The sequence below is a fragment of the Solanum lycopersicum genome, chromosome 4, assembly GCF_036512215.1.
Source record: "Solanum lycopersicum chromosome 4, SLM_r2.1".
In the NCBI taxonomy this organism is placed as follows: domain Eukaryota; kingdom Viridiplantae; phylum Streptophyta; class Magnoliopsida; order Solanales; family Solanaceae; genus Solanum; species Solanum lycopersicum.
Window position 1 is genome coordinate 57,533,398 of NC_090803.1, and position 144,179 is coordinate 57,677,576.

General features: G+C 36.9%; 8 protein-coding genes, 3 long non-coding RNA genes and 3 other non-coding genes across 17 annotated transcripts; 10 read left to right on the plus strand and 4 right to left on the minus strand.

The window, feature by feature from the left end:
• The first annotated feature begins 877 nt into the window (after positions 1-877).
• LOC101264717 (protein LAZ1 homolog 1) lies at positions 878-11,767 on the plus strand. Of its 2 annotated transcripts, none has more exons than XM_004237694.5 (9): positions 878-1,148; positions 4,707-5,208; positions 5,429-5,485; positions 6,368-6,476; positions 6,783-6,967; positions 7,053-7,141; positions 7,327-7,582; positions 10,721-10,966; positions 11,067-11,767. In XM_004237694.5, the coding sequence occupies exons 2-9, from the start codon at positions 4,993-4,995 to the stop codon at positions 11,349-11,351; spliced, it is 1,443 nt and encodes a 480-aa protein (XP_004237742.1). In that variant the 5' UTR covers positions 878-1,148; positions 4,707-4,992; the 3' UTR covers positions 11,352-11,767. The 2 variants fall into 2 exon arrangements, with proteins under 2 accessions (XP_004237742.1, XP_025886561.1); XM_026030776.2 differs by having other exon boundaries at positions 897-1,148; positions 5,353-5,485.
• Positions 11,768-13,669: 1,902 nt separating this feature from the next.
• MIR482e (microRNA MIR482e) lies at positions 13,670-13,857 on the plus strand. Its single transcript, NR_108005.1, has one exon. It is a non-coding gene; the product is annotated as a microRNA MIR482e (primary transcript).
• Positions 13,858-17,206: 3,349 nt separating this feature from the next.
• Positions 17,207-18,003, plus strand: LOC101265229 (uncharacterized). Its single transcript, XR_182676.5, has 2 exons — positions 17,207-17,341; positions 17,434-18,003. It is a non-coding gene; the product is annotated as an uncharacterized lncRNA (long non-coding RNA).
• LOC112941417 (small nucleolar RNA Z221/R21b) lies at positions 17,291-17,377 on the plus strand. Its single transcript, XR_003246701.1, has one exon. It is a non-coding gene; the product is annotated as a small nucleolar RNA Z221/R21b (small nucleolar RNA).
• On the plus strand, positions 17,824-17,913 carry LOC112941394 (small nucleolar RNA snoR118). Its single transcript, XR_003246676.1, has one exon. It is a non-coding gene; the product is annotated as a small nucleolar RNA snoR118 (small nucleolar RNA).
• Positions 18,004-19,582: 1,579 nt separating the features above from the next.
• Positions 19,583-20,883, minus strand: LOC101246340 (agamous-like MADS-box protein AGL62). The gene has a single exon (XM_004237715.5). The coding sequence runs from the start codon at positions 20,411-20,413 to the stop codon at positions 19,712-19,714; it is 702 nt and encodes a 233-aa protein (XP_004237763.1). The 5' UTR covers positions 20,414-20,883; the 3' UTR covers positions 19,583-19,711.
• A 2,082-nt stretch (positions 20,884-22,965) lies between these two features.
• Positions 22,966-24,661, plus strand: LOC101265430 (protein early flowering 2-like). Its single transcript, NM_001324084.1, has 4 exons — positions 22,966-23,170; positions 23,618-23,750; positions 23,951-24,252; positions 24,345-24,661. The coding sequence occupies exons 1-4, from the start codon at positions 23,033-23,035 to the stop codon at positions 24,492-24,494; spliced, it is 723 nt and encodes a 240-aa protein (NP_001311013.1). The 5' UTR covers positions 22,966-23,032; the 3' UTR covers positions 24,495-24,661.
• A 5,061-nt stretch (positions 24,662-29,722) lies between these two features.
• Positions 29,723-31,905, plus strand: LOC101265726 (pathogen-related protein). Its single transcript, XM_004237697.5, has 4 exons — positions 29,723-30,026; positions 30,486-30,618; positions 31,165-31,466; positions 31,555-31,905. Exons 1-4 carry the CDS (start codon positions 29,808-29,810, stop codon positions 31,672-31,674), a joined length of 774 nt encoding a protein of 257 aa, XP_004237745.1. The 5' UTR covers positions 29,723-29,807; the 3' UTR covers positions 31,675-31,905.
• Positions 31,906-33,127: 1,222 nt separating this feature from the next.
• LOC101246626 (uncharacterized) lies at positions 33,128-35,672 on the plus strand. Its single transcript, XR_011220838.1, has 2 exons — positions 33,128-35,109; positions 35,264-35,672. It is a non-coding gene; the product is annotated as an uncharacterized lncRNA (long non-coding RNA).
• Positions 35,673-36,402: 730 nt separating this feature from the next.
• Positions 36,403-40,208, minus strand: LOC101266022 (glycolipid transfer protein 3). The gene is made up of 6 exons (XM_004237698.5): positions 39,929-40,208; positions 39,751-39,806; positions 38,858-38,994; positions 38,065-38,200; positions 37,171-37,314; positions 36,403-36,741 (listed from the first exon to the last, which is right to left on the minus strand). Exons 1-6 carry the CDS (start codon positions 40,140-40,142, stop codon positions 36,706-36,708), a joined length of 723 nt encoding a protein of 240 aa, XP_004237746.1. The 5' UTR covers positions 40,143-40,208; the 3' UTR covers positions 36,403-36,705.
• Positions 40,209-57,635: 17,427 nt separating this feature from the next.
• LOC101246920 (uncharacterized) lies at positions 57,636-58,670 on the minus strand. The gene has a single exon (XM_004237717.1). It carries the CDS (start codon positions 58,668-58,670, stop codon positions 57,636-57,638), a length of 1,035 nt encoding a protein of 344 aa, XP_004237765.1.
• An 11,597-nt stretch (positions 58,671-70,267) lies between these two features.
• LOC101266329 (uncharacterized) lies at positions 70,268-76,895 on the plus strand. 3 transcript variants are annotated; one of them, XM_004237699.5, is made up of 9 exons: positions 70,268-70,589; positions 70,665-70,730; positions 74,207-74,287; positions 74,414-74,467; positions 74,549-74,617; positions 75,503-75,565; positions 75,931-76,013; positions 76,099-76,164; positions 76,274-76,895. In XM_004237699.5, the coding sequence occupies exons 1-9, from the start codon at positions 70,350-70,352 to the stop codon at positions 76,314-76,316; spliced, it is 765 nt and encodes a 254-aa protein (XP_004237747.1). In that variant the 5' UTR covers positions 70,268-70,349; the 3' UTR covers positions 76,317-76,895. The 3 variants fall into 3 exon arrangements, with proteins under 3 accessions (XP_004237747.1, XP_010320040.1, XP_069153378.1); XM_010321738.4 differs by lacking the exon at positions 75,503-75,565 and having other exon boundaries at positions 70,272-70,589; XM_069297277.1 differs by lacking the exon at positions 70,665-70,730 and having other exon boundaries at positions 70,274-70,589.
• Positions 76,896-80,459: 3,564 nt separating this feature from the next.
• On the minus strand, positions 80,460-85,769 carry LOC101266628 (LRR receptor-like serine/threonine-protein kinase RGI1). The gene is made up of 2 exons (XM_004237700.5): positions 81,335-85,769; positions 80,460-81,108 (listed from the first exon to the last, which is right to left on the minus strand). Exons 1-2 carry the CDS (start codon positions 84,159-84,161, stop codon positions 80,669-80,671), a joined length of 3,267 nt encoding a protein of 1,088 aa, XP_004237748.2. The 5' UTR covers positions 84,162-85,769; the 3' UTR covers positions 80,460-80,668.
• Positions 85,770-90,485: 4,716 nt separating this feature from the next.
• Positions 90,486-95,524, plus strand: LOC104647122 (uncharacterized). Its single transcript, XR_741227.4, has 2 exons — positions 90,486-90,711; positions 94,805-95,524. It is a non-coding gene; the product is annotated as an uncharacterized lncRNA (long non-coding RNA).
• The last annotated feature ends 48,655 nt before the right edge of the window (positions 95,525-144,179 follow it).

Sequence of the window (144,179 nt, forward strand, 5' to 3'; positions counted from 1 at the left end):
AAATATTTTTGGCAAATATCCCAAATTTCCAAATACTAGTTTTTTCTAGTATTTGGGCCAAATATCATTATTTGGGATATTTTAAAAATTAAAACTTTACCCCAATCTTTTATCTTTTACAAAAACACCCTTTCTAGTAGTTGCTTGCGTTGTATTACATCATTTTTTACATGAACACCAAAATAGTGATGAAATATTTAGTGAATATTAAATAATGATATGATTGTTGATGAAAATTATTAAAAATTGGCTTTAGGTAACAAAGTCATGTACTTTATCTACTTCACGATGTATGAAATAATTCTTGTTGCACTCGCTCCAAATTACCACATTGCTTCAGTGTAATAGACATTATTTGTTATTGTTGTAACTAACATTCAATTGACTTGTAATATAAGCTTTTTGTTAGTTTTGATAGTTTTTAAAACTTGTGTGTATAAATCATATTTTTCTAAAAAGATGAAATATATTTTCTAAATTTTATTTGGTGAAATTTCATCCAAATTTTCACTCAAATAATATTTGCCAAGAATATTTGAAAATCTATGGCCAAATGCTAGCTTAGAAAAGCCTCACAATTGTAATTCTTACTAATTAAGCAATCAAACAAACAAGTGACATCACAATATAATCATGACGTGTAACCTTAAAAACTACCCTACGGCCATGCAATCACGCTTACGTGGACAGTTTATAGCACGTATCCCTATAAAAATTAAGCATTTGCAACGTGACGCTAAAGATACTGCCCATAGTTTACTATAAACCGTTCGATCAATCGTCCCCTTAAATTGAACGGTCAGATACTAATCTGTGATAAGAAAAAGTATACACCGGGCTGTCACTTTAATTGCATTGGTTTCATAAGTGTATTCTCGAATTTCATTTTTCGCCCAACCCAACTGCCGAAGCAAAGCTAAAAACGAGAAATAATATGCAAATGCTATACGCAACTCTTGAAGAACAGCAGCTATTCAATTCAAATTTTCTGGAGAAAAATTGTTAGATCAATTCATCTTTCTCTTTACGATTTCTGTTTTACGGCATTGTTTGTTGTTGTTGTTGTTGTTTTTGAATTTTCATTCAGGGAGAGCTTTGAAGAATTGTTGTAGCTTCCCTTGCGCGACACTCTTGCTGCACTTTCTAGGGTTCGTTCTAACTTTTCCTTTTTTTTTTTTGTTGTTGTACTTTTGGTTACAGTTTGCGGATGAACTTTTTTTTGAATTCGAAGAAGGTTGTGGGATTAGCGATGACTTTGTATGGTAGTTTTGTGATTGATGAAAGCTGTTTGGTAGAAAATTAATTGGTGCTTTACTTGGCTATGTACTTGGAAACGGTGGGATAACTCCTTTCTTTTGCCAATAGAAATGTATTGGAATGCTCGTGTTTTGGCAATTACATTTTTTCCTTTTAAAACTTAGTTTATGTGAGAGAAATTTTAAGAGGTGGAATTTACTTCTCTGCTGGTTTGTTAATTGTTGGAATGGTTTTTTTTTCTAGGTTTAGTTTGAAGAAGGTGGTGGGATTAGTTATTAGTTTGTATGGGAATTTTGTGATTGATGAAAGCTGTTCAGTAGAAAATTAATTGGTGTTTGTGGGGTTTTACTGGGCTTGTGCTTCGGAACTCTCTTTTTGCCAATAGAAATGTTGGAATGCCCATGCTGTGGCAATTCCACCTTTTGCTTTTAAAGCTTTGTTTATGTGATAGAAATCGAAAAAGGTGGAATTTACTTGTCTGCTGGTTTGTTAATTGTTGGAGTGGTTTCTTTTTAGGTGTAATTTATGTAAGATGCTTCGAAAGAGGTGGTGGGTTTTATATGTATGGTGGTTTTGCTTTTTAATCCGTAGCTATTCTGGAGAAAGCCATGTTCCTTCTTTATTTTGTTTGGATATCTGGCTCATATGGTCATTTGGGATAGTTTGGACTGTGTTATACATTCTCTTTTATTATTTTGTTTGGTTATCTGACTCGTATGGTCATTTGGGATAGTTTGGACTATGTTATACACTCTTTTTATTACTTTGTTTGGGTTATCTGGCTGATATGGTCATTTGGGATAGTTTGGACTATGTTATACATTCTTTTTGATTATTTTGTTTGGGTTTCTGATTCATATGGTCATTTGGGATAGTTGGACTATGTTATACACTCTTTTTGATCAGTAAAGGCTACGTTTTAAACATAGTGAAGTGCATAATGAGTTCTTGAACCCATTTACTGGAAACTAGATGCATAGTTATGGCTCGATATGTTCTATTTTGGTATTAGGTGGAATAGCTATCTTGGTGTCCCTAAAATAAAATAAATGGAACACTATTTTCTTTTAAACTCATCATCAGACCTTTCTTGGAACATAAGGATCTTATCAATTTCCTTTTTATCCGTTAGGGTCAAAAAGCATTTAGGTACTCAAGCCTGCTTGATTCTGGGTTTTTTGTTTTTATGAAGTCCTTAATATGAGAAGTCTTGAAGTTTAAAACATTGAAGATCATTGTGGTGTAGTGGTGGAGTTGTACGTCTAGCTGGATTTTGATTTTCATAGATCATGGATGACTCAAATAGTAGATTGTACTGTCAAGGAGAACTTCTAGAGGAGAGGAATAAGAATAATGATGTGTATGCAGCTTAAGGTTCTTGGAATCTAAATAGAGAAAATTGGATCTGATGCTCTCTGAAGCATAATAAAATCTAGTATAACCTTGAGTATCATATTCACCGTTTATATCTTTTTTTCCTCTCCTGCGAACTTAAGGAGACTTCTACACGTGGACGAATAATCTAATTTGTGATAAGATAGGTGAAACATTTTAATATTGATAGTTCTTGAGTGCTCATTTCACCTGGTCGATTGATGTGTGAATATTTGGTTTAACAGTGCTAGTTGGTATATTAAGTGATATCAATAGGGTTACTTGAAATAAAAACAAGAAAATAACGCAGCAAGAACAATGACAACAACATATCTAATGAAATCCCACTGGGAAGGGTAAGTAGAGAGGTTGTTTCCAATTAGACAATAAGGAAATAATAAGGAAGCGAAAAATAAGAAAGATTAAAGACTATAAAAATAAGATGGACGAGATTCGAGGAATAAATTTCAGAATCTCCAAAGTAATGACTAAGAACACTAACTAATTGTGGTAAAGCTAATTAGCGGATTAAGGATAATGATAAATATAAGGCTAAATAAAGAACACTAATTGATTGTAGTAAACCTAACTAGTAGATTCAATTCAAGAACTTAGATGAAGTGATCTAGATCCCTAACTGAATATTAAGGACAACAATTAATATAAGACTAGTTACCTTCTTCAATTAATCTAGTAAGAACCACAAATATCAAGCAAAAAAGTATCTTATCTCTTAAAAGAATCATTGTAGTATGGTTGTAAGAAAAAACTCAAGTAACCAATACTGAAAGGTTTAAAGAAAAGAAAACTCAATAATATTACGAATGTTGTTCCTTTATACTTTTGATGAAATTACTTCAGGAGCACACTATTGGTGTACTTCTCTTGTATATAATACCAGTTAACCTTCTCAAAAGAATATTATGGATGTTGTTGTCTAAGAGAACATAATCCGCCACTGTATTTATAGGGGGAAATCGTCCAACGCTATCATAAATAGCATGTGACTGGAATCCTACTTTTTATGGAAACAATAAGTATTACAACCTAACAAGAAAATTTTGAACTTGGAAACTTATAAATTAGGAAAGCATGTAAAATTAATACCATGCTTTTTTTCCAAAACTACCTAACAAAAAGTAAGAAAAGAAGTGCGAATTTTGCACCAAAAACTCACACCCAGTCACTCGAATTTGGGTATGAATTCCACCTTTTGGGTGTGATTCTCAACCTATTGTGGACTTCATTTTCAGCTCCCTTGGGGTCTATGTGGGCCCTGATCTTCCTCCTCTTGGTCTTGGACCATGAAACGCGTGTAACACGTAGACTACTCTTCCCCATAGTTTTCTTGCGCTCTTCTCACGATAAGCATCTTTTGATCTTCCATTGAAATTCAACAACGTTGTTTTGCATCTCCTTAGCTTCCAGCACTTCATCTAAGTCCTTTAATGGAGGTATGTTGTATGCCAGCATGGAAGCTATAGTATGGTTGAACTCTGATGTATTTCTCGTATCTGCTTAATTAGTAACCTCAAACAAGGGATTTAGGGTTAGTCCTTTTTGTTTGTCACATCTTCATGAAGTAAAAGATTTTTCATAATCCAAAAGCCTGGTTGCCATCCTAGCAAGTAAAAACATGGAAAGAGCACAAGTACTGGCTTTTCTTGAACATGTTATGCTGAAAAGATTTGCATTTGACTTTGCTTATTGATGTGTCAATATATGGCTAATAATGGTTGGCGTTATATTACGGAAAGAGAACTGATGCATCTGTGTTATCTGGTAAAATGTTGACTTTAAAAAGTGGATCTTGGTTTACACCTTTCTATTGCCCATGGCTCTATGAGATAAGGGGATTTTCTGGAAGCTGAAAGCTGATAAAAATATCTAGCAAGCAGAGAAATTTAAAATGAAGATCCTGTCTCTCTAGTACATGTCATGCTCAGACTATTTACATTGCGATTGAGGATGTTATTCCTTCTTCTTTTCTTTCATTTCCCCCATATCATCTTATTGGTAATATTGTAGTAGTCATGCATAAGTTTTTCCGTCTTACATTCAAATGTCTGTGGCAGGGTTCCCGAAGGCCGAATATTAAGAATTTGATCCTCCTCATTTGCCATCAATTTTTTATGGATATGAAGTATTATGCGGGATCCTTCTGATGCCCACGTGTCTGGTTCATGGTTCTGTTGGAGAAAACTAGTTGAAACTAAGGCAACCTGCCTTATATAAGTTCATTTAGGAAGGAAGCTAAAGTGATCATTTCTATCTTCGGTGGCATGGAAGCTGGTGCTTGAGTTTTGAATCATCCTGATTGTGGGCCATATTTCTAGAGATTCTGAGAAGCAGCATCTTAAAATGGGATGGAGGGGAATTTTAGTCTCGTTACTATTTTCTATCACTTTGGGTGAATCATCAAGCAATTCTAGAAAAATGTGGTCGCTGAAGATAGTTTCAGAATCATCTCCAGTTTATAGTTGGGCTGTATACAGTGCTGGCTTTTTCGTATTGGTGGCTGTTGTCCTGTCTATGTATCTAATTGTTGAGCATCTAGCTGCATACAAGCAGCCTGAGGTTTTTGCTTACACCTGCTCAATCTTCTTGAAGTTATTTTTTACTTGCATACATCATTTGATCATATGGGCTGCTGATCTTTTCTTTTTGGATCAGTTTGTGGTGCTTGATTGAATACATGCTTGTATTGTTATTTTTGTACAGACACCTGGTCGTTGTTCCATTGCTTAGCTAAATTGCCTTAGAGAAACTGATACGACTGAATTATTTATCATCACAGGAGCAGAAGTTTTTGATTGGACTGATCTTGATGGTTCCTGTTTATGCAGTGGAATCGGTAAGAGAACCTTTAGCTTGTATGCTAGCATTTTCTCCAGTTTATTTGGAAGTGATCTTTAAAGTTTGTCATAAACATATTGAGACATTGGCGGTTATTATTATTATTATTTGAAATAAATCTCTCTATGGACAAGCAGAGAAAATACGACCTACCAAAAGTATATGCTTACAAAGACAGTAAAAGAACGGCTAAGATAAGAAAATACAAGTCACTTTAGGGTTTTGTCAGTTCTGCATTTAAGTATTTTTTATTAAAGAAAAATTCAGTTGGTAACTTACTGGGACTTTGATTATGTCTTTGCATTGCATTTCCTGTAATCCTACGGCGAACACTTGATATGTTTGTGGGCGAGTTTGGATTTTATGATGCCTCAGGAACAGAATTCATGGCTCCCTGTTTATTTCAGTGTTGGTTAATATTGTTTTTTGGTCCACAATAATTTCTGAGCAATCGCCACATGATTCATTTCTCATGAAAAATGAAAAAGAACTGATGAACGAAACATGTACTCTTTACTCAGCTAAATACAAATGAAAGCCTTAACAAATGGTTAAACTACCAATTAAACAGGAGAAAACTTAGATAAAGGAACCAGATAAAGTATATGAGGTGGTACAGATGCTCTAGCATAGCATAAGTTCCAAAAAAAGAAAATTTCATAAAAGAATGGATGAAAAGGGTGTTTTTTCCTTGTCATAAAAAAAATTGAATGGATGTAAAGGGTAAAAATGTGGTACTTTTAAGTTAAAATTGACTTGGGTGCATCTTCAACAACCTATATGTCTAATTTTACAGTATTATCATCACCCTAAATTTTAGAATATCATGTTGTCTTTCTTTATGTTTATGATTGACCAGTTCTTTGCGTTTACCTGACAGTTCTTATCTTTAATGGACTCAAATGCCGCATTCAACTGTGAGATCATACGCGATTGTTATGAGGCTTTTGCATTATATTGCTTCGAGAGGTATCTGATAGCCTGTTTAGGTATGTCTTCAGGCATAGGTTGTTGCCCTCTTCACCTATTTTAAGTTGTCCCTTGGAAAAATCCCACCTTGAAAATTTTAAGTGCTTCAGTTACCAGCTTAGAGTCTGCTAGAGTAACTATACTATAATTGTGTTTATTATTCGCACAACTTTTCCAAATTGTTCCATCCATGTTGCTTTTGCATCTTATGTCACAATGGAGTTGTATGGTTTTCTCAATTCTCCGTACTCCTCTACTTGCTAGCTTCTTTTCTTTTAGAAGTTCCTTTCTTTAAAGATGATTCTCATATGAGCTACATGACATAGGTGGAGAGAAAAACACCATCGAATTTATGGAAAGTCAAAGTTTTGTAAGTTCCAGCTTGCCTCTGCTGGATGATGCCTATGCATATGGAGTTGTTGAACATCCTTTCCCATTGAATTGCTTTATCAGGGAGTGGTATCTTGGTTCTGACTTCTATCAAGCAGTAAAAATTGGGATAGTGCAATATGTATGTGCCCCTCTAGTAATTTGCTATGGATTGTGACAGTTCCGTCAAGTTTCTATGTACTGAATAATTAAGGATTTCCTTCCAGATGATACTTAAGATGATATGTGCTTTGCTGGCTGTGATTTTTCATCTTTTGGGCATCTACGGTGAAGGCAAATTTGAGTGGGGATATGCGTAAGTCAACCCAGGTTTTCCTTGATACTTCAAGATAGGAGTATTTTTTCTACCTATTTTGCGACTCTTCTACTGCAGATCTCTAGCCGAGCCTCTGGATCAATTTGAATTTTTTATGTCATATATTGGATATGTTGTGAAGCAGAAGCTTTTCACAATGTTAATCTGAATGTTAATTCTTGCAGCTATCCGTACTTGGCAGTTGTTCTTAATTTTAGCCAGACGTGGGCCTTATATTGCCTTGTGCAGTTTTATTCAGTCACCAAGATTAAATTAGCACCGATTAAGCCATTGGCGAAGTTTCTGGTATTCAAGTCAATTGTATTCTTGACGTGGTGGCAAGGTATAGCTGTTGCCTTTCTTTTGTCATTTGGAACATTCAAAGGTTCTTTGGCGCAGCTGTTGAAGACACGGATCCAGGATTATATCATCTGTATTGAGGTCAGTTGTGTTTATTGAATCAGTTTCTACAGTTGTCATTGCTTGATCACTATTTCTTGTGCCAACAGAGGCTCATAATAGAAATCAGTTTCTTCTGCCAACAGAGGACCTCTGTCCTGGCTATGAACTTCAGTGTATTTAAGTGATCCAGGACAGTCAATAAATTTATTAAATTTGTGAAGACACGTGCTGAAGGATAAAAGATGCATATTTCAATTAGTGAAGGCTAAATGTGCTCAAACAGAGTCGCTAGACCATAATGTGATTTGTTTTAATATTAAAGGAACTAAAATATACTAATATCCCTAAAGATTAAGATATTGATATAGCAATCCCTTGTGGAAACACGGGATAGAGTTACAAGAAAAGCAAATAAAAAATAGCTAATTCTTGTGACTGGGATCATGTGTGGAACTTGTTTTTTTAGGAAGGAAATCCTTGACAACTGATCAGAAAAATTGTCTTGATATACATGGGTAGAAATAAGAAGAAACTTCAACAGTTGTACCAGTACTGACTACTGACCGCAACATTTTGCTATAGATCACAAGCATCATGTGTCTGGTTCAGAAGGAAAAGGAAGAATCTTTATACAGATGATACAAGAGCAAATTTTATGATTATTATGTTGCAACAATCTTTGTATTTTCAGTAAGAGAAAGAGCCAGACAATTTTCCTGGAGATTTACTTAACTGAGCTTGGTCGTAGTTAGCCGGGAAGATATAATTCCAGGATTAAGATAGAGATTGATCAGTTGATTAGTAGGCAACAAGGCAGCTGCGAATCCTTTGCCAGGAACCTGGGGAAGAGTACTGCAAATATTTTTGCTGGCTTGGGTAGACATCAAAGAATAGAGGTTGACTTGCACAGAAGTAAGAAGATGGGTGCAGAGAATGTGGAGGGTTGCTTCTGGAAAAAAGAGATAATCACTAGCTATTACTTCAAAGTCGAAGCTTATAGAATATATCATGGGTGATATGTATCAGAATAATCATTAAGTGGCTCATTGCTGGTGGTTGCGGACTTCTACAATTCACCAATAAGATGAACACCCAAAACATGTTGCAACACCCAAGCATGTTTAGATAAGGTTGTTAGACTTCACAATTCACCTTTGACCATAAAACATGTTTAGAGTAGTTGGTGATAGATGCTGGGGATTTCTGGAGATTGATGCCATTACAAGACAGAGTGCACCCTTTTTTTCTCAATACTTAATAGTGCACCTTTAGTGGTATTGTATTTGTATGTGGTGGTCTCTAAGTCTGTCCGTCAGATTGAAGCTGAGAGAATAACATTTACTATTCCAACCACAGTGGTGGAGATGCCTTTTTTAAAAAAGAAGCTTTTGTAACCCTAGTTGAGGTCAGTGGAAAAGGTGGATCTGAATCATGTAGTAGAGACTTTTTATTAAATGAATTAATTCCTTTGGATTGAGGATCAATTGTAGCAAAGAGTTGGACAAAGAATTTCAAAGATCAAAGTTCCTGCCCAAGATGTCATGAGTTATGTCTAAAAATGCCATATTTCAAATTTTAAATTGCAGAATAAACATCAGTTGCGCGAGTAGTGAAAGGAGATTTTTTGAAGATTTAATAGGAGGAATAGAATTATTGAAGTCTCGGGTAAAGATTGCCAAAACATGGTGCTTTTACTTGACCCCAAAAATTATCGACAGTCCAGAACATTGGCCGAGAGAAGTCAATTTGGTGGGGCATCTAAACCCTGGGTGTAGAACTTGTGAAGTCCCCATGAATCAGGGCGTGGTTACATGGAAATAAATGTAGTCCTGCATTAGACACATGCATATGCAGTATATGTACTTATGTATGGATTATGCAAGAGCTCTCTAGAGTCTAGACTGTTTAAATCTGAGATTTTGAATCTGGGATTCCTCTTGAGAAGACTAGCCAAACTTAGGCAGCTAATGGATAGCAGCCACCTGGGCGGCAACAATTTTGAGTAAATGGAGGCTAGTAAAAGTGTAATTATGCCCTGAGATACTCTTCTTGGTTGAATAGTGCTTCCACATTGGTAAGGAAAATTACCTTAGATTGGGTAGAGAACGGGGTGCGCAATTTGGGAGCTTCTACGAGGCACTTGTACTATGTGAGAAGGTCAAGCCAGGGGATTGGAGAGGAAAAATGAGATGTTGCTGAAGTTCTTCAACTTTTAGACGGGAAGTGTTGAGGAGCTGAAAAGGCTAGAGTTAAATGAATGAGAGTGACTGGGCAGGAAGAAACAAAGATAGGCAGCACCAATGCAGTGAAGATGAAGATATGAATAAATAGTTGGAATGTAAGGGACTGCGCAGCAGGGTAAACTTACAACACTTTGAAGGCTAGCTTAAAAGTAATTTATAATCTTGTGAAGCATAAAATTAGAAATTGTCTGCCCATAGTAATGGTTAGTGCATTTGTGCCTTTGTTCTTGCCAGTGTCATCACTTGATGTTCTGGTAAGTGTAGGTTTTATGATTTAACAGATGATGTGAAGGGTGACGTTGCTGTAAGTAAAGACCGGGTAATGTCATGATATGGTAGAAATCAAAATTGACTCCTACATAGGGCCTTTACCATGTCGCTGCATAATATGATATGTTTTAAGCTCAAAGTGGAATTATACAACCCTCATCTCTCTATTTTTATGTTTGCCACATTGGGTTACTTCAGTTCGAATTTCTGATAGAAATATTAATAAAAAAGAGTTCATTCCATAAGATTTTGCAGTAATGTAAGCCCTCAAAAAGTATTTAGCCTAGGAATAATCCTTGAAATGTTTGATCCTATTAAGCGACAAATTATGCTATAAGTTGTTGCAGTAGTTCTTCTCAAAGTTTGAGTAGAGAAGACTGGTTAGTATGCAATGTGGAGTATCACTATGGTAGGAACAGACTCTTCATGAGCATTATAATTACTTTCTGATAGAAATTTACTTGGGTGGGTAAGAAATGCAAACCTAAGAAGGTGCATTGTTTTACCGGATTTGCTTTTTAACCTGTTATTTCAAATTAGGGAAAACCTTTTACACGATAACAGTTGCTGCATATGTTCCTCTGTGTGATGTTTTGAATTGTCTGGTGCACAGATGTTAGGCAATTGTTTATTACAGTTACCTAATGTTTTCTTGTAAAAACAGATGGGCATTGCTGCTCTGGTGCATCTTTATGTTTTCCCAGCAAAGCCTTATAAGCGTGGGGAAAGATGTGTCAGGAATGTAGCTGTGCTGTCAGATTATGCTGCTCTGGACACTGCTCCAGATCCAGAGGAAGTTCGGGACTGTGAAAGATCTACCCGTGCACGCATTTCTCGGCCGGAAGAGAGAGAGAAGCGTCTAAAATTTCACCAGAGTGTTCGTGATTTAGTTGTCGGAAGTGGTGAAATAGTAAGATTACCATTCCTTGACGTCTTCTTTTATTCTTTTACGTCTTCTTGTTTTTCTCCCACTGTGTAACTAATGTGTTTTCTGTTATCACATCTTTTAGATAATTGATGATATGAGGTTCACAGTATCTCATGTTGCCGAACCAGTTGAAAGGGGAATTGCTAGAATAAATAAGACTTTCCATCAGATATCAGAAAACGTAAAACGGTATGAAGAGAGGAGGAGGAACTCGAAGGATGACAGTTATGTCGTTCCGCTCAACTCATGGACGAACGAGTTCTCAGAGGTACATGATGATCTTGCGGAAGGGAGTATGAGCGACAGTGGGATGCATAGCAAGAGATCACATCATCAATCCAAAGGGATGTCATCCCTACGGAGATAGTAAAGCTTTAATCTGACCAATAGAAGAGTGTAGATTTCATCTTCTAACCATATTGTTCATTCAGTATCCATTGTGGAGTTTCTCTACATTGAGATAATATGGTAAGCAACTTATATGAGGAGTGCACATGATCATTACCTGTCAGGGTTGAAGTAGTGGAAAGATTTGAATTGCCGATGATTTTCATATGTGAAGTTTGGAGGAAATTCAGATAATGATATGGTTGGAGTAAGAAAATTTTCAGCTACCAAGTTCCGATCGATCTTCGAAAGAGTACCAACTATTAACTGTTACTTGTGAATGAATTTTGCACTAGCCCTCCAAATGTATATTCTTGTGGAATTATTTCATGTTGGTAACTTCTCTACTTAGTTCTGCATTTTGTTAAGTCCAAGTATCTGCTTGTTCATACAAAAGACATATAGTACTGTTGTCTGCTCCCTGTTTTAGCTCATCTATATCTGGCCTAGGACGACGCACCAATCTTTTAGCCTCAATAGGTCGTTTGATTGCTAGTTAGAGATATGATTGTTTAAGATCCCTTATTAGTATATTGTTCCTTTTCCCCAGAGGGTGTAGGCTTCATTGAAAGGCTTTATGTCTCATGGCATTGTTGCAAACAACCTTTTTTTCCAGTGGGTGCAGGCTTCATCAAAGCGCTCTCTGCCTCATGGAATTAGTGGGTTTGTTTGCAAATTACACTTTTTTTCTCTCGCTTTATTGTAGTTTATCTTTTTATTTAGATAGTGTCGAATTTCAAAATAAACAAATTTTATTACTAGCAAACAACACTCTCCTCTCATGGTATTGTAAGGTTATTTTAAATTTAAATAGTGTCAAATTAGGAAATTTTTATTATATGGAGAAAACTATATTGGTAGGACTATTTTCCGAATGGGCCTTGCAGTGAGGATGATCGGGGGCTTCATGTATTGCTCATACATATTTAATCAAGCATGTAGAGATCAATTATGAGACAACTTATGCATTGTGGTTGACTAGTTACGAAGAATTTAGTTGTTTATATATTATTTTATATGAAACAATATATAAATTATAACCATAACGTATATATGTATTAGTTATATAAATTTCTAAATTACGAATTAGAAAGAACTAGCAATAAATACTACCAAATACGTCATTATTTATTCATTAAAAAAAAACACCAGACAGCCCCTGTATGTTAAAAATAATAATTGTAAAACCGTAAGTAGCAAAGAGGATAGAAAAAATCTAATTTAGTTGGTTTGCCACCACAAAATTTATCGAAGTGACAGTCCTACAATGTCTTTTTCCACAGACGACCTACATGATTAAAGTAGTAAAGGAACGAATAAAAAAGATCATATTTATGTGAATATATTGGAAATTCCAAGCAATATTGCAAGTGATAAGATCAAAATTATAATATACTCGATTGATCTTTTCACCATCATTGAAATATCACAAGCATGAATAAATTTTTCACGATCATTAGAATTATCATACCTAATTATATAAAAGAAAAAGCAAGTCCTGGTTGAATTAATTTAAGTGTTAAATCAAATATACAAGAAGACTTCTGTTAAAATACGACTTCTTCATAATGTTGGAAAAAAAACAAGCGGATTGTATATTAAAATTCTTTAGAAATGCTATTTGAATCGTTTGAGAAAAAATAGTCAGTTTTTTAAAATATTTAATAATTTGAGTGGGGGAGGGGGGTTGGAGTAAAAAAATAAAATATTGAATTTGAAAATAGTTTTTCTAAAAACAAACTAAAATTCTTAATATCTTTTAAAAACAAACTATAAATTAATTTTTTGGAGAAAGGAGGGGGTCGGAGGAGGAGGGTGGGTAAAAAAAGATCAAACTAAAATTCTTAATATCTTTTAAAAACAAACTATAAATTAACTTTTTTGGGAAGTAGGGGATGGAGGAGGAAGGTGGGTAGAAAAAGATAAAAAAAATTAAAATTAAAAATATTTTTAAAAAATAAGCTTCAAAATTATTTTTAAACATCTACTTCAATTAAATATAAAAAAAATTAAAAAACATAACATTTTTCAAAAAATATTTCCCTTTAGGCTACTAAACACACCCGAAATGAGTAGAAATTTACGTTGTTTTGTGACTGAATAAAATAATGTAACCCCACCGACCAACAACCCCTTTAAAGTTATGGATGGGCAAAACGGTAATTGTAATAAATTAGGGTTTCAACCCCGTGTCTTGCTCCTCACCTCTTTTTTTATCTCTATATATTTGGGCAAACCATTACAGCAGCAACACACATTTCTCTACTTATTTCTTACCCTCTGTTCAGAAATTTCTCAGATCTGTGCTATGGAAATATTGATGGCGTTGAAAGGGATGAGAGTATTGGGAAGTTGTTGGTTGTGGGTGGGGTGGAAAGATTTGATAAATCTAATTTTAAAGAGATTAAATCTTTCCTACTCCTCCCATACCCATGACTTCCACTAGCTTCTCCCTTTCTTCATTTGTCATCTCCTTTGCTAAGTTCATCTTCTTCTTTCTTTTTTTTAATTATTTGATTGTTTGAGCTTACTCTTTTCAAATCCAGAACTTGGATCTAACCGTAGTTGAAAGTTAATAAGTTGTTGTGTATTTTTTTTTTCAGAACAAGATGTTAAAGTTCGATTAGGTTAGAATCTGATTCAGTGAGCTCAACTGAGTTTATTGTTTGGTAGATCTGGTTTGCGCTGTGTAAGTTTTATAATGTGAAAGCAACAAATTTTATGTAACATTTCTATAAACTCATTTGATAATTTTTAATTTTGGAACTATTGGCTTGTTGTTCTAGATCTCTCTTCTTTACTACCAAACTTGGTTTAGAAGATGATTTAAATTTGTGACTTTTAGTGCTTTGGCCATTGAATCAAAGTATGAAAAAGATAAAACAGTTCAGTTGCTACCTGATTCTGATCTATTTTTCGACAACTTGATTAGCAAAATAAACCCTTAATTGAACTTGTTGGATATCACTTTTTTAAATCTGTTAATTTTTGTAGGTTGCGTTTTTTTAAAATTAATTTAATTAATTTTTAAATTATATTAATTTGATAATTTAAATAAAATTTTGATATTATTCTTTCTTTTTTTAGTTCGTTTCGAAAGTAATGATTTTTTTAATATTTTAATTTAACTAATCACGCAGTATATTTAGTATATAAGATTAGAAAATAATTTAATATATTTGGCATAATTTTAATTTAGGATAACAAGATTCAAAATTTTTTTTTATTTTCTAAAATGTTGTACCAAATTAAACTCACTTTTTTTGAAATGAAAAAAATATAAATTATAAATTTTTTATATATGAAAAAGAATATTAGAATGTTAATTAAAATTCTTATAATTAAAGTTCTTATAATTCAATTCAAGTATTTGACAAGATAAAACGTAGTCATATTTTGTTTGAATTTTGAAGAGTACGAGCTGTTTAAGACTACGATTTTAATGAAAGTTGGATTCTTTGAGTCACAGCACAAGCCATTCTAACATGTTTCTTTGAGTAAAATCTCCCAAAGTTTCTTAGAAGGAAACATGGATATTTTATCAAGATTTTGTATCAAAATAGTTTTAAGAATAGAGGGAAAAGAGTTTTATATGTCTTTCAACTTTGTCAGACTCATATATACCTTTGTCATTATACAAATAGCTCAAATATGTCAATTTCTGAATATCACTTTCAAGTTTTTGCAAGGATAGTCCCTATTTTAGGGGGTGGTTCTTAATTTTTTTTTTGTAGCATCTTTAGTAAATTAGAGAAAATGGCCAAAAAGCCTCTCGATTGTATATTTGAATTTTCAACTAAATACTTTTATTTTATAAGAATTCTATCACCCCTAAAGTAATTAAAATTGAAATTATTACCTCCTTGAATGCTTGATTGGCAAAGAAAGTGTGTTTTGTTAACACAAAAAACAAATATTAAAATATTATTCTTAATGTATCTTTTATAAATATATGTATTTTCTTTTTATTTATTATCTTTCTTCTTCATAGCAACAAAGACCAAATTTCTAATTCCTTCACCGAATTCACCATTATTGATTTCACACAAAATTATAAACTCGTGTTAAAAACTTTTAAAAATCAATTAATTCAATTGAAAATAAAACGACACGTATTTCAATCTTTCAAAAAAGAGATCTAGATTAGATTTGAAAAAAATAATCAAACTAGATTTATATCAAATTTGATTTAACTCTCAAATGAGAATATTTTTTATTACTATTATTATTATTATTATTATTATTATTATTATTATTATTATTATTATTATTTTAATTATCAATCTCAAATTTCAATCTATCGAGAGAATTGTACTCGTTTCATTAATGGCATTGCTAGTTGCCTTTGTTCATCCTCCCTCTTTTCTTGCTCACTTTTATTAGTTTGTTTTTTTAATTCCGCTCTCTTTGCACCCATTGTTGCCACCTCCGGTGAAATTCAAACCACCAACAAAATTCCGTTCTCCCCTCTTTCTTTCCTTTTATCTCTCTCTCGTTCTAAGACAAACACCATGAAGACCAACCTTTGTTCTCACTGTAAGGTTGACAATAACAACAACAACAAAGCCTTGTGGCTGCACTACTCCGACGAAGCAACAATATGCATATATTTTTACTTTTTTTTTCAATGTTTTCGACGAGCAAAACACGAATATCGCTTGACAGGCTTCCGCTATCAATATTCATCTTTGTTCCTCACAATTCAATATAATTTTGAAAGAGTTGGGGGAGAAGTTACTTTAGGGATTTGAAGAAATTGGGAGCGTATAAGAGAAAGTAGAAAGAAATTATAAAAAATTGAAAAAAAAACATAAATTAATTGAATTTTCAAGTATCAAAACTTTTTAGAGGTGTAATTATTCCAGTCTTAAACAATTCAGATTGGTAACATGATTCTCATAAAATTAAATGTGTAATTAAAAGTTCAAATATAAATTTTAGAGGCTTGAGTATTTTCTCTTAATAATGATCTAATTTTTCAACCCAAATATCTTTTTTAAAATCTGTCTGAACATAAGTTTAGGCAATGGGCATAACTTGTGCCTTGGAGACACAAATTTAGGTAGTAAAAACTTTTCAAGGCATATAATTTTAAAGTTGAACCGTTGCTTGAAAGATATAATTTATGCTTTAGAACATAATTTAAATAATCTGAGCTTTTTAACATATAGTGTTTTAAATCTATCTCTAGGATGTGTGACATAAATTTAGTGATACATAATTCCTATAAGACATAATTTTAGTGTATGAAATATTCTATACTCAAAATTTATGCATTAAAAGACATTCACATCAATAAGTTAAATATACTAAATATCTATTTATACGGTGTATAATTTTAGAAGATGTCATATTTTATATGATTAATTTATATCTAATAGATAAATGACAACTTCTATAGTTTTTTTGGTCAAAATTTAAAGTGTTGAATTAAAATATTTTATGAAGAAGTTAAGAAGTTCATTTGACATGACTTGACTATGTATTAAGTTTTAAATTAAATTCATATATATTATTCCTAGACTATGTATTAAGCTTTTATAATTATAATATTATTCCTATACTCCATCCGGTGCATTTCACCCGTTGTTCTTATTAAAAATAAATTATTCAAAATAATTGTCTTATTAAAAAAACAATAATTAACTATTAATTTTCAAAAAAATGTAAAGAGAAATAAAAAATATGATTAATACTATTTTAAATTGAGAAATGAGAATAAAGAATAAATAGAATAAGAATCCTATACGAATTGTTCTCTAAATTTGTTAGGCCCATTAGTACAAAAAGCCCATATTCATTTTATTAGGGTTTCGCTGTCCACTTTAACTTTATATATATTCGCCATATCCACCATCAACAAACACATCTCAGCTTCTAAACACATTTTCACACAGATTTATTTTTGTTTAATAATTTGAGCAGTGATGATATCTAGAGAAAGTCATGCACCACTCTGATATTAGTGATGTGAAATTTCTCAAACCCATAATTATTTCTGAGCTCTTTACACTATATTTTTCGTTTTTTTTTGTTGTGTTAATTTTTTTTTATATATGTAGATGAGCCATGTGATGCGATCTTTGTAAAGATCAAACCATGATGCGGACCGTATATAGCCATAAGCTTCTGGGGATGAACTTTGGTTACTGATGGCTTCTTTCTGCATTTTTTAAAACCTATTTTTTTGACTTTTTGATTATTCGAAATTAATTTTTTTTATGATTCAGTTTTGAATATTTGTGAAATTGAGGGAGTAGAGAGTATTGGAGTGGGAGGAATCGAAAGGTAATAAGGATTTATTTATTTTTCGATTTGATTGGGAAAAAAAAAGAATTATGTCTTTCCGATGCCTCCCATTCCCATGGCTTCCGTTCACTTCCCCGATATTGATTTCATCACATCTGAGGATTATAATTGCTGATTTACTGAGTATTGTTTTCTGGTGAAATTGAGATGATGATCGCACTGGGCTCTGAGCAGTTTTTGTAAAACTGTTTATATTGATGCACAATTGCTGCCTAGAAAGCTATATCTGATCACTCATACTTATCGAATCACTAAGTTTCGTTGTTCAATCATTGGTACTGAAGGAGTTAAACTGGATTCTTATGCACACTTATCAATTTAAATAGAGCCTTTGTAGAAATTATATTTGTAATTATATAATCAGCCATAATAGACCCCTATAAAATGAACAAGAACAAAAAATAATCAAATTTGAAATTAGATAAGGACAAAACTTTTAGAAAACCAATATCAATTTAAATTGAATAAGAAAGAAGGTATAAAAAATTGTAAAATTTATACATATTATGGTGATTTAACATTGGTGAACAAGGGTGAGTGTTAAAAGAGTTTTTTTTGCTAAAAAGTACCGTAAAAATGTTGTTTGTTATTTTGCCACATGATATTATACGTATTAATTATACACACTCTCTCTTTTGATTTAACTTTAAGGATAACATATGACTTATGTCTAATCAATATATAAAGTTTTGTAAGAAATATAGTAAGTTTTATGTCTAATCAATATATAAAGTTTTGTAAGAAATATAGTAAGTTTGATCTAGTTTAGGCACGAAATCTTTTATTTGCCTAAATAATTAGGAATGTGAAATAATTTTTTTTGGGTGTGATTTTTGGAATATATTATAAAAGATATCATGGATTTTATTATAAACATATAATTATATCCGAATTAGGAAAAGAGAATTTTATCTTAGGGAGTGAAACCAAACAATTTTAAATATATTATAAAAGATATCTATGGATTTTATATACACATAATTATATTCTAATTAAGAAAAGAGAATTTCATCTTAGGGAGTGAAACCAAGCAATTTTAAATATATTATAAAAATATCATGGATTTTATATAAATATATAATTATATCCTAATTAGGAAAAGAGAATTTCATCTTAGGGAGTGAAATTAAACATTTTTGAATATATTATAAAAAATATTATGGATTTTATATAAACATATAACTATATTCGAATTAGGAAAAGAGAATTTCATTTTAGGGAGTGAAACCAAACATTTTTGAATATATTATAAAAAATATCATGAATTTTATATAATTATATTCGTATTAACAAAAAAAAAAAATCAATCTTAGGGAGTGCAAAATAACTTCCACGACTTTGAAAGCAAATATAGGTATTATTTAATGCCTTCAATTCATTTATCGATGAATAACTAGGTGAGACATGATTTTTTTTCTCCAGTTTTTACCAACATATAATGATAAAACTTTCATCCAAATATCAAAAATCCAAACTTATGTATCACCCCGCTATGATAAACACTCTATAGTCCCATACAACTTAATTATATTGACAAATGTATATACATAGATCTTAAACACAAAGCTTAAAAATATGTAAATAATTTCCCACAAAATTATATGTTCCATTTCATTTGACGATTTAAGCCACTATTAGTGGTATGGTTTGGACAAGTCCAACAACCAAAATAGGTTTTTTACTCAAATTCATATCCAAGTTCTTCACATATTCAAGTATTACCATATTATGAAATTTAAAAATGAAATTTGTTTGCAATTATGTTCAATTTTGAATAATGCACATATATCGCAATAATAATGCACATTAATTCTATGTCGAAAAATTATATTTAATTCTCCATATTATTTTTTTAAAAAAAGATAGCTTCCTTTTTTGGTTGTGACACAACTCAAGAAGATGTTAATGCAAGAATCAGTACTTCTTAGTTTTATTATAATTAGCAATAATAAAGATAGAAGAGGACATGTTAATTGTTTGATTAATTAATAACTAATCAGTGATTTAAATCTAAGCAGTTGATTAAATGCTTCAAAATTGGGCATTTCCTGGGTAATTGAAATCAAAAGGAACAATGGAAGCACAATAATCAATAGCTTGATTCATACTTGAAGTAGACGCCGTCGCCGCCGCCGCCATTGAAGAAGAACCATTTATCATACTCAATTCATCACATCTCATATTTACTTTCTTCTTCAATTCTTCCAATGCAAACATAAATTTCTCAAGTTCTTCAATTCCCATTTCATCAATCGATTCATTCCACCAAAATCCTCCTCCTCCATTATTACTACTACTACCACCATTCACCATCTTCGATTCATCAATAACAATCTCCTCCTTTACCTTCTTCTCCAACTCCAATTCTCTACAGATCTGAGAATAATATTCATTGCTCTGTTGCACATAGTTCAACTGATCATCGACCGCCGGTTTTTGTTCCTCTGATTTTCCGGTAAGGTACCGGTTAATGACGGCGTCGGCGCTCGGATGACCAAAAGTGAACAAACGCTGTCGTTTTAGCGACTGAACCATAATAGCGATTTCAGCGCCGGTTAAAATGCAAAGTTCGCTAGCTTTTTTGAAGAGACCTAAACGGCGTTTGCTAAAGGTAACGTGCCTACTGTTTTGATTTGCTATTGGTTTAATTGCTATTTTCCTCCGCCCTTGAGTTTTCTTGACGGCGACGGCGGCGGAGTTGGCGGCGGCGTTGGTATTGTTATTAATATTCATGGTGGGAGGAAAAGGTTAATTATTATGGCTTGGTAAAATTTATAATTTATAGAGAGTATATAACAGGTAAAAAATAATAGTAATAACGTGTAAATCGAAGATTTTATTTTGACAAAAAATCGGAGAATATTTTATTTACTCGTTTTAAATTGTCGTTTTAGGAAAAAATTGGGTTACGAATTTGGGAACTATTATTATATTAGTAATAATAAGGAATTGTTTTTCCTAAATAGGAAATAAAAAGAGTTATTGGGGGAATATTTCCTATAATTTTGGGTACTAATTGGAAAACAAGAATCTCTAATAAGAAAATAAAAATAAAATAAAATATACGCCTAGGATTTTTTTTTTCTTCACATGTGCATTAAGGTGATTATTAAACAATTTTGATATAATAACAATTTAGATATTATTATTTTGATTAGGGTGTTGAAGTGGTATAATGGTGGCTGGTCGATGAATATATGGATGTATGTGTATAATAGTGTCGTGTGGAAAAATCACGTAATTATACAATTAAAGATAACATAATTCTTAGAAACTTCTATCATTTGAAATAAGTACAAATACTTCATTTTTTCTTCTCTCTCTTAATACTCTGTTACATCACTTCACCTCTATTAAATATATATATTTTTACAATTTTTTTTTTATACAATATATTTGTTACAAAAGTTATTATTGATACATAATTTCAATTATTTCAAATCTAACTCAGTATGAATTTAGTTTATAGTTATGTATCTGATGCATAAATTATATATATGATACACAATTTATGTATTGTTTGCTATGTATGGCGAAGAAACAATGTATCCGTGATTTTTGAAAAATCAGAATTATTGTAATTTAGAAAGCTTTTGGAATAAGATGTAATTAGTGTCCAAATTATTGAGGTTTTTATACTTTATGGTAATTATATTTTTTTTTTAGTTAAACGATCCTTGTGGTGGGTCAGGGGTTGAGCAACACCCTCAGACTTTATTATTAATAATAAAAACAAAATACAAGGAGAGGGCATAAACCTTACCTTCTATCTAAGATGGTTCGGAGTCAACTTCCCAAAGGAAGTCAACTCTTCCCCTTACAAAAAAGATGTAATCAAAATACTAAGCACTAATGAGGGGACTGCTCTCAATACATCGTATCTAGAAAATATAAACTAGGGAGACTCTCCCTTTACAAGAAAGCTATAACTAAATTAGTCTATTCAAAGTGGCTATAATTTTAATTATAGCTAAGTTGAAAAGAAGTGAGAATAATCAAGAAGATTCCTTAATTCTTTTGGTCTTCTTCCTTCTAAAGCTAGACATATGCAACAAGTCAAAGTGATTGTAATTAGTGTCCAAATTATTGAGGTTTTTGTACTTTATGGTGATTATATAATGTATATTGTGCTAAAATTTTGATTGTATTGGACAACTATAAGCCCATCAAGTTTGACATTTATGATAGGAAAAAGGCTCAAATATGTGATTAAATTTTTAGAAAAAGTTCATTAATGTCATCAGTTAAAAGTTTGATTCGTTTATGCCATTACTTTTAATGAAAAGGCTGCCATTATTTTATAACGGTGATTTTGTAAAACCATTTTTGATACGTGGCTAATTATAATTCGGTCACGTCATCAATTTTTTTGATTAAAAAAACATAACTCAAAAAAAAATATAAATTAATTTTTTTATTAAATAAATTGATGATGTGACTGAATTATAATTGACCACATCATTAAATTTTTAATAAAAAAATCAAAATTCTGAATAAAAATTAAATTATTTTTTTAATTAGAAAAACTGATGATGTGGCTGAATTATAAGTGGCCACGTGTCAAAAAATAATGATAGAATGAGTCTTTTCTTTAACGGTAATGACATATTTTAGCCTTTTTCCCTTTATGATAATGGCACTTCCACTCCAACAAGTCGCAATTCAAGTTCAAATTTGCTTCCATTGATCAATATTCTATCAAAAAAAAAAAATGTGAAAGAGACTAGATTTTATCAAAAATATTTGAGAATTTGTGGCGGAAATCAAGATAGCAAAATAGACGATTGACAAGTCGATAAAGAAAGTTTCTTTGGAGGTCCCAATTTAAATCCATAAACTGTCCTATATAGTTTGAACTTTAGTAGGCGTTATTTCTAGGATATTTCCGTAAGAAAATGAATAGATTTTTTAATATTTTATTTTACTAGCTTGAAGCAAATTAAGACTTGGTCATTTGCATAAAAGTTCATATTTTTGAGCGGTCTTTAATTTTGGTCTCTCAAATTCATAATTTTTAAATTTTCGTCCTTTATAAAGTTATATTGCGAATTTCTAAAGAATTTCTGTCATAAGTTTAGATAAAATGTCTTGCGAATTAGATATTATACCGGACAAGTTAGCCCTGTAAAATTAGGTCATAACTAAGAACACTTACGCCCACAAATTTATTATATGAGAAGCAGAGACAAAAATTAAAGACCATCGATTTGAGAATAAAAATTTAAAGATCATTAGGAAATAGGGACAATTAGTACAAAAACATGACTAAGACTTGCTATAGTATTAGGTTAGCTTTTTGATCCTATAAAAACTCATCTGAAGGTTTGTTTAGTTATCATCAAATTAATCAAAATGGCAAGTTCAATAGTAGGAGGGGGAAACAAATACAGAGACTACTTGAGTGATGAAGAGCTCAAAAACACAAAATGGAGAAATGGACCTCCTACTTATGATGTTGTTGATAAGCTCTTTGAACAAGAAAGAACTCATGTATGTTTCTCTTTTCGGATTAAAATTTTTCAAAAATCTTCTTGCGAATACATCACTCCCCTCTTGTTGATACATCTCTATCCCCCTCTCAGATACGTCCCTCCCCTCTCAGATATACACTCTCCCCTCTCATCTCAGATACATCTCTCCCCCCTATGTATCTGAATGTTCTATCCTCTCTGATACATCCATTTTTTCTCGGTTATATTCCTTTTCCTATGTATATGTATTCGGTAGTTCAGTGATGTATTAAATATTCATCAATTTTAAGGGATTATTTTTAATTTAAAAAAGGGTTAAGAGAAATAATGTAATTAGCTTTTACTACTATATGATTTACATAAATTTTCTCTCTTTTTTTTAATCACTGTTTATACTAATAGTTACCTTAATAGAAGTTCAATGTTACGACTAATAGATGCTGGATTTGCCTTTATTCATTTTTAGGTATGGGCTGAAGGATCAGTTGAAGATAAAGTACAAAGGCTATTGAAGACTTGGGAAATGGAATTAGTTCACAAAATAGATCCTAATGAGATGAAATCTGTTGATCCAACAAAGTTCAAGAAGAGTGTCAATGGTACACTTTTGTTACATTTTTTGTCTATATATAATTTCCTTCATTATAATACAGGGGAAAAAGAGAGTGACTAACCTAAATGCAAGTGTTACTCTTATTAAAAAGGGAAGTTTTTGTTATATACAAATACAGGGTCATGCTAGTTTTCTCTGTATCGTTTTTTGATCGTTTGAGAGAATTTTCTCTAATATTTTTTATAGGAAGGAAAGGGTTAACACCGGAAGAAGCTGTAAAGCTTGGTGGTGGTTACAACACATTCCTACAAACTTCATTGCCAGAAAATCTAAGAGTCTATAATCCTGAGGATGAAACATTTGAATCATCACAAAATGTATTTAGATCAATATTTGTACGTGGATTCGCGATCGAAGTCCTTCATGTTTATTCAGGACCACCAGAAATTGTGTACAAGTTTAGGCATTGGGGTTACATGGATGGTCCATTTAAAGGATATGTTGCAACTGGACAACTTGTTGAGCTCTTTGGAATTGGCATTTTTGAAGTACTTACCAAAAAATTACCTTACTTTTTTTTTTTCAAAAAATAAATAAATTATATTTTTGAATTAATTGAATTGTGTTGTGTTTGAAACAGTTGGAGAAAGAGAGTAACAAGATTGTTAAGGCAGAGTTCTTTTTTGATAGAGGAGAATTGCTTGGGCCACTTATGAAAGGAGGAAAAAATGGTGAATCCACAAGTGAGATGGCATTATTGGAGGATTCAAAATGCCCTTTCATGAAATAAAATAATAATCTACTAGCAACAACTTGAAATAAGTCTATGGTTATGTTCTATTTTTTAATAGAAATAGGTGCAAAAAGTGTAATTTCCCTTTGAAGTTTATTAATGTTTCTTCAACCATCAAATTTTCATTAGAGAATGTTTTATCGTAAAAATCAGATTGTGGTGGAGTCACTATTTCAATAGTAAGTTTTAGTAGTAATTAGTTAATGATAATTACATTTTTTATAAATGTTCATGAAGCTTATAGCGACACTGAATATGATGATAATTAATTGATGCCGGTAAAAATTTTAACACTCTTTATTAATGTATGTAATTTGTTGTCGCTAAATTATTTTTTTTTTGCTATAGTAAGTGATAAGCATTTCTTCATTCTTAACTAAAGCTCTTGAGTTCAAATTTTTTATTATGAAATCACCTTTGTTAGGGAACTTTTTTTATTTTTATTTATTTTTTATGTTAAGGAGCATCTTATTCTTATCCCAATGTAAGATTTTTCACGATGAGTTTCAATTTAATTAGGACTCAATCCAATTACGAGAAGACAAAAAAGAAATCTATTATGTTTTGAAAGAGTCAAAGAATGTCTTCTTTAATTAAGATTATTTATACAATTCAAAATTACTTTAATTATAAAAGATAATTATTGGTAACACTTTTTATCATTTCATTTAGTCTTGTTTTTAAAATATAAACATAAATTAACCTCACTATTATATTTGAAAGAAAAGTTTGGATTAGCATGAAGTTTCTAATGATTTGACCATCTTTCTAACTTTGAACCTCACTATTGCATTTGAAATAAGATTAAGGCATAATATTAGAACTTAAATTTGACTTCAAATTTTAACTTTAAACTCCAATTTTCATAATGCACAAACAGACACTTTAACTATTCAACTTTTAAATAAATAATTACATGAGTCCTACATGACATAATACACGTAGGACAAAAAATGACATGTAGGATGACATATAGGACATGTGTGTCTATTTGTTCAATTTTATACAAGTTTAAGTGTCTACTTGTGCACAACTAAAGTTGAAGGGCATAAATGTGATTCAAAGCCAAGTTAAATGACATATTTATGTATTATGCCTAAGATTAACTTCTCTACTTTAGTTGTAAAATACACTATAATACATAAAATAACTCCCACCTATTTCATAACCCAAGACTAATCAAACTTATTTACATTAATATAAATTTAATTGCATTATTCAAATTAAGGATCCACAACCCTAATACCTTTTGCCATAATATTTACAACTTTAGTAATTAATTCATGTGTTCTGTTTTAAAATACCAATATTTATATCTTATATTTTTAGAACATATTTGACGGAATAATTCTCCTTTAAGCACTCTGAAACGAGGATGCACACAATTTTAAATAGAAAGCGCAATTCATATGTAATGATCCGGAAGGTTACTTTTAGAATTTTCGGTAAAAAGTCGAGATTCTTAGAATTTTTTAATTTTGGTAGGCTTAAAATTATTAAAAATGGGTTTTTGAGTCAATCGAAGTTTCGAATCTCAGAATGAATCTCCGTTACTTTCCATCTACTCGGGAATGTAGAATTTGGTCTAGGAGAGACGGTGGTTTCAAATTTGGAGTGATTTCATGGATTTGAGGTCTTAAGTTGAAAATTGATGAGATTTTAGTCTTTGGGTTGATTTCGTCTACATTTGAGGTTTGGATGCTCGAATCGAATTTTTGTCAATCTCGTCGAATTAGGGGGATTATTTTTTTTTGGGGGGGGGGGGGGGTCTTGGTTGAGTTTTTGAGCTTAGTTTTGGTCTTTTTAGGCATTATATTAGTTTATTGCGATTTTTACGGATTTTAAGTCAAGAAAATGTTAAATTCTTGTTTCGATGGTTCCATCTAGTTGGAACATTGAGTTTAGTTAGATAGCATATTTGGTTTGTGTGTACGGGGTTCTGAACGAATTTTGAGGGTCCAATAAGAGACTTGTGTGTTGGCGATGTTTGAGATATGTTGTGTCTGGCGTTCTCGAAGGGTTGACCTTTGTTGCAACCTTTACGTTTACGAAGATCTGATCTTGTATGTTCAAGTCGGCTCATTTTGGTGACGTTCACGTTCGCGATAGACCCATCACGTCCGCGAAGGGTCATTTTATTCGGGGTTTGCATTCGCGATCAAGTTTAACCTTCAATTTCAAAATCAAGTTTTTGGGTCAATTTGACCTTGTTTTCTAAATTGCTTGATATAGGTGTTGTAAGTTTTAAAATCTTATTGTGACTATTTACTTAAATAGATTGTGTTGATTTGGATTCATACGGAAGAGAAAATGTCTAGTGCTGGAGTGAGTATTCAGCTCTCAAGGCAAGTGAAATAACCTTTCCCAAAACTAGTAGAACCACTTATTTATCCAGTTGTATGTGTCGTAGAGTAATGAGAATTAGTGATGAGTTGAATTGTTCTTATTTAAATTTTTCTTAATGATAGTAAGGGGAATAATGAAAATTGCAATTTGTTGGTAATTGTTGTGTGTTATATGATGAATGACTTTGAGTAGTCATATTGGCCCGCTAATTCAGAAACACTTTAATTGTATTGTTGTGATTTTAAATTGCTATGGAATTATCATTTCTTCATTATTCTGGCGAGTGATATTGATTTTGAGATTTTATTTGGCAAATATATAAACATTGTGTGTTTTCAATCGATTTTCGGTCTGAAATTCACCGAATGTATATCGTAGGATATGTATGCATCACTTAATATGACTTTGCATATCATTACATCAGACTTTATGGATGATGATTATTGATTCTATGTTGTTAAGACTTTTTATTGTGGGATACTGTGATGATAGACTATTTGTATTGAGATGTGACTTGAGTTATTCTTTATATGCTTTGTTATAAGGTATGGAAACAGTTAAAAACTTTGATTGATAAACTAGATAATTGATTGTGGTTGATCTGCAATTGTAGAGGCATTGTTATTGAACTGTGTATTACTTGCAGTTGTGAACTTTTAGGCTGGGCTCTTCTTTGTGCATGTTATAATATGTGGAGGTTCGATTAGAATGAACAGAATACTCGTATTCTATTTGCTTTACCTTGTGTTTAGTGGTTTGCTTGTTGAGTACTGCATTGTTTAGTACTCACACCTAGCTTCTACACTTGTGTAGATTACGAGCTCGAACCTATATGATTAGTCTTTTTCTATTCGTCTGAGGCTTTTCTGTGGAGACTTGAGAGGTAGTTGATTGTCACCTCAGTAGACTTGTTCTTTATTCATTTTCTTGTTCTTTCTCTAGAAACAAAAATATTGAGATTGTATTTCTTCCAATTCATGTGTAATACACGAGTGACTTAGAGCCTGTTTGAATATGCTTAAAAGCTGGTCAAACTGATTTAAAAGCTAGTCAAACTGACTTAAAAGTCAGTTTTTGACTTATTAGAGTGTGACAAATATCAAAGCTAAGTGACTTATTTTAAGTCAAAAATGACTTATTTTAAGCAAAAAGCTAAAAGCTAAGTGAGTGGTGTTTTTTTTTTCAATTTAAAAGTCATTTATGTTGACCGTGTATATTACCTTTTTACTCTTAATTCTTTTATTTTTATTTTTATTTTTATTATTATTATTATTATTAATAATAATAATTATTATTATTTTATAGTATTTTATTATTATTTTTTATTATTCTTTATTATTATTATTATATATTATTATTATTATTAATATTTATTTTATTATTCTTTTTTATTATTATTATATATTATATATTGTTACATATTATTATTATTATTATTATACTATTATTATTATTATATAATATTATTATTATTATATTATAATATTATTATTATTTATTATTATTATTATTATAATTATTATTTATAAACAATTTGTAATAATAAAGAATATGTGAAACATAGCAAAATATAATTACTTATGGGTGAAAAATATAAATTAATTTTGTTTCATTTTTTTAAGTATAGAAACCTTATATTAATCAACTTTTATCATATTGACAACTTTTAAAAGTATTTCAGACATTTTGATTAAAAAAGTGTTTACCAACACCTATTTGCCAAATACATCAACAATTATTTTTTAACTTCAGCACGTTTATTTAAACACATAACTACTTATTTTAAAAATAATTTTATACTTTTAAAAATATTTTTTTAAAAGCCACTCTTTTCAAACCCATTCAAATGAGCTCTTATACACATGACAATTAGATTTTAAGGATATTGTTAAGATGGAGTGATTGAAAATTAAAATAAAATAAAAATGGAACATTTATCAAAATACGTGCAGACATACTGCAGGGCTAGATACCATTTAGACCATAAGCATTATTTTTTTAAATTCGTCATAAATATTTTTGGATTATGGCAATTTCAAAAGTAGGTTCAATGAACCTTCCTTTATTCAAATATTTTTGGATTACCAATGACGTTTATTTTTAACTAAAACTATTGGAATGAAATGGGTGGTTGAACTACTCAAACATGAAAAAAAAACCCATCTATTTTGCATATGCGTTTTCCCCCATATTAACACTATTTTAGAAATATAAAAGAAAATCACCGTGATTTTGTATGAATTTTTGCTATAAAATATAATTTTTGCATTCATTTTTTTTACTGAATCAATTTATTAGTAAAACACATGATGAAAAATAAATTCTCACAATAATATTAAAAGCATTTTTAATTTTTACGCATGAAAACACTATTATTTTTCAATTATAATCGATTCAATCGAATTATTTATGAAATCATTCAACAATTTTAAGTGAAAAATGTAGAGAAATAGTGATTTTTTTGTAGGGTAATTAATTACTAACCTCTCTTTGATCCCTAACTTTTGAGATTAAATGGTTGATTTGATGTAATTAACTACCTAGTCCAACTAAAATTCCTAAACTTAGATATTATATGGATTTTCATTGTAAGAAGACATCTCCTGAAAACTTAGATATATGTTAATACATCAACGATGGAAAAGTCAATAAAATATAATTATCCTATTTTGAATTTCAGTACATGTTATTTCCACGACACTTCCAATAAATTATGTTTTTCTATTTGACTACCCTAAAGCCAAGCATGGGCGGCTTTGGTAGAAGCTGATTATAAATTCTATCGAACTTAGTAATTTTTGATATATTTATGTTAAATAATTCATTACAATATGTGTATATGTATTTAAATTTAGAATTCAATTATTTTCTTTTGACTTTGAAGTCGTCGTTTTAATAATTCAGAATTCATAAAATTAAAATTCTGATTTTGCCTCTGATTATTTTAGTCAAGTCTAAGACGTGATGATTAGTATTACCGTTAGCTTTCTGATCTATAAAAGCTCCTTTGAAGGCTTCATTTTAGTTATCATCAAATTAATCAAAATGGCAAGTTCAATAATAGGAGGGGGAAATAAATTCAGAGATTACTTGAGTGATGAAGAACTCAAAAACACCAAATGGAGAAATGGACCTCCTACTTATGATGTTGTTGATAAGCTCTTTGAACAAGAAAGAACTAATGTATGTTCTCTTCTTTTTTTTAATCGTCTTTTCTTTTTGATTTCTCACTCGATGTTCGAAGTACATATTAAAGCTCTGGCGAAATCCTGGTCGCCTACCGCTGGACCTGAATTATTTTTCCATGTCCAGAGTTTGAACACGAAGCCTTTGATTAAGGGTGAAACAGTCTCACAATTTAGTCATCTTTTTTTTTCTGGTTTTCATTCGGTGTTGGAAGCCTACATTGGTGCTCATTGTCTACTATAGGCTTGACTCTTGAGGGATTTTTTTTCCATGTCTAGGATTCAAACACGAGACTTTTAGTTAAGGATGAAACAGTCTCGTCATTACGAACCTTATTAATAACTTCATGTGTTTTGTTATACCCTATATAAAGGAAAATCAGATCAATTATTAGTACTAAAATTTAGAATTTTTAACATTATAATATATAGTGGATTTATTGTTTTAAATGTTTAGGTATGGGCTGAAGGATCAGTTGAAGAGAAAGTGCAAAGGCTATTGAAGACTTGGGAAATGGAAATAGTCCATAAGGCAGATCCTAATGAGCTCAAAACTATGGATCCAAACAAGTTCACAATTAGTGTTAATGGTACATTTTTCTCACAATTTCTCTTACTCTTTCCTAAGGGTATATGTGGTAAAAAAATATATATTATTACAATTTTTTCATGTTTAATAAATTTTTAGAAAATTATTTTGTCTAGCGATTTTTTATCTTAAAAAATGAAGAAAATGAATACTTTAAAAGAAAATCATAAGTAAAGTTAGAGATAGAGTGAACTTTATTTTTATGAATTCAGAGAGAATAATGACTATAAGAAAACTTCTATTTATTTTTCTTCAATAAACAAACAAAACACGCAAATCACCAATTTACTTACGTTAGATGGTCCACATCCATGTGGGAATACAATATTGTATATATGTAATTAAATAATCTTTTATATGTGACCATAACTAAATTTTGAATTTAATATTTATATATTTTAAATAAATTTCTTGATACAAGCTAAGTATGAACTATGAAATATCCTAATTTACTGAGTTCGATCGAATTTATAATTGGACTTCTAGTTTTGCACTGATATTATTCTTCCTATTATATATTTTGAATTTAATTTATATACGCTGACAGGTCGAAAGAGATTGACATCAGCAGAATCTGCAAAGCTTGGTGGTAGCTACAATATATTCCTACAAACTTCATTACCAGAAAATGTTAGAATCTACAATCCTGACGATGAAACATTTGAATCATCACAAAATCTTTTCAGATCAATATTTTTACGCGGATTCGCGATCGAAATCCTTCATGTTTATTCAGGACCACCAGGAATTGTTTACAAATTTAGGCATTGGGGTTACATGGATGCTCCATTTAAAGGACATGCTCCAACTGGACAACTTGTTGAGCTCTTTGGAATTGGCACTTTTGAAGTAATTAACCAAAAAAACATCTACATTTCTTTATTTATTTTTTTAAATTTATATAATATATAATTAAATGTTAATTTTGTCTTAACAGTTGGATAAAGAGAGTAACAAGATTGTAAAGGCAGAGATGTTTTTTGATAGAGGAGAATTGCTTGGAGGACTTGTGAAAGGAGAAAGCAATGTTGCGTCAACATGTCCTTTTATGAAATAAGAAGAAATTATTATTACTATGTTTTATTATTTTACTAAAAAATGTTTAGCTTACCTTTGAAGCACATGGTTTGTTTAATATTTCAAATAAAACGTATTTGTGTTCTATGATATTCTTTTATTGAGTTCTAAGATATATTTAATTATCTTTTATACTTGTGAAAGATTGTTAGTACTTGTAATTCTGTTTACGCAAATTTAAATAAAAGAAAGAGGAGCTATTTAGGTCTCATTTTTTTTTTGTTTAGTAAAACTTTTAGTTTGATCGCAATCGTTAAATTTATTTGATTTTAAGATCTAAATAAGTTGTCATTATTCACGCTTAATTAAAGTCATCTGATCATTTAGATCTCAGATACTAAAGTTATTTAATATTAGGTCTAATTCTTAATAATTAGAATTTTAACTATCAAGTGCATTTGATTTTTTAATGTTACGACTATAATAGTTATTAAAATATGTAACAAGATCTTAAATTCTAATTTGAAGGTGTCTATCAAATATAAAATTAAAGATGGTAGTTCACTAATTCCATCAATCCACCGTTATTGTCATAGCTTATTGTTATCAATTATCATGATCATTGCACATCGTTATCAACTATCATAATTCATAACCCACAATGATCATCATCCTTATTCATATCAATCATTGTTGTCAATAAATACATATAGTCATCGTCAGTGGCGGAGCCACATTATTATTAGGGGATTCATCCAAATTTTCTTCGGCGAAAATTATGTTAATATTTTTAAATAGTTAAAATAATTTTTTAGGTATATAGTAGATATCTAACCCCATTCGATTACTTCGTTTGTTTATTTCTTCAATTTTTAAACCCCCTTACGGATAAATCTGGCTCACTATTCACCATTTACACTTATCAGCACAAATCATCATTAACACAATAACCACCAATCACTATAAACAATCATCACCATCAATTACTATTATATATTGTAAACCACTGATAACACATTCACCACGATCATTATCATCCACCACAATCATTAGTTACCGATACCTATTACCAACATCAACCACTACTAGCAACAACCATCACCATTCTATCCATAACACACACTATCAGCCAACAACATCCCCGATTGACACTCATAACCATAGTCATCATCACTACCATCCACCGTTATGTAATTAAAAAAAGTTATTATTCTTATATAATAGTAGATGAATTTTATATTTATTAAATCTTTTTAAAAGATAAATTTTATACATTTCAGATATTAAAAAACAAACCTTCTTAATTATTTATTTGATCTTAATACAACATCATAATTTTCCCTCTATTTGTTTGTTCCTAACTAACTATACTATGAAGATGCCAAAGCCAGCACTAACGGAAAATGATTACATGCAAAAATACAAACAAATAATTGAAGTTGTAATTTACAACTATATACTTTTCAGTTACATCACACATAGGCAATGTAAAACATCATCAAAACTTTATTTCATTTCATTTTCTTTCATAAACTTAACTATGTCAAACTCAGAAAAGTTCAATTCTGTTCAATATGTTCATACAATATCTGAGGCCGGTCGCCTCCTCCTGCCAATCGTTGGAACTCGATAGTATTGGACTTCAATCTCCTCCCTGAATCTTCTTTAAGTGAAAATTTTGAATCTTTACAATCAAGATTCTCAAAATCTATTGATATTAACCTGTTTGTTAAAAATAAAATCCATTTCAAACGATTCGTCGTTGTATCAGCCTTGATAATTCTCATTATACCCACTTTTATTCTGCTTAAGCATTTTTATCATCCAAGAAAACATCATCATGACTCTTCCCACAACATCACTCTTGTTCTTAACAAAGCTCTTCTCTTCTTTGATGCTCAAAAATGTATAGTACATACAATTTTGTGTTTATAAATGCATTTCCCCTGTTTCCTTTTTTGATGGTTGGTTAAATGATCCTTTTATTATTCGTGCAGCGGGGAGATTTGTTGAGAATAGATTGATAAGGTTTAGAGGGGATCCAGGGATGAATGATGGGAATAGCAATGAGAAAGATTTAGATCTTGTTGGTGGTTTTTATGATGCTAGAAATAATATAAAGTCAAGTTTTACTATATATAGCTTATACTGTTAAGTCTTTTGAGCTGGACAGTGATTGAAAGTATGAAAATACTGGAGAAACTGATCATGTTAAAGATATAATCAAATGGGGTAGTTTATATTTGCTTAAACTCTTTGTTTCTCCAAATAATTCTTCTACTACAACTTCAGCAAAAATCTACTCTCAGGTACTAATCAAGAATCTTAATTCAAGACTATTTTGAGTTAATCATCGAAAACAGACATGAACTATCACTCTTTCGTGAGTTTCACATCTCATCTGTCAATTGTTCTCTCTTCACCGTTTACTCAACTAGGCTTGTTTTAGTACATAGATGTAGGAAAAGGGAATTGCTGATAGTTGAAGTGTGAAACATGTGAATAAAGTGATAGTTTGGATGTGCTTTGGACCATTGTGTCTAATATTTTCGGATAAAGTTTCAATCTTTTGTTGATTTCAGGTTGCCGGGAATAATTCAAATGCTGAGAATGATCTAACTTGTTGGAAAAGACCAGAAGACATGAACTACCCGAGGCTTGTTTCGGTTTGTGACATTAGTACTGCTTCAGAATTTGCAGGGGAAGTGATAGCAGCAATATCAACTGCATCATTAGTATTGAAAAAAGATGAGGACATTTCAGAGGAATTGGTGAAAACAGCAGAGAAATTGTTAATTCTAGCAAATAGAACAGCGAAGAAAGGGAAGTACACGACGAATGATGAGTGTGGAGGACAAGCTAGACAATTTTATAACTCAACTAGTTACAAAGATGAATTGGTTTGGGGTGGACTTTGGTTATTTTTGCAACAGGAAACAAAACTTACCTTAAGTATGCAACAGAAAACTTTGCCTCAGCTGTAAAAGGAAGAGGTAGCTTCTGAAGAAGGCGTCTTCGATTGGAACAACAAAACTACTGCTATATCGGTAACTTGACACAAAATCTTGATGAGAAATAATGTTTTCTGTTGTATGTATTTCATTTTAAGACTAAAACTTACTACTGTTATATAGATACTGCTTACAAGGATAATGTACTTTCGGGATCTTGGTTATCCATATGAGTCTTTGTTTATATCATCAACGAACAATATTGATTTGCTCATGTGTTCGTATACTTATGATACAAAGTACAGCAAAACAGCAAGTGATGTTTCAATGTTCATATTACAAAATAGATGCATTTAATCCTTTTAAAGCCAAGTACTGATGCAGCATTACTCCAATATGCTGCAACATCTTCCTTTCTTACCAAACTATATAGCGACTATCTCCAGCTTTTGCGTACACCAAGCAGAAGGTGTTCTGATTTTGTCTTTTCCTCGGGAAGTTCAAAACAATTCTCACAATCACAGGTGATACCCCTCAAAAAAGTACCAATTTTCGCATATCTTTATGAGGCTACACCTTCTTATAAGTAGGATGCATACAACATATTGTATGCATTTCACTAGGATATTACTTGATGTAAAAAGGCCTAAGTTTGTGTCTTAACAATATTTGTCACAGGTGAATCACATACTAGGTGATAACCCCTTTGAAAATGTGTTATGTGGTTGGATGTGGTAACACCTATCCTGTTCAAGTTCATCATCGAGCTGCATCGATCCCTTGGGATGGGAAACAACGTGATTGTTCAGATGGGAATCAGTGGCTCAATTCAAGAAGGGACAATCCAATACCATCTTGGGAGCAATGGTTGCAGGACCAAATAAGGATGACTTTTTTTCGAACGAAAGATGTAAGCCATGGTTCACAGAACCAAGTATAGCAAGTAATGCTGGGCTTGTAGCAGCACTAGTTGCACTTCATGATCCTCCTACTGGTTCAACTATAGGTAATTTAGGAATAGACAAGCATGGTATGTTTGAAAATGTATAAGAAGTGCCTTGAGTAGAAAGGCAGTAACTAGTTACTCTTACTCCCTCCGTTTCAATTTGTTTTTCCCAACTTTCCTTTTTTAGTCTGTTCTAAAAAAGAATACCTTTTTCTTGTCACTACAACAAAACCAACTTTTAGCGGCAATAAAGAGACACATTAATAAAGAGTATTTAAGTTTTTTTTACCGGCATTAGTTAAGTGTCAATAGATCCAATGTCACTAAAGTTTTTAGAGACATATACAAAGACTACTAATTGCTGTTAAAAATACATATTTAGCAGAACTGCTAATTAATTGCCGCTAAAACTCATTTTTTATGTAGTGTGTTTAGAGAGAAGTCTTTAATTGGCGGTCCAAGACGAGGGAATCATTCCTCTGTAAACAAAAAAAAAAGAAGCTAGAATCTTTCTTTTGATAGAGCTTTCACGTCTGCGCATAGAATCCTTTTTTGTCCTTCGATTCTATTTTGGGTCGGAACCGATGATTCGAAAGTCGTTTCAAATATTCTTTGCACCAACTTTTCACATGACACGTTTGAAGTTTAAGTGTAAACAACATGTTGGTGTATTTTAATTTCTATATATCTTTAGTTTGAAACCACCACATTTTACTTTCTTAAATGCCGAGTCAAGTAAAATATAAACGAACGAATTAAAACGAATGGGAATAGTAGTTTCTTGACATTGTTTAGATGGTTCATAAGGTACAAATAGTTACATCAATTCTATAATTAAGGCGTAAAAAGTTTATATAATGCAAGACACATGTTTTCTATTAAATCGTTTGATGCAAACACCGGGTGCATTACTTATATATATGCACCTGGTGTTTACATCAAACCACACAATCTAATCTTAAAATTGCGAATTAGAATAAAAGGTACACATCCCATTTTGGTGCTTACAAGTACGTAGATATGTACCAAATGAAGTGTACGTTTACATAACTGAACTTGGGATGTATATATTACATAACAAGCAAAAAAAGGATAATGGTTAGAGAACTCTGAAAAAAAGTCATATTTACAACTAGCTTGTCACATTTTCTTGAACATGCATGCACTTTCATCTTCAAGTAGATTTTAACCTATCAAGACCATATGCACCCTACAAAATAAAGGTTAAACAAAACAATTAGCAGAATTAAGAAGAAAATAGTAATTGTTATTGGATCATTATTAGTGTAGAGTTAAATATAATTATAAAATAAGGGGAAATCGACAAATATATCTTTGAATATCATAAATGATCTGCAGATATCATCTGTCATACTTTTGGGACATTGGTGCTCCCGTCAAAAAACTAGAGCATATATGTTTTTCACTATAATAGAAGACTAACTAGGGACGTGTGGCGCAATCTTATTCGTTGATATGATATTTAATAAATATCGGGTCGGTGGATAAGATAGTAACACATGTATATCTGTTAATATAAATGATTTATATGCTCAGGATATCTGCATACCATTTGTGATAGTTCGAGAATATATTTGTCCTTTTCCCCTGAAATAAATTATATTGAGATCGATCTTACCAAAACTTCGTGAATTTCTTTTAACAAAGGTGCCAATAGTGAAATGAAGGTACGCAATTCCTTCTTAAAATCATCGTTATTTTTATCTTTTCCCTTCAGAATTGTGATTAAGCCCTTGCTATCTGGCACTAGCTTTAGTCCTACCTGCAGAATAGTTTTTTGTTTAATTTTCACATAAAATAGCTTAAATAACATATTTTTACTCTATATAGCGGCCCATCAAAATAATAGCCTCAATTTTTTGAGTATACTAAGGTGTGTATATATAAACACACACATATAACACACATATTTTATGCATAAGTAGTGTATATAGTGGCGGAGCTACAATTTGGTCAAAGGGGTGTCAAAATATAAAGAAATAAAATCGTGTAGAAGCCAAGGAGTGTCAGTATGTAATATAGATATACACAAAAAATATTTTAATTCTAGCTACACAACGTAATTTTCCGATGAAGGAGTGTCGGTCGACACCCTGAGTGTATATTTTTGGATAATTACGATCCTAAACAGTTCGGCCAACTAGTTTATAAAATATGTACACTATGTATATGTTGTGTATATTTATGCTAAATATACATATCTATTCACAATGTATACACTATCAATGTATATATTGCGTATATTTTTGATTTTTTTATGACAAGGAAAACCGACAAGCCTGGTGCGACGAGCTCGACCCAGAAGACAAATCTCTTGCTTTCACTGGCAAGGGGTTTCGAACTTGAGACCTCCAACGTGAGAGTCCCTAGCTCAAACCACTGGGTCACCCCGAAGGGTTATATTGTGTATATTTTAACCATATTGGTAAGCTAGTTGGCCGAACTATAAATACTCATATTTGTGACTTTCCCTATACTCATAATATAGAAAAAAGAAGAAGAATAGAATGACCTTGAAGGCAGCTGAAGAGATCCATCCATGCCATGGCTTAAGGGTGTTAGTGTAAGATTCTTGAACAGCTTGGACCATATTCCTCTCTAAATCATCAGCCAGTAGTTGTAACAATGCTAAGGTGAAATCCAAGGATCTGCAAGTATATATCCAATATTATAAACTACTAACTTCAAACCAATTTTTACATCATCATTGTACATTATCGAGTCATTCAAAGGATATCTTAAATAAAACATGTCACTTTATCGTAACAGGTAATGATGATATATGATAAAGTAAAAGTTATATACACTGAAAGAGTGTATATCATTTAAACTCCTTAAAGTAAATTCATGAACTAAAACTAGCATTCCATACTAATTTTTATAAGTACACACATTCACATAAATATAAATCAGAGAAACGGATCAAGAATTTTAAATTTCATGAGTTACAAATTATGTTTGAGCTTTTATACGTACGTACAACTGATTTCATTATGTAGGATTTCTAGGTTCAAAACATAATTTTCACTAATTTTCGACATCCATTTATGTTTGTGTCTATAATATTCTATTAAATTTTATTAGTTCTCCTTAATTATAAGAACCTTCTCTAATTACTTTTAGTGAATATATATAGAAAGAAAATGATCATCGAAAAGATGTGCTGCAGTGGATAAGGTTGTTCCTTTCTTAATCAGAGGTTTCATATTCGAGCTCTAAATATGAAATAATTTTTGATAGAAAACACTACCTCGAATGGTCCTACCAAAAAAAAAAAAGTGAATATATGCAAAGTGTTAATTTACCTGGTGAGCCAAAGAAGAGCTTTGCTACAAGTTTTAGGACACTTTGTTCCTTTGCCTTCACTAATCACCTCTTTCTTTAATATCTCAACCATATTTGAGTAGAGAGCAGGGTCTGAATCATGCATCTTTTCCAATTTCTATACATTTGATATACACAAATAAACTATATGCTAAAAACAACAAACTATAATTAATGTGTACGCAATGACGTATTAGAAACAAACAAAGAAGTGCAAAATTATGTAATGTAACCATCAATAAAGTGAATAAAAATCATAAGAGGATTTTAATTTCTCATAAAGAAACTAAAAATATTACTATGTGACTATTACTATTCCTATATGTATTTATAATATATTTGGAAAAGTAACTAAAATAGTCAAGTATAGTCCTAGTTAAAAAAAAACATCAATTTATCCATAAAAAGTGAAGATGAAATTTTGGCCTTTGGGGCCCAGAAATAAAATCTTAATCGTGTGTTTTACACAAACCATATGAAAGTAACATATCTACATAGTTTTAAAAAAATTAAAAATTACTCCATACAACAGACATTATTATAAGGTTGAATTTTCAAGTAATCACTCTATTAATATTGATTATTATTTCAAAACGTTTATTTTTAATTTAAAATAAAATAAAATATATAAGAAAAGATAATTTCAAAAATTATCATTTATTAGGATAAGTAACAGCTATCTAAAAACTATTAACTCGACTTTGTTATTGTAAAAAAATTCTTTATTTATAAAAGTATTTTATCGGCTTAAATATAAATTATAAGAAATAATTCTATATTATAGATTAAAAAATATATAATATTATATTATTATAAATCGAGATAAAATATGACATTTAAATTGAAACGAGATATTTCGTATGATTGGACTTACTTGGATGTTTTGAAATATGTCTTGTCTCAACACAGCCATTGTCGGCCCTATCTTATCTTCATTCAAATCATTTCACAATAAAACAACAATTAATAACAAACCAAATCCACAATAATTATCCAAAAATCATTAAAATTAAATTTTTTTTAAAAAAGGAATATTATATAGTAGTACTAACCAAGAACTTGAAGGACTAAATTTGAGATAGAGAGAAAAGGCATAGTAGGAATATGATAATTATAATCTTTATGATCATCATGGTGATTAGCATCACTAATTTGTTGTTGATCATGTTTAATTAATTTGACTTTGATGAGCTTCATCATAGATAGTTCTTCAATACCAATTGTTATTTCTGTTGACTCTACTTCCATATCTCTTCTTCTCTTCATTTCATCAAATTATACACTTTCTTCTCTCACCACTTCATCTTATATATATATATATATAGTGACAAAAACTTGTTAAATATTAATTACCAAAAATTATAAAAATAGGTTCACCAGCTGTTTTGGTCATTGTTATCGTCACATGACTAAAATATTATACTATCAATATTAAACTCTTTTTTTTTTGCTCTAGGAAATATTCTTTTCAACGGCTCTCAAAGTGTTGGGAGCATTTGAAATGGTCGCTATTAATTCAGAACTCATAAAGTTAAAATTCAGGCTTAGTCAATTTATGTCTTTTATAATATTACTTATTTTTTTTTTACCTATTGTGATTTCGTTTTGAGAATTGAACTATATAAATTTTGATTAATATTTTATAATATATATTTTTTGCATCTAATATGAAAAAATTGTAATTTATAGCTCTTTTTATATAATTTTTTTAATTTTTATTTTTTAAAATATTAAATTAGTATAAGGTAATTTAACCTTTTAAATTATTTGTTTTTTAAAAATAATATAGGAAGGGAGGGAGTATATTTATATTATAATTTAAGATTCAAAATAAATATTGAAAGGAGCTGAAAAAAAAATGATACTCTCTCATTTCTTTCATTAATTGACATTGAAGTTGTCATTAATCGTATTAGAATAAAGTATAATTTCGTGTTACCCCTTTGAGTAATGGGTTAGAACTACTCAATAAGAAGGAAAATTTCCAAATTAAATAATATAATCATTAATTGAACTTCTTTTTAAAAGTAAAATAAATAAATGATAATGGCACGAGAATCTAGGGTAGAACCATCTGTTAGGAAACTTGAAATGGGATAAAAGTCATAGTATTTTTTGTATGGAAAAATGGGAAATATTTGGTTCTATTGACTTATGATATCTTAGATTTATAAAATTTATAACTTGTACTGGTGATAGGGATAATAATCATTATATACTAATAGGGAGTTTTTCGGTTTTAAAATAGTTGTTGCTTTAGCTAAAAGAAAATATACTTTTAAGGTCTTGATTCAATTTTTTTAGTCAATAAGATATTTATATATTTAATTATAAATATTTGTTTATCTTACTAAAATGGTTGATAATCACTCATATCAGTTCTTCTTGATAATATTTTATCTTTCTTCGATATGAAATGAGTTATAATGATATTATTTTAAAATGAAAGAAATATAAAATATTCTATATATTTGAATGACTGAGAGAATTCAAGACTTAAGTATACCATTGGAGGTATGATACTATAATTTGAGTAAATTTTGAGATTTAGCAAAACCTAATAAATGTTTTGATTTATTTGTATATTTCGATATATAAATAGGTCCTGCATCGATATACATATGGTTTTGTATTTGTATATTTCGATCTGTTTGTACATTTTGGTATATAAATGGAGCCTGCAATTGTTATACTTGGTATATAAATGAGTTTTTATATTTCGATCTATTTATATATTTGGTATATAAATGAGTCCTGCATTTATATATTTCGGTACACAAATAGGTTCTACATTTGTATGTCGGTCTATTTGTATATTTTGATGTACAGATAGGATGACAAAAAATATAAAATGTTTGCTGCGAATTTCAGATAAAATAAACTATGAATATAACATTTTAACTTAATTTAATAATTTGATATTTCATATAATTTTCCCCAATTTAAACAGTATTTTCTGTTATATTTTAAATAATAAATAATTTTTTAAATATTTTGCGTCCACTAAAATACGACACATTCTTATATTATTATATTATGTAATAAGTAGTTATATACTATTTTTGTATAAGAAACCTTTTCCTTTCAGATTATCCTAATCGGATACACTTTCTAAAAATCATTAAAGACATATACATCCCTGAGAATTATAACATTTAAATAAAATGGCTGTCGAAATTTATAACATGAGTATTTTATTTTATTTTTTTGACTTTTCACCCAACGTTGTAATTAATTTGTTAATTAGAAGAGGATGAGGGTAATTAATGCTATGAACTCCAGCATATGATTAATCTTCAAACTTAGTGGCACTAGTCATATTTCAAACTTATAACACATTAGTTTTAAAAAGTTGATATTATGTAAATTTTTTATATTTTTATATATTACTGTAAATTTCTTTGTCTTTTCCTATGTGAAATACACATAAAACGTCACATGTACTCCTTTATCTTTGGTTACCACTCACGACTATTATATTATTCATTTTATATATATTTATCGATGATAACATTCATTTTAAATATGCCTCTGAAACTTATTTTTCTTAATATACCTTGCGACTAGCCTATCTTATATGATTCAAATATAATGGGAATGGGCTATATTGGTCCATAATTTATGATAAGGTCACTTGTCAAACTTAACATTTAAAAGCTATGAATATGCCTTTGGTCATAAAAAAACAAAACAATTTAAACACGATAAATATGCATCTAGACAAATTACGTAAAAGCAATTTGATTGTAAAATGTTAATTCCTTATATAGCTTAGTCATAAATCATACCTCTCATACATACAATAAATAACAACGATGTAAATTAGTAAATCAAATGGAGAAATAAAAAAACTTTTTTACTTGTAAAATTAAATAATTAGATATACTTAATATGGCAAATACAAATTGAATGTTGAAACTATTTAAAGAGCAATAATTAAAGACATTATTTGCTTATTGAGGATTAAATAATATAATATTTCAAGATTGAAGAATGTATCGACCCTTTATTGTCCTCATTCATATATATATATATATATATATATATATATATATATATGAGGAATTAAAATTATGATGCTTTATTGTTGCAGGAAGCATATCATGTGAATTTCTTCTAATATGAAATAGGCAAAGAGCAAATCTCATAATTGAAAAACAGAAGTTCATCAATTATTATTATGGTTTGATGTTTCCCAACAGCAACATAAATGGATAAGGTCAAACAAATCAATATCAGAGAGTTTTTAGGAGTTCTATACTTTATTTATTGTTTTTTCAATTAAACTATTATAATTGTTGTACTCCCTCCACTTTTACGTTTTTCTTAAAAAAAAATTATTTATTCTGTTTTATTTTTTACATGTCTTTTAAGAAAAATATTAAAAGAAAAAATATTACTTTCTTTCATCGACATAAATAAATTTTTGAAATGTTAGATCCCTCTTTAAAAATTAATTCATTAAATATATGTGGTAATTTTTATAATTTGCTTCTTCTTAGACTATTCTTAAAAAGAAATATAGTCATTAAAGATATGGGTAAATTTTTATTTTTTTTTTGGGTGGAGGGGGTTTCAATTAATCCATTTTTTCATATTAGTTGACTTTTTCTCTCTTTATAATACGTCCCTTAAAAATTTGTACATAAGAAAGATAAATTTATTAATTTATAACTTCGTAAAATATTTTTTTGAAACTTTACAAACTTAGTTATACTTTCAAATATAATTAATTCAAAGTGTAAATAATTTTTTTAATTAATCAATTATTTATATTAACAGATAATTAAATTAATTATTTTCACATATATAAATAACTAATATGAGACGAAGTCAAAACGTGACAGGAGAGTAATACATTTTTGAATTTCGAAAAATTTATTAATTTTATACCATGACGAGAAGTGTTAGAAATTCATTTTATTGGGATTTGACAAATATTGAATAGGTCAAAGTAGCTCTTGCTTAGTAAATTCAAATTTGAGCAAGAACTTTTTGGAAAATATCTTTCAATCGTAAGTGATTAATTTACTTTCAAAAACAAATAATGCTAGTGGTAAAATATTGAATTAAAAAAGAAATACTGGCAACAAATTAAGTGGATTATTAGTCAATTACTACATTGTTTAAAATATACCTCGTAAATTGCAGGACATTAATTGAGCTTTGCATTTCAAATTTAAACATTATATTATAATGCGCTCTATTTTATTTTACCTAGTTCTTATATTAAAGATAATTTTCTTTTTATTTGGTCTCTTTAGTAAATGAAGGAAAAGCATTATTATATTTCCTTTCAATACTTTTTTATTCTTTATCATTAAATAACTATCTAAAAAATACTTATCTAATTTAAATTTTTAACAGTTATTTATTCATTTAGTCATTTTCAAATTATTGAATTTATTAGAATAAAAAATCGTAGAAGAAAATTATTATTACATTTATTATTTTTAAAGATATTACAAGTTAATACTAAACAAATAAAAATAAATTAAAAAAATCATATAATCAATAAAAAATAAAATAATACAATTTATAAAAGATAAAATCAAATTAATATGAGTCTAATAAAATGAGCATAATAGTGACAATATGATGAGACCCACCGCCCAAATCTAAGATTCCTCGATATGCTTTGTTGTTAATTCAGACGAAAAAATATAACAAAAAAATATATTCCTCTTTCGTACGTCCACTAACAAATATTATTAAGAAAAAATTAGACCTCTTTGCTTGGATTCATGAATCTAAAGAATATTTATTTGTTTAATTTTGATTATTTTAATTTATTAATTTTAAATATTCATAATAATTGCTGTTTAATTAACGTATTAAGTATTAATTTATATTATATATGTTGTTGATCAGATAAGAGAGTGATCTAACACTAAATATTACATATATAGCTGTAATTGTTCCCCTTGGGTTGACCTATGCAAAATTCAAACCCACTTATCAATTAGCAATTAATAATAACAGTAATTAGGTCCTAATTACCTGATTTAATTTGTAGTAGACAAAAAAAAAACTTGATCTATTAATTAATGAAATTATAAACATGCAATGATTGATTAGCTAGGAAGTGAGCCGTTTAATTTCATGCCAAACACGAACTATATATAAGCTGACTTAAAACACATTTATTCTTATATTTTTAAATATATAGCTGACTTAAAACACATTTATTCTGATATTTTTAAATATATAGCTGACTTAAAAACATATAATAAAATCATATTTAAAGATATAGTTGACTTAAAGCATATCTGTCCTCATATTTTTAAAGGTACAATAATGCATTAATTTGATTGTGAGAAAGTAAAGGGGCCTGTCACTTAGGTAGGAAAAATGATTCTATATAAAGGAAATTAGATGATGAATTATGGACCAAATTATAAGTAGATTAATGATGAATTTGCAAAATTAATTTTGAATTTATTTGATGCAAACAAATGTGCACCCCATCTAGACACATAAGATATTGTTGTATTGCAAAATTAAAGAAACAAAGTTCTAATCTAGGTTGACTCGTAGAACAACTTTTTATTTGTCAATTTTATCATAAATTTTGCTTCATAATTACTATTTTTTAGGAAATTAAGAAGCCATTCATTTGTTTTATCTTTCATTGATACATTGTTCAGAGCAGATTTAGGAAGGGAGAAGGGGTGTCACGTGATACTGCTTCGCCGGAAAAAATAGCAAAATAAAATGAAACATAAAAGACATCGTTTGAACAATAGAAACACATAGCTTAGATCATTTTCTGCTGAAACATAGGCTGCGTGCGTGTTCAATCTTACATAGTCATGTTTTTCTTTTCTTTGACCTTCTTTGCTTAGTAATTATTTGATATTTTATTTGTATAAACAAAAATTTAGTATAATATCATCAAGGAAATTACTTCGAATTTTTTTCAAAAAAAAAAAACTCATGAAAAAAATTATATTTTATCTTTTATTTTATTTTTGTAGGAAAAATTATAACAATATACATGAATTGTGTTTTGTTTGTGGCTTTTCTTTTTTTTTTTTTAAAAAAAAAAGTATGATTCATATTTTTTTTCTCATTTTAAAAGGTGACACCGTTTATGAAAAATTCTGCGTACGCCACTGCATTGTTCAAATACATGATTCATACCGTTTTCTGAAGAAATCTTACCAATTATGAAACCTGACAAATGAACAATTTCATGAGATACCATTTTCTTAAAATTGTCACTCGATATTGTATGTATCTGTATTGGAGTTTGAATAACACTCAGAAGGTTCCGCATTAAGGATAGAACGCTTCCTAATTAAGATAATTTCATATCGAGAAGACTTTGAACTCGAGAAGGAGTACTTATTCACATTCCACTACAACAAAAATGACCATTAGCGGCATTTAATTCTTAATTGTCGCTAAATATGTATTTTTAACGGCAATTGTCACTCTTTACATATGTCCCTAAAGTCTTTAGCGATATTGGTTCTAACGACACTTAATTAATGCCGATAAAGACGTTAATACTATTTATTAGTGTTAATGTTTAATGCTACTAAAATTATTTTTGTTGTAGTGTTCCACTCCACCACAACCTTGATTGAAATAATTGTTTAGATTAATGGTACTAGTATATAGTTTAATTAATTAATTAACCAATAAGAGGGAACAAATTTTATGAGTTTTAGTACAGTGACAGTACATGCTAAGTACTTAGTGAGGTTGTTATGTTGTTATCAATGGATAATTAAAAAAGGTGTGTGAGTAGGCCCCACATCAGATACAAACTTCCCTAATAAGAACTGGACCAGGTGGCTAACACCTAAATAGCAAGGTGTTAACTAGTAAAAATATAATATGTTTTATCTTAATTTATGGTTTTAACTTTTAATTAATTAGTATGACTTTGCATAAATTATAACTTTTAAAATGTTAGTATTCACATGGTATCTTTTCTCTTCAATTTGTACAATTTGTTTGCTTCATTTAATTTGCTTTCTCATCTTGCTATTTTGTCATAATATGTTTCCTAATTTCAATTTCAATACTTTGATTGCATTTCTCTTAAACTATAAGTGTTTATATGAAATAATTTCTTTATTTTATAAAAATAAATATAAAATTTATACACATTTTATTTTTACCAAATTTTACTTATAAAAATTGCACTAATATATTATTGTTATTTTTATTGTTGGATCAAATCAACCAGATCAAAATTTCATATACCAAATATAGTTAAATATCTTATAACAATATTATTTATCTCGATAATAGTTTTGATTATTATAATAAATATTATTATAAATAACATACAATATAGTAACATGATTATTATACTAATTTTTTGTTATAAAATATAATTGTTATAGAGCGACTTAATTAGATCTGAAAAGAAAACGTTTAGATTCTCTTTTTCATTTTTTTCCCTTTCTCTTAATGGTGAGTTAATTAGTATCTTTTGATGCTCTTGAAGTCAAACACTTATTAAATTGATAATTTGTGTTAGTTCCAAATGTTTTTTTTTTGGAACATAATTGTGCATCTCATCATCCTATTGCCATCAAGAATTTCAATTTCCATATTTGACCTTCTTAATAATAACAAAATCGTGCAATGTGAATATAATCGATTCTGTTATAAAGTATTTCTATAGTGAATGTCTATCATGTGGAGTCCTTTTTAGGATATGATTAAAGAGTCCTCCTACTTGGGGATCAAGTTAGATTTCCCCTATAAATAGAGTGCTCCTCTTCATTGTAAATTCATCAAGAGAAATAACAAGTCTTCTCTTCTTTTCTCTCTAGCTTCTTTTTCTTATTTAATAGTTTTATAACACGTTATCAACACGAGACTCTAATTTCTCAAAAGTGAAGGTTAGATTTGAAGAATTAATAAAGATATGGATAATTCTAAGAACATATTATCGAAATATGAAGATATTTGTTTGATTGATTCTTGTACAACACATACGATATTCAAAAATAAGAAATATTTTTCTCATTTAAGTATGGGAAAAATAAATTTTACTACAATTTTTGGTAGTACTAATATGATTGAGGGCTTTGGAAGAGCCATTGTAATTTTGCCCAAGGGAACTAAACTCATTAATAATGCTATGTTTTCTCCAAAATCTAAGAGAAACTTGTTGAGTTTTAAAGATATCCGTGAAAATGGTTATCATATCCAATCAATGGATGAAATAAATCTTGAATATCTTGGTATCACCAAGTATGTCTCTGGGCAGACATGTGTTATAGAAAAGTTCCATACTTTATCTTCTGGCTTGTATTGGACAAAAATTAGTGCAATTGAGGCACATTGTATAGTAAATAAGAAGTTTACTGATTCCAATACATTTGTACTTTGGCATGATCGTCTAGGACATCCTGGGTCAATAATGATGAGACGAATTATAGAAATTTAAATGGACATCCACTAAAAGACCTAAAAGTTCTTTTAAATGGTGAATTTTCTTGTACTGCTTGTTATCAAGGCAAGTTAATTGTGAGACCACCACCAATGAAAGTTAAGATTGAGTCCCCTGCGTTCTTGGAACGTATACATGGGGATATTTGTGGACCTATTCACCCACCTAGTGGGTCATTTAGATATTTTATGGTTCTAATAGATGCGTCTTCTAGATGGTCTCATGTGTGCCTATTGTCATCTCGTAACTTGGCATTTGCAAAAATTATTGGCACAAATAATAAGGTTAAGGGTACACTTTCCTGATAATCAGATTAAGTCCATTCGTCTTGATAATGCTGCAGAGTTTTTATCCCAATCATTTAATGATTATTGTTTAGCAATTGGGATAAGAGTTGAACACTCCGTTGCTCATGTTCATACTCAGAATGGTCTCGCTGAATCATTAATTAAACGTTTGCAATTAATAGCAAGACCATTGCTTATGAAAACTAAGTTGCCCACTTCTGTGTGGGGACATGCAATTTTGCATGCTGCAACACTTATTCGTCTCAGACCGACAAGTTATCATAAGGTTTCTCCATTGCAATTGGTTATGGGTCAAGAACCTAATATATCCCATCTAAGAATTTTTGAAAGTGCTGTATATGTGCCTGTGGCACCACCAAACCGCACTAAGATGGGCTCTCAAAGAAGGTTAGGAATATATGTTGGGTTTGAGTCACCCTCCATTATACGCTATCTTGAACCATTGACTGGAGACATGTTTACTGCTAGATTTGCAGATTGTCGGTTTGATGAGACAGTTTTCCCAAAATTAGGGGGAGAGAATAGTGAAATGAAACGAGAAGTTTTGTGGAAAAATTTATCATTGTCTCATCTTGATCCATATTCTTCTACTTGCGAACAAGAAGTACAAAAGATTATTCATCTGCAGAAAATTGCAAATCAAATGCCAGACGCATTTACAGATTTGAAAAGGATTACTAAATCACATATTCCTGCAGAGAATGTCCCAATTCGAATTGATGTCCCTAAAGGACCATCTATTAGTGTCATAGCCAATGAGTCAAAAACACACCTAAAGCGTGGTAGACCATTGGGGTCTAAGGATCAAAATCCTAGAAAAAGAAAGATTAAATGTCAAGATGACACTATGAAAGAATCTCATATGGAAGTTCAAAATTTGAATAAGTCTGATATTCATGAAAGAATCAATGAACTTGAAACTCAAGGAAATAATGAACTATCCATAAATTTAAAAGATGTTGAAACTAATATGAATCGATAAGAAATAGTGGTTGTTTTATCGAAAAAAGGTGATTTTCGAAAAGAGTTTGTTTTAATATGAAGATATTTTTGACTTTTGGGAGTCGCCACTTAATTTTTTAAGAAAAATCAAGAAAACTCATTTCCAAAACAACTTAAACAGAAAAAATTGTTTTGAAACATTTTAAGGGTTCGGGATTCCTATTAGTATCTTAGGAAGGTTTTTAAGGCACCTAAGATACTCCGCTAAACACGGTTTTCCGACGATTAACTTATTTGACTATTTTTGTTTTAACTTTTGCAATCTTAAAGTTGAACTTTTATTAGAAACTCTTGTGCGAATTCTCCAAATTTTTTAGAATATTTCATTGAAGTTAAAACTTTAACTCTAAGCGATTTCCAAACTTAAACATCTATCTTTCAAAGTTTCAAATTTTTAATTTGAGTTTGATAAAACAAAAGACGTTCGATGGGGTTTGGAGTTTTCTAATCCTAAACTAACGGCATTCAAAAAAAATAAAAATATAAACAAGTAGTGAGACAAGAGAAAGAGAGAGAGAGAGAGAGAGAGAGGGAGAGAGAGATTTGGGTCCAAACTCGAGTTCTGTTCGCCTTGACCGAGTTTTGGACCCACCCGTTTTTTGGATTTTGACCCATTTTTCCACTTGTCCTAATCTAGGCATACGAAATAAAATGCGAGAAAAGAAAAATAAAACACAAGGACATGACAAAATAAGATTTGAAATAAAGAAATTTTAATCAATTTCTTCAAGTTCTTCAATCTTCCTGATTCCGAACTTTGCTCGTTCGTCTTGATGGTTGACTCGATGAAGGAATTTCGAGCCTTCATGGCTCTCTCAAATTGCCAGGAGGTGAGTGAGTTCACGACGAACTCCGACAGATTTTATATGCAACGAGGAGTAAAATAAAATTAGCATTTGAGAATAATATCTCTAAATCATGTCATAAAGATGATTTCAAAACGACGAATGTGACTAAGTAAATTACAACTTAATTCCTTAAGCCAAAATAAACATATAAATAAATAGATTGGATAAGAGAAGGCAATTGACACCAATAATTATATCCAAAAACAAACCAAAAAAAAAAAAGATAAACGTGGACAATCTCAGAAATAAGGATAATAGTAATTCATGAATAACTATATAGACATTTTAGCAAATTAAGTTTGGCAGAAAACGGCAAATGCATTAAGCACATAAATGACCGTGGCATATTTTTTATTATATTTTTTTTCATAAACTGACTGAACATATCCGCTACTTTGAGAAAATTTGGACAATTAGATATCTCCACACTGTAACCCTCATGCTCTTTCAAACTCATTTTTTATTTAAAAAATATACGAGCCAACACATACAAAATGCAAGGACTCAAAAACCAAGTTAAAGAACCGATAACATCCTTAGGAAAAATTCCATGCACAAACAAAATATAAGAAAACAAAATGAGACGGTATGCCTAGTAGTAATCGAAGACTACTATTCCAACACCTCTACACATATACGAATCACAACATAAACCAGCGACCGAAACAATAAGCATAGGGAGACAAGAAAATTCAATTCTTCACAATATATCAACGACAGACTAACTACGATGAGACGTTGGGGAGGGGAAAAAACAGAAGCAAGACGACATTTTGTAAATGAAACAAACAAAACTAATAAGAGAAATTTATAGTGAACCTCACGTTCAAGAACTCAAAGAGAACACAAATAACCAACGAAAGAAAAACCAACATAAACATTACGCAAGACCTTGCAGATTAAGCCAACAAACAGGGGTATAACTTCTCACTTTTACAACAACAACAGCTAGCAACCATCGCGACCAAACAAACAGAGGAGAGAAAAATTGGAAAGGGAGCGAATCATACCTCTTTCTGGGCAGCGAACGAGACGAGGACGAGCAGCAATGAGCAACGAACTTTCACCGCGAACTCAGTACCAGAACGAGAATGCGAGGTCGTTATCGAGACGGAAGCGAAACTCTGTTTTGAACGCCCTCCCAATAACAAGAATGTTAGCCGACCCTTTCGAAGTTTTGCTCGCTACCCTTTTGCGCTCCTATTTCTTCTCTATCTTTCTGAAGCGAAAAGAATAAGCCAAAGATTTCTCTCGAAAAGGAAAACTGTCCTAAGTTTTTCTCTCTGAGATTTTTCGACCTAAAATCGCCCAACCCAAATCTCCAACCAAAGTTTTCAATCCCAAAATTGCTAACCAATTTTTTCGCTCAATCGTCCAACCCAAATCTCCAACCAAAGATTTCAATCCCAAAATCGCTAACCCCCAAAATTGAAGAAGGAAGGGGTTTATATAGAAATTTTTTTCGGATATCCGAAAGGGAATCCTGAAAGATGGCTTTATTCCGCCCAAATTTGAATTTCAAATTCAAAAACTCCCAAGCTGAGGAATATCCCCTTTTTGATGCCAAAATCTCAACGGAAAGTGAGACGAGGTGGATGGACGAGATCAACTCGACGTCCTTGCGAGCTACGTGGAACGATCCCACGCTACAAGGACGGGATTCGCAGCTTTTCTGCTGCAAATACGCAGGTGCACTGCTGTTTTATGGGAATCGTACTGACGAGGGGGAAGCTTGCGTGGGGAGACGAGAACGCGTGGGGAAGACGAGAACGCGTGGGGGGAAGGGGTCGCGTGGGGAGAGACGGGTGAGAGAGCGTGAGGGGGTGTGGATTTGATTTCTGGGTTTCTTTTTTTTCGTTGGGTCTGCGTTTTTTGGGAAAAGGACGTGAGGAAGGGGGGGATGAAGGAAGGGGGAATGGGTTATTGGGTTGGGTGTTAGGTGTTGGGTCGGGTCGGGGGAAACGGGTTGGGTCAGAATTGGTCGGCCTGGGAGATTGATTGGGAATGGGAGAGTTGGGCCTGGATTAAAAGATGGGCTGATTTCGAATATACACAAGATATACCAGCTATATACACAATTATGTAAACATTGTATCGTTATATTTTCGCAAAATTATAAAACTAATCAATTTTAAGTGATTTGGAAAACTCATGAAGCTCGCTAATTAAATCATACCGGAGCGGGTCAAAAATTGGGTGTCAACAACTGTCCCTCATTTTACTCGGGTTGATGCAAGCAATTCGAGGAAAATGAAATTGACCAAGCCAATTTTGACCGACCCCATTCGCTTTCTAAAGGAAGAATTCGACAAAGAGTTTAGGAATTATAGCTGAACCCTTGAAAACGGGTCTCCTACATATCTCAGGCTATATGAGAATTCAGGCCACTTGTAGTTCGATAAGCTTGATTTACCGCATGATTTTGAAAAAATCAAAAGTCACTTCGATACCGGATTATGAAGGTATAGAAATGCTCGAGAATAGAATTCGAAAGCGAATGTTGGAATACAACCGAGTTTTCAACATTGAATCCGCCTACATACCCTTAAACTTTTGGGATCAGGCTGTGTGTAGTTTGACTCGATCGGTGGAAAAGGAAATCTATTATGCTAGATAACCTTTGGTTCTGGACAAGTGACAAATTAACGAGTATGAAAAGGAGGCTTGTAACCTCTTTAGACATTAATGTGGCGCGCTTCACACCCGTAATTGAGAACTTACACGGACATAATTTCCAAAGCTCTTGGCGCATTTGTCACTCAGATTGGAAACTTTCCTCCGATAAATCGAAACTTTCGGATGCGAGACTGAAACTGACAGAACTAAAGAAAAACCCGCATGCTTCGAAAGGGTGGTTCGATTGTGGTGGAAGTCGCTCCTCTGCTCGCGCCCTAAGAGTTTGACATTCCTCTCTGGACTGTGTCCCAGTTCGCTGCTAAGAAAGGTTCCACGTTGTGCTGCATCCTTATTGATGTCATCCGCACCTGTGGTTTTTTGGAGAATTCATCCTTTTGGATGCTCTCGACAAAGACTGAGATAAAACTCGTCAGTTTAAAAATGCAATTAGGATGGGAGACAGTGTCTTTTTACCGTGTCGACACTTCATTGTTCTCCTCAAATCGACGTCGACTCGATCGGTCTGGCGTCCAACAAATAAAGCTTATGCCTTGTGTTTTGCAATATAATCTTCAATGTACTCTATACTTGACGTCGAAATAAAAAAGTAAATATTGATGCGATATTGATGTCTCTTTTGTCGTCATCTTCGATGCTCTTCTTGATGCTTATTTTTTATCAAAATAAAAGATGTAGTTGAGGTCGACGGATAAATGTTGCTCTTGGGATACACAGTTTCCCTTTCTTTATCCGTGTATGTCCTCTTGCGGGGCATGAATATCTTCCCGCGATACGTAAATTTCCGCGAGATATGAATCTTCTCATGATGCATAACTTTCAGCGAGGAATGAAATCCTCTCGTGATGTGCAAAACTCAATGAGGCATGGATTCTTCTCGTGATGCATAAATTTTGACGAGGCATGAAATCTTCTCGTGATGCGCTAATTCTAACGAGGTATAAAGCCTTCTTGCGGTATACAAATTTGACGAGGCATGAAATCTTCTCGTCGTGCATAAATTCCAGTGAGGTATAAAGCCTTCTCGCGATATATAAATTTGACGAGGCATGAAATCTTCTCGTCGTGCATAAATTCCAAACTCGCAATGCATGATTTTTCGCGATGCATGACTTTCTGCAATGCATGATTTCTCGCTATGCATGATTTCCCCAATGCATGATTCTCCGCGATGCATGGATATTTATATCGTCTGTGTTAGTAATAACGGCAAGACGACCTCCAGATAATATATCGAGTTGATCGATAACAACAAAATAACTATCTCTTCTGGGGTAATGCGCTGTCTTGATTGACAATAATTATCTTGCCTTGATAATGTAATGCAAATAGCGTCCTTTATGGAAATCGTGAAATCTTCGCTGAGATTCCTGTTTGATTCGCCTTTGAATCTGGCTAGACACCTTTCCTGAATTTCACATTGTTGGGAATTGCTTGAAATAAACAAACCACGTTCCCAAGTCTTTGACATAAGTGACATAATGCCTCTTGCTTCTGGGAAAACCCTTGATTTTGGGATAGTTTTCTCCTCTTCGGAGTCATCTCCGTAACGAGCTAGCTAGCTCAATAATTATCCAACTGTAACGAGGTGGATGCTCGATAATATTCAAACTGTAACGAGGTGGATGGCTCGATAATATTCCAACTGTAACGAGGTGGATGCTCGATAATATTCCAACTGTAACAAGGTGGATGCTCGATAATATTCCAACTGTAACGAGGTGGACGGCTCGATAATATTCCAACTGTAACGAGGTGGATGCTCGATAATATTCCAACTGTAACGAGGTGGATGGCTCGATAATATTCCAACTGTAACGAGGTGGACGGCTCGATAATATTCCAACTGTAATCAGGTGGATGGCTCGATAATATTCCAACTGTAACGAGGTGGACGGCTCGATAATATTCCAACTGTAACGAGGTGGACGGCTCGATAATATTCCAACTGTAACGAGGTGGATGCTCGATAATATTCCAACTGTAACGAGGTGGATGCTCGATAATATTCCAACTGTAACGAGGTGGATGGCTCGATAATATTCCAACTGTAATGAGGTGGACGGCTCGATAATATTCCAACTGTAACGAGGTGGATGCTCGATAATATTCCAACTGCAACGAGGTGGATGTTCGATAATATTCCAACTGTAACGAGGTGGATGGCTCGATAATATTCCAACTATAATGAGGTGGATGGCTCGATAATATTCCAACTGTAACGAGGTGGATGGCTCGATAATATTCTAACTGTAACGAGGTGGACGGCTCGATAATATTCCAACTGTAACGAGGTGGATGCTCGATAATATTCCAACTGCAACGAGGTGGATGCTCGATAATATTCCAACTGTAACGAGGTGGATGGCTCGATAATATTCCAACTATAACGAGGTGGATGACTCGATAATATTCCAACTGTAACGAGGTGGATGGCTCGATAATATTCCAACTGTAACGAGGTGGATGGCTCGATAATATTCCAACTGTAACGAGGTGGGTGCTCGATAATATTCCATATGATTCAAAAATATAAACCTGAAATGGAAAAACATATATACGAACCACTTATGGGGTGGATCACCCAACAAACCATATGCTAAAGTCTTTGATTGGCCGATCAAAACACATAATCCACTTATGGGGTGGATACCCAACAAATAAGAATTATGACTCTGACATATTCAAGAAGCAAAGTACGCCGAAATTACTACGTGACAAACATACTAAATCGACGTTTATGCACGTCGCGACTATGATTCTGTTCTTTAAAAGAAAGAATTATCGAGGTGAATGACTTAATTCATTCACATGAAAAAAAAAGACACTTCCTTGACAAACTCAACAGAATTTGAGTTTGTTGCAGTCATTTTTAATCATTTATCGAAAACTTGTAACAATTCGATAATTTTGACTGTCAAGGAGATATCGGTCACCATCATCTTTCTGATGTGATGAATTCGGCAAAATCTCTTGCAACACTTCTAAGTTAGTGTCACTTTGACCATCTTCAAAATGATGTCGCTTCAATATACGACTCTGGCTTTACCCATACTATCACCTGCAAAGCTCGACACCAAACATTAGTATCGATGATGAAGTAATGAATAAAAGTAAAATTGAGGAACTAGATTGAGTCACTTGGCTTATCCAGATTAGGCTATGATGAGTCCAACGGTAACTTTGATCATGACTGATAACTAGTAATCCTCCTGCACCTTGTTTCTTGCAACTTGGAAGAATCTATCAGTGTTCGGCCTCAATATTCCTGCAAGATAAAAAGGAACTTGTTTATCACTTGAGGCAATATAAAGCAATAGAGATAAAATGAGATTGAAGATTTTCTAGGTTTCGCTGATGAGTCCACGATGGGTGCAAGTGACTCCCTTTGTCATTCATGATAACTTTGTATAGCCATTTTGTGACTTCAATGTTCTTGCATCCAAAGAAAAATTCTTAGTTTGAAGGACTGATCTGTGTTGGTCTTGTCTCCATGCTCCTTCTTGCAGTTGGCTTACACGCTCGCCTGTCCTTTATATGAGATATTTGATGGAATTTTTTTTAGGACCCTCCTCAAAATTTGTACCAGTCTACAATATATAAGAACTCTCATAACTTGCGCTGTTAACTCTGAGGTTGCTCATTCTGGAATTTTGAGGCCCATTCTCAAAATTTTTCCCAATTTACCTCAATAAGTAACAAATGACATTGGTGGAATTTTTGAGATCATCTCAAAAATTCTATCCCAGTTGCAAACTAGATTGTCGTAGTTTTTGAGATCCACCCAAGGCTAACTCCGTCGAATTTTGGTCTTCTGTTTTGACTTGTTAAAGAAGTCCAACTTCAAATGAATTTTTGAGATCCTCTCAAAAATTCTGTCCCAGTTTCAATTATGAAGAGAAATGGAAATCTTACTGGGTATATGACCGAGCCGTTGTGGCGCCTACGTATCCCATTGGAGTAGGAATCAGGTCAAACGTAGTTCCCCTCTCAACGGTTAACCAAAATAAGAAATTTTGATAAAGAAACGACCGAGGCCGACATAGGCCGCCTACGTATCTCATTCTTGAGAAATCAGGTCGAACGTAGTTCAAACCGTAGAATTTTGGTCTTCTGTTTTCACTTGTTAAAGAAGTCCAACTTCAAATGAATTTTTGAGATCCTCTCAAAATTCTGTCCCAGTTTCCATTATGGAGAGAAATGGAAATCTTCTGGGTATATGACCGAGCCGTTGTGGCGCCTACGTATCCCGTTGAATCAGGAATCAAGTCAAACGTAGTTCCAACTCAAAGAAATGATTAAAGGGGTAAATGGGGTGACCGAAGCCGACATAGGCCGCCTACGTATCTCGTTTCTCGAGAATTCAGGTCAGACGTAGTTCGTTACAAGAAATATGTGATACATTTTCAAAAGAAAGGTAACAACTTCATATGCAAAATTTGGTCAATGTTGGGCATTCTTCTTCTCGACCTTTGATGATGAATATCTCCAAATGACTCAGTTCAGAAATGTCTTGTACTCACTCTTGAGTATCCAATTTGACACCTATTCATGCGGTTTCCTCAATATTGACCAAGTTGTTGTTGATCATTTTTTGTATCTTGTGCTTCAGAGTTGAACAATTCTCTATGTCGTGTCCAACGGCTCCTGCATGATAAGCACATCTGTGGTCAGCTCTGTAAAATTTCCCCAAAGGATTGGCTGGTCTTCCTTCTATAGGATGGAGCATATCCATTGCTTTCAACCTTTCATAAAGTTGAGTTTGAGACTCCCTTAATGGTGTAAATACCTTAGGAGCCTTCCTAAATTTTGGGCGAGGAAATTTTTCCTGATTGACATTACGGTTTTGGTATTTCCTTTGAGAAGCTGACCTCATATGAGTAGCCGTGATCATACCTACCTCCTCCACTTTTCCTTTTGATTTATCCATATCAGTAATTCTAGTAGATTTTTCGTTAGATCGCAATACGGTAAATCTGGTGAGCTTTCCAGTCTTGAAACCATCTTCCAAAGCTTCTCCCACTTTGACGATCTCGACAAACTTTTGTCCCATCATACACAATATTCTTTCATAGTACTCAGGCTCTTGAGTACGAATGAACATTTCAGTGATCTCATGTTCGGACATTGGAGGTTGAACTCTTGCGGCCTCTTTTCTCCAACGAAAAGCATACTCTCGATAATTTTCTGTAGACTTCTGTTTGATCTTCTCCAAGTAGTAGCGATCTGGAGCATCTTCTACGTTATGTCCAAATCTTTCCGTGAAATCCTTTGCGAGCGCATTCCAACTTTTCCATTGTTTCAGCTCCTGTGATGTAAGCCACTCCAGAGCTTCTCCACTTAGACTTCGACCGAAGAGACGCATCAATAATGCTTCATTTTGGCCAACTCCCACAAGTTGATCACAATAAACTTTCAGATGTGCTAAAGGATTTCCTGTTCCATTAAAAGTGACAAACTTTGGCACTTTGAACCCTTCTGGAAGGTCGAGATTCGGATGGATGCATAAGTCCTTATAGCTCAATCCATCAACTTCGGAAATATAGTTCAACTCCTTCATGGCTTTCCTGATCTCTTCTTTCATATTCAGCTTGACTACCTCTTCTTTTGACCTCCACTCTCTCTCTTGTTCCTTATAGTGATCAAGCTCGGAACAGTTGGCATAAGGTTCATTTGAAAATGGGATTTGGAAAGTAGTTTTTGAGGTATGGGTGGAACAATGGAGGGATTCTGGGTATTTTGAGGGGCTTGATAATTTTGGGGGAAATTTTGAGGATCGGTATTTTGGTTTTGAGGGAGATGGAGGATTTGAAGGTTAGTATTTTGTGGATGTTGTGGTGCTTGATACGATGTGGTGGCGTGACGGGGATTGGGGATAGTTGAGTCAATGGTAGGAGGATTTTGAGTGGGATTAGAGAGAATGTTCTGAACTTGTTCCGCGTTTGAGGGAGGGAGTGGAGGTCTTCCATCTCTTGGAGGGTTGAAAGATGAAACTGGATTAGACCCATCTCGCATTCTTTGAATTTCGACCCTCATTTCGGTAATCTGTTGCATCAACTGCATAATCAATTCGTTTTTATCAGCGGCGGCGGGTTGAGCCACGACAACATCATCAATCTCAATCTCCTCATTGTTATCCCCCATTGCTGTCTTTTCCTTTCGCAAATTTGCAGGGAAGGAATCTTAGGAGCCTTAGATCTCGGATGATAAACCAACTTACCAACACAGATCAGTTTTAAATACCTGTCAATGAAAAAACTCAAAAGACCAGTATGTTAGTGCCTGAAGGTGGTAAATAATACAAGATATCACATATAGCGTAAACACATAAGAGTTGCTTTATTCGGAGATAAACTTGCTCACCAATATAAAGAAATGGTTAAATAGACAGGAATTTGTCCACTTGACTTTGGGATTTAGTAAATAAAAGTGTCGACTTGAGTCGAGACAAAATTGACGGTATCTTTCATTACCGTACTTTGATTTTTGATTGAGATCTAACTCCAATTTCCTGGTAAGAGTCGAAAAGACAAAATTTCTCAAAATTCTTTTGATTTGAAATGCTGAATCTTTTCGGATATTAGAGTAGTATTAAAAAAAATGAAGTATTTGGACGCTTTTTTTTTGTGGAAACTAAAGACTCGATGAGTATTTGGACGCACTTTTGATAGTGAATTGATATTTATGCTTATGGGTTCTAAAAGTATTTGAAAAAGAGTGAGCTAGAATATCTCCGGATAAACAACATATTCACATAAGCAGTTATAACACATAAACAAATATTACGCGTTCTAAACAGATATGTGACCCTTTTGTGCCAAGGGTGGGCTTAGCGATTTAAGGGATGTATACGTCATTTTGAAATATTTCTCGAACACCGTATACATCCTTCAAATTTTAACATATAAGCATGAGCGTCCAATTAGGCCGTGGGCCATTTTAGACTCAAGGTGGTCTTCTAATGGGCCCGACACTCCTTGGGTGTCAGGTCGTCTTAGGCTAATGCGCTATTTTCGATTTTGGTTTCACTCTACCTTAGGCTTTCTAGAGTTGTTTTCAAATAGACAGTTACCCGAGTCGGACAAACATCGGGGTGGAGCTATCGAACAACGCCGGATGACCGCATTCCGACTATTTGATCGATACTCCCAAATGATTTCTTGGGTATATCTGAGAGAAGTCGCGGTACGCCGCGTAACTTCCGTTTCCTAATGCAAACTATTTGCCGTTTGGCGAAAGTTATGCCATGAAATGCAATTTTTCGAAAACTAAAGTATTTAATCAATTTAAACAAGTAAACAATTATCGCAAATAGTCAATCAAGTTAATCTTAAGGTTAGAATCCTCCAAACACTCCCCAGCGGAGTTGCCATTTCTGTTTTATCGAAAAAAGGTGATTTTCGAAAAGAGTTTGTTTTAATATGAAGATATTTTTGACTTTTGGGAGTCGCCACTTAATTTTTTAAGAAAACTCATTTCCAAAACAACTTAAACAGAAAAAATTGTTTTGAAACATTTTAAGGGTTCGGAATTCCTATTAGTATCTTAGGAAGGTTTTTAAGGCACCTAAGATACTCCGCTAAACACGGTTTTCCGACGATTAACTTATTTGACTATTTTTGTTTTAACTTTTGCAATCTTAAAGTTGAACTTTTATTAGAAACTCTTGTGCGAATTCTCCAAATTTTTTAGAATATTTCATTGAAGTTAAAACTTTAACTCTAAGCGATTTCCAAACTTAAACATCTATCTTTCAAAGTTTCAAATTTTTAATTTGAGTTTGATAAAACAAAAGACGTTCGATGGGGTTTGGAGTTTTCTAATCCTAAACTAACGGCATTCAAAAAAAATAAAAATATAAACAAGTAGTGAGACAAGAGAAAGAGAGAGAGAGAGAGAGGGAGAGAGAGATTTGGGTCCAAACTCGAGTTCTGTTCGCCTTGACCGAGTTTTGGACCCACCCGTTTTTTGGATTTTGACCCATTTTTCCACTTGTCCTAATCTAGGCATACGAAATAAAATGCGAGAAAAGAAAAATAAAACACAAGGACATGACAAAATAAGATTTGAAATAAAGAAATTTTAATCAATTTCTTCAAGTTCTTCAATCTTCCTGATTCCGAACTTTGCTCGTTCGTCTTGATGGTTGACTCGATGAAGGAATTTCGAGCCTTCATGGCTCTCTCAAATTGCAAGGAGGTGAGTGAGTTCACGACGAACTCCGACAGATTTTATATGCAACGAGGAGTAAAATAAAATTAGCATTTGAGAATAATATCTCTAAATCATGTCATAAAGATGATTTCAAAACGACGAATGTGACTAAGTAAATTACAACTTAATTCCTTAAGCCAAAATAAACATATAAATAAATAGATTGGATAAGAGAAGGCAATTGACACCAATAATTATATCCAAAAACAAACCAAAAAAAAAAAGATAAACGTGGACAATCTCAGAAATAAGGATAATAGTAATTCATGAATAACTATATAGACATTTTAGCAAATTAAGTTTGGCAGAAAACGGCAAATGCATTAAGCACATAAATGACCGTGGCACATTTTTTATTATATTTTTTTTCATAAACTAACTGAACATATCCGCTACTTTGAGAAAATTTGGACAATTAGATATCTCCACACTGTAACCCTCATGCTCTTTCAAACTCATTTTTTATTTAAAAAATATACGAGCCAACACATACAAAATGCAAGGACTCGAAAACCAAGTTAAAAAACCGATAACATCCTTAGGAAAAATTCCATGCACAAACAAAATATAAGAAAACAAAATGAGACGGTATGCCTAGTAGTAATCGAAGACTACTATTCCAACACCTCTACACATATACGAATCACAACATAAACCAGCGACCGAAACAATAAGCATAGGGAGACAAGAAAATTCAATTCTTCACAATATATCAACGACAGACTAACTACGATGAGACGTTGGGGAGGGGAAAAAACAGAAGCAAGACGACATTTTGTAAATGAAACAAACAAAACTAATAAGAGAAATTTATAGTGAACCTCACGTTCAAGAACTCAAAGAGAACACAAATAACCAACGAAAGAAAAACCAACATAAACATTACGCAAGGCCTTGCAGATTAAGCCAACAAACAGGGGTATAACTTCTCACGTTTACAACAACAACAGCTGAGCAACCATCGCGACCAAACAAACAGAGGAGAGAAAAATTGGAAAGGGAGCGAATCATACCTCTTTCTGGGCAGCGAACGAGACGAGGACGAGCAGCAATGAGCAACGAACTTTCACCGCGAACTCAGTACCAGAACGAGAATGCGAGGTCGTTATCGAGACGGAAGCGAAACTCTGTTTTGAACGCCCTCCCAATAACAAGAATGTTAGCCGACCCTTTCGAAGTTTTGCTCGCTACCCTTTTGCGCTCCTATTTCTTCTCTATCTTTCTGAAGCGAAAAGAATAAGCCAAAGATTTCTCTCGAAAAGGAAAACTGTCCTAAGTTTTTCTCTCTGAGATTTTTCGACCTAAAATCGCCCAACCCAAATCTCCAACCAAAGTTTTCAATCCCAAAATTGCTAACCAATTTTTTCGCTCAATCGTCCAACCCAAATCTCCAACCAAAGTTTTCAATCCCAAAATCGCTAACCCCCAAAACTGAAGAAGGAAGGGGTTTATATAGAAAATTTTTTCGGATCTCCGAAAGGGAATCCTGAAAGATGGCTTTATTCCGCCCAAATTTGAATTTCAAATTCAAAAACTCCCAAGCTGAGGAATATCCCCTTTTTGATGCCAAAATCTCAACGGAAAGTGAGACGAGGTGGATGGACGAGATCAACTCAACGTCCTTGCGAGCTACGTGGAACGATCCCACGCTACAAGGACGGGATTCGCAGCTTTTCGCCTGCAAATACGCAGGTGCACTGCTGTTTTATGGGAATCGTACTGACGAGGGGGAAGCTTGCGTGGGGAGACGAGAACGCGTGGGGGAGACGAGAACGCGTGGGGGGAAGGGGTCGCGTGGGGAGAGACGGGTGAGAGAGCGTAAGGGGGTGTGGATTTGATTTCTGGGTTTCTTTTTTTTTCGCTGGGTCTGCGTTTTCTGGGAAAAGGACGTGAGGAAGGGGGGGATGAAGGAAGGGGGAATGGGTTATTGGGTTGGGTATTAGGTGTTGGGTCGGGTCGGGGGAAACGGGTTGGGTCGGAATTGGTGGGCCTGGGAGATTGATTGGGAATGGGAGAGTTGGGCCTGGATTAAAAGATGGGCTGATTTCGAATATACACAAGATATACCAGCTATATACACAATTATGTAAACATTGTATCGTTATATTTTCGCAAAATTATAAAACTAATCAATTTTAAGTGATTTGGAAAACTCATGAAGCTCGCTAATTAAATCATACCGGAGCGGGTCAAAAATTGGGTGTCAACAGTGGTTGATTATGTCTTTGCATATAATGTTGCAACAAATATCATGCAAGATAATGAGGATCATGAACCTCAATCTGTTATAGAATGTCGACAACGAAATGATTGGCCAAAATGGCAAGAAGCAATTCAATCAGAGTTGAATTCACTTGTCAAGCATGAAGTTTTTGGACCTATAGTTCAAACACCTAATGGTATTAAACCTGTTGGTTACAAATGGATTTTTGTGCGAAAAAGAAATGAGAAAAATGAAATACAAAGGTATAAAGCACGCCTTGTGGCACAAGGATTTTCTCAAAGGCCTGGCGTCGACTATGAAGAGACATACTCACCTGTTATGGATGCAATAACATTGCGTTATCTCATTAGTTTCACAGTCCATGAGCAACTTGGAATGCATTTGATGGATGTGGTTACAACCTACCTTTATGGATCACTTGACAATGAGATATACATAAAAATTCCTGAAGGATTTGCGATGCCTAAATCGTGTAATTTAAAATCTCGAGAAATGTATTCAATTAAATTGCAAAGATCATTATATGGTTTGAAGCAATCTGGGCGCATGTGGTATAACCGTCTTAGTGAGTATTTAAGTAAGAAAGGTTATACAAATGATGCAATTTGTCCATGTGTCTTTATAAAGAAAACAATATCGGAATTTGTTGTACTTGCTATTTATGTTGATGACATAAATCTTATTGGAACTCCAATAGAGCTTCAAAAGGCAATTGATTATTTAAAGAATGAATTTGAGATGAAAGATCTGGGAAGAACAAAATTATGTCTTGGTCTGCAAATTGAGCATTTGACAAATGGTATTTTTGATCATCAATCTGCCTACACAGAAAAAGTGTTGAAAAGATTCTGTATGGATGAAGCGCATCCATTAAGTACTCCGATGGTTGTTCGTTCACTTGATGTGAATAAGGATCCATTCCGACCTCAAGAAAAGGATGAAGAAATTCTTGGTTCTGAAGTACCGTATCTTAGTGCAATTGGTGCACTAATGTATCTTGCTAACACTACAAGGCCTGATATAGCTTTTGCTGTTAACTTGTTAGCAAGGTATAGTTCTGCTCCTACTAGGAGACATTGGAATGGGATCAAACACATTTTGCGATATCTTAAAGGGACAACTGATATGGGCTTATTTTATTCTGTTAATTGTAGCCCAAATCTTGTTGGTTATGCTGATGCAGGATATTTATCTGATCCACACAAAGCTCGATCCCAAACAGGCTATGTGTTTATATGTGGGGGGGACTGCTATATCTTGGAGATCTACAAAGCAGTCCATCGTAGCCACTTCATCTAATCATGCTGAAATAATAGCTATTCATGAAGCAAGTAGAGAATGTGTGTGGTTAAGGTCTATGATACATCTCATTCGAGAGAAATGTGGTTTGACATGTGATAAAGTATCCACCACTTTATATGAAGATAATGCAGCATGCATAGCACAACTTAAGGGAGGATTCATAAAAGGAGATAGAACAAAGCACATTTCACCGAAGCTTTTCTATACACATGAACTTCAAAAGAATGGTGATATAAATGTGCAACAGATTCGTTCAAGTGACAATGTGGCTGATCTGTTTACCAAGTCTCTACCAACTGCAACTTTCAAGAAGATGGTGCACAAGTTTGGAATACGAAGATTCAAGTCTCTGGATTAATGTTCTCATTAGGGGGAGTGAATACGCGCTGTACTTTTTTTCCCTCACGAGGTTTTGTCCCACTGGGTTTTCCTTGTAAGGTTTTTAATGAGGCAGCCTAGATGTGTATTAATAGATATGTGTACTCTTTTCCTTTACTAGAGTTTTTCTTTTCTTAAAGTTTTTTTAGTAAGGTTTTTGACGAGGCACATCATCTATGAATTAGAATTCAAGGAGAGTGTTATAAAGTATTTGTATTATAGTGAATGTCTATCATGTGGAGTACTTTTTAGGATATGATTAAAGAGTCATCCTACTTGGGGACCAAGTTAGATTTCCCCTATAAATAGAGTGCTCCTCTTCGTTGTAAATTCATTCATCAAGAGAAATAACAAGTCTTCTCTTCTTTTCTCTCTAGCTTCTTTTTCTTATTTAATAGTTTTATAACAGATTCTTTGTTTTATAAAAGAATTATCTATTAAGCATTTGAGATCTGACATTCATTATTTCCTTAGCCATATTATTAGAAAAGTGCTAGGCCTGTTTAGATAGACTTATAAAATATAATCTATAAATTAAAAATAATAACAGATTTATTGGTGATATTTTATTTTTGATATATTTTTTTTAAAAAATTACCTAAAAATTTGCCTAGAAGCACTTGTAACCTTTCCAAGACACCTTTCATTCCCCTCTCCCCCTATCTTCGTTCACCTCTCTCCCCTATCGTTCTGCTTTCTTTCCCTTTCACTCTCACTATACATGAATATCCAAATGAATGTGTCAATAATTTTTTTGACATTAGATATATGTATTTTCGTTACCAAATACGTTCTGAAATACAAATACATATGAAATAAGAGAGAGAGGCGAGCGAGACAGTCCACAAGTATTTTTGATATCAAATACATTTAACATGTCCTTAATTTAAGATCATAAGATTGATATTTTTCATTTCTTTTCTTAAGCTCTATATCAAGTGACTAACTCATAAGATTATTTTTTTTCTTCTTAAACTCTATGTTAAGTCAAACTAACTCAAACAAAAGGAGTATACATTATTTAATTTACACAAAAAAAGTTCAATTTTTTTTTGTAATTCAGAATAAATTATAGATATTTGTGTGATAATATTAATTTTTACTAAAACTAAAAAGAAAAAAAATATTTTTTTTAGATCAATAAAAAAAATTTATATCATATAAATTAAAATAGAGAAGATATAATATTCCTTTCTATATTATATGGCGATGGATGGAGAACTCGCTAAGATAGTTATGTTTATTATTATCAAAACAAGTAGTCCCCCACACTTAGATATGAGCTTCCCCTAATAACATTTGGTTATATACAGCAAGGTATAACTGGTGAAGGAATCAAGAATTTATTAAGTCAATTTAAACTTGAGATCTACATCAAATTTTAATATGTGATTTATAGGTTAAATATATAAATGTGTATTGTTTTAATTTGATTTCAGTTAGCATTAATATCCTTTAATTTTAAATGTGTATCTGATGTTTAAACTATCAAAAAAATGAAGCTAATGAAAAAATTAATAAATCTTACATAAAATTACATAAATAGATACACCATAATAAATAGAGTAATAGTCCAATGCCATCATATTTATATAAATTGTTAAATGCACAAACATATTTGAAGAATTCATCTTCGTATATATGGCACGGCATCCCAAATGTAAGGTAATAATATATATATATATATATATATATATATATATATATATATATATAATAATAATAAACTTGTTTGAAATAATAATAAACTTGTTTGAAATAAATTAAGTTGCAGAAATGTTGGGCCAGTTGGCCACATATATATCAATTCATTGATTGGATATAATCTGGTAAAAAATTTTAATTCATGTTGCATAATTAATAAATTTCTCATTCTACATAATTGTCCACATCTAGTATAGTGATTAATAAATTTTAGTAATTATGACTCAATATTAAAATCTTAGGTTCCTCAGCCTATAAGAAATTAAAATTTAATCCATCCCCATCATCTCAAGTTCAAACAAAATAGAAGCAAAAACAAATAACACAGAATATATTAAGAGTGACACATGGTGTGAATAGTAAAGATTCTTGAGAATCAAGATGATTTTACACTAAAAATTAGTCTAATGCTAATTAATTACAATGAAGGTTTAGGTTTTAATTACTAGTAATTAAAGTTTCACTAGTTTTTAATGAGTCCACTTGGGGAATCTCTTCCTCTCCCTTTCACCAATCAAAATGTACAACTATAAATTAGTAATCTAATCCTAAATTTTATCCTTTTAGAAGAACCTATTATGACCTAATATAAGAAAATCTAGTTCGCTCGATATTATAATGCACTCCATTTTTTAAGATTTGATTTTTGATAATCACATGAGAATTTAATTATTTCAAATCGTGTCGTGTAAAGCCTTATTAAGGAGGAACATTTCCTACTAAAATAAATTTCATATCTAAAATTCAAAATTCAAAACATTTGATTAAAAGAGATCAGCCTTATCCAGACTTTCCCATCCTTTGGTAGTCATAATGCATATCATGCTTATGTATCATTAATTAAAATATCTTGAATAAATAAATAAATAAATCTAGCCCCAATGGATTTAATTCCCCCAACTACTTAAAAATAGTTTTTTTTTTTTTGAAAAAGCAAACTACAAGAATGTCTAATCTTAGGAGGAAACTTTTTTCCCTTCTTGTGGCAAGACTCTTGCCTTGTGTTGTACATATTGGGTCAACTTAGGAATCTCTAAACTAGTTCCTAGGGAATACCAGAGGATTGAAAGTAGACTTTGTCACATTTTCTAATATTAATATATTGTATTGGATGAGTTCTTTTTTAGGTTTAGGAATTCAGTATTCAAACTCTACTGATTCAATCAATGAATAATATTCATAATCCTGAATTCAAAGTTTTATCATTTCTAGGAATCAAGCTCAAATTATTTTTCAAAAGGTGCATCATCAATTTAGGAAAAAATATGATAGTTTTGTTTTAACTTTTTTAAAGGAATACTAAATGCGATATGCATATGATGATATTGTGTGTTATTTTGAACAAACATTCATCAAGCGTATGATAATATTGTGTGCTACTTTCAACAAACATTCATCAAGTGTAATTTTACGAATTTAGCTATGATGGAGGACTCAAATAATATACTGTCTAATGACATTTGGAACCTGGTTAAAGGAATGAGCATGTGCATTAAGATGCTTATATAGAGAGAAAGAGGATGCACTATCACATTAGGGTTATGCTACGTTATGTTATTTTCTTTTAATTATCTATTTTATAATAGCAGTTTGAAAATCCTCTTCTATTTTTCTTTTGTTATTTGATTAACTTGTATTTTTTTTCTTTGATGATCAACAAATTTTAGTTTGTTATACCTGTCTTGAAAAGTAACTGAAAAAACTATTTTAAATATTTTATTTTTCTACAACTATTTATCAAATCTTATTTGAAACATAAATATGTCATTTCTCTATGACATATTTAACAATTCCTTTTCGAACTTTAGTGCGGACAAATTGCTACATTTTAGAACTTCATGATTTGTGATATTTAGTCAATTTTCTTTTCAGCTTCACAAAGAAAAGATTTGTTAGCAAGATATAATTAGAATCAAAATAGAATTGCTAGAAAGGTACTTTCGAATTTGTAACGTGATTTAAAAAACACATAAATTGAGTTGATAATGATAATAGTAATAACGAGAAGACAAAAAGAAATATATCAATAAATTAAATGTAATTTACCAATAATATAGATGAAAAATCTATTTAGCCTAATTTTGAAGATAGAAGATAATTTTGGAGAAGTTGTGTTTGACGAACACAAGAAAGTAAATGAATAAATAAATGTATTCATGATTTTGTTAATATATTTGAATCGAGCAACAAGTAGATAACAAATGTCCTTTTAACATAAAGGTCAACTCTTTTTATATGAGGAAATTTTCACAATTTAATATCTAAGAATCATTGTCTCTTAATTTACATTAAATGACACTTAAATTATAAATGAATAATTCTAGCAGTCTTCAAAAACGACCTGTCTTAGGTTATGTTGGAGTTATACCCTTATACATAACTTCAATAACATAGGTTATGTCTTTAAATAAGTTGAGTGACATAAGCTATGCTTCTCCTCTCGCCATCTCGTCCTTATAATGACTTTGGAATCCAAAACAGTTTTGTAGAAGTGGTAACCCCAGTAATAGGACTCTTTGGAGTCGCAGTCATTGAATGCAAAAGAAATTAAGTTCAACATACAAAGTTTAGTGACCCAAGTTATGCCTCAAGACATAAGTTTAGTAACACACATTATTTCACAGGGCATACTTTAAAGAATAACTTTAACATCTATCAAACATAAAAATTCTATTTGTATACTATAGCTATAACTCGCATGATTGCGCTCCATAACAAACGTAAATATGTATAGTTCGCTATACATATACAAAGAAAATAGTTGTATAATTCACTATATATATACAAAGAAAACAATTGTATAATTTGCTATATATATACAAAAGAAAATATTGTATAATCTGTTTCGATATACATATACAAAATATCAATTGAATAATCTGTGTTTGTATAAAGCGAGAAAGAAAGAAAGACAAAAGAAAACTGAGTAGGGGAAGACTGTATTTGTATAATCATAAGTGTATAGAACAAAAAAATATGCATTCGTATTTGTATATACAATTTTCTCTCGCTTTATACAAACACAATGTATATATTTGTGTTTGTATAAGGTGAGGGAGGCGAGTGAGAGTGGCAACCGAAAGAAACGAAAATATATATACGAATATAATTTTCTCTCACTTTATACGAACACAAACACATTTTACACATTTGTGTTTGAATAAAAACGAGAGAGTGAGCGACACTTCCACCAAAACGAGAGTGGCGAGCGATATTCCACCATGGAGAGAGGCGAATTAACAATAGTTTATTATAGGGTACAATTAAATTAAACTATGTTAATAACATTTAATTTGAATCAATAGTTTGTTATTATAATTTTTTAATTTAAAGGATCCGAGGCCCAAATAAAGTGTACTGGCCCAAAAGAATTTGGGCAACACAAATTGTATCTTTGGATAACGGTTTCTATCAAACTTCGTGTGAAGCAGAGAGTTCCCGATGGTGGTTATTCCAACGGTCACCGGATTATCAACCGGCGCACACTTACTATCGGTGCCGCGCACGATAGCCACAGCTTCTAGAGCTTCGCCTTCTTCTCTTCCCTCGCTCTGTTACTTGAAGAAGAGCTACTACTCTCCGCAACGCCGGAGTATTCTGCCGGCAAGGAAGCTTGTGATACGAGCTGCAAGAACAGAGTCCAAAGGCATGTCTCTTGGTTTCAGAGCTCCCAATTTTGAGGTCCGTTTTTTATTTTTTAAGTAATGTTTGAAAACAGAGAATTTTATTGGTTTTTTAATGGGAGAAATGTTTCAGCTTACGGAGCCGCTTACTGATAAAGTTTGGAACCTTGATGATTTTGAAGCATATCCTGCATTGCTGGTAAATAGAACAATACTATTATCTTAACTACTCCGATTTACCCATCTAAAGTGGATTAATTTGATTTCACTGGTAACATTTTGAATTTCTGAAGTGATATTTGACCTCAATCTTCCAAGTCCAAGATGTTAGGATTGGGAACCTGACTAGTACGGAATGTTGCTTAAGAGAGTTATAATGATAATAAGAAAGACAATGCAAGTTGATTACGATAGTATGTAAAGCAAATAAAGTTAACATTGTAACCTTTATTGTCATTATAGCTAAATTCCACGCTAACATTACAAAAGTATTATGCGTTTGTTAAAGATGATTATATCCCAAAGTATGGTTGAATGCAATTACTCATATTAGTATGGTTGGCATACATGAGTCATGAGTATTTTTTGTTTACAGAAACGGGAAGGATTTGTTGGATTTTGATTTTGAATTTAATTTGCTAAGTGAGAGAATTTCTTTTTTGAAACGTAAAGGGCGATTTTATTCACAAAGCTGCAGCACCGAGTAGGTGTAGTGTGTGTTCAAAGGAATTTGCTACACTTAAATTCCTTATGTATGTATGTATGGAATGAGTTCAAGAAATCTGGATATATCTATGTAATCAGAAAGCAAAACTTGCACCAAAATTCTCAAGCTTTGCATGCATCTAAAGTTATCAATAGAAAATACGTTTTCCCTTCAAAACACCTGTCATTTTGTTCTATCCATATTATTCAAAGAGGAATAGTCTTCTTGAGTTTTTGCTGCTTTCTCCTTAGCTTCTCAGATGCCAACTAGGCACAACTTGTGTCAGGTTCCCACCATATAGCCAATTGTATTTATAGTGTAGTAAAATGTATCCAACTGATTCTGCGTCCTCCTTTAAGAAAAAAGGAAGGTGCATGCTAGGTATAAGTCAGATTGTCCATCCAATGCATGCCACTGTAGTTGGGGATTTCATTCTCAAGATCATCTTCCGTTGCCAATCTACAGTCTCCTTGTCGCTTCACACAATAAGTAGTGACAACCTGACTTCACATAGTATTTTCCATCCTTCTTCACTGTCCATATATTTTCCATCCTTCTTCACTGTCCATACGAGAGAAACTTTTTGAGTTTCATCCGAGTTCACCCGTAGCATCCTAATAATGAGTTCACTCCAGGTTTTCGTGTGGGATATACATGCTATACATTTTCTGATGGCAGGGGATTTCGAACTTGAGACCTCCAATTAGAGTTGATGAAGTCCGGAATCTTGAATTGACTAACAAAAAGCAATATTATAAACCAACACTTCAAGAATTAAATGCACAAATATTTGCAAGTTAATTCTCAAAGCCAAAAGTTAAAGTATCAAATTGTCTAACAATGTAAAAGCGAAAATTACAACTATAAGTTAAAGACATCAAAATCCTAATTAAAGTAGGAAAAGGAAATTTAGGAAAATTTGGTTCAGGTAGTCGTACCTACGGTTCACTCATAGGAAGTCCTACGGTTCGTAGGAACTGTTCGTCAAAGAACAACTTTAACTTCTCTCCTGAAGTTTTCTACAGTTTATGTTCTATGACCCATAGAACTTAGCATGAACCGTCGTGGCATCTCGTCAACCAAATACTAGAACTCAACTTCACTGAACTTCTCTACTACTCAATTGTACGCCTTGTAGAAGTTACTACGGCTCGCCATTAACTTTCGTCATTTTACACTTAGCACCCAATATGTACTGCTTCATTCTACGGTTCAATCCTACGGCTCATAGAAAGGTATATGGATCGTAGGATGACTCGTCAAACACTAAACTGCTGCTGCTTCAAATCTTCTCATCCCGACTATTCCAAAACCTATTTTCCTGCAAAAATATTATCAAAAGACCATCAAATCTACTAACAAATGCTTAAGAAACACACAAACCTCCAAGTTAAAAGCATTAAAAGTACTGTAAATCTGCAGTAAATCAGGCACCTTCTTATTACACAAGCCTCTATTTCATCCATCCTGCACTAATACGATGTGAGACATCCTCGTCAATCTTCCTAAATTCTTGGATAATGTACCAACGATGCTTTGAAATTTTTCCTCATTTAGATGACCTGTGTATCAAGCATCATGCATCATGTCATTGAACTACACTCTAAGTATTCAATCTTAGTCTTGCTCAGCCTGTCTTTTAGACTCTAGGGTCTGTCTCCAAACCTCCAGCTTAGGGTTAACTCCGCCACAGGTTTCGTCAATTAGAACTATGTCATCCATAAATAACATACATTATAACACCTCAACTTGGATGTATCGTGTTAATACTCACCAAGGCAAATAATAACGAGCTAAAAACTGATCCCTTGGAAATCCTGTCACACCTGGTAAGTGCTCCAAGTCTCCACCCACTGTCCTTACCTGGGTCTTGACTTCATCGAATATGTCCTTGATTTCTCTAGTGTACGCAACATGTACACTAACAACTCCATACAACCTCTCTAGGAACTTTGTCATAGGTCTTTCTAGATCGATGAACACTATGTGGAGGTTCATCTTCCTCTCCCTGTACTGCTCCACCAACCTCCTCACAAGACGAATGACTTTTGTCGTTGAATGTCCCAGCATGAAATCCGAAGTAGTTTTCTAAAATAGACACGCCCGTTCCCACCCTCTTCTCCACTACCCTCTTCCATACTTTCATAATGGCTTAGCAACTTGATATCCATATAGTTGTAATTTTGAATGTCCCTCTTGTTCTTGTATTACAAAATCATTGTACTCCACTTCCATTCTTCGCGCATTTTCATCATCTTGAAAGCAACAGTAAACAGTCTAGTAAGCCAATCCATTCCTGTCCTACCTGCATTCTTCCGATATGTCACTGGGATTTCGTCTGGCTTCCAAAGTTCCACCGGGATCTCATTTGTCCCGGTTTCTCTTCCCCTGTGTATCCTATTAATAATGCTATTAACCTCCTTAACCTTATACACCAACATTTCCCAAAATCACGACTCTTCTCTGTGTGCTCCAAATCCCCCAACACAATGTCTATCCCCCTCTTTGTTCAAGAGTCTATGAAAGTATGACTGACTTCTCCGTCTAAAGAGTGCCTCCTCCACCAGGATCTTTTCCGTCCTTGTTGATGCACTTCACTTGATCTAGGTCACGGGCCCTCCTCTCTCTCTCCTTGGCTAGTCTGTACAACTTCTTATCCCCGCCTTTGCCTTTTAGTTCTACATACAACTTACAAGCAAAAGCTAGTATTATTAAGGGGGGGGGGGAGCTTGTCTCTTGATTTTTGTCCAGGGCAGATGTACGGTTCTGGCTTTGGGTTCGTCTGAACCCAATAGCTTTGACCTAAACCCTGTGTTTGTTTTATGCCTGCACAAGGTCTTACTAAAAATTAGAAGCTTTATTGTGATGCCAAAGGTTGAAAAAAGAACTAAAGAATCATGGATTTTCTGTCCCTCTTCTTTATTAACTTGTGTTTACTGTAAATCATCTCTGATTATTTTAATTTGTAGGTTATGTTCATCTGCAACCATTGTCCATTTGTCATACACTTGAAGAAGGATATTGTTAAACTCTCAAATTTCTACATGAAGGTAAGTAGAAACCTGATTCCATTTTCCGTCTTTTCTAATTTCACGCATTACATGCTCTCTCTGCTTGCTGTCAGCTCAGTTGTTGAAAAGAACAGAATAACATCAAGAAGTTCATCTTTGCTGCAGAAAGGGCTTGCTGTGGTAGCAATATCTTCGAACTCTGTAGTTACACATCCACAGGTTGAGATACTTGATAACTTATGATCTCTTGATTTTGTGAGACTATTATGTGATTTTGTTGTGACTTTCTCTATTTCACAGGATGGACCTGAATTCATGGCTGAAGATGCTAAGTTCTTCAAATATCCTTTCCCTTATCTTTATGATGAGGTTTGCTCTTACACTGAGTTCTTGATGATAGTTTTCAATTAAATTGCTTATATTTTATTACTCCGATATGCTCTTGCACTATGTTGTCGCCTGTGGTATCTTTTCTGGGGGATTTTTCCATTGGTGATGCTGTTTCCTCTTAGCTTAGTCTCTGTATATATCACAATCACTTTTCTTCCCATTTACTTTTTCATTTTAGATTGAAATATTTTGGTTGCGCGAGATCAGTGTCTGGCTAGACTCAGATGTTCACCAGTCCGCTATTAACCTTATTTCTCCCCTATATCTTTCTACAAGATTGGTTCAGTTCCATTGAGAATATGGACTAACCTAGCTTATTCTCATACTGTTTTTTATCTCATCTGCCAAATTGCTTTTAACTACACATTCCCGAAGTTTAGTTAGGTCAACTGTGACAAGAATAGGATGCTAATAAGTCAATGAATAAGGTAAGAAAGTAATCATACCCGAAGGCGAATCCAGGGATTGAATTTGATGGTTTCAGCCTTTAGGTTCTTAACATTGAATCATTGCACATATAAATTTTAGTGATATATTTACATATATATTGTATGCTCCATGTGAAAATGTTAGATTTAGTTAAACCAAGTAATTGTATTGCTACATGCGCCTTTTCCTCTTCCTCCTTGAGACTGCCATTATGTAAACTATGCCGTAGAAGTACAATTGTGGAGTTGTTATTGGTAAAAGCTCTTCCAAATTGTATTTTGTTTTGTAATCATGAACCGTTGTACAAAGATGAGGTGATCAATACACTACTTGACATGTATGCAGTAATTATATTGCCTGTTTCTTATGTTTTTATTGAAATGTTGTAGAACCTGTTTCGTATCGAACTTCTTCAGCTTGATATTTTTCTTACAGTCACAAGAAGTGGCAAGAGATTTTGTGGCTGTTTGTACACCAGAATTTTTCCTATTCAAAAAGGTAATGACTACATGAGTTATATCTAAAAGCTTCAAGGTCAGCACTCAACATGACACACTGCGCCCCTGCTTTGCGATTTGCATGCTTTTCTGCTCCTTGTTTCTTTCCCTACATTATACGTTATCCACCTTATAGATGTATTTACCCCCTCGTTTGCTATCCGTTCAGCCACAATTTGTCGCTCTGTATCTCAGTTCTTACTGAGAGTGATTTGGGTTTCCTTTTATTTCTTTCATCCAAAGTTAATAATACTTAACATATTCTCGAAGCCTCTATGAAAGTTTTCTCAAAAAGAGTTGTAAGCAATCTTGCTTTTTTATTTAATTTGGAATTATTTACAGATTTGATATTTCATCTTGTGTCAGGATGGCAGAAGGCCCTTTGAGCTAGTGTATCATGGACAATTTGATGATTCAAGGCCAAGTAACAATATGCCTGTCACGGGAAGGTTAATTACATTGTCTGCTCAATTTTCGCTCAAGAATCTATTGTATTGTGAATTCCTAATGTAGTTGTTATGACACATCCTATAGGGACTTAAGCCTAGCGATTGATTGTGTACTTAGTGGCCAGCCAGTTTCATCAACTCAAAAACCCAGGTAGTCGTATTTCCATTTGAAAAGTATTTCTGGTTTTCTTCCTTGAAAAGCCTAATGGAAATGGGTGGGTAAAGTTGTGCACTAAATTTATTTTTGTACTTTCTACTAGCATTGGTTGCAGTATAAAATGGAATCCAGGGGGGAAGCAGTAAGCATCATCTCTGAGCTGTCTATGAGTTTTTTCCAGCCACACATGCAAGCGCATCAGACTATCCACGTAGCGGGTGGTGACTGTTGGAGTACTGGCACATTTGCGTTATTTTTGCTATGCTTCTTCTAGCATTGTGAATTGAGCTTTGATCTCAAAGCTATAATTAGGAGAACTAAGATTCTTTGATATGCCAATCACCACACTTCATGTATATATTACTTACGTTGTATTTCCTTGCAAGCCCAGGTTTTTACATTGTATTTGCTTTCCTTACTTATGCAAGGGTTGAAATACTAATTGTAAGATTCAATGCTGGATAGTGGAATATGTTCCGGATGGAGTCAAAAATAAAAGAAATTCTTGTCAATTGGAGCAATATGTACCACACACTTGTAGCCGATTGCAAAAGTATGAGCCAGAGCCAATTACTAATTATGGTTCTCTTTGATATTGTAAATTGACTTCTATTCCTCCTAGTGATTTGTAAATACATTGTAATCTCATTCCTTCACACTTTACACTATCTTAGCTTGTAATTCTCTAGTTTTCTTGGTAATCAAAGTAGATTCTTCTTTCTGCACGCCTTTTTCCTTTATCGTTTGTGCATATTTGTCTGTGCCTACTGCCTACCCCCGCTGTACACTTGTCTGGGGGGCTTGTGTAAAGCAAGCTCTGTTAGAATGATTAGAATCTTCTGTGTAACTTTTCTTTTCTTCTTTTCGTTGTGTTGAAGCCAAGTGTGTAATCAACTTCCCTTCAACTTTTAACACGATATGAGGAGACACTTGATTGCTTGCTATTTTTCATTGAAACTCGACAGAGACCACAGAAGTGTAAAAAATACTTTGACACTTTATGCTGATCATTGTCATGTTTAAAGTAGAATGTCAAAAGTGTGGTTGATTCCACTTGTGACCTATAAGTCACACGGAATTCCATGTTTGCTTCAGATATTCAAATGAGTGAGCATGGAAAAATTTATGACATATGTAAACGGTCACTTCCATTTCAGGAATTACTTGTCCATCAAATTTGCCCTTACTTTTTCTTCTGTGGGGTAACCAAACATCAATTATTGTTGAAACCTTATTTCACAATTTTTTTTACCAGTTTTGCTTATACCCTCTGTGCCTACCACTGATAGAGGAAGGGCTTTCCTCAGACCCTTCTCCACTTATAGTTGAACATGACTGATGACACCCGTCACTATACATAGGTAGTAGCATGTCCCGATGCTATCTTCCTCAAAGTTACTGCTCAATATGATCTTGTTTTTTGGGGTGACTTGTCTTATTGCTGTTCAATCTGTATTGTGGGACGTTAATCTTTTTGAACTAACTTTTATATATAAAGCATATGGCTTTTAGTGATCAATAGAGATCCTAGTATCTGCGTTCTTTTGTCCTTTATTCTTTGAGCACATGTCGGCTGTGTGACTTGTGTCTATCTTGCCTTGTATGTCTGTCTAGAGAATGAATGCCAAGTTCTCGGATCAAGCACCCTCCAACTTTTACTATGATAAGATGAATAACATGCTAGGGTAGATGATTCATTGATTTCTATAAAGAAACCAATATATAGCTTTAATACTTTTTTGATCATAAGTCATGTTTAAAGTAGATTTTCTATAAAGTTATGGTTTATATCATCCAAATGTACATTCTATGCTGATGCAGCAGCATCATGCATAAAACATAAACCTAAATGTTTCTTTACTACTTAATGATGTTGATTGTCATGATGTTTACATATCTTTTAAACTTGTCATTACAATCATCCACAAGTTCCATTTGTTGTGATGTGCCTTTATCTTGACTAAGTAATCATATGTATGGTACTGTTTTCATTGGATAAGAGTGATGTTCTCTTTTAGATGCTTATCAATATACAAGATTCTTACCTACCTATTAGGTATCAGCAACAGATTTTTAGTGTTTAATTTAGCAATAGAAGTTGTAAGTAGTTTTTGTTAGTTGTGTTGGCAATATGTGGACAAAATATTCAAAGATAATTCTATGGATTCTTTTTGATAAAAACAATGGGAAATAGTGCTTGTAACCCACAAATACCAATTATTACTCAAACTTTATTTAATACTAAAAAAATTCTCACTTTAGTAAAGAAAAACAAGAAAACAGGCTCCAATTTAGTGATTAAATTATTCATTTTGCATTCCTTCATTCTTTGCACCTTCTCTACATCTAGCTCAAACACTTGTTTTTTAGTGATCACTATAGATCTTTGTATCTGCCAACCTTTGTCCTTTCCTTTTTCTGCACATGTCATTTGGTGTCTATATGTCTTGCCTTGTATGTGCCAGTCTGGGGTTGAAAGCCAAGTTTTCCTTGATCAATTACACTCCAATTTTCACTATGATATAAGATGGATAACAAAATAAGGGAGATGATGCTTTACTGATTATGTACACAAAATAGAACACAAATTAAAGTATGAAATATAGCTTTACTTTATACTTTATGTTGATAACTAGTCATGTTTAAAGTGGATTTTGTTAAAGTTGATGGTTTAATTATGTCATCCAAATTCATATTCTATGTTGATGCATCAAGCACAAACTTAAATGTTACTTTATGCTGATTGTCATGTACTCATGTTTACATATCTTTGAAACTTGTCATTACAATCATCCACAAGTTCCATTTTTGGGGATGTACCTTTATCTTTAATAAAGTCCTCATATGGTACTTGTTTTCATTGGATAAAGTGGTGTTCTGTTTTAGAGGATGCTTATCAATATACAGGTCTTTACCTTACTTATTAGCTATGTTGCTCGGACTCTTCAAAATCTTTGTCATATCTGTGTCGACATGACATAGGTGTGAGATATGTATTGTATGTGGTACGTACCTTGGGTGCTTTGAGTACATATATATAAAGTATGAATATGATTTGTTATATATAAGTAAAAGGCGTTTATTAAGAATTAAATTTTATTAGATTTAATTTAATAACTTTAATATATCGAAATATTTACTGTATATTCCATAATATACATTTATTGGTTGTATTCCAGCACCCCTGGGAACCATATCCCTGACTACTAAAAATAATGTAATGAAGAATCCAACCTCTATATCCGTATCCATATTAGATACCGACACCAGAGTCTGAGCAATATAGCCTATTAGTATCCACTCCATTCTATTTGAACCTATTTCATTGGATTACTCAATAACATCTCTTAAGTCAGGATTATTTTCAATTGTTGCTAATAAGTGATGGTAAAAAAAGAATTATTTTCATATTAGTAATGACTAGTTGTTAATCAAATGCCTGGAATAAGAAGAGTTTGATTAATACCTTATATTCTCATAGAGGTTATAGAAAGTATCAACTTACATAATGTATACTTTGAAAATTGATGTATTACTGTAACCTACTTGTGGGCCTAAAAAGGTTTGATATCACATGGCCTAAAATGCAATGTACCTTTCAAGAACATGGTGAGCTGATTCTTTTTCATCTTTTGTGAAAATGACTTGTAAAGAAATTGGTAGTGAATGATGGTCCCTTCCTTTCCCCATACTACATAATTCAGTTTACATAGTTCCAACAAAGATCTTGTCACAACCTTGTTTTTTTATCATCACCCCACAAACTAGAGTTCGAGACAGGTTTAAGATTTAAATTTAATGAGTTCAATTTTTCAAGATTCTCAATATTGAACTCATTGTACTGTTAAATTTAGGAGGTCACATCTAATATTTGTTGAGAGTCTTGAAATTTTAGTTGATTTTTACACATATATTGCGTGTTGAAAGTTATGGATTTAGTTGAACCTGGAACCAAAAGGCTACATACACCCCTGGCAATCAGAGGCCCCAGTTTGGACTCTATTGCTGCTATAACTTCTATGGTTGATATATGGTTTCTAATCTTTAATCATCAGATATTTATGCTTCTCATTTAATCAATCATCACATAATAATATTGGTTTACTGTCATTTTAATGAGGACACTTGTTCTTGTACTTTTACTCTCTTAATTTTTACTTCATCATTACAACTAAATTAGCTGTTGTTCGGACATGTCAAGTCTAATGATCTGGGAGATATTGCCCGCATTTCTTGCATTTGTTTAATTGAATAGTTGTAGGGATCACTTTTTGACATTTCTTCTAGGGTAGTTGCACAAATTAGAAGGAAAAATAAAATGATCCTTCTTCTTTTATACTAACAATAACGAATTTAGTTTGTCAAAACGACTTATAGTCAGGTCTAGAAAGAGGAATGTTCTTATTTTGTGAAATGAATATTGATAATCTATACATCCTTATTATTTACTTGAAAGAATCAACTAGTTAGAACTAAGAGAGGCTTAAGTTAACTAGAGTTACTGAGGAGGGGATCTGATGAGAGGTTGAGATGAACCAGAGAAACTAGGACAACTAATTGCTTCTTTAGGATTCGGTACCACTCCTCGATTAGGCTTCTCAAGATCTTCATTTTCGTGCCTGATTTCCATTAGCATTGCTGCTACATCCTTCATTGTTGGTCTTTCATTCGCGCATGGGTTAACACAAAGTAGTGCCACCCCAAGAACTTGAAGCATCTCCTGAATTTGTGTACCAGACCTTAAAAGTAATTGCTGATCAAGAATTGTTGTGAATTCCTTATGTTTTACTCTTAGCTCCTGATTGACCCAAGTGACAATGTGGGTACCTTCTGGTATCCGGGAATCAGTTGGTTCCATCCCCGTTAGGATCTCGAGAAGCACAATGCCATAGCTATAGACATCACTCTTCTCAGTTATTCTTAGACTATATCCATATTCTGCAATATAGGACCAAAACATTTAGAATGCTGTTCAAACATAGTATTATACCCACTATATGTCTTGTGCACAGCAAATTTCACGGGGTACAAGACTAATATAGTGAACTTCAAGTGTTCCTTTAAAGCTAATATCAATAATACTAGCATAATCATGCTATCAAAATGTTGAGCACTTAGTAAATATTTGAATATTTAGCGCGGAAATTTGAGGAAATGTACTCACCCGGAGCTATATACCCATAGGAACCAGCTATTATGGTGGAAGCTTTTGAAGTATCGGATGATGTGTTTAATAGCTTTGCAAGTCCAAAGTCTGCAAGAAAAGCTTCAAACTGTGGACCTACCAAAATGTTATTGGTTTTGATGTCGCGATGGACTATAGGAGGACTACAGTCATGGTGAAGATAAGCTAAACCCTGAGCTGCTCCTAATATGATACTAAACCTAGCATCCCAATCCAGAAATACCCTCTTCTCATGGAGCAGTCCCGATAAACTCCCGTTACTAATGTAATCAAACAACAACAATCTTGTTTTGCCATTATTACAACATCCAAGAAGCCTCACTATGTTTTTATGCCTGATTGATCCCAGTGTTCTAACTTCTGCAGAAAAAAAGTCCCTCTGAGGAGCCTCACCGATTTTCTTAGCCAATAGTTTCTTCACCGCGATCACCTGTCCTGATGGTGTCTCAACGCGATAAACAAAGCTTGAGCAGCCCTTCCCAACAATGTTAGATTCACTAAGTCTTGGCACTACATCAGTTACAGAGAAGCTAAGCTTTCGGAATGGGGTGAATTCCCACTGCAAACCATTTTCTTCATCGTCCTTCTGACATATCTCTCCCTGTGTTCGGATAAAGATGGCAATAGAAGCTGTCACAATTAACATGGCCATGAAAATGCTGAGTACGATAGCAATGGTGATCTTCTTTATGGATTTTAATCCATGGTGATCACCACTTAAGTGGCATGCAGCTCTGTCAGTGCAGAGCTCTTGATTACCAATAAAAGCGCTAGGAGGGAGACCTTGAAAGAATTTGGTGTTAGGAAGATCACCAGAAAAGTTATTGTATGAAACATTCAGAGAAACAAGGTTATCAAGGTTACTGAGTACTCTAAGACTTCCAGTCAACATGTTATGAGAAATATCCATGTTGGCTAGCTTGGAGAGGTTAGAGAAGCTTTCAGGAATCTGTCCAGTCAGAAAATTACGACTTAAATTGAACAGAATATCTAGTCCTTGGAGGTTACCAATCTCTTCAGGGATTAAGCCCGCGAGTCTGTTGCTGCTTAAATCCAACAGCTGCAAATCCTGGCAGAGTCCAAGTGATTTAGGAACCGTTCCGTCTATGTTGTTTCCATTCAGTATGAGCTTGTTCAGTAATGGTAGTTTCCCTATATCTTCTGGAATGTTACCTGATATTTTATTCATGGATAGGTCTAATATATTAAGACCAGTGAGGGACACAAAAGAGGAAGGAACTGTTCCTTGAAGATTGTTTCCATGAAGATCAACCATTTCTAGCTGCGGACAGTTGCCAATAGCTGGAGGGATTGATCCAGTGAATTGATTTTGTGACAGTTCAAGATAACTCAAACTCGGTAGACGCCCTATTTCTGGAGGAATTGGACCATCTAACCTGTTTGATCCAAGGCGTAATCTGGACAAGCTGGTGCAATTCCCAATATCAGGTGGAATTCCACCAGACAGAACATTTGATATCAGCAGCAGATTAGTCAAGTTCCTGAGATTGAATAAAGTGTTCGGGATGGACCCTGTAAGGAAATTGTGAGAAAGATCCAAAGACTGAAGTTTCTGACAATCTGCTAGCTCAGTCGGTATGCTCCCGTGCAGTTGATTCTGCCAAGCGAAAAACAGATTTAGCTCCTTTAGTTTCCCAATGGTAGGTGGAATCACACCTGAAATGTTGTTGTTGTCCAATTCAAGCTGCTTCAAGCTGGAAAAGTTGCCAATATAGTATGGGATTTCTCCAGAAATGCTGTTTCCTGATAATAGAAGCTCCTCCAATGTGGCTAAATTCTCGAACGATGGAGGGATTTTACCATATAGATAGTTCAAAGAGAAATCAATCACTTTCAAACTCGAACAGTTTCCAAGATTTCCTGGAATTTCCCCTGTCAGATTGTTCTTCCAAAGCAAAACCTTCTTAAGATTCTTCAAGAGACCGAGTTCACGTGGAATTTCTCCAGTAATTTGATTCTCATAGACAAACAGTTCTTGTAAAGAAGTGCAATTCCCAATTTCTGGTGGGATTTCACCAGTCAAATTAGCTGTGTAAACAGCAAGAGTCTGCAGCTTTTTGAGTTCACCTATACTATGTGGAATCTGACCCGTAACACCGGTATCTGCGAGACCCAAAATGACCAACTTTTTGCAGCTTGATATCTGCATTGGGATTTCTCCTTGAATTCCTACGTTCCCACCAGCACGGAAGATTTCAAGACTCGTTAACTGACCGATCTCTTCAGGTATCTTTCCAGTAAACTGATTGTCAAAGAGCTCAAGCTGCTGCAATTCAGAACATCTTCCTATCTCCTTTGGTATCTGACCTTGAAAGAAATTCGAACTCAACAAAAGTTGCTTCAGCTGTGACAATCTTCCTATTTCAGGTGGAATACTTCCTGTTAGAGCATTGAAACTGAGATCCAAAATCCTCAGAGACGACGACAAATTTCCAATAGAAGCTGGAATTTCACCAGTAAGGTTACAATTTGAGAGGACTAGCACTTCAAGGAATGGAAAAGAAAGAAGCTGACTTGGGAATATCGTGGGAAGATTGATCGACCTGATCTTGATATCTGAAACAAATCCATTACTGGTGCATTGGATATAATCCCATTTGCATGGATTTACATGACTTGGATTCCATGAAGAGAAAGGCACAACAGAAGCAGAAGAAGAGTTAAAAGTGGAAAGCCATGAGACTAAAGAAACCCCTTCTTGATTTAAACCAGAAATGGATGTTGGGAATAAAAAAGATATGTTGAGAAATGAGAAGAATAAGGTGACTGTTAGTTTGCTTGACATGATTCTGATGACAATGAGGGTGTGTATGTACTCTCTGATCTACTCTACTTCTATTTCAGTTTCCACCAAATGCAGTCATAATGTTGAAAAAAAAAACAAATGGAATTTTCAGAAATCTTGATTTTCTTCCAAATATATCTGTCTTCAATTAGATTCATTGTCAAGATTGACACTTGACACAGTGTTGTAGGACAAGGTTGGCCATAGGGGGTATTATTGCTGTGATGGTTTGGAAGATTTTGTTTGTACTAATATGCCTTCTGGCTGGTTCTCTGTCAGAGGGGTCCAATTGTTGAAATAGTATATACATATATATATATAGGATAAAAAATGATTTTTATGTGTATTTATATAAATCCTTTAACATAAAATCTAATTTTTTTTGAGCTCTCTTATTTGAATTTCTAACTGTGTACTGTGTATGTGATAAAATTCTCTTGTCTTCTCAACACGAGTACTTTTGTCATTACACCCTTTATTTTTTGTTAGCCCCCACCCCACTTTCTTCCCTAATAAATTCTTATACAAAAGATTATTATGTGAACTTTTTAACTTTTGTCTCAATTTTATGCTGGTAAATTATATTTGTTGTGTACAAGATTACTTCCTTCAGTATAAAAAAAAATATAAGATGACTTGACAAACTGAAGTTGTTTGCAAAAATATTTGAGATTTAGAAAAGTAGATTAAGGGTCTGTTTTGTTTTGTATGAAGGAAAATGCTTTCTCGAAAATAAATGGATTTCTAACTTACTTTCTCATGTTTGGTTGGTAAGTAGAAAATATTTTTTTAATGTTTGGTTGGTGAATTTTTGATTTAAAACTAAAAAATTCTCTTTAGGAAAATAATTTTTAATCCGAAAGTCAACCTCAATAATTGATCAAGGATTCGACCCCGATATCCAAACTAGGACAAGACCCTGATGACAATTTCAAAATCTGACCTTGAGATTTGACCCAGCAAAAAAAAGAATTTTCAAAATTTTTTAAAATTTATTTTGACAGGGTCGCGGGATAGGAAAGGCATAAAAAATTAAAAGTTTCATAATTTGAAATACTTTAAAAAAAAAATCTTCTTTGTTAGTAAAATTTAATTTTTATTTATATAGGAGAAATTTAAATGTAATAATATGATTTAGTGAAATAATAGTAATTACAATAAAGGAGAGATAATAATCATATCATCATTCATTAATATAAGTGGGAAGCATCAAAGTACAATATTGGATTACCATTTTATCCCTATATTAAATAAAAATATTTAATTAACAAAATATTAAATAATAATCATACCATATTGTACTTAAAATATATATTTTTACATAAAATAAATACACTAAAAAGATAATTATTTATTAATAATCTTCTAAAGAAATTGTTGTCTCTTTACATTCTCCACTATGATCCTTGTCTTTTCATTTCATATATGTATATCTTCTTATTTTTTACATTCTATTTTATTATGAGTTTGATAGAGAGCATAGGAACATTATCCTTTCTGATGCTACATTGTGTATGTTCTTTTAAGTTTTTTTTTTTTTTTAAATTTTTGTTTCTTTCTTCTTACTTATAATATAGTTTATGATGTTTGGTTGATATTTAAGATTTTAATCTTTGATGTAAAATAAAATTTGTAATTTTGTGTCAATAGCTTATGAGATGATTTTTTGTTACGGAGAAAATCAATTGATGAGATGCTTATGTATCGTTCACATAGAACTGTAATTTGAGTTGTGTCAATACAAATGAAGGTAAGTGACATTTCCTTCTAACATAATTTTTTTGTTAGTACAATTCTTTGTCTGCTTTTTATTATTATTATTATTATTATTATTTTATTTTGTCAATAGTAGGTCAAATTTATGAATTTTCATATGCAGATTCATGTGAGTTATTTGTGTGTAAAGCTAATTAAGTATTGAATTTTGATAAATATCTTCATAACCCTATAAAGGTCAAAAATGAATTTATGAGTTTTGGCATGTTGAGTGATTTGTTATTCACTGCCTATTCAACTTCACTTTCTTTGTTTGAATTTTTTTTTAATGAAGCTTTCAGCCAAAAGATAGAAGGGAGGATAACACACCCATGTTAAGAAAGAAAGGAATGAATACAATATCATATTTTGGTTATTTTACTCATGAAATTATATCAACTTTCTTTTCTTTAATTTTAGTTGATTATTTTAGTTATTTTACCCATAGTTTATCCCTCCCTTTCTCCTTTAGAATTTATATTACTCATTACTCACATGTTGTAATATTATTTTTTATCATATCTTTTTCTTTCTCAAGTACAATTTTAACAATACAGTTCCACACAATATAAAAGAAATGTTGAATTACTTTTTTAACTAAAATATATTACAATTATGATGAATTATATCAAATGGCGTTTGTTTAGAAATGTAATATTTATTGTGGTGGTAGGACAAGGGTTAATTGATGATATGGGGCATTAAGTATGTAATCTATGTATTTAATTAAATTACTTGTTTTTTTTATCAAAACATAATATCTATTTAAACCTATTAAAATTTGACAAATTCATAACAAATTTTAACTTATAAACTCAAATTATAATCAATTTAGTACTGATTAAGAATCTTCAAGATCCACACTTCAGATATTGAATGCCATTGATTTTTAAATATATTTATTATATATTGATTAAAAATTTTAAAATACTTATGCTTACTGAAAAGGGATACACGCGCAACGTGCGTGTCCAACTACTAGTATTATTATAAGTGGAAAGTATCAAAGTGAAAAGTTGAATTACTCTTTTGACCTTTCATTAATTAAAATGTTATAAAGTATTTATATTAATTAATTATTAACTACTAATTCAACAGAAAAGTTAATTATTTATTCATCAGTTATGAGTTACACCTCCTCCAATATGACTTTAAAGTATTTTCAGTTTTCTAAGCATCAAGATATTTGCATTTTGCTTAGCATTAAGATGTTTTTCAATTTTATAGATGTATATTTAATTAAATTAAATTAAATGGTACAATAGGTGCATCGAATCTCATTAAATCAACTCCAACACCTGCATCTTGAGAAACCTTTGAGACCTTCTTATTATTGTCAGAGGGCAATGCTTTTGATGATTTAGACATTTCATACAGTCACTCTACCCTTAACTGAAATTTCGGAATGGTTCAAAGAAGCTAAAGAGTCAGAAACGGAATTTAGGAAAACTTCATTAATCTCTCTCTCTCTCTATATATATATATATAGTGTAATCTATTGTCATTTCTATACTTTTATCCTCTCTATATAGTTTTTGATATTTCTTGTATTTGTTTTTCTTTAATATATATCTTATTCTTGTTTTGTTTTTGCTAATTTTAGTTCTTATTTATTTTTCTTCTGTTTTAGTTTTTTACCTTACAATTTTAAATTCTTCACTTCTCATTCACATCATTAGGTAAGTAATAAATACAAATATATAATGTAATCTGTAGAAAAATTGTGATATGTATGATATTTTTTAGTAGTATAATTGATTTAAATTTTAGATTCATACAAAATTATAATTTTTTGGAGTGGAAACATTTTTTGAAGATGTACATTCAATATTTCTAAATAAGATATTTTATTATTTCAACCATTTATATTAAGTTTCTTATTGTGAGTATAGATAGCTTATATTATATTCCATGATATGATTATATTTAAATAATTTAATTAATATTTTCCTGAAATTTACATATGAAAGGACTCGTAATCTTGAATCACACAAAGAAAGTTGTTCGTGCAATTGGATGTTTATATATCGATTAAATTTTCTAATGCCAATAATAATTAACTATCTCTATCACAAATATAGACTATTTTCTTATAAGTGTATCCCATGAGATTAACAATGATACATTATCCACCATAAAAAAACATATGTTGATCAATATTTGTACATCATGAAATATGACTTTTATTCGGCAACAACTTCTTGATATGTATGTGTCTATAAAAAAGAGATGATATTTTCTTACACAAGATACAAACTTTAACATGTATGGAGCACTTGCAAACATTATCACCATTACTTATGTAAAATATAAATTATTTGTTGTTAAAATGTTTAAAAAAATTAAGAACTGTTGTACCAAGTATAAGATATATTAGAACTATATAAGGAAAATATCACATATATCAATTTAATTGATTGTTTATAACTACAAACAACTATAATTCTTTTTCAAAATTTAGTTACTCAATATTACTTGCAAATTTTAGTAGCATCTATATCATATAATTTTTTGTACTAATTAACACAAGACACACGTGCAATGCACGTGCTTAGAGACTAGTATTATTATAAGTGAGAACAAAAAAGTTGAAATACCAAAATAACCCTATATAGTTGAGTTACTACAATAATACCATTATATTATTATTATTGATTATTATTATTATTAATTAGTAATTTAAGTTCCATAACAGAAATTTTTTTACATACCACTAAAATGTCATCGTAATAATTTGAAGTGCATGAGTATTCCTTTTGCCATTATCATTGAGTTGCATTAACAATTTTTTTCTTAATTGCTGAATTTTGAGCACTTAAAATAATTACTGTTTTAGATTAAAAAAACTTAAACATTAGAGCATATGAAGAAAGAGGTTAGAGCATATGGAGAGATTCATACAATATCAATATATAATTGAAGAGAATACATTGTTAGATATCACAATTTATTATTTTTCACTTCTTAGTGACTGTAATTGCTAAACTTTTTAGCTTCTACAATTAAAATACATTCATTCACAACCTTTCATACACACAATTTCTCTCTTTATAAATTGTATAGAAAATACTAGTCCATTACATTTTATATTTTCAAATCTTATAGTTCTTATGTAATCTTATATTCATTGGTCATTTTTTTTCTTATTGATATATTGCTTTGTTTAATTAACTTCTTTCATTTGTATGGAAATATAGTGTTAGATATTTGATAATCTTGACAAATCATATAATTGAAGCAGTAATCTTTTTTTTTTACCAATAAATATAGTGTATCCTACATGATTAAAAGAAAAAGTTTTTATCAATAGAATCAGAAAGTCTTCAGATTCTATTGATCTTGCAACCTTAGTTGAATGTTTTACCAGAAACATCATTTCTATCCTTTAAATATTGTATAATGCATCAATTATTCTAAAATAATTATATCATTTGAAATGTTTGATATTAAATAACGTGGGATACACGTGCAACATACGTGTTCGAGAACTAGTATACTTATACATCTGAAAATCATAAATTTTTTGCCGACTACAGCAAAACACATAAATATAAGAAGGCCACAAAATCTAGAAATTAATTTGCTTGATCTTTTGATACTTTACTTTTTTGTGTCTTTTTCTTTAAGGCCCACCTTTGGTGAGACAAGTGCTTAAGCACAAGTAATCCTTCATTAAGGGGTTGGAAAATAAAAAAATTAGGATTATATCTTGAGTTGGAAAGTCTAACTACAAGTACTAATGAGAAGGACAAGTCACCACCATGAAGAGGTGCATTTTAGGACATACCTTGAGTTAAAATATAAAAATCAAGCGATTAAATGTGTTAATATACTCTTGATTTTTATGGTATGTAATTGTCCATCAAAATAATTGCCAACAAATATTATATTCGCTCTAAGAGGATGTTATTATTTTTCAATCATTAAAAATTGCGTGTGTCTCTCGTAAAATATTATCTTAAAACTTATTATTTAGAGAAGGTTAAAATTAAAGATACATCCTGATAGGTGATAATCATTCATTGCATGCTTTGTAATTATGTAATCATATTAATTTTTATATTTCTTTGTTTTAGAAGTTCGTAATTTCCTTCCATTTTTTTGTGTATCAATTTTTTTTCCGAAAAATTTAAGTTGAATCATATAATTTAATTATGTAATCATATTAATTTTTATATTTCTTTGTTTTAGAAGTTCGTAATTTCCTTCTATTTTTTTGTGTATCAATTTTTTTTCCGAAAAATTTAAGTTGAATCATACAATTTTAAATTATTTTAGAAACATAGAGCAAAAATAAGACTTCAATAAATTTCCTTTTCTAACTTTAAATTCAAACATTAATTTCAAATTCAACTCAAATGTACTAAATCTTAAATTAAAGAAAAAAAGTACTAAACCTTAGTATAAGGTCATATACATTCTTTATAACAAAATTTATTTCTATTAATATAAATTTTCAATTACCCATTTATACTTATTATTTGAATTTATTTTTTCCAAAAAAAGTAATTCTTTTTTTCTTTTTTATATTGAATATAAAAGAAAAGGGGAAGCGCTAGTCAATTCAAAATGTTGATCCTCCATTGTCAGTTCCTAATGCATATCTAAACAGTTTCTTCTTGGTATTCTTGAAGTAGAAGAAGACTACGACCTAGAAAAGGTGTTCATCTTTGGCTAATTCATCGGGGTTGGAGAATAATCAAACCGAAAAATTGAATGTTGGAGCGAAGAAACAACCGGTACTTTCTTATATGACGAATCATATAAAAATGGGATTTCTCATTCCTCCAAACTTGTAAGTCTTTCTTTGTTTTTGGTCTCTGTTTATCATGTGTACTTGTAGAAAATAATTGGAGTACTGGGTTTTGTGTATTTTTTTTATTACTAGTTTGTTCATTCACTTTTTTGTATGTTTGGTTATGGGGCTTCTTGCGTTAATTTGTGTACAGATGGAAAATGTAGGTGGTTTTTGTGATTTTTTTCTGGGGTTTTCTTTCTTGGATTAAATAAGTAAAATGTAGGAGGATTTTGTGATTTCTTTTTCTGGAGTTTTCTTCCTTGGATCAAATAAGTAAAACAGCTAATATAGTATCATTATATATAACACAAGACATATTCATAAATGAACTAATCAACATATAGTATCAACAATACGACATGATCATCATATATATATATACACACACACATCATTATATTATCATAATATAAACATAAAAGAACCTCCTCCTAAGACTCCCCTCAAGACTAACTAGTGCAATTGTCTAGGTAGAGTCCCATACCCCTACCTAGACTAAGCTAGACCCCTTAGGTTATCCAAGTTAGAGTTCAAGTCCTTTAATTCGTTTTTAACTTTTGGGAACATCTTTCCCTAACCGACATAGACAACATGAGCTAGTGTGTAATCCGGTGTTATAAGACCCTACACCGAAAGAAGGCGGACTACTTGCCAAGGTAGTACCAAAACATAAAACGTAGCAACTACGTAGATCCACTAGCTAGTATTCCTATGGGAGGCAACATAGTTCAAGAACTAGGAGATTTAGTTGGGATCCTCTTTATGCACCATGCATTATGATCTCCAATCTCAAGAGTGATGTAGTGCTCCTATCTTTCCTATGTGGGAAGGGACACTCCTCTATCTAGTTCACTCGGTGCTAAGATAGAGTCCCTTTTTGAAATGTCTTTAAGCCTTTAATTATCAATCATATTTAGGCCATAGGGTCTACCCCTTGTATAATCATCATCATCAATATCTCAACAAGACTTGTGTGAGTTTAAGTCCTTTCATCACAATTCATATAAGTGAGGTTAACCCTTTAGCATTTCATAACATTTTAAGGCACATTGATAGTTTTCACCATCCTTATAGCACATACACCTTAATCAACCTCACAACATAGTCAAGACATTTCAATTCAACATCATACCTCCCTATAATCTTAATATAAGGCATACTTCAATGTAATATCATAGCTTAACAACAATTAATCACAATTGGAAATAAAGATAAAGATTCTAAGACTTACCAAATTTTTCTCATAGTCTAATATCAAAGTCTTACCATCAACCCCTAATTCAACCCAACTCGGGGAGTAACATCATAACACAATAATAATCAATAGAATAACAAGGCCAATTGCATCTCTGTAACACAATTCATCTTTAGATCACAACTTGAGACAAAATACATAGGCTAATTTCACATTACAATTCATAACCTAAATTACGTCTCAAGAACTAGCATGATAGGCCTATAGTTCATCTTACTTCAACCATAATAGCACCATAGGATAGTAATCTAATCAACAACCAACTCAATTGAATGATCAACATACAACATAGGTCAAGATCACTACCTAGGGTTAGGGATAGAGGACCATGCTCTTCAATTTGATCAAACCATCAATAATTATCATAAAAAAGTTGAATTACATGTAAATCTACTCAATACAACCCTAAGAATCCACTAACAACTCAATCCATAACTTCAATTTCGTAATTAAATGAAACCCATAAGAAAACTCAACTTTTTGAAAAGGAACCCTTTGAGGAAAGGATCTCAAAGGTGAATAGAACCCATACCTTAATGTTTCTCAACAATTTGATGAAGAATCCACCCTTTTCCAGCCCCCAAACCCTAGTTCTTGCTAGCCTTCAATGGTAAGTTCTTATAGAGAGAGAAATAAGAGAGAAGGAAGAGAGTTTATTTTGAGAGTTGCTTTTAGGTTAATGAGGGTTAAGGGTATTTGTAGAGGGGATTAATTAAGTTACTTAGTTTTCCTTTAATCACTATATAGCCCCTAAACCATTTAATTATTTTAAATGAAAATCTTAAAATCCATCAAAGAAATTCGACCCCTCACCGACGAGACCCCATCGACGGTCCGTCGGTGGGTCGACGGACAACTCCCTCCATCCTGCACTTCCGTCGTCTCTATTAGAGACTTTGTAGGCGAGGCTTCCTCCATTTTTTCTAAGTATGGGATGATGGTGGCCTCGACGCCCCGTCGTCCCCTTTCGTCGAGTGTAACAGTAGCTAGATTAAACAAGGGCCTTCACAATCTTTCTAAGTGAGGGACGACGGTGACCCTCGACGCCCCATTGGGCCTCTTACGGACCGTCGTCTGCCCCGTCGATGCACATTGCCCGTCAGTGCTGCATCAAACTGCAGGGGTTCTCCTCGAGGGCACCTTGGTTGGTCCTTGGGAGTCGTACTCAGACGTTCCAATCATGAAACAACAAAAACACCCATTATCTACCTTTCCATCCATTTTTCGTACATTTTTTACCCCTAAAAGTTAGTAAAAAGGGTAAGGCACACTAACACCTCTTTGAACCAACTTCCCGGATATTTTGGTTCTTAAACCTTCTAAATGACCTATATTCATTAAAAATGGACTTAGAAACAGTGTTTATACTTAATGACACCTATGTTAGGACTTTCCATGAGTCTCGGATTTTCAAGGTGTTACAGTAATGGGGCCTCTGGGCGGGGCGCCTCGAGGCTGGGGGTTGATGGGGGGTCTTTGGGTAGGGCTCCTTGAAGGTGAGGGTAGGGAAGGGGGGGAGGGTGTGGGGGCCACGATGTTGGGTTCCTCGAGGCAGGGGGTGAGGGTATGGTGTGGCTTCAGGGCTGGACGCCTCAAGGTCGGGGTGGGTGTGGGTGTGGGGGTATGGTCTGGCCTCAGGGCAAGATGCATCGAGGCCGGGGTGGGGGTCCCCTCAGGTTGAACAGGCGCTTTAGTTGATATCTATACTATTAGAAAGGATTATGTCATGTACAAGTCAATTTTTTTTTTATCTTGTGCTTGCTTATTGACCTAGGATTTCCATTTTCTTCTTTTTCTTTGATTATCTAGCCATAATTTTTCATACCTTTCCTTGAGACAATCTGTCAATACCTTTGCATCTGCAACAAGGCTTCCATGTTGACCTCTAATTCACAAGGACTTGTCTAAAAAAAAATTCTGTTGAGTTTACTCTAATTTTGAGGCTTATAGCTTTAAGTTGAGATTTGATGGATGTTGGTCTTAAAATTAATCTGGGCTGAATCCATCGGTAGCTCCTTAAATTTGACACCAATTTTCACTTAGACACTTCAAGTAGGCTTTATTCATGGCCGCTGTGTTATTTTGACACTTTTTTGCCAATCAGCTAAAATTATAAAGTGTATAACACACTTGCGGATGACATGACATGATGACTAATTAAAAAGCTGACATGTGACATTTGAATGTAAAAATAATAATTTTAAAATAAATTATTAAAAAATAATTAATTTTTCAGTAAAAATAAATTAATTAAAATTATCTATTTTCTACCATCCCACCCCACCTTATATCACCCTATCCTTACCCCATCTGCCTCACGTCCCTTTTGCCTCCCCAACTTTACAACCATTTTCTTGATTCTTCTTCCAATTTTTTTTTTAAAATCATTAGATTTTAGGTTTTTTTAATTTATTTTGAAAATTATATGTGACACTCTTCTAACTATTTTGAAAAAAATATGTCTTGTTCTAAAAAATCTTTTCAAAATTAGTGGTAGGGCTAAAAAGTGAAGAAGAAGAATGAAAAAGTATTCAAAAATATTCAAAAAGAAGATCCTCACGCGCTCAAAATGGGTGTAACACACAATATGTCAATTCAGCAAAAAGTGTCAATTTTAGGGGCTACCGATGGGTCAACCATTAATGTGACAAGTTATAAGTTGTAGTTTAGTTCTGAAATTTTGTTTGCTTATCTAGTCTCTATACATTACAATCTTATTTGTGTAGACAGAAGAAGACATTGTTTTCAGTTTTGTAAATGAATCTCGAATTGTTTTATACAATCTTCATTCAATTTGTCTTGTCTTGGTTATTTATGTTTTGGTTTCCATTGTAGTTCAGAGTAAACAGGAAATCAAGAAACCGAAGTATGTGCAAGATTCTGTTGGATCTTGTTCACATTTGAAACAAGTGAATGGCTTAGAGGAATGAAAAGTTGTCTGCTGCGCAGTTAGAAATGACTAATAGGGAGAACCTGGTGAAACAGCACGCTAAAGTTTAAGCTGTCTCAGGTGATGCTTACTGCTGAAAACAGGGCATCACATTTGGATGGTGCACTGAAGGAGTGGATGCGGCAGATACGTAATTTGAAAGAAGAGCATGATGTGATTCAGAATAAAGCCAAACAGTTTGACATAATGAAGCATGAGTTTGAAGCAAAGATAGCTAACTTGGACCAGATATTTCATTTGATAGTGTGCAGAAGTTCCATAAAGAGGAAACAAAGATATTGAAAGAAGCTTTGGCACACCAAAACAGTGAATTACAAGCATCCAGGAGTATGTTTTGCAAGACATCCAGCAAGCTTCTGAGTTTGGATGCACAGCTGCAACCAAAATTTGAATAGAAAAGCCCACAAAAGTCCACCATTCGACAAGGTTGGCTTCCATGTCAACAATTACATATTGTAGGTCAAGTTATTGTAAATGTGGACAGAATAAAGGAAATAGTTTTACAATTACATACTGTAGTGTCAAAGTTTTTGTAGTGACCTTGCAAATGTATATGTATTGTTCAGTAATGTGAGTTTCCCTCTATCTCTTGCAATGTTACCTGATATTCTGTTCATGGATAGGTCTAATATGTTAAGACCAGCGAGGGACACGAAAGAGGAAGGAACTGTTACTTGAAGATTGTTTCCATTAAGATTAACCATTTCTAGTGGTGGACAGTTGCCAATAGCTGGAGATTGTTTCGATTTTCTTATCTATTTTATTTTCAATTAATATACTTGAAGATTGTTTCAATTTTTTTATCTATTTTATTCTCAATTTGTTTCGAGAGTTAATAATTTTTTAAGATAAAACTTTTTAATGAGTAAAATGATACGGAAACTTTTATCTATTAATAGATAAAATATTGAACGTACTATATTAATTATTATTTTTCGATAAGCGAGTCAACTTAAAGATGAAGAATTGAGGTGTAATATGTTTACAATAATTAATCATATGAAACCACATCAAAAAAATAGGTCTAAGACGAACCATAGAGTAGGACCAGGGCCAACCGGATGCATAGACAAGGTCTTGACAGACATCCACAAAAATTTTTGGCATTTTTGACGTCGGAATCCGGATCACCCGAAGAATAGTTTGCTATAACACACAAAAATAGTTGAAATGAGGGGTATGCTCGCTTAGGGGCTCGTTTGACCTTCAAAATGGGTCGGACGGGCCGTGAGGGTCAACCGGATGCATAGACAAGGTCTTGACGGACGTCCACAAAAAAATTTGGCATTTTTGACGTCGGAATCCGGATCACCCAAAAAATGGTTTGCTATAGCACACAAAAATCGTCGAAATGAGGGGTATGCTCGCTTCGGGGCACGTTTGACCTTCAAAATGGGTCGGACGGGCATTGAGGTCCAACCACATGCATAGACAAGGTCTTGACGGACATCCACAAAAAAATTTGGCATTATTGACGTCGGAATCCGGATCACCCAAAAAAATGGTTTGCTATACCACACGAAATTCGTCGAAATGAGGGGTATGCTCACTTCGGGGCTCGTTTGACCTTAAAAATGGGTCGGATGGGCCGTGAGGGACAACCGGATGCATAGACAAGGTCTTAACGGACGTCCACAAAAAAATTTGGCATTTTTAACGTCGGAATCTGGATCACCCAAAAAATGGTTTGTTATAGCACACGAAAATCATCGAAATGAGGGGTATGCTCGCTTCAGGACTCGTTTGACCTTCAAAATGGGTCGGACGGTCCGTGAGGGCCAACCGGATGCATAGACAAGGTCTTGATGGACGTCCACAAAAAAATTTGGCATTTTTGACGTCGGAATAAGGATCACCCAAAAAATGGTTTGCTATAGCACACGAAAATCGTTGAAATGAGAGGTATGCTTGCTTCCGGGCTCGTTTGAACTTCAAAATGGGTCGGACGAGCCGTGAAGGACAACCGGATGCATAAACAAGGTCTTGACGGACGTCTACAAAAAAATTTGGCATTTTTGACGTCGGAATTTGGATAACCCAAAAAATGGTTTGCTATAGCACACGAAAATCGTCGAAATGAGGGGTATGCTCGCTTCGGGGCTCGTTTGACCTTCAAAATGGATCGGACAGGCCGTGAGGGCCAACCGGATGCATAGACAAGGTCTTGACGGACGTCCAAAAAAAATTTGGCATTTTTAACGTCGAAATCCAGATCACCCAAAAAATAGTTTGCTATAGCACAAGAAAATCATCGAAATAAGGGGTATGCTCGCTTCGGGGCTCGTTTGACCCTCAAAATGGGTCGGACGGGCTGTGAGTTGCAACCTGATGCATAGAAAAGGTCTTGAAGGATGTCCACAAAAACATTTGGCATTTTTGACGTCGGAATCTGGATCACCCAAAAAATGGTTTGCTATAGCACATGAAAATTGTCGAAATGAGGGGTATGCTCGCTTCGGGGCTCGTTTGACCTTCAAAATGGGTTGGACGGGCCGTGAGGGCCAACCACATGCATAGAAAAGGTCTTGACGGACGTCCACAAAAAAATTTGGCATTTTTGACGTCGGAATCCGGATCACTCAAAAAATGGTCTGCTATAGCACACGAAAATCGTCGAAATGAAGGGTATGCTCGGTTTGGGGCTCGTTTGACCTTCAAAATGGGTCGGACGGGCCGTGAGGCCCAACCGGATGCATATACAAGATCTTGACGGACGTTCACACAAAATTTTGGCATTTTTGACGTCGAAATCCGAATCACCTAAAAAATGGTTTGCAATAGCACACGAAAATCGTTGAAATGAGGGGTATGCTCGCTTCGGGGCTCGGTTGACCTTTATAATGGGTCGTACGGGCCGTGAGGTCCAACTGGATGCATAGAAAAGGTCTTGACGGACGTCTACAAAAAAATTTGGCATTTTTGACGTTGGAATCCGGATAACCCAAAAAATGGTTTGCAATAGCACACGATAATCATCGAAAAGAGGGGTATGCTTGCTTCGGGGCTCGTTTGACCTTCAAAATGGGACGGACGGGCTGTGAGGGCCAACCGGATCCATAAAAAATTGGGCATTTTTCACGTCCGAATCTTTATCACCCAAAAAATGGTTTGCTATAGCACACGAAAATCATCAAAATGAAGGGTATGCTCGTTTCGGGGCTCGTTTGGCCTTAAAAATTGGTCGGACGGGCTGTGAGGTCCAATCGGATGCATAGACAAGGTCATGACGGATGTCCATAAAAAAATTTGGCATTTTTGACGTCGGAATCTGGATCACCCAAAAAATGGTTTGCTATAGCACACGAAAGTAGTCGAAATGAGGGGTATGCTCACTTCGAGGCTCGTTTGACCTTCAAAATGGGTCGGACGGGCCGTGAGTTGCAACCTGATGCATAGAAAATATCTTTACGGACGTCCACAAAAAAATTTGGCATTTTTGACGTCGGAATCCGGATCACCCAAAAAATGGTTTGCTATTGCACACGAATATCGTTGAAATGAGGGGTATGCTCGCTTCGAGGCTCGTTTGACCTTCAAAATGGGTGTGACGGGCAGTGAGGGCCAACCGGATGCATAGACAAGGTCTTGACGGACGTCCACAAAAAAATTTGGCATTTTTGACGTTGGAATCCGGATCACCCAAAAAATGGTTTGCTATAGGACACGATAATTGTCGAAATGAGGGGTATGCTCGCTTCGGGGCTCGTTTGAACTTTAAAATGGGTCGGACGGGTTTTGAGGGCCAACCGGATGCATAGTAAAGGTCTTTATGGACGTCCACAAAAAAAATTGGCATTTTTGACGTCGGAATGCGGATCACCCAAAAAATGGTTTGCTATAGCATATGATAATTGTCGAAATGAGGGGTATGCTCGCTTCGGGCCTTGTTTGACCTTCCAAATGGGTCGGACGGGCCTTGATGGCCAACCATATGCATAGACAAGGACTTGACGGACGTACACAAAACAATTTGGCATTTTTGACGTCAGAATCCGGATCACCCAAAAAATGGTTTGCTATAGCACATAAAAATCGTCGAAATGAGGGGTATGCTCGCTTCGGGGCTTGTTTGACCTTCAAAATGGGTCGGACGGGCCGTGAGGGCCAACCGGTTGAATAGAAAAGGTCTTGATGGAAGTACACAAATTTTTTTGGCATTTTTGACATCGGAATCCGGGTCATTCAAAAATTGGTTTGCTATAGCACACGAAAACCATCGAAATTAGGGGGTATGCTCGCTTTGGGACTCGTTTGACCATCAAAATTTGTCAGACGGGCCGTGAGGGCCAACCTGATGCATAGACAAGGTCTTGATGGACGTCCACAAAAAAAAATTGGAATTTTTGACGTCGGAATCTGGATCACCGAAAAATTGGTTTGATATAGCACACGATAATTGTCGAAATGAGGGGTATGCTTGCTTCGAGGATCGTTTGACCTTCAAAATGGGATAGACGGGCTGTGAGGGCCAATCGGATGCATATACAAGGTCTTGACGGACGTCCACAAAATATTTGGCATTTTTGACATCGGAATCTTCATCACCGAAAAAATGGTTTACTATAGCACACGAAAATCGTCGAAATGAGGGGTATGCTCGCTTCGGGGCTCGTTTGGCCTTAAAAATTGGTCGGACGGGCCGTGAGGTCCAATCGGATGCATAGACAAGGTCATGACGAACGTCCACAAAAAAATTTGGCATTTTGGACGTTGGAATCCGGATCACCCAAAAAATGGTTTGCTATAGGACACGATAATTGTCGAAATGAGGGGTATGCTCGCTTCGGGGCTCGTTTGAACTTTAAAATGGGTCGGACGGGTTTTGAGGGCCAACCGGATGCATAGTAAAGGTCTTTATGGACGTCCACAAAAAAAATTGGCATTTTTGACGTCGGAATGCGGATCACCCAAAAAATGGTTTGCTATAGCATATGATAATCGTTGAAATGAGGGGTATGCTCGCTTCGGGCCTTGTTTGACCTTCCAAATGGGTCGGACGGGCCGTGATGGCCAACCATATGCATAGACAAGGACTTGACGGACGTACACAAAACAATTTGGCATTTTTGACGTCAGAATCCGGATCACCCAAAAAATGGTTTGCTATAGCACATAAAAATCGTCGAAATGAGGGGTATGCTCGCTTCGGGGCTTGTTTGACCTTCAAAATGGGTCGGACGGGCCGTGAGGGCCAACCGGTTGAATAGAAAAGGTCTTGATGGAAGTACACAAATTTTTTTGGCATTTTTGACATCGGAATCCGGGTCATTCAAAAATTGGTTTGCTATAGCACACGAAAACCATCGAAATTAGGGGTATGCTCGCTTTGGGACTCGTTTGACCATCAAAATTTGTCAGACGGGCCGTGAGGGCCAACCTGATGCATAGACAAGGTCTTGATGGACGTCCACAAAAAAAAATTGGAATTTTTGACGTCGGAATCTGGATCACCAAAAAATTTGTTTGATATAGCACACGATAATCGTCGAAATGAGGGGTATGCTTGCTTCGAGGATCGTTTGACCTTCAAAATGGGATAGACGGGCTGTGAGGGCCAATCGGATGCATATACAAGGTCTTGACGGACGTCCACAAAATATTTGGCATTTTTGACATCGGAATCTTCATCACCGAAAAAATGGTTTACTATAGCACACGAAAATCGTCGAAATGAGGGGTATGCTCGCTTCGGGGCTCGTTTGGCCTTAAAAATTGGTCGGACGGGCCGTGAGGTCCAATCGGATGCATAGACAAGGTCATGACGAACGTCCACAAAAAAATTTGGCATTTTTGACATCAGAATCCGGATCACCCAAAAAATAGTTTGCTATAGCACACGAAAATAGTCGAAATGAGAGGTATGCTCACTTCGAGGCTCGTTTGACCTTCAAAATGGGTCGGACGGGCTGTGAGTTGCAACCTGATGCATAGACAATGTCTTTACGGTCGTCCACAAAAAATTTTGGCATTTTTGACGTCGGAATAAGGATCACCAAAAAAATGGTTTGCTATAGCACACGAAAATCATTGAAATGCGGGGTATGCTCGCTTCGGGGCTCGTTTTACCTTCAAAATGGGTTGGACGGGAAGTGAGGGTCAACCGGTTGCATAGATAAGGTCTTGACGGATGTCCACAAGATTTTTTGGCATTTTTGACGTCGGAATCCAGATCACCCAAAAAATGGTTTGCTATAGCACACGATAATCGTCGAAATGAGGGGTATGCTCGCTTCGGGGCTCGTTTGACCTTCAAAATGGGTCGGACGGGCCGTGAGGGCCAACCGGATGCATAGACAAGTTCTTTACGGACGTTCACAAAAAAAATTGGCATTTTTGACGTCGGAATCCGGATCACCCAAAAAATGGTTTGCTATAGCACACGATAATCGTCGAAATGAGGGGTATGCTCGCTTCGGGCTCGTTTGACCTTCAAAATGGGTCGGAAGGGCCGTGAGGGCCAACCGGATGCATAGACAAGGTCTTGACGGAAGTACACAAAAATCTTTTGCATTTTTTACATCGGAATCCGGGTCATTCAAAAATTGGTTTGCTATAGCACATGAAAATCGTCGAAATAAGGGGTATGCTCGCTTCGGGGCTCATTTGACCTTCAAACTGGGTCGGACGGGCGGTGAGGGCCAACCGGATGCATAGACAAGGTCTTGACGGACGTCAAAATTTTATTTGGCATTTTTGACGTCGGAATCCGGATCACCCAAAAAATGGTTTGCTATAGCACACGAAAATCGCCGAAATGAGGGGTATGCTTTCTTCGGGGCTCGTTTGACCTTCAAAATGGGTCGGACGGGCCGTGAGGGCCAACCGGATGCATAGACAAGGTCTTGATGGACGTCCACAAAAACATTTAGTATTTTTGACGTCGGAATCCGGATTACCCAAAAGCTTATTTGCTATAGCACACGAAAATCATCGAAATGAGGGGTATGCTCGCTTCGGGGCTCGTTTTACCTTCAAAATGGGTCGGATGGGCCATGAGGGCAAACCGGATGCATAGACAATGTCTTGACGGCTGTCCACAAAAAATTTGGTATTTTTGACGTTTGAATGCGGATCACCCAAAGAATGGTTTGCTATACCACACAAAAATCCTGAAATGAGGGGTATGCTATCTTCAGGGATCGTTTGACCATCAAAATGGGTCGGCCGGTCCGTGAGGGCCAACCAGATGCATAGACAAGGTCTTGACGGACGTCCACAAAAAAATTTGGCATTTTTGACGTCGGAATTTTGATCACCCAAAAATGATTTGCGATAGCACACAAAAATCGTCGAAATTAGGGGTATGCTCGTTTCTGGGCACGTTTGACCTTTAAAATGGGTCGGACGGGCTGTGAGGGCCAACCGGATGCATAGAGCAGGTCTTGACGGACATCCAAAATTTTTTTTGGCAATTTTGACATCGGAATCCGGATCACCCAAAAAATGGTTTGCTATGCCACACGAAAACCGCTGAAATGAGGGGTATGCTAGCTTCAGGGCTCGTTTGACGTTCAAAATGGGTCGGGCGGGCCGTGAGGGTAAACAAGATGCATAGACAAGGTCTTGACGGATGTCCACAAAAAAATTTGGCATTTTTGATGTCGGAATTCTGATCACCCAAACATGGTTTTCTTTAGCACACGAAAATCGTCGAAATGAGGGGTATGCTCGCTTCTTGGCTCGTTCGACCTTCAAAATGGGTCGGACGGGCCGTGAGGGACAACCGGATGCATAGACAAGGTCTTGACGGACGTCCAGAAAAAAATTGGCATTTTTGACGTTTGAATTCGGATCACCCAAAAAATTGTTTGCTATAGCACACAAAAATCGTTGAAATGAGGGGTATGCTCGCTTCGGGGCTCGTTTGACCTTCAAAATGGATAGGACGGGCTATGAGGTCCAACCGGATGCATAGACCAGGTATTGATGGACGTCCACAAAAAAATTTGGCATTTTAACATCGGAATCCGGATAACCCAAAAAAGGTTTGCTATAGCACACGATAATCGTCGAAATGAGGGGTATGCTCGCTTCGGGCTCGTTTGACCTTCAAAATGGGTCGGACGGGCCGTGAAGGACAACCGAATGCATAGAAAAGGTCTTGACGGAAGTACACAAAAAACTTTGGCATTTTTGACATCGGAATCCGGGTCATTAAAAAATTGGTTTGATATAGCACAAGAAAATCATCGAAATGAGGGGTATGCTCGCTTCGGGGCGTGTTTGACCTTCAAAATGGGTCGGACGGGCCGTGAGGGCCAACCCGATGCATAGACAAGGTCTTGACGGACGTCCACAAAAAAATTTGGCATTTTTGACGTCGGAATTCTGATCACCCAAGAAATGGTTTGCTTTAGCACACGAAAATCGTCGAAATGAGGGGTATGCTCGCTTCTTGGCTCGTTCGACCTTCAAAATGGGTCGGACGAGCCGTGAGGGCCAACCGGATGCATAGACAAGGTCTTGACGGACGTCCACAAAAACATTTAGCATTTTTGACGTTTGAATCCGGATCACCCAAAAAATGGTGTGCTATGCCACTCGAAAATCGCTGAAATGAGGGGTATGCAAGCTTCTGTGCTTGTTTGACCTTCAAAATGGGTCGGACGGGCCGTGAGGGCCAACTTGATGCAAAGAAAATGTCTTGACGGACGTCAACAAAAAAATTTGGCATTTTGACCTCGGGTTCTGATCACCCAAAAAATGGTTTGCTTTAGCACACGAAAATCGTCGAAATGAGGGGTATGCTCGCTTCTTGGCTCGTTCGACCTTCAAAATGGGTCGGACGGGCCGTGAGGGCCAACCGGGTGCATAAACAAAGGTCTTGACAGACGTTCACAAAAACATTTAGCATTTTTGACGTCGGAATCCGGATCACCCAAAAGTTGGTTTGCTATAGCACACGAAAATCATCGAAATGAAGGGTATGCTCGCTTCGAGGCTCGTTTGACCTTCAAAATGGGTCGGATGGGCCGTGAGGGCCAACCGGATGCATAGACAAGGTCTTTACGGACGTCCACAAAAAAATTTGGCAATTTTGACATCGCAATCCGGATCACCCAAAAAATGGTTTGCTATACCACACGATAATCTTCGAAATGAAGGGTATGCTCGCTTCGGGCTCGTTTGACCTTCAAAATGGGTCGGACGGGTCGTAAGGGACAACCGGATACATAGAAAAGGTCTTGACGGAAATACACAAATTTTTTTAGCATTTTTGACATCGGAATCCGGGTCATTCAAAAATTTGTTTGCTTTAGCACACGAAAATCGTCAAAATGAGGGGTATGCTCGCTTCAGGGCTGGTTTGACCTTCAAAATGGGTCAGACGGGCAGTGAGGGACAACCGGATGCATAGACAAGGTCTTGATGGACGTCCAAAATTTTTTTTGGCATTTTTGACGTCAGAATCTGGATCACCCAAAAAATGGTCTGCTATACCACACGAAAATCGTTGAAATGAGGGGTATGCTAGTTTCAGGGCTCGTTTGATCTTCAAAATGGGTCGGACGGGCCGTGAGGGAAAACCAGATGCATAGACAAGGTCTTGACGGATGTCCACAAAAAAATTTGGCATTTTTGACGTCGGATTTCTGATCATCCAAAAAATGGTTTGCTGTAGCTCAAGAAAATCATCGAAATGAGGGGTATGCTCGCTTCTGGGCTCGTTTGACCTTCAAAATGGGTCGGACGGGTCGTGAGGGCCAACCGGATGCATAGACAAGGTCTTGAAGGACGTCCAGAAAAAATTTGGAATTTTTGACGTTGGAATCCGGATTATCCAAAAAATGATTTGCTATAGCACACAAAAATCATCAAAATGAGGGGTATGCTCGCTTCGGGGCTCGTTTGATCTACAAAATGGGTAGGACGGGCTGTGAGGGCCAACCGGATGCATAGACCAGTGTCACGACCCGCTTGATACCCAGGAAGATCGCGACCCGTCTAGGCAGCCAGCAGCCTGTGCAAGGGGGACAGACAGCCCAAAACGGCCAACAGGCAAAGGGGCAGGCGTCCAAGCAGGCAGCAGACAGAGGGTCAGGAGTTACAGCCATTACAGGCAGCTTCAGCAGTTACAGCTGTTTCATGAGTTACGGGCGTTTCAGCAGTTACAGCATGTGAAGGGTCGGCAGGTTCCAGCCTTGGAGGGGCTTGTGCAGGGCCTCTGGAACGTGGGGCAGACTAGGGTGCAGCTAGGAGTCCCTTTTTGGAAGACTTAGAAGCCTGTCTTGTGGGCATGGCTTAGGGGCTTGTAGATAGTGTAGCATTTATTTACTCTTAGTGTTTAGAGTAGTATAAATAGGTAGTCTTTGTATTTGTAATACATCTATCAACCAACATATCAATACAAGTCTTTCTTCCAAAATCTGTCTTTGTTTTCTCTTTCTAAGTTCTCTTAGCGATCCAAGTAGAGGAAGGCTTACTTGAGTCTACAAGATCATGCAAGAATCGTGAGTAGACTGTCAAGTGCCGCACGGAGTATTGTCCGTTTCAAAAAGTCCGTGACAATTGGTATCAGAGCAGGTTCATCGTAAGAGAATGACGAATGAAGGAGATGGCACTAGCAACACCCCCAACGTCCGCACTGATGGTGGCAAGTAAAATAAGAAAGGGAAGAAGCAGCAGACGTGTAATGAAGCCAATCTGCCCGGACTTCCCCCAAGCGTTCCTCCACCAGGTGTTCCTACACCAAGCGAAGGGCAAACATCTCTCCCTCCCCAGATTGTTGATGGAAGTGACGTAGACACCGACGAGGTGTCCGTGGACATTACTGTCGGACCGGAGTGGATTGCAAGGGTCGAAATGGCGAGGCAAGCCGTTGAGATCATAGGCCAGCGTTTGAATAGAATGGACAGAGATCTCAAAGCTCTTGAAGAGTACTCCCTTGAGGAAGTTGAGAACGTCCGAAAGGAGTTGGAGGCACGCCAGCGAGCCGAGTACGAGACAAAGAAGGCCATTACTTCCTTAGAAATCAGGTTTAGGGAAGCACTTGGCACAATCGAGTCGCTTAAGGCCAAGGTGGCAGCACTCGAGGAGGATAGAGAGGTTGGTGGATCCTCATCACATGACCGGGAAAGGGAAGCCAGAGTTGAGGCGCCCAAGCCACCAGTCTTCATAGGCGTCCGTGACGCGCAAGCGGTGGATAATTTCCTTTGGCACTTGGAGAATTATTTCAAGTGTATACGGGTCCGTAGTGATGTGAACAAGATCAACACGGCTGTGTTGTATCTTTCAGAGTTGGCCATGCTATGGTGGAAGCGTAAAGAGTCTGAGATCGCAAAGGGGACATGCACGTTGAACACATGGGAGCAGTTCCGTGTGGAGTTCAAGAAGGCGTTCCTCCCTAGCAACGTTGTCTATGAGGCAAAGCGTAAGATGCGGGAGTTGAGACAAAAGGGCAGCATACGCGCGTATGTGCGGGAGTTTACCACCCTTACATTTCAAATTCCCAACCTCATGGACGACGACACATTGTTCTACTTCATGGATGGGCTGCAAAATTGGGCCAGAACGGAGTTGGAACGGCGGCAAGTCAGGACTATAGATGACGCCATCACGCAGGCTGAAGCCTTGACAGACTTCAGGCGAGAGAAGTCTATTAGTGCCGATGAGGACGACGAGGTAGGCAGTCATGATGATAGTGGGGATGACAGTGGCGAAGGCGAGGAGCAAACGCCACAACCCAAAAGGCGTGACACCTACGGGTCCAGCGGCAAGAAGCCCGGAGATCGTCGCAACACGGTACGGGATTCCAAGGATGGTTGCTTCATATGCAAAGGGCCGCATGGTTACAAAAGATGCCTGAACTGAAAAGTCTTGGTGCTATACTCCGTGAGCGGAAGGAAGAGAAGGCCCAAGAGGAAGTCGGGGAGACTAAGCAGTTGGGCGTGGTAAGCCTATGCGGGGCTGTCATCGAGCAACCATCGACGAGGCCAAGGCAAGATAAGCCAAGGCAAGCGGAGCCGAAGCATGCTGAGAAGGGACTTGCAAAGTCCATGGCGTGGGCTCAAACAGTCGACATCACGATCAATGGGAAACCTGCTCGTGCGTTGGTCGACACTGGTGCGGAGGTCAATGTTGTGACTAAGACGGCAGCAACGAGGTTGGGGTTGCGATATATTTCAAGCAACGCCTAAATCAGGACTGTCAACGCATCACCGACTCCTATAGTTGGAGTTGCGCACGGGGTGAACATCACGGTAGGCAATTGGCAAGGGAAAACCAAGTTCATCGTCGCCCCCATCAATCTGTTTGATGTTATTCTTGGGTAGAAGTTCTTCCAACAGTGCCATGCAGTAATCGATCCTCATCTCCAAAAATTGACAATCATGGAGAAAGGGAGGGAATACATAGTTCCCATGGTGAAGGCACAGGCAACGGAGGGACAGGCTAGACTAACAGCCATGAAGCTCGAGAGGGTCGACATGAGAAGAAGGTTAACATCGGCAACAACCATTGCAAGTTCGAGAGAAGACAATGGTGCTGGAAAGACCTTGCCACCGCGCAGTAAGAGGTTTCCGAGTAGGAACGCTGACGTGATGAAGAAGCCGCCGGAGCACTTGCCTCCGTTGAAGGAGGAAGTTCGGAAGATCGGGTCGAGAAAGGTCGGGACATCGATGAAGAGGCTGCTCGAAGGGATTGATCAAGCACGCGAGTTGATGGTCGCCAGGCAGAACTCAACACCGATACAGACGCAATGCGACGCGGTCGTAGCATCATCAGGTAGGGGAGTTTGTCATGACCCGCCTGATACCCAGGCAGATCACGACCCGTCTAGGCAGCCAGCAGCCTGTGCAAGGGGGACAGACATCCCAAAACGGCCAGCAGGCAAAGGGGCAGGCGTCCAAGCAGGCAGCAGACAGAGGGTCAGGAGTTACAGCCGTTACAGGCAGTTTCAGCAGTTAAGCCGTTTCATCAGTTACGGCCGTTTCAGCAGTTACAGCATGTGAAGGGTCGGCAGGTTCCAGCCTTGGAGGGGCTTGTGCAGGGCCTCTGGAACGTGGGGCAGACTAGGGTGCAGCTAGGATCCCTTTTTGGAAGACTTAGAAGCCTGTCTTGAGGGCATGGCTTAGGAGCTTGTAGATAGTGTAGCATTTACTTACTCTTAGTGTTTAGAGTAGTATAAATAGGTAGTCTTTGTATTTGTAATACATCTATCAACCAACATATCAATACAAGTCTTTCTTCCAAAATCTGTCTTTGTTTTCTCTTTCTAAGTTCTCTTAGAGATCCAAGTAGAGGAACACTTACTTTAGTCTACAAGATCGTGCAAGACTCGTGAGTAGACCGTCAAGTGCCGCACGGAGTATAGTCCGATTCAAAAAGTCCGTGACACCAGGTCTTGACGAACGTCCAAAAAAAAGTTTGTCCTTTTTGACGTCGCAATTCGGATCACCCAAAAAATGGTTTGCTATAGCACTCGAAAATTGCTGAAATGAGGGGTATGCTCGCTTCGGGGCTCGTTTGACCTTCAAAATGGGTTGGACGGGCCGTGAGAGCCAAACGGATGCAAAGACAAGGTCTTGACAGACGTCCATAAAATTTTTTTGCATTTTTGACGTCAGAACTCTGATCACCCAAAAAATGGTTTGCTATAGAACATGAAAATCGTCAAAATGAGGGGTATGCTCGCTTCGGGGCTCGTTTGACCTTCAAAATTGGTAGGACGGGCTGTGAGGTCCAACCGGATGCATAGACCAGGTCTTGACGGACGTCCACAAAATTTTTTGCATATTGACGTCGGAATCCGGATCATTCAAAAAATTTTTTGCTATAGCACACGAAAATCATCAAAATGAGGGATATTCTCGATTCGGGGCTCGTTTGACCTTTAAAATGGGCCGGACGGGCCATGAGGTCCAACCGGATGCAAAGGCAAGGTCTTGACGGACGTCCACAAAAAAAATTTGCATTTTTGACGTCAGATTCTGATCACCCAAAAAATGGTTTGCTATAGCACACGAAAATCGTCGAAATGAGGGGTATGCTCGCTTCGGGGCTCGTTTGACCTTAAAAATGGGTTGGACGGGCCGTAAGGGCCAACCGGATGCATAGAAAAGGTCTTGACAGACGTCCACAAAAAAATTTAGCATTTTTGACGTCGGAATCTGGATCACCCAAAAGTTTATTTGCCATAGCACACGAAAATCATCAAAATGAGGGTTATGCTCGCTTCGGGGCTCGTTTGACCTTTAAAATGTGTAGGACGGGCCGTGAGGGACAACCGGATCCATAGACAAGGTCTTCACAGACGTCCACAAAAACATTTGGCATTTTTGACGTTGGAATCCGGATCAGCCGAAAAATGGTTTGCTATAGCACACGAAAATCGTCGAAATAAGGGGTATGCTCGCTTCGGGGCTCGTTTGACCTTCAAAATAAGTATGACTGGCCGTGAGGTCCAACCGGATGCATATACCAGTTCTTGACGGACGTCCACAAAAAATTTGGCATTTTTGAGGTCAGAATCCAGATCACCCAAAAAATGGTTTGCTATAGCACACGAAAATCGTCAAAATAAGGGGTATGCTCGATTCAGGGCTCGTTTAACCTTCAAAATGGGTCGGGCGGGCCGTGAGGGACAATCGGATGCATAGACAAGGTCTTGACGGACGTCCACAAAATAATTTGGCATTTTTAACGTCGTAATCCTGATCACCCAAAAAATGGTTTGCTAGAGCACATGAAAATCATCGAAACGAGGGGTATGCTCGCTTCGGGGCTCGTTTGACCTTCAAAATGTGTAGGACAGGCCGTGAGGGCCAACCGGAAGCATACACAAGGTCTTGACGGACGTCCACCAAAAAATTTAGCATTTTTGACGTCGGAATCCGGATAACCCAAAATATGGTTTTCTATAGCACATGAAAATCGTCGAAAGGAGGGTTATGCTCGCTTCGGGCTCGTTTGACCTTCAAAATAGGTTGTACGGGCCGTGAGGGCCAACTGGATTCATAGACATGATCTTGACAGATGTCCACTAAAAAATTAGCATTTTTGACATCGGAATCCGGATCACCCAAAAAATGGTTTGCTATAGCACACGAAAATTGTCGAAAAATAAGGGGTATGCTCGCTTCGGGGCTCGTTTGACTTTCAAAATGGGTCGGGCGGGACGTGAGGGCAACCGGATGCATAGACAAGGTCTTGACGGACGTCCACAAAAAAATTTAACATTTTTGACGTCGGAATCCGGATAACCCAAAAAATGATTTGCTATAGCATAGGAAAATAATAAAAATGAGGGGTACGCTCGATTCGGGGCTCGTTTGACCTTTAAAAGGGTCGGACGCTCCATGAGGGAAAACCGGATGCATAGAAAAGGTCTTGACTGACGTCCACAAAAACATTTGGAATTTTTGACGTTGGAATCCGGATCACCCAAAAAATGGTTTGCTATAGCACACGAAAATCGTCGAAATGAGGGGTATGCTCGCTTCGGGGCTCGTTTGACCTTCAAAATGGGTAGGACGGTCCGTGAGGGCCAACCGGATGCATAGACAAGGTCTAGACGGACGTCCACAAAAACATTTGGCATTTTTGACGTTGGAATCCGGATCATCCAAAAAATGATTTGCTATAGCACACGAAAATCGTCGAAATGAGGGGCATGCTCGCTTCGAGGCTCGTTTGACCTTCAAAATGGGTATGACAGTCCGTGAGAAAAAACTTGATTCATAGACAAGGTCTTGACTGACGTCCAAAAAAACATTTGGCATTTTTGTTGTTGGAATCCGGATCACCCAAATAATGGTTTGCTATAACACACAAAAATATTTGAAATGAGGGGTTTGCTCGCTTCGGGGCTCGTTTGACCTTCAAAATGGGTCGGATGGGCCGTGAGGGCCAACCGGATGCATAGACATGGTCTTGACGGACGTCCACAAAAAAATTTGGCATTTTTGAGATTGCAATCCGGATCACCAAAAAAATGGTTTGCTATGCCACACGAAAATCGCTGAAATGAGTGGTATGCTAGCTTCAGGGCTCGTTTGACCTTCAAAATGGGTCGGACGGGCCGTGAGGGCAAACTAGATGCATAGACAAGGTCTTGACGGACGTCCACAAAAAAATTTGGCATTTTTGACGTCGGAATTCTGATCACCCAAAAAATGGTTTCCTTTAGCACACGAAAATCGTCGAAATGAGGGGTATGCTCGCTTCTTGGCTCGTTCGACCTTCAAAATGGGTCGGAAGAGGCGTGAGGGCCAACCGGATGCATAGACAAGGTCTTGACGGATGTCCAAAAAAAATTGGCATTTTTGACGTCGGAATCCGGATCACCCAAAAAATGATTTGCTATAGCACACAAAAATCGTCGAAATGAGGGGTATGCTCGCTTCGGGCTCGTTTGACCTTCAAAATGGGTAGGACGGGCTATGAGGTCCAATCGGATGCATAGACCAGGTCTTGAAGGACGTCCACAAAAAATTTTTACATTTTGACGTCGGAATCTGGATAACCCAAAAAAGGTTTGCTATAGCACACGATAATCGTCGAAATGAGGGGTATGCTCGCTTGGGGCTCGTTTGACTTCAAAATAGGTCGGACGGGCCGTGAGGGTCAACCAGATGCATGGAAAAGGTCTTGACGGAAGTACACAAAAAACTTTGGCATTTTTGACATCGGAATTCAGGTCATTCAAAAATTGGTTTGATATAGCACAAGCAAATCGTCGAAATGAGGGGTATGCTCACTTCGGGGCGTGTTTGACGTTCAAAATGGGTCCTACGGGATGTGAGGGCCAACCAGATGCATAAAAAAGGTCTTGACAGGCGTCAACAAAAAAATTTGGCATTTTTGACGTCGGAATTCTGATCACCCAAAAAATGGTTTGCTTTAGCATACAAAAATCGTCGAAATGAGGGGTCTTCTTGCTTCTGGGCTCGTTTGACCTTCAAAATGGGTCGGACGGGCCGTGAGGGCCAACCGGATGCATAGACAAGGTCTTGACGGACGTCCACAAAAACATTTAGCATTTTTGACGTCGGAATCCGGATCACCCAAAAAATGGTTTGCTATACCACACGAAAATCGCTGAAATGAGGGGTATGCTAGCTTCTAGGCTCGTTTGACCTTCAAAATGGGTCGGACGGGCCGTGAGGGCCAACTTGATGCATAGAAAAGGTCTTGACGGACGTCCACAAAAAAGTTGGCATTTTTGACCTCGGAATTCTGATCACTCAAAAAAAGGTTTGCTTTAGCACACGAAAATCGTCGAAATGAGGGGTATGCTTGCTTCTTGGCTCGTTCGACCTTCAAAATGGGTCGGACGGGCCGTGAGGGCCAACCGGATGCATAAACAAGGTCTTGACGGACGTCAACAAAAACATTTAGCATTTTTGACGTCGGAATCTGGATCACCCAAAAGTTGGTTTGCTATAGCACACAAAAATCATCGAAATGAAGGGTATGCTCGCTTCGAGGCTCGTTTGACCTTCAAAATGGGTCGGATGGTCCGTGAGGGCCAACCGGATGCATAGACAAGGTCTTGACGTACGTCTAAATAAAATTTGGCACTTTTGACATCGGAATCCGGATCACCTAAAAAATGGTTTGCTATATTACACGATAATCTTCGAAATGAAGGGTATGCTCGCTTCGGGCTCGTTTGACCTTCAAAATGGGTCGGACGGGCCGTAAGGGACAATCAGATACATAGAAAAGGTCTTGACGGAAGTACACAAAAATCTTTAGCATTTTTGACATCGGAATCTGGGTCATTCAAAAATTGGTTTGCTATAGCACACGAAAATCATCAAAATGAGGGGTATGCTCGCTTCGGGGCTGGTTTGACCTTCAAAATGGGTCGGACGGGCAGTGAGGGACAATTGGATGCATAGACAAGGTCTTGACGGACGTCCAAATTTTTTTTTGGCATTTTTGACATCAGAATCCGGATCACTCAAAAAATGGTTTGCTATACCACACGAAAATCGCTGAAATGAGGGGTATGCTAGCTTCAGGGCTTGTTTGACCTTCAAAATGGGTCGGACGGGCCGTGAGGGCAAACGAGATGCATAGACAAGGTCTTGACGGACGTCCACCAAAAAATTTGGCATTTTTGACGTTGGAATTCTGATCACCCAAAAAATGGTTTGCATTAGCACACGAAAATCGTAGAAATGAGGGGTATGCTAGCTTCTTGGCTCGTTCGACCTTCAAAATGGGTCGGACGGTCCATGAGGGCCAACCAGATGAATAGAAAAGGTCTTGACGGAAGTACACAAAAAACTTTGGCATTTTTGACATCGAAATTCGGGTCATTCAAAAATTGGTTTGATATAGCACAAGAAAATCATCAAAATGAGGGGTATGCTCGCTTCGGGGCGTGTTTGACCTTCAAAATGGGTCGTACGGGCCGTGAGGGCCAACCAGATGCATAGATAAGGTCTTGATGGACGTCCACAAAAAATTTGGCATTTTTGACGTCGGAATTCTGATCATCCAAAAAATTGTTTGCTATTGCACAAGAAAATCGTCGAAATGAGGGGTATGCTCGCTTCTGGGCTCGTTTGACCTTCAAAATGGGTCGGACGGACCGTGAGGGCCAACCGGATGCAAAGACAAGGTCTTGAAGGACGTCCCGAAAAAAATTGGAATTTTTGACGTCGGAATCCGGATCATCCAAAAAATGGTTTGCTATAGCACACAAAAATCATCTAAATGAGGGGTATGCTCGCTTCGGGGCTCGTTTGATCTACAAAATGGGTAGGACGGGCTGTGAGGGCTAACCGGATGCAAAGACAAGGTCTTGACGGACGTCCACCAATTTTTTTTGCATTTTTGACGTGGGAATTCTGATCACCCAAAAAATGGTTTTCTATAGCACACGAAAATTATCGAAATGAGGGGTATGCTCGCTTCGGGGCTCGTTTGACCTTCAAAATTGATAGGACGGGCTATGAGGTCCAACCGGATGAATAGACCAGGTCTTGACGGACGTCCACAAAAAAATTTGGCATTTTGACGTCGGAATCCAGATCACCCAGAAAATTGTTTGCTATAGCACTCGAAAATCATCAAAATGAGGGATATTCTCGATTCGGGGCTCGTTTGACCTTTAAAATGGGCTGGATCGGCCATGAGGGACAACCGGATGTAAAGACAAGGTCTTGATGGACATCCACAAGTTTTTTTTGCATTTTTGACGTCGGAATTCTGATCACCCAAAAAATGGTTTGCCATAGCACACGAAAGTCGTCGAAATGAGAGGTATGCTCGCTTCGGGGCTCGTTTGACCTTCAAAATGGGTCGGACGGGCCGTAAGGGCCAACCGGATTCATCGACAAGGTCTTGATTGACGTCCACAAAAAAATTAGCATTTTTGACGTTGGAATCCGGATCACCCAAAAGTTTGTTTGCTATAGCACACGAAAATCATCGAAATGAGGGGTATGCTCACTTCGGGGCTCGTTTGACCTTCAAAACGGGTCGGATGGGCCGTGAGGGCCAACCAAATGCATAGACAAGGTCTTGACGAACGTCCAAAAAAAATTTGGCATTTTTGACATCATAATCCAGATCACCCAAAAAATGGTTTGCTATACAACACGAAAATCGCTGAAATGAGGGGTATGCTAGCTTAAGGGCTTGTTTGACCTTCAAAATGGGTCAGACGGGTCGTGAGGGCCACTAGATGCATAGACAAGGTCTTGACGGATGTCCACAAAAAAATTTGTCATTTTTGACGTCGAAATCCGGATCACCCAATAAATGGTTTTCTATAACACACGAAAATCGTCAAAATGAGGGGTATGCTCGCTTCGGAGCTCGTTTGACCTTCAAAATGGGTTAGGCGGGCCGTGAGGGCCAACCGGATGCATAGACAAGGTCTTGACAGACGTCCAAAAAAAATTTGGCATTTTTGACATCGTTATCCGGATCACCCAAAGAATGGTTTGCTATAGCACACGAAAATCATCAAAATGAGGGGTATGCTCGCTTTGGGGCTCGTTTGACCTTCAAAATGGGTAGGACGGGCCGTGAGGGCCAACCGGATGCATAGACAAGGTCTTCACAGACGTCCACAAAAACATTTGGCATTTTGACGTTGGAATTCGGATCACCTGAAAAATGGTTTGCTATAGCACACGAAAATCGTCGAAATGAGGGGTATGCTCTCTTCGGGGCTCGTTTGACCTTCAAAAAAAGTATGACTGGCCGTGAGGTCCAACCGGATGCATAGACCAGGTCTTGACGGACGTCCACAAAAAATTTGGCATTTTTGAGGTCAGAATCCAGATCACCCAAAAAATGGTTTGCTATAGCACACGAAAATCATCAAAATGAGGGATATGCTCGATTCAGGGCTCATTTGACCTTCAAAATGGGTCGGGCGGGCCGTGAGGGCCAATTGGATGCATAGACAAGGTCTTGATGGACGTCCACAAAAAAATTTGGCATTTTTGACGTCGTAATCCGGAACACCCAAAAAATGGTTTACTAGAGCACATGAAAATCATCGAAATGAGGGGTATGCTCGCTTAGGGGCTCGTTTGACCTTCAAAATGTGTAGGACGGACCGTGAGGGCCAACCGGATGCATAGACAAGGTCTTGACGGACGTCCACAAAAAAATTTAGCATTTTTGACGTCGGAATCCGGATAACCCGAAAAATGGTTTGCTATAGCACATGAAAATCGTCGAAAGGAGGGGTATGCTCGCTTCGGGCTCGTTTGACCTTCAAAATGGGTTGGACGGGCCAAGAGGGCCAACCGGATGCATAGACATGGTCTCGACAGACGTTTACTAAAAAAATAGCATTTTTGACGTCGGAATCCGGATCACCCAAAAAATGGTTTGCTATAGAACATGAAAATTGTCGAAATAAGGGGTATGCTCGCTTCGGGGCTCGTTTGACCTTCAAAATGGGTCGGGCAGGCCGTGAGGGTAACCGGATGCATAGACAAGGTCTTGACGGACGTCCACAAAAAAATTTAACATTTATGACGTCGGAATCCGGATAACCCAAAAAATGATTTGCTATTGCATAGGAAAATAATCAAAATTAGGGGTATGCTCGATTCGGGGCTCGTTTGACCTTTAAAAGGGTCGAACGGGCCATGAGGGCAAACTGGATGCATAGAAAAGGTCTTGACTGACGTCCACAAAAACATTTGGCTTTTTTGACGTTGGAATCAGGATCACCCAAAAAATGGTTTGCTATAACAAACGAAAATCACTGAAATGAGGGGTACGCTCGCTTCGGGGCTCATTTGACAATCAAAATGGGTAGGACGGGCTGTGAGGTCCTACCGGATGCATAGACAAGGTCTTGACTGACGTCCACAAAAAAAATTTGCATTTTTGACGTCGGAATCCGGATCATCCAAAAAATGGTTTGCTATAGCACACGAAAAACGTCAAAATGAGGGGTATGCACGCTTCAGGGCTCTTTTGATCTTCAAAATGGGTCGGACAGGCCGTGAGGGCCAACCGGATGCATAGACGTGGTCTTGACGGACGTCCACAAAAATATTTGGCATTTTTGACATCGGAATCCAGATCACCCAAAAAATAGTTTGTTATAGCGAACGAAAATTGACGAAATGAGGGGTATGCTAGCTTCGGCGCTAGTTTGACCTTCAAAATGGGTCGGATAGGCCGTGTGGGCCAACCGGATGCATAGACAAGGTATTGACGAACGTCCACAAAAAAATTTGGCATTTTTGACGTCGGAATGCGGATCACCCAAAAAATAATTTGCTATAGCAAACGAAAATCGTCGAAATGAGGTGTATGCTCGCGTCGGGGCTCATTTGACCTTCAAAATGGGTAGGATAGGCCGTGAGGTCCAACCGTATACATAGACCAGGTCTTGATGGACTTCCACAATAAAGTTTGGCATTTTTGACGTCAGAATCCAGATCACCCAAAAAATGGTTTGCTATAGCACACGAAAATCGTCAAGATGAGGGGTATGCTCGATTCGGGGCTCGTTTGACCTTTAAAATGGGTCGAACGGGCCATGAGGGCCAACCGGATGCATAGACAAGGTCTTGACAGACGTCGACAAAAAAATTTAACATTTTTGACGTCGGAATCTGGATAACCCCAAAAAATAGTTTGCTATAGCACAGGAAAATCATCGAAATGAGGGGTATGCTCGCTTCGGGGCTCGTTTGACCTTCAAATTGGGTAGGACGGGCCGTGAGGTCCAATTGGATGCATAGACCAGGTCTTGACGGATGTCCACAAAAAGTTTGGCATTTTTGACGTCGGAATTCGAATTACCCAATAAATGGTTTGCTATAGCACATGAAAATCGTCGAAATGAGGGGTATGCTCGCTTCGGGGCTTGTTTGACCTTCAAAATGGGTCGGACGGGCCGTGAGGGCCAACCGGATGCATTGACAAGGTCTTGACGGATGTTCCACAAAAAAAAATTTCTTTTTTGACGTCGGAATCCGGACAACCAAAAAAATAGTTTGCTAAAGCACACGAAAATCATCGAAATGAGGGGTACGCTCGCTTCGGGGCTTGTTTGACCTGCAAAATGGGTCTGACGGGCCGTGAGGGCCAACCGGATGCATAAACAAGTTCTTGACGGATGTCCACAAAAAAAGTTGGCATTTTTAACGTCGGAATGCGGATCACCCAAAATATGGTTGTTATAGCAAACGAAAATTATCGAAATGAGGGGTATGCTCGCTTCGGGGCTCGTTTGACCTTCAAAATGGGTAGGACGGGCCGTGAGGTCCAACCGGATGCATAGACCAGGTCTAGATGGATGTCTATAAAAAAATTTGGCATTTTTTACGTCGGAATCTGGATCACCCAAAAAATGATTTGCTATAGCACATGAAAATCATCAAAATGAGGGGTATGCTCGATTCGGGGCTCGTTTGACCTTTAAAATGGGTCAGACGGGCCATGAGGGCCAACCAGATGCATAGACAAGGTTTTGACGGACGTCCACAAAAAAATTTAACATTTTTGATGTCAGAATCTGGATAACCAAAAAAATTGTTTGCTATAGCACACGAAAATCATCAAAATGAGTGGTATGCTCGCTTCGGGGCTTGTTTGACCTTCAAAATGGGTCGGACGGGCCATGAGGGCCAACCGGATGCATAGACAGGTCTTGACGGACGTCCATAAAAACATTTGGCATTTTTGATGTTAGAATCCGGATCACCCAAAAAATGGTATGCAATAGCACATGAAAATCGTCGAAATGAGGGGTATGCTCGCTTCGGGGCTCGTTTGACCTTCAAAATGGATATGACGGGCTGTGAGGTCCAACCGGATGCATAGACAAGGTCTTGAGTGACGTCCACAAAAAAAAATTGGCATTTTTGACGTCGGAATCTGGATCACCCAAAAAATGGTTTGTTATAGCACACGAAAATCGTCGAAATAAAAAGTATGCATGCTTCGGGGCTTGTTTGACCTTCAAAATGGGTCGAGAGGGCCGTGAGGGTCAACTAGATGCATAAACAAGGTCTTGACGGACGTCCACAAAAAAATTTGGCATTTTTGATGTCAGAATCTGGATTACCCAAAAAATGGTTTTCTATAGCACACGAAAATCGTCGAAATAAGGGGTATGATCGCTTGGGGGCTCGTTATACCTTCATAAAGGGTCGGACGGGCCGTGAGGGACAACCGGATTCATAAAAAAGGTCTTGATGGACGTCCATACAAAAAAATTGGCGTTTTTGACGTCGGAATGCGGATCACCCAAAAAATGGTTTGCTATAGAAAACGAAAATCGTCGAAATGAGGGGTATGCTCGCTTCGGAGCTCGTTTGACCTTCAAAATGGGTCGGAAGGGACTTGAGGGCCAACTTGATGCATAGACAAGGTCTTGATGGGTGTCCACAAAAAAATTTGGCATTTTTGACATCGGAATCCGGATAAACCAAAAAATGGTTTGCTATAGCACACGAAAATTATCAAAATGATGGTATGCTCGCTTTGGGGCTCGTTTAACCTTTAAAGTGGGTATGAAGGGCTCTGAGGGCCAACAGGATGCATATAGAAGGTCTTGACGGACGTCCACAAAAATTTTTGGCATTTTTGACGTTGAAATCTGTATCACCCAAAAAATGGTTAGCTTGTAGCACACGAAAATCGTCGAAATGAGGGGTATGCTCGCTTTGGGGCTCGTTTGACCTTCAAAATGGGTCGGACAGGCCGTGAGGGCCAACTGGATGCATAGACAAGGTCTTGACGGACGTCCACAAAAAAATTTGGAATTTTTGATGTCGGAATGTGGACCACCCAAAAAATGGTTTGCTATAGCATATGAAAATCATCGAAATGAGGGGTATGCACGCTTCAGGGCTCTTTTGACTTTCAAAATGGGTCGGACGGGCCGTGAGGGCCAACCGGATGCATAGACGTGGTCTTGACGGACGTCCATAAACACATTTGGCATTTTTGACATCAGAACCCAGATCACCCAAAAAATGGTTTGTTATACTTAATGAAAATCAACGAAATGAGGGGTATGCTAGCTTCAGCACTCGTTTGACCTGCAAAATGGGTCGGATGGGCCGTTAGGGCCAACCTTATGCATAGACAAGGTCTTGATAGACGTCCATGAAAAAATTTGGCATTTTTGACGTCGGAATTTGGATTACCAAAAAAATGGTTTGCTATAGCACACGAAAATCGTCGAAATGAGGGGTATGCTCGCTTCGGGGATCGTTTGACCTTCAAAATGGGTATGACGGGCATTGAGGGCCAACAAGATGCATAGACAATGTCTTGACATCAAAAAAATTTGGCATTTTTGACGTTAAAATCCGTATAACCCAAAAAATGGTTAGTTATAGCACACAAAAATCGTTGAAATGAGGGGTATGATCGCTTTGGGCTCGGTCGACCTTAAAAATGGGTTGGACGGGCCATGAGGGCCAACCGGATGCATAGACAAGGTCATGACGAACGTCCACAAAAAAAATTGGCATTTTTGATGTCGAAATCCAGATCACCCAAAAAATGGTTTGCTATAGCAAAAAAAAATCATCGAAATGAGGAGTATGCTCACTTCGGGGCTCGTTTGACCTTCAAAATGGGTAGGACGGGCCGTGAGGGCCAACCGGATGCATAGAGAAGGTCTTAAAAGGTGTCCACAAATTTTTAGGCATTTTTGACTTCGGAATCATGAGCACCAAAAAAATGGTTTGCTATAGCACATGAAAATCGTCGAAATGAGGGGTATGCTAGCTTCGGGGCTCGTTTGACGTTCAAATTGGGTCGGACGGGCAATTAGGGCCAACCGAATGCATTGACAAGGTCTTGACACACATCCACGAAAAAATTTGGCATTTTTGACGTCAGAATCCGGATCACCCAAAAAATAATTTACTATAGCATACGAAAATCGTCGAAATGAGGGGTATGCTCGCTTCGGGGCTCGTTTGACCTTTAAAATGGGTATGACGGGCTGTGAGGGCCAACCGGATGCATAGACAAGGTCTTGACGGACGTCTACAAAAAAATTTGGCATTTTTGACGTTGAAATCCGTATCACCCAAAAAATGGTTAGCTATACTACACGAAAATCATCGTAATGAGGGGTATGCTCACTTTGGGGCTCGTTTGACCTTCAAAATGGGTTGGACGGTCCGTGAGGGCCAACCGGATGCGGTCTTTACAGACGTCCACAAAAAAATTTGGCATTTTTGACGTTAGAATCCGGATCACCCAAAAAATGTTTTGCTATAGCACACGAAAATCATCGAAATGAGAGGTATGCTCGCTTCAGGGCTCATTTGACCTACAAAATGGGTCGGACGGGCCGTGATGTCCAACTGGATGAATAGACAAGGTCTTGACGAATGTCCACAAAAAAATTTGGCCTTTTTGACGTCAAACCGAATCACCCAAAAAATTGTTTGCCAAAGCACACGAAATTCGTCGAAATGAGTAGTATGCTCCCTTAGGGCTCGTTTGAACTTCAAAATGGGTCGGACGGGCTGTGAGGGCCAATCAGATGAGGTAACAAGGTCTTGACGAATGTCCACAAAAATATTTGGCATTTTTGACGTTGGAATCTTGATCACCCAAAAAATGGTTTGCTATAGCACACAAAAATCGTTGAAATAAGAGGTATGCTCGCTTCGGGGTTCGTTTGAACTTCAAAATGGGTCGAAAGGGTCGTGAGGGCAAACCGGATGAATAAGAAGGTCTTCACGGACATCCGCAAAAAAATTTGGCATTTTTGATGTCGGAATCCTGATCACCCAAATATGGTTTGCTATAGCACACGAAAATTATCAAAATAAGGGGTATGCTCGCTCCAGGGCTCGTTTGACCTTCAAAATGGGTCGGACGGGCCATTAGGTTCAACCAGATGCATAGACAAGGTCTTGACAGACATCCACACAAAAATTGGCATTTTTGACGTTAGAATCCGGATAACCAAAAAAATGGTTTGCTATAGCACTCGAAAATCCTCGAAATGAGGGGTATGCTCGCTTCAGGGCTCGTTTGACCTTCAAAATGGGTTGGACAGGCCGTGAGGGACAACTGGATGCATTAACAAGGTCTTCACGGACATCCACAAAAAAATTTGGCATTTTTTACGTCGAAATCCGGATCACCCAAAAAATGGTTTGCTATAGCATACGAAAATCGTCTAAATGAGGGGTATGCTCGCTTCGAGGCTCGTTTGACCTTCAAAATAGGTCAGACGGGTCGTGAGGGCCAATCGGATGCATAGAAAAGGTCTTGACAGACGTCCACCAAAAAAATTGGCATTTTTAACGTCGGAATCCGGATCACCCAAAAAATGGTTTGCCATAGCACACAAAAATCGTTGAAATGAGGGGTATAGTCGCTTCGGGGTTCGTTTGAACTTCAAAATGGGTCAGACGGGCCATGAGGGCCAACCGGATGAATTAACAAGGTCTTCATGGACGTCCACAAAAAAATTTGGCATTTTTGACGTCGGAATCCGGATTCCCCAAAAATTGGTTTGCTATTGCATACAAAAATCGTCGAAATTAGGGGTATGCTTGCTTCGAGGCTCGTTTGGCCTTCAAAATGGGTCGGACGGGCCGTGAGGGCTAACCGGATGCATAGAAAAGGCGTAGACGGACGTCCACAAAAAAATTTGGCATTTTGACGTCAGAATCTAGATCACCCAAAAAATGGTTTGCTATAGCATACGAAAATCATCGAAATGAGGGGTATGCTTGCTTCTGGGCTCGTTTGACATTCAAAATGGGTGGGACGGGCCGTGAGGGCGAAGCACATGCATAGATAAGGTCTTGAAGGACGTCCACAAAAAAATTTGGTATTTTTGATGTCGGAATCTTGATCACCCAAAAAATTGTTTGCTATAGCACACGAAAATCGTCGAAATGATTGGTATGCTCGCTTCGGGGCTCGTTTGACCTTCAAAGTGGGTCGGACAGGACGTGAGGGCCAAGCGGATGCATAGACAAGGTCTTGATGGACGTCCACAAAAAATGTGGCATTTTTGACATCGGAATCTGGATCACCCAAAAAATGGTTTGCTATAGCACACGAAAATCGTTGAAATGAGGGGTATGCTCGCTTCGGGGTTCGTTTGAACTTCAAAATGGGTCAGACGGGCTGTGAGGGCCAACCGAATGAATTAACAAGGTCTTCATGGACGTCCACAAAAAAATTTGGCATTTTTGACGTCGGAATCCGGATCACCCAAAAATTGGTTTGCTATTGCATACAAAAATCGTCGAAATGAGGGGAATGCTCACTTCGAGGCTCGTTTGACCTTCAAAATGGGTTGGACAGGCCGTGAGGGCTAACCAGATGCATAGAAAAGGCCTTGACGGACGTCCACAAAAAAATTTGGCATTTTTGACGTCGGAATCTAGATCACCCAAAAAATGGTTAGCTATAGCACACGAAAATCATCAAAAATGAGGGGTATGCTTGCTTCTGGGCTCGTTTGACATTCAAAATGGGTCGGACAGGCCGTGAGGGCCAAGCACATGCATAGACAAGGTCTTGAAGGACGTCCACAAAAAAATTTGGTATTTTTGATGTCGAAATCTGGATCACCCAAAAAATTGTTTGCTAAAGCACACGAAAATCGTCGAAATGATTGGTATGCTCGCTTCGGAGCTCATTTGACCTTCAAAGTGGGTCGGACGGGCCGTGAGGGCCAACCGGATGCATAAACAAGGTCTTGACAGACGTCCACAAAAAATGTGGCATTTTTACGTCGAAATCTGGATCACCCAAAAAATTGTTTGCTATAGGACACGAAAATCATTGAAATGAGGGGTATGCTTGCTTCGGGGCTCGTTTGAACTTCAAAATAGGTCGGACGGGCCGTGAGGGCCAACCGGATGCATATAGAAGGTCTTGACGGACGTCCACAAAAAAATTTGGCATTTTTGACGTCGGAATAAGGATCACCCAAAAATTGTTTGCTATAGCACACGAAAATTGTCGAAATAAGGGGTATGCTCGCTTCAGGGCTCCTTTGACCTTCAAAATGGGTCGGACGTGAGGGACAACCACATGCATAGACAAGGTATTGACGGACGTCCACAAAAAAAATTGGCATTTTTGACAGCAGAATCCGGATCACCCAAAAAATGGTTTGTTGCCACGAAAATCGTAGAAACGAGGGGTATGCTCGCTTCGGGGCTCGTTTGACCTTCAAAATAAGTCGGACGGGCGGTGAGGGCCAACCGGATGCATGGACAAGGTCTTAAACGGACGTCCACAAAAAAATTGACATTTTTGACGTCGGAATCCGGATAACCCAAAAAATGGTTTGCTATAGCACACGAAAATCGTCGAAATGAGGGTTATGCTCGCTTCAGTGCTCGTTTGACCTTCAAAATGGGTCGGACTGGCCATTAGGGCCAACCAAATGCATAGAGAAGGTCTTGATGGACGTCCACAAAAAAATTTGGCATTTTTGACGTCGGAATCTGGATCACCCAAGAAATGGTTTGCTATAGCAGACGAAAATCATCGAAATGAGGGGAATGCTCGTTTCAGGGCTCGTTTGACCTTCAAAATGGGCCGGACGGGCCGTGAGGGCCAACCGGATGCATATACAAGGGTTTGGAAGACATCCACACAAAAATTTGGCATTTTTGACGTCAGAATTTGGATCATCCAAAAAATGGATTGCTATAACACACAAAAATCGTTGAAATGAGGGGTATTCTTGCTTCGGGGCTCGTTTGACCTTTAAATTGGGTCGGACAGGCCATGAGGTCCAACCAGATGCATAGACAATGTGTTGACGGATTTCCTCAAAAAATTTGGTATTTTTGACGTCGAAATCCGAATAGCCCAAAAAATCGTTTGCTATGCATTCAAAAATCGTCAAAATAAGGGGTATGCTCGCTTCGGGGCTCGTTTGACCTTCAAAATGGGTCAGACGTAATGTCCAACCTGATGAATTAACAAGGTCTTCACGGACGTCCACAAAAAAATTTGGCATTTTTGATGTCGGAATCTGGATCACCCAAAAATGGTTTGCTTATAGCACACGAAAATTGTCGAAATAAGGGGTATGCTCGCTTCGGGGCTCGTTTGACCTTCAAAATGGGTCAGACGTAATGTCCAACCTGATGAATTAACAAGGTCTTCACGGACGTCCACAAAAAAATTTGGCATTTTGACAGCGGAATGCGGATCACCCAAAAAATGGTTTGTTGCACACGAAAATCGTAGAAATAAGGGGTATGCTCGCTTCGGGGCTCGTTTGACCTTCAAAACGGGTCAGACGGGCCGTGAGGGCCAACCGAATGCATAGAAAAGGTCTTGACGGACGTCCCCAAAAAAATTGGCATTTTGGACGTTGGAATCCGGATCACCCAAAAAATGGTTTGCTGTAGCCCACGAAAACCGTCGAAATGAGGGGTATACTCGCTTCGATGCTCGTTTGACCTTCAAAATAGGTTGGACATGCCGTGAGGGTTAACCAGATGCATATAAAAGGTCTTGATAGACATCCACAAAAAAGTTTGGCATTTTTAACGTCAGAATATGGATCACAAAAAAAAAGGTTTGCTATAACACACGAAAATCATCGAAATGACGGGGTATTCTCGCTTCTGGGCTTGTTTGACCATCAAAATGGGTCGGACGGGCCGTGTGGTCCAATCGGATGCATAGACAATGTCTTGACGGACGTCCACAAAAAAATTTGACATTTTTGACGTCGAAATCCGAATCACCTAAAAATGGTTTGCTATAGCACGCAAAAATCATTGAAATTAGGGGTATGCTCGCTTTGGGGCTCGTTTGGCCTTCAAAATGGGTCGGACAGGCCTTTAGGGCCAACTAGATGCATAAAGAAGGTCTAGACGGACGTCCATAAAAAAATTTGGCATTTTTGACGTCAGAATCCAGATCACCCAAAAAATGTTTTGCTATAGCAGACGAAAATCGTCAAAATGAGGGGTATGCTCGCTTCGAGGCACGTTTTACCTTCAAAATGGGTCGAAAGGGCCGTGAGGGCCAACCAGATGCATAGGCAAGGTCTTGACGGATGTCTACTAAAACATTTGGCATTTTTGACTTCGGAATCTGGATCACCCAAAAAATAGTTTGCTATAGCACACGAAAATCGTCGAAATGAGGGGTGTGCTTGCTTCGGGGCTCGTTTGACCTTCAAAATGGGTCAGACGGGCCATGATGTCAAACTGGATGCATAGACAAGGTCTTGACGGACGTCCACAAAAACATTTGGTATTTTTTACGTCGGAATCCGCATCACCCAAAAAATGGTTTGCTATAGCACAAAAAAATCATTGAAATGAGGGGTATGGTCGCTTCGGTGCTTGTTTGACATTCAAAATTGGTCGGATGGGCCGTGAGGTCCAACTGGATGCATAGAAAAGGTCTTGACGGACGTCCACAAAAAAATTTGGCATTTTGACGTCAGAATCTGGATCAGCCAAAAAATAGATTGCTATAGTACACGAAAATCGTTGAAATGAGGGGTATGCTCGCTTCGGGGCTCGTTTGACCTTCAAAATGGGTTGGACAGGCTGTGAGGAACAACCGGATGCATAAAAAAGGTCTTCACGGACGTCCAAAAAAAATTGTTATTTTTGACGTCGGAATCCGGATCACCCAAAAAATGGTTTGCTATAGCATACGAAAATCGTCGAAATGAGGAGTATGTTCGATTCGAGGCTCGTTTGACATTCAAAATGGGTCGAACGGGCTGTGAGGGCCAACCGGTGCATAGAAAAGGCCTTGACGGACGTCCACAAAAAAAATTGCCATTTTTGACGTTAGAATCCGGATCACCCAAAAAATGGTTTGCTATAGCACACGAAAATCGTTGAAATGAGGGGTATACTCGCTTCGGGGCTCGTTTGACCTTCAAAATGGGTCAGACAGGCCGTGAGGGACAACCGGATACATTAACAAGGTCTTCATAGACGTCCACAAAAAATTTGGCATTTTTGACGACGGAATCCGGATCACCAAAAAAATGGTTAGCTATAGCATACGAAAATGTTGAAATGAGGGGTATGCTCGCTTCAAGGCTCGTTTGACCTTTAAAATGGGTCGGATGGGCCGTGAGGGTCAACCGGATGCATAGAAAAGGTCTTGACGGACGTCCATAAAAAAATTTGGCAGTTTTGACGTCGAAATCCGGTCACCCAAAAAATGGTTTGCTATAGCAGAAGAAAATCGTCGAAATGAGGGGTATGCTTGCTTCTGGGCTCGTTTGACATTCAAAATGGGTCAGACGGGCCGTGAGGGCCAAGCAGATGCATAAACAAGGTCTTGAAGGACGTCCACAAAAAAAATTGGTATTTTTGATGTCGGAATCTGGATCACTCAAAAAATGGTTTTTGCACACGAAAATCGTTGAAATGAGGGGTATGCTCGCTTCGGGGCTCATTTGACCTTCGAAATAGGTCGGACAGTCCGTGAGGGCCAACCGGATGCATAGACAAAGTCTTGACGGACGTCCACAAAAAAATTGGCATTTTTGACGTCGGAATCCGGATCAACCAAAAAATGGTTTGCTATAGCACACGAAAATCATCGAATTGAGGGGTATGCTCGCTTCGGGGCTCGTTTGACCTTAAAAATGGGTCGGACGGGCCGTGATTAACAACTGGATGCATATACAAGGTCTTGACAGACATCCACAAAAAAATTTGGCATTTTTGACGTCAGAATCCGGATCACCCAAAAAATGGTTTGCTATGGCACATGAAAATCGTCGAAATGAGGGGTATTCTCGCTTCAAGGCTCGTTTGACCTTCAAAATGGGTCGGAAGGGCCGTGATGGCCAACCTGATGCATAGACAAGGTTTTGAAGGACGTCCACTAAAATATTTGGCATTTTTTACGTCGGAATCAGGATCACCCAAAAAATAGTTTGCTATAGCAAACGAAAATCGTCGAAATGAGGGGTATGCTTACTTCGGGGCTCGTTTGACCTTCAAAATGGGTCGAACGGGCTCTGAGGTCCAACTGGATGCATAGACAATGTCTTGAAGTCCGTCCACAAAACAATTTGGCATTTTTGATGTCACAATCCGAATCACCCAAAAAATTGTTTAATATAGCACATAAAAATAGTCGAAATGAGGGGTATGCTCGCTTCGGGGCTCGTTTGACCTTCAAAATGGGTCGGACGGTCTATGAGGTCCAACTGGATGCATAGACAATGTCTTGACGTCCGTCGACAAAAAAATTTGGCATTTTTGACGTCGGAATCTGAATCACCCAAAAAAATAGTTTGCTATAGCACACTAAAATCGTCGAAATGAGGGGTATGCTCGCTTCAGGGATTGTTTGACCTTCAAAATGGGTCGGACGGGCCGTGAGGGACAACCGGATGCATATACAAGGTCTTGACAGAAATCCACAAAAAAATTTGGCATTTTTGACGTCAGAATAAAGATCACCCAAAAAATGGTTTGCTATGGCACACGAAAATCGTCGAAATGAGGGGTATTCTCGCTTTGGGGCTCGTTTGACCTTCAAAATGGTCCGGACGGGCCGTGAGGTCTAATCGAATGAATAGACAAGGTCTTGACGGACGTCCACAAAAAAATTTGCATTTTCGACGTCGGAATCCGAATCACCCAAAAAATGGTTTGCTATAGCACTCAAAAATCGTCGAATGAGGGATATTCAAGCTTCAGAGCTCGTTTGACCTTCAAAATGGGTTGGACGGGCATTTAGGGCCAACCGGATGCATTGACAAGGTCTTGACATACGTCCACGAAATTTTTTTGCATTTTTGACGTCATAATCCGGATCACCCAAAAAATTGTTTGCTATAGCACACGAAAATCGTCGAAATGAGGGGTATGCTTGCTTCGGGGCACGTTTGACCTTCAAAATGGGTTGGAATGGCCGTGAGGGCCAACCGGATGCATAGTCAAGGTCTTGACGGACATCCAAAAAAAAATTTGGCATTTTTGACGTCAAAATCTGGATCACCCAAAAAATGGTTTTCTATAGCATACGAAAATCGTCGAAATGAGGGGTATGCTCGCTTCGAGGCTCATTTGACCTTCAAAATTGGTCGGACGAGACGTGAGGGTCAACCGGATGCATAGAAAAGGTCTTGACGGACGTCCACAAAAAAATTTGGCATTTTTGACGTTGAAATCCGGATCACCCAAAAAATGGTTTGCTATAGCATACGAAAATCGGCGAAATGAGGGCTATGCTTGCTTCGAGGCTCGGTTTCCTTCACAATGGGTCAGACGGTCCATGAGGGTCAAACGGATGCATAGAAAAGGTCTTGACAGATTTCCACAAAAAAATTTGGCATTTTTGACGTCGGAATCTGGATCACCCAAAAAATGGTTTGCTATAGCACACGAAAATCGTTGAAATGAGGGGTATGCTCGCTTCGGGGTTCGTTTGAACTTCAAATTGGGTCAGACAAGCCGTGAGTTCCAAACAGATGAATTAATAAGGTCTTAACGGACGTCCACAAAAAATTTTGGCATTTTTGACGTCAGAATCCGGATCACCCAAAAAATGATTTGCTATAGCACACGAATATCATAGAAATGAGGGGTATGCTCGCTTCGGGGCTCGTTTGACCTTCAAAATGGGTCGGACAGGCCGTGAGGTCCAACCGGATGCATAGACAATGTCTTGAAGGACGTCCACAAAAAAATTTGGCATTTTTGACGTCAGAATCCGAATCACCCAAAAAATGGTTTGCTATAGTACTCAAAAATCGTCGAATGAGGGGTATGCTCGCTCGGGGCTTGTTTGACCTTCAAAATAAGTTGGACGGGCCTTTAGGGACAACCGGATGCATTGACAAGGTCTTAACAGACGTCCACGAAAAAATTTGGCATTTTTGACATCGGAATCCGGATCACCCAAAAAATGGTTTACTATAGCACAAGAAAATCGTCGAAATGAGGGGTATGCTCGCTTTCGGGCACGTTTGACCTTCAAAATGGGTTGGAATGTCCGTGAGGGCATACTGGATGCATAGACAAGGTCTTTACAGACGTCCACTAGAACGATTTGCATTTTTGACGTCGGAATCCAGATCACCCAAAAAATGGTTTGCTATAGCACACAAAAATCGTCGAAATGAGGTGTATGCTTGCTTCGGGGCTCGTTTGACCTTCAAAATAAGTTGGACGGGCCTTTAGGGACAACCGGATGCATTGACAAGTTCTTAACAGACGTCCACAATAAAAATTGGCATTTTTGACATCGGAATCTGAATCACCTAAAAAATGGTTTGCTATAGCACATGAAAATTATCAAAATAAGGGGTATTCTTTCTTCGGGGCTCGTTTGACCTTCAAAATGGGTCAGACGGGCCATGAGGGTCAACCGAATGCATAGAAAAGGTCTTGATGGACGTCCACAGAAATTTTTTTCATTTTTGACGTCGGAATCCAGATCACCCGAAAAATGGTTTGCTATAGCACACGAAAATCATCGAAATGAGGGGTATGCTCGCTTCGAGGATCGTTTGACCTTCAAAATGGGTCGGACGGGCCAAGAGGTTCAATCGGATGCCTATAAAAGGTCTTCACGGACGTCCACAAAAAAATTTGGCATTTTTTACGTCGGAATCCATATCACCTAAAAAATGCTTTGCGATTGCATACGTAAAATATCGAAATGCGGGGTATGCTCGCTTTGAGGCTCGTTTGACCTTCATAATTGGTCAGACGGGCCGTGAGGGCCAACCGGATGCTTAGAAAAGTCCTTGACGGATGCCCACAAAAAATTTTTGCATTTTTGACGTTAGAATCCGGATCACCCAAAAAATGGTTTGCTATAGCACACGAAAATCGTCGAAATAAGGGGTATGCTTGCTTTTGGGCTTGTTTGACATTCAAAATGGGTCGGAAGGGCCGTGAGGGCCAAGCAGATGCATAGACAAGGTCTTGAAGGACGTCACTAAAAAATTTGGTATTTTTGATGTCAGAATCTGGATCACCCAAAAAATAGTTTGCTATAGCACACGAAAATCGTCGAAATGAGGGGTATGCTCGCTTCGGGGCTCGTTTGAAATTAAAAATGGGTCGTACGGGCCGTGAGGGCCAACTGAATGTATAGAAAAGGTCTTGACGGACGTCCACAAAAAAAATTGGTATTTTTTACAGCGGAATTCGGATCACCCAAAAAATGGTTTGATGCACACGAAAATCGTAGGAATGAGGGGTATGCTCGCTTCGGGACTCGTTTGACCTTCAAAATGGGTCGGACGAGCCGTGCGGGACAACCGGATGCATAGACAAGGTCTTGACGGACGTCCACAAAAAAATTGGCATTTCTGTTGTCGGAATCTGGATCACCCAAAAATGGTTAGCACACGAAAATTATCGAAATAAGGGGTATGCTCTCTTCAGGGCTCGTTTGACCTTCAAAATGGGTCGGACATGACGGCCAACTGGATGCATAGACAAGGTCTTGACGGACGTCGACGAAAAAATATCACATTTTTGACGTCAAAATCCGGATCACTCAAAAAATGGTGTGCAATAGCACCCGAAAATCGTCGAAATGAGGGGTATGCTCGCTTCGGGGCTCGTTTGACCTTCCAAATAGGTCAGACAAGCCGTGATGGACAACCGTATGCATAGACAAGGTCTTGACGGACGTCCACGAAAAAATATGGTATTTTTGACGTCGGAATTCGGATCACTCAAAAAATGGTTTGCTATAGCACACGAAAATCATCGAAATGAGGGGTATGCTTGCTTTTGGGCTTGTTTGACATTCAAAATGGGTCGGAAGGGCCGTGAGGGCCAAGCAGATGCATAGACAAGGTCTTGAAGGATGTCACTAAAAAATTTGGTATTTTTGATGTCGGAATCTGGATCACCCAAAAAATAGTTTGCTATAGCACACGAAAATCGTCGAAATGAGGGGTAAGCTCGCTTCGGGGCTCGTTTAAAATTAAAAATGGGTCGTACGGGCCGTGAGGGCCAACCGAATGCATAGAAAAGGTCTTGGTGGACTTCCACAAAAAAAATTGGTATTTTTTACAGCGGAATTCGGATCACCCAAAAAATGGTTTGATGCACATGAAAATCGTAGGAATGAGGGGTATGCTCGCTTCGGGACTCGTTTGACTTTCAAAATGGGTCGTACGGGCCGTGAGGGCCAACCGAATGCATAGAAAAGGTCTTGACGGACGTCCACAAAAAAATTGGTATTTTTTACAGCGGAATTCGGATCACCCAAAAAATGGTTTGATGCACACGAAAATCGTAGGAATGAGGGGTATGCTCGCTTCGGGACTCGTTTGACCTTCAAAATGGGTCGGACGAGCCGTGAGGGACAACCGGATGCATAGACAAGGTCTTGACGGACGTCCACAAAAAAATTGGCATTTTTGACGTCGGAATCTGGATCACCCAAAAATGGTTAGCACACGAAAATTGTCGAAATAAGGGGTATGCTCTCTTCAGGGCTCGTTTGACCTTCAAAATGGGTCGGACATGACGGCCAACTGGATGCATAGACAAGGTCTTGATGGACGTCCACAAAAAAATTTGGCATTTTTGACAACGGAATATGGATAACCCAAAAAATGGTTTGTTGCACATGAAAATCGTAGAAATGAGGGGTATGCTCACTTCGGGGCTCGTTTGACCTTCAAAATGGGTCGGACGGGCCGTAGGGCCAATCGGATGCATAGACAAGGTCTTAAACGGACGTCCACAAATAAAATTGGTAGTTTTGACGTCGGAATCCGGATCACCCAAAAAATGGTTTGCTATAGCACATGAAAATCGTTGAAATGAGGGGTATGCTCTCTTCGGGGCTCGTTTGACCTTCAAAATTGGTGTTACTGGCCGTGAGGGCAAGCCGGATTCATATAAAAGGTCTTGACAGACATCCACACAAAAATTTTGCATTTTTGACGTCAGAATTCGGATCACCCAAAAAATTGTTTGTTATAACACACGAAAATCGTCGAAATGAGGGGTATTCTTGCTTCAGGGCTCGTTTGACCTTCAAATTGGGTCAGACGGGCCGTGAGGTCCAACCAAATGCATAGACAATGTCTTGACGGACATCCACAAAAAAATTTGGTATTTTTGATATCGAAATCCGAATAACCCAAAATATGGTTTGCTATAGCACACGAAAATCGTTGAATCGAGGGGTAAGCTCGCTTCGGGGTTCGTTTGAACTTCAAAATGGGTCAGACAGGCCGTGAGGGCCAATCGAATGAATTTACAAGGTCTTCACGGACATCCAAAATTTTTTTGGCATTTTTAACTTCGGAATCCGAATCACCCAAAAATGGTTTGCTATAGCGCACAAAAATTGTCGAAATAAGGGGTATGCTCACTCCGGGGCTCGTTTGACCTTCAAAATGGGTCGGACAAGCCGTGATGGCCGACCGTATGCATAGACAAGGTCTTGACGGACGTCCGCGAAAAAAATTTGGCATTTTTGACGTTGGAATCAAGATCACTTAAAAAATGGTGTGGTATAGCACACGAAAATCGTTGAAATAAGGGGTATGCTCACATCGGGGCTCGTTTGACCTTCCAAATGGGTCGGACAAGCTTTGATGCCTAACCGTATGCATAGACAAGGTCTTTTCGGACGTTCATGAAAAAATTTGGCATTTTTGACGTTTGAATCCGGATCACCCAAAAAATGGTGTGCTATAGCATATGAAAATCGTCAAAATGAAGGGTATGCACGCTTCGGGGCTCGTTTGACCTTCCAAATGGGTCGGACAAGCCGTGATGGCCAACCGTATGCATAGACAAGCTCTTGACGGACGTCCATGAAAAAATTTGGCAATTTTGAAGTCGGAATCTGGATCACCCAAAAAATGGTGTGCTATAGCACACGAAAATCGTCGAAATGAGGGGTATGCTCGCTTCGGGGCTTGTTTGACGTTCCAAATGGGTCAGAAAAGCCGTGATGGCCAACCGTATATATAGAGAAGGTCTTGACAGATGTCCACGAAAAAATTTGGCATTTTTGACGTCGTAATTTGGATCACCCAAAACATTTTGTGCTATAGCACACGAAAATCATCGAAATGAGGGGTATGCTCACTTCGGGGTTTTTTTGACCTTCCGAATGGGTCAGACAAGCCGTGATGGCCAACCGTATGCATAGAGAAGGTCTTGACGGACGTCCACGAAAAAATTTAGCATTTTTGACCTTGGAATCCGGATCACCCAAAAAATGGTGTGCTATAGAACACAAAAATCGTCGAAATGAGGGGTATGCTCGCTTTGGGGCTCGTTTGACCTTCCAAATGGGTCGGACAAGCCATGATGGCCAACCGTTTGCATAGACAAGGTCTTGAAGGACGTCTGCAAAAAAAATATGGCATTTTTAACGTCGAAATCTGGATCACCCAAAAAACGGTGTGCTATAGCACACGAAAATCGTCGAAATGAGGGGTATGCTCGCTTCAGTGCTCGTTTGACCTTCCAAATGGGTCGGACAAGCCCTGATGGACAACCATATGCATAGACTAGGTCTTGACGGACGTCCACGAAAAAATTTGGCATTTTTGACGTTGGAATCCGGATCACCCAAACAGTGGTGTGCTATAGAACACGAAAAATCGTCAAAATGAGGGGTATGCTCGCTTCGGGGCTCGTTTGACCTTCCAAATGGGTCGGATAAGCCGTGACGGCGAACCATATGCATAGAACAGGTCTTGACGAATGTCCACAAAAAAATTTGGCATTTTTGACGTCGGAATCTGGGTCACCCAAAAAATGGTGTGCTATAGCACACGAAAAATCATCAAAATGAGGGGTATGCTCACTTCGGGGCTTGTTTGACCTTCCAAATGGGTCGGAAAAGCCGTGATGGACAACCGTATGCATACACAAGGTATTGTCGGACGTCCAAAAGAAATAGGCATTTTTAACGTCAGAATCCGGATCACCCAAAAATGGTGTGCGAAAATCGTCGAAATGAGGGGTATGCTCGCTTCGGGGCTCGTTTCACCTTCCAAATGGGTCGGACAAGCCGTGATGGCAAACCGTATGAAGAGACAAGGGCTTGACGGACGTCCACGGAAAAATTTGGCATTTTTGAAGTCGGAATCCGGATCACCCAAAAAATGGTGTGCTATAAGCACACGAAAATCGTCAAAATGAGGGGGTATGCTCGCTTCGAGGCTTGTTTGACCTTCCAAATGGGTCGGACAAGCCGTGATGGCCAACCTTATGCGTAGACAAGGTCTTGACGGACGTCCACGAAAAAATTTGGCATTTTTGACGTCGAAATCCGGATCACCCAAAAAATGGTGAGCTATAGCACACGAAAATCGTCGAAATAAGGGGTAAGCTAGATTCGGGGATCGTTTGGCCTTCCAAATGGGTCGGACAAGCCATGATGGCCAACCGTATGTATAGACAAGTGCTTGACGGACGTCCACAAAAACATTTGGCATTTTCGACGTCGGAATTCGGATCATCCAATAAATGGTGTGCTATAGCACACGAAAATCATCGAAATGAGGAGTATGCTCGCTTCGGGGCTCGTTTGACCTTACAAATGGGTCCGACAAGCCATGATGGCCAACCGTATGCATAGACAAGGGCTTGACGAACGTCCACAAAAACATTTGGCATTTTTGATGTTGGAATCCGGATCATCCAATAAATGGTGTGCTATAGCACACGAAAATTGTCGAAATGAGGGGTATGCTCACTTCGGGGTTTGTTTGACCTTCCGAATGGGTCAGACAAGCAGTGATGGCCAACCGTATGCATAGAGAAGGTCTTGACGAACGTCCACGAAAAAAATTTGGCATTTTTGACCTCGGAATCTGGATTACCCAAAAAATGGTGTGCTATAGCACACGAAAATCATCGAAATGAGGGGTATGCTCGCTTTGGGGCTCGTTTGACCTTCCAAATGGGTCGGACAAGCCGTGATGGCCAACCGTTTGCATAGACAAGGTCTTGAAGGACGTTCGCAAAAAAAATGGCATTTTTGACATCGAAATCCGGATCACCCAAAAAACGGTGTGCTATAGCACACGAAAATCATCGAAATGAGGGGTATGCTCGCTTCGGGGCTCGTTTGACCTTCAAAATGGGTCGGACAAGCCGTGATGGCCGACCGTATGCATGGACAAGGTCTTGACGGACGTCCGCGAAAAAAATTTGGCATTTTTGACGTTGGAATCCAGATCACTTAAAAAATGGTGTGGTATAGCACACGAAAATCGTTGAAATAAGGGGTATGCTCACTTCGGGGCTCGTTTGACCTTCCAAATGGGTCGGACAAGCTTTGATGGCTAACCGTATGCATAGACAAGGTCTTTTCGGACGTTCATGAAAAAATTTGGCATTTTTGACGTTTGAATCCGGATCACCCAAAAAATGGTGTGCTATAGCATATGAAAATCGTCAAAATGAAGGGTATGCACGCTTCGGGGCTCGTTTGACCTTCTAAATGGGTCGGACAAGCCGTGATGGCCAACCGTATGCATAGACAAGCTCTTGACGGACGTCCATGAAAAAATTTGGCAATTTTGAAGTCGGAATCTGGATCACCCAAAAAATGGTGTGCTATAGCACACGAAAATCGTCGAAATGAGGGGTATGCTCGCTTCGGGGCTTGTTTGACGTTCCAAATGGGTCAGACAAGCCGTGATGGCCAACCGTATATATAGAGAAGGTCTTGACAGATGTCCACGAAAAAATTTGGCATTTTTGACGTCGTAATTTGGATCACCCAAAACATGTTGTGCTATAGCACACGAAAATCATCGAAATGAGGGGTATGCTCACTTCGGGGTTTGTTTGACCTTCCGAATGGGTCAGAAAAGCCGTGATGGCCAACCGTATGCATAGAGAAGGTCTTGACGGACGTCCACGAAAAAATTTAGCATTTTTGACCTTGCAATCCGGATCACCCAAAAAATGGTGTGCTATAGAACACAAAAATCATCGAAATGAGGGGTATGCTCGCTTTGGGGCTCGTTTGACCTTCCAAATGGGTCGGACAAGCCATGATGGCCAACCGTTTGCATAGACAAGGTCTTGAAGGACGTCTGCAAAAAAAAATATGGCATTTTTAACGTCGAAATCCGGATCACCCAAAAAACGGTGTGCTATAGCACACGAAAATCGTCGAAATGAGGGGTATGCTCGCTTCGGTGCTCGTTTGACCTTCCAAATGGGTCGGACAAGTCCTGATGGACAACCGTATGCATAGACTAGGTCTTGACGGACGTCCACGAAAAAATTTGGCATTTTTGACGTCGGAATCCGGATAGCCCAAAAAGTGGTGTGCTATAGCACACGAAAAATCGTCAAAATGAGGGGTATGCTCGCTTCGGGGCTCGTTTGACCTTCCAAATGGGTCGGATAAGCCGTGACGGCGAACCATATGCATAGAACAGGTCTTGACGAATGTCCACAAAAAAATTTGGCATTTTTGACGTCGGAATCTGGGTCACCCAAAAAATGGTGTGCTATAGCACACGAAAAATCGTCAAAATGAGGGGTATGCTCACTTCGGGGCTTGTTTGACCTTCCAAATGGGTCGGAAAAGCCGTGATGGACAACCGTATGCATACACAAGGTATTGTCGGACGTCCAAAAGAAATAGGCATTTTTAACGTCAGAATCCGAATCACCCAAAAATGGTGTGCGAAAATCGTCGAAATGAGGGGTATGCTCGCTTCGGGGCTCGTTTCACCTTCCAAATGGGTCGGACAAGCCGTGATGGCAAACCGTATGAAGAGACAAGGGCTTGACGGACGTCCACGGAAAAATTTGGCATTTTTGACGTCGGAATCCGGATCACCCAAAAAATGGTATGCTATAAGCACACGAAAATCGTCAAAATGAGGGGGTATGCTCGCTTCGAGGCTTGTTTGACCTTCCAAATGGGTCGGACAAGCCGTGATGGCCAACCTTATGCGTAGACAAGGTCTTGACGGACGTCCACGAAAAAATTTGGCATTTTTGACGTCGAAATCTGGATCACCCAAAAAATGGTGAGCTATAGCACACGAAAATCGTCGAAATAAGGGGTAAGCTAGATTTGGGGATTGTTTGGCCTTCCAAATGGGTCGGACAAGCCATGATGGCCAACCGTATGTATAGACAAGTGCTTGACGGACGTCCACAAAAACATTTGGCATTTTCGACGTCGGAATCCGGATCATCCAATAAATGGTGTGCTATAGCACACGAAAATCATCGAAATGAGGAGTATGCTCGCTTCGGGGCTCGTTTGACCTTGCAAATGGGTCGGACAAGCCATGATGGCCAACCATATGCATAGACAAGGGCTTGACGAACATCCACAAAAACATTTGGCATTTTTGATGTCGGAATCCGGATCATCCAATAAATGGTGTGCTATAGCACACGAAAATTGTCGAAATGAGGGGTATGCTCACTTCGGGGTTTGTTTGACCTTCCGAATGGGTCAGACAAGCAGTGATGGCCAACCGTATGCATAGAGAAGGTCTTGACGGACGTCCATGAAAAAATTTGGCATTTTTGACCTCGGAATCTGGATTACCCAAAAAATGGTGTGCTATAGCACACGAAAATCATCGAAATGAGGGGTATGCTCGCTTTGGGGCTCGTTTGACCTTCCAAATGGGTCGAACAAGCCGTGATGGCCAACCGTTTGCATAGACAAGGTCTTGAAGGACGTTCGCAAAAAAATGGCATTTTTGACATCGAAATCCGGATCACCCAAAAAACGGTGTGCTATAGCACACGAAAATCATCGAAATGAGGGGTATGCTCGCTTCGGGGCTCGTTTGACCTTCCAAATGGGTCGGACAAGCCGTGATGGCCAACCTTATGCGTAGACAAGGTCTTGATGGACGTCCACGAAAAAATTTAGCATTTTTGACGTCGAAATCCGGATCACCCAAAAAATGGTGAGCTATAGCACACGAAAATCATCGAAATGAAGGGTGTGCTCGCTTCGGGGCTCGTTTGACCTTCCAAATGGGTCGGACAAGCCCAGATGGCCAACAATATGCATAGACAAGGTCTTGACGTACGTCCACGAAAACATTTGGCATTTTAGATGTAGGAATCCGGATCACCCAAAAAATGGTGTGCGAGCACATGAAAATCGTCGAAATTAGGGGTATGCTTGCTTCAGGGTTTGATTGACCTTCCAAATGGGTCGGACAAGTAATGATGGCAAATCGTATGCATAGACAAGGTATTGAAGGACGTCCATGAAAGAATTTTGCATTTTTTACGTCGAAATCCGGATCACCCAAAAAATTGTGTGCTATAGCACACGAAAATCATCGAAATGAGGGGTATGCTCGCTTCGGGGCTCGTTTGACCTTCCAAATGGGTCGAACAAGACGTGATGGCCAACCGTATGCATAGGCAAGGGCTTGACGGACGTCCACAAAAACATTTGGCATTTTCGACGTCGAAATCCGGATCATCCAATAAATGGTGTGCTATAGCACACGAAACTGGTCGAAATGAGGGGTATGCTCGCTTCGGGGCTCGTTTGACCTTGCAAATGGGTTGGACAAGCCGTGATGGCCAGCCGTATGCATAGATAAGGTCTTGACGGACGTCCACGAAAAAATATCACATTTTTGACGTCAAAATCCGGATCACCCAAAAAATGGTGTGCTATAGCACACGAAAATCGTCGAAATGATGGGTATGCTTGCTTCGGGGCTCGTTTGACCTTCCAAATAGGTCGAACAAGCTCTGATGGATAACCGTATGCATAGACAAGGTCTTGACGGACGTTCACGAAAAAATATGGCATTTTTGACGTCGGAATTCGGATCACCCAAAAATAGTGTGCTATAGCACACGAAAATAATCGAAATGAGGGGTATGCTCGCTTCGGGGCTCGTTTGACCTTCAAAATGGGTTGGACAAGCCGTGATGGCCAACCGTATGCATAAACAAGGTCTTGACGGATGTCCACAAAAAATATGGCATTTTTGACGTCAGAAGCCGGATCACCCAAAAAATGTTGTGCTATAGCACACGAAAATCGTCGAAATGAGGGGTATGCTCGCTTTGGGGCTCGTTTGACCTTCCAAAAGGGTCAGACAAGCCTTGATGGCCAATGGTATGTATAGACAAGGTCTTGACGGACGTCCACGAAAATATTTTACATTTTTGACGTCGGAATCCGGATCACCCAAAAAATTGTGTGCTATAGCACACGAAAATCGTCGAAATGAGGGGTATGCTCGCTTCGGGGATCGTTTGACCTTCCAAATGGGTCGAACAAGCTTTGATGTCCAATTGTATGCATAGACAAGGTCTTGACGGACTTCCACGAAAAAATTTTGTATTTTTGACGTCGGAATCCGGATCACCCAAAAAATTGTGTGCTATAGCACACAAAAATCGACAAAATGAGGGGTACGCTCACTTCGGGGCCCGTTTGACCTTCCAAATGGGTCGAACAAGCCGTGATGGCAAACCGTATTCATAGACAAGGTCTAGACGTACGTCCATGAAAAAAATTGGCATTTTTGACGTCGAAATCCAGATCACCCAAAAAATGGTGTGCTATAGCACACGAAAATCGTCGAAATGAAGGGTGTGCTCGCTTCGGGGCTCGTTTGACCTTCCAAATGGGTCGTACAAGCCGTGATGCCCAACCCTATGCATAGAGAAGGTCTTGACGGACGTCCACGAAAAATTTTTGCATTTTTGACATCGAAATCCGGATCACCCAAAAAATTGTGTGCTATAGCACACAAAAATCGTCGAAATAAGGGGTATGCTCGCTTCGGGGCTCGGTTGGCCTTCCAAATGGGTCGTACAATCTTTGATGGCCAACCGTATGCATAGACAAGGTCTTGACGGACGTCCAGGAAAAAATTTGGCATTTTTGACGTCGGAATCTGGATCACCCGAAAAATGGTGGGCTATATTATAGCACACGAAAATCGTGGAAATGAGGGGTATGCTCGCTTAGGGGCTCGTTTGACCTTCCAAATGGGTCGGACAAGCCGTAATGGCCAACCGTATGCATAGAAAAGGTCTTGACGGACGTCCACGAAAAAATTTGGCATTTTTGACGTTGGAATCTGGATCACCCAAAAAATGGTGTGCTATACAAAAATCGTCGAAATGAGGGGTATGCTCGCTTCGGGGCTCGTTTGACATTCCAAATGGGTCGTAAGAGCCATGATGGCCAACCGTATGCATAGACAAGGTCTTGACGGACGTCCACGAAAACATTTGGTATTTTTGGCGTCGGAATCCGGATCACCCAAAAAATGGTGTGCTATAGCACACGAAAATCATCGAAATAAGGGGTATGCTCGCTTCGGGGCTCGTTTGACCTTCCAAATGGGTCGGACAAGCCATGATGGCCAACCATATGCATAGACAAGGTCTTGACAGACGTCCACGAAAAAATTTGGCATTTTTGACGTCAGAATCCGGATCACCCAGAAAATGGTGTGCTATAGCACACGAAAATCGGCGAAATGACGGGTATGCTCGCTTCGGGGCTCGTTTGACCTTTTAAATGGGTCGTACAAGCAGTGATGGCCAACCGTATGAATAGACAAGGTCTTGACGGACTTCAATGAAAAAATTTGGCATTTTTGACGTCGAAATCCGGATCACCCAAAAAATGGTGTGCTATAGCACACGAAAATAATCGAAATGAGGGGTATACTCGCTTCGGGGCTCGGTTGACCTTCCAAATGGGTCGGACAAGCCGTGATGGCCAACCGTATGCATCGAAAAGGTCTTGACGGACGTCCACGAAAACAATTGGTATTTTTGACGTCGAAATCCGGATCACCCAAAAAATGGTGAGCTATATCACACGAAAATCGTCGAAATGAGGGGTATGCTCGCTTCGGGGCTCAGTTCACCTTCGAAATGGATCATACAAGCGGTGATGGCCAACCGTATGCATAGACAAGGTCTTGATGGACGTCCACGAAAAAATTTGGCATTTTTGACGTCGGAATTCGGATCACTCAAAAAATGGTGTGCTATAGCACACGAAAATCGGTGAAATGACGGGTATGCTCGCTTCGGGGCTCGTTTGACCTTCCAAATGGGTCGTACAAGCAGCGATGGCCAACCGTATGAATAGACAAGGTCTTGACGGACTTGAACGAAAAAATTTGGCATTTTTGATATCGAAATCCAGATCACCCAAAAAATGGTGTGCTATAGCACACGAAAATAATCGAAATGAGGGGTATACTCGCTTCGGGGCTCGGTTGACCTTCCAAATGGGTCGGACAAGCCGTGATGGCCAACCGTATGCATAGAAAAGGTCTTGACGGACGTCCACGAAATCAATTGGCATTTTTGACGTCAGAATCTGGATCACAAAAAAAATTGTGATCTATAGCACACGAAAATCGTCGAAATGAGGGGTATGCTCTCTTTGGGGCTTGTTTGACCTGCTAAATGGGTCGGACAAGCCTTGATGGCTAACCGTTTGCATAGACAAGGTCTTGACGGACGTCCACGAAAAAATTTGGCATTTTTGACGTTGGAATCTGGATCACCCAAAAAATGGTGTGCTATACAAAAATCGTCGAAATGAGGGGTATGCTCGCTTCGGGGCTCGTTTGACATTCCAAATGGGTCGTAAGAGCCATGATGGCCAACCGTATGCATAGACAAGGTCTTGACGGACGTCCACGAAAACATTTGGTATTTTTGACGTCGGAATCCGGATCACCCAAAAAATGGTGTGCTATAGCACACGAAAATCATCGAAATAAGGGGTATGCTCGCTTCGGGGCTCGTTTGACCTTCCAAATGGGTCGGACAAGCCATGATGGTCAACCATATGCATAGACAAGGTCTTGACAGATGTCCACGAAAAAATTTGGCATTTTTGACGTCAGAATCCGGATCACCCAGAAAATGGTGTGCTATAGCACACGAAAATCGGCGAAATGACGGGTATGCTCGCTTCGGGGCTCGTTTGACCTTTTAAATGGGTCGTACAAGCAGTGATGGCCAACCGTATGAATAGACAAGGTCTTGACGGACTTCAATGAAAAAATTTGGCATTTTTGACGTCGAAATCCGGATCACCCAAAAAATGGTGTGCTATAGCACACGAAAATAATCGAAATGAGGGGTATACTCGCTTCGGGGCTCGGTTGACCTTCCAAATGGGTCGGACAAGCCGTGATGGCCAACCGTATGCATCGAAAAGGTCTTGACGGACGTCCACGAAAACAATTGGCATTTTTGACGTCGAAATCCGGATCACCCAAAAAATGGTGAGCTATATCACACGAAAATCGTCGAAATGAGGGGTATGCTCGCTTCGGGGCTCAGTTCACCTTCGAAATGGATCATACAAGCGGTGATGGCCAACCGTATGCATAGACAAGGTCTTGATGGACGTCCACGAAAAAATTTGGCATTTTTGACGTCGGAATTCGGATCACTCAAAAAATGGTGTGCTATAGCACACGAAAATCGGTGAAATGACGGGTATGCTCGCTTCGGGGCTCGTTTGACCTTCCAAATGGGTCGTACAAGCAGCGATGGCCAACCGTATGAATAGACAAGGTCTTGACGGACTTGAACGAAAAAATTTGGCATTTTTGATATCGAAATCCAGATCACCCAAAAAATGGTGTGCTATAGCACACGAAAATAATCGAAATGAGGGGTATACTCGCTTCGGGGCTCGGTTGACCTTCCAAATGGGTCGGACAAGCCGTGATGGCCAACCGTATGCATAGAAAAGGTCTTGACGGACGTCCACGAAATCAATTGGCATTTTTGACGTCAGAATCTGGATCACAAAAAAAATGGTGATCTATAGCACACGAAAATCGTCGAAATGAGGGGTATGCTCTCTTTGGGGCTTGTTTGACCTGCTAAATGGGTCGGACAAGCCTTGATGGCTAACCGTTTGCATAGACAAGGTCTTGACGGACGTCCACGAAAAAATTTGGCATTTTTGACGTCGGAATCCGGATCATCCAAAAAATGGTGTGCTATAGCACACGAAAATCGTAGAAATGAGACCTATGCTCGCTTCGGGGCTCGTTTGACCCCCCAAATGGCCCGGTCAATCCGTGATGGCCAACCGTATGCATAGACAAGGTCTTGACAGATGTCCGTGAAAAAATTTAGCATTTTTGACGACGGAATCGAGATCACCCAAAAAATGGTGTGCTATAGCACACGAAAATCGTCAAAATGAGGAGTATGCTCGCTTCGGAACTCGTTTGACCCTCCAAATGGCCCGGACAATCCGTGATGGCCAACCGTATGCATAGCCAAGGTCTTGAAGGACGTCCATGAAAACATTTGGCATGTTTGACGTCGGAATCCGGATCATCCAAAAAATGGTGTGCTATAGCACACGAAAATCGTAGAAATGAGACCTATGCTCGCTTCGGGGCTCGTTTGACCCCCCAAATGGCCCGGTCAATCCGTGATGGCCAACCGTATGCATAGACAAGGTCTTGACAGATGTCCGTGAAAAAATTTAGCATTTTTGACGACGGAATCGAGATCACCCAAAAAATGGTGTGCTATAGCACACGAAAATCGTCAAAATGAGGAGTATGCTCGCTTCGGAACTCGTTTGACCCTACAAATGGCCCGGACAATCCGTGATGGCCAACCGTATGCATAGCCAAGGTCTTGAAGGACGTCCATGAAAACATTTGGCATTTTTGACGTCGGAATCCGGATCACCCAAAAAATGGTGTGCTATAGCACACGAAAATCGTCAAAATGAGGCGTATGCTCGCTTCGGGGCTCCTTTGACCTTCCAAATGGGTCGTACCAGCCGTGATGGCCAACCGTATGCATAGACAAGGTCTTGACGGACGTCCATGAAAACATTTGACATTTTTTACATCGGAATCCGGATCACCCAAAAATT

Excerpts from the sequence above, each read along its gene's own strand:
- LOC101246920 (XM_004237717.1), bottom strand. The coding sequence starts at position 58,670 with ATGAAAGAAGAGATCAGGAAAGCCATGAAGGAGTTGAACTATATTTCC.
- LOC101265726 (XM_004237697.5), top strand. The coding sequence starts at position 29,808 with ATGATTAGTATTACCGTTAGCTTTCTGATCTATAAAAGCTCCTTTGAA. Across the intron at positions 30,027-30,485 it reads TTGAACAAGAAAGAACTAAT|GTATGGGCTGAAGGATCAGT; the intron begins GTATGTTCTCTT and ends TTAAATGTTTAG. Across the intron at positions 30,619-31,164 it reads GTTCACAATTAGTGTTAATG|GTCGAAAGAGATTGACATCA; the intron begins GTACATTTTTCT and ends ATACGCTGACAG.
- LOC101264717 (XM_004237694.5), top strand. The coding sequence starts at position 4,993 with ATGGGATGGAGGGGAATTTTAGTCTCGTTACTATTTTCTATCACTTTG. Across the intron at positions 6,477-6,782 it reads GTATCTGATAGCCTGTTTAG|GTGGAGAGAAAAACACCATC; the intron begins GTATGTCTTCAG and ends TACATGACATAG. Across the intron at positions 10,967-11,066 it reads TTGTCGGAAGTGGTGAAATA|ATAATTGATGATATGAGGTT; the intron begins GTAAGATTACCA and ends CACATCTTTTAG.
- LOC101266329 (XM_004237699.5), top strand. The coding sequence starts at position 70,350 with ATGGTGGTTATTCCAACGGTCACCGGATTATCAACCGGCGCACACTTA. Across the intron at positions 70,590-70,664 it reads TCAGAGCTCCCAATTTTGAG|CTTACGGAGCCGCTTACTGA; the intron begins GTCCGTTTTTTA and ends GAAATGTTTCAG. Across the intron at positions 76,014-76,098 it reads AATATGCCTGTCACGGGAAG|GGACTTAAGCCTAGCGATTG; the intron begins GTTAATTACATT and ends CACATCCTATAG.
- LOC101246340 (XM_004237715.5), bottom strand. The coding sequence starts at position 20,413 with ATGAATATTAATAACAATACCAACGCCGCCGCCAACTCCGCCGCCGTC.
- LOC101265430 (NM_001324084.1), top strand. The coding sequence starts at position 23,033 with ATGGCAAGTTCAATAGTAGGAGGGGGAAACAAATACAGAGACTACTTG. Across the intron at positions 23,751-23,950 it reads GTTCAAGAAGAGTGTCAATG|GAAGGAAAGGGTTAACACCG; the intron begins GTACACTTTTGT and ends TATTTTTTATAG. Across the intron at positions 24,253-24,344 it reads TTGGAATTGGCATTTTTGAA|TTGGAGAAAGAGAGTAACAA; the intron begins GTACTTACCAAA and ends TGTTTGAAACAG.
- LOC101266628 (XM_004237700.5), bottom strand. The coding sequence starts at position 84,161 with ATGTCAAGCAAACTAACAGTCACCTTATTCTTCTCATTTCTCAACATA. Across the intron at positions 81,109-81,334 it reads CTATGGGTATATAGCTCCGG|AATATGGATATAGTCTAAGA; the intron begins GTGAGTACATTT and ends CCTATATTGCAG.
- LOC101266022 (XM_004237698.5), bottom strand. The coding sequence starts at position 40,142 with ATGAAGAGAAGAAGAGATATGGAAGTAGAGTCAACAGAAATAACAATT. Across the intron at positions 38,201-38,857 it reads GCTCTTCTTTGGCTCACCAG|ATCCTTGGATTTCACCTTAG; the intron begins GTAAATTAACAC and ends ATATACTTGCAG. Across the intron at positions 36,742-37,170 it reads AAGAAATTCACGAAGTTTTG|GGTGCATATGGTCTTGATAG; the intron begins GTAAGATCGATC and ends TTTATTTTGTAG.